The sequence below is a fragment of the Piliocolobus tephrosceles genome, chromosome X, assembly GCF_002776525.5.
Source record: "Piliocolobus tephrosceles isolate RC106 chromosome X, ASM277652v3, whole genome shotgun sequence".
Taxonomy (NCBI): Eukaryota; Metazoa; Chordata; class Mammalia; order Primates; family Cercopithecidae; genus Piliocolobus; species Piliocolobus tephrosceles.
This window is the reverse complement of record NC_045455.1, coordinates 59,721,211-59,865,389: the sequence shown is the minus strand read 5'-3', so window position 1 is coordinate 59,865,389 and position 144,179 is coordinate 59,721,211. Positions and strand designations below refer to the sequence as shown.

The window sequence follows — 144,179 nt, the reverse complement described above, 5'->3', positions numbered from 1 at the left end:
AATGCAAATCTCTCTTCATTGAAAAATAACTGCGAGCACACAATATTGCTCATGTGTTTTTTGCATTACTGTCTTAGGCTGCTCAGGTTGCCCTAACAAACACCATAGATTGGATGATACCAACAACAGACACTTTATTTTCTCACACTTTTCAATGCTGGAATTCTGAGATCAGGATCCCAGCATAGTCAGTTTTCAGCGAGTTGCTGGTAGACAGCTGCCTTTTTGCCATGTGCACACATGACTTACATTGCGGACACGTGAAGAGAGAAGGAACATGCCCTCTGGTATCTATTATTATAAGGACACCAGTTCTATTATCAATATATCAGGACCCCACCATTCTGACTTCATTTAACCTTAATTACCTCATTATAGGATATATAGACAAATAGCATCCCCTTGGAGGTTAGGGCTTATATATATATATATATTTTTTTTTGGAAGGGGCACAATTCAATATATAGCTGTCACTTTTGTAATGAAGGAGTGAAGATAACTAATTCACCTTTTCTGAACACTTTTCCTGTGCTGAGTTTAAATTTAATCCTTGATTATATTTTATTATTGTTTTAAGAAATTTAAGAAAATATTTAAGAAAATAAAACAAAAGCTAGTGCTATTAATTTCCCATGGTCACTCAGTGACAGAATTAGAATGCACATTCTTCAATTGAATGCTGATCTATTTACTGTTGAGGCAGTGATGGTTCATATTACTTTTATACTTTTGTGTACTTGTTGCTAGAGATTTAAAGATGGGGGTGTGCCTACAGAAGTAGGAACTAATGCAAATAAGCAATTGAAAATAGCATGTTGTTTAATTGTTTCAGTGGTATTAAATCCAAATGTTTCCCATATATACTATTTTACTTAATTTTAATTGTTTGTCTTTTTTTATAAACATACATATTTTCTGTGATAAAGGCTAAAAAGAACCCAGGACTAGAATATTCTGACAAGAAGAAGCAGCAAATGTTTAGTGTAAACCATATAGATTCTAAACAGCAAATAGCAAACATGTAGGAAAAATTTCCAGAGTGATATGGTTTTGGGCATTTGGGTAAAATATAATCTAAATAAAATACACATTAGTTATAGAATTGAATTAAAATTATATATGAAGTATAAAATTTAGAATCTTGAAGAGATTTATTCACTTTTTCAAATTCTAGGTCACTAACATAGTAAAGCTATGTGCATGTCTGAAGATATTAATAAATTAATTTGCTTGCACATTTACGTGTATATTTAACTTCCTGTGACTGATACTCCAGACATTGTAAGAGTAAATAAATCCTACAAATTCCTGATTATGATGTGGGATTAGTTTATTTAATAAATAGGTCCAACATGTCCTTGCTTTGAGGCTGTAACACTGATTCACATAAAGACAACACTGAAACATTCCTCTTATTTCCTATTAGCTTATTTTTATTTCCTCCTAATAGTGCTATATTTCACTAATTATTTTTGGATTCATTTATAATTCAATCTACTTTATTAGGTAAAATGAAATAATCTCTAGGGTTATTTTCATTAATATTTCAACAAACATCTGTCTTACTAGTGGAGACCTTTGCATGACCCAGGAAAAACAATATGCTATCAACTAAGATTAATATTATTCCAATAGGTTATATAGAGGCAACAGCAAGAAAGTAAAGAATAGATAAAATTATTTCCAAGCTGGTACTGATAAAAGGTAAGAAAAAAATAAAACAGATGTGTTGCATTCTTTTTAGTGTTCTTCTCAATGTGAAGTAAATAGCCCCATAGAATATGCTGTTTTGACAATACTGATAGAAATTTTCTTTAAAAGATGGCATCTGAGGAAGTAAGCTAGGAGATTTTATAATAAATTATTTTATTGTTTTCTTCTTAGAAAAACAGTATTACAGTGAAAATTGGTATACTCTTTCATTGCATCTCTTACCAGAATGCTTTCAAGAGTTGCTTTTGGTTTATCGGCAGTGAGTGTACTCTCAGCCCAACACCCCTCTGTGTCCCCTTCAGCAGAGCACCACTTTGGTTCATAAATCTTCAACCAGAATAAAAACTTACACTAAAATGGCTTGGGTATAACTCAGACGGTAGAGCCAGAAAGTACTGTGAACTTTTAAAGCATTTTCACAACAAAATGCACATTTCAAATTGGAAATTTCTGTAAGATAAGATAAAGCTCACAGTGTTCTTTTATTGATGCACTATGCAATGCAATTTTTATACTCTCATATCTCCTGTAATAGAAAATGTGACCTGAAGCTACACATAACACCAGTATTTGGAAGCATTACAGGCCTTAGTAAAGTGTATTATGCCTTGGTGATGCATTCAAAAGAAATCCAAAAGCATATAAATCTAACTATTGCCCTTAAACTACACCTTTGGGTGAGATTTCAAGTTTTCAGAATCCGAATGCTTCTTAGCAGGTTAGAAATTTAGAACCATTGGCTATTTCTCAAACGAATCCTTGACCTCTTCCCAGATGGGAATTAGAAGGGATAAGAGGATAGCATAAAGACAGAAAAGCTATTTTTATAATAGAGACATCACAGTAATATTAAATAATATATCATCTATACCTATATAAACACACACACATTCATAAGGCACATGTATAAAAGCCTTTTTGAAACTTTCTCCCTTTGTCCTGATTCACTTTTCTAAACATCACCCTTTATCACTTGATATATCGAATATATTTAAATTTGTTTTCTATCTTAGTTATCTATCAATAATGAAAAAGTGAATACAGAAGGAAACTACATGCTACTTTCCCTTATTCCATGACTATGTCTCTCAAAACACAGGCTCAATATCAATTTATTTTATTTTAAAGCATTTGTGCACCTACTATATGTGTAACACCTACTTGGTACTTGTGAGGCTATAATAAGAATAAGATGAGGAACTGTCAAACATATAGTTTTCTGAAATCACTCTTCTGTGGCAGAGAATGAAATGTCTCTTGTCATTTCATCTGTTGTTAGTGGAGAAGTAATTACCATTACCACAGTGTTACATAATAAACAGAATTTTCTTGCTTTTTAGGGAAGATAAAAAATATCTTTAAACAACCAATTGGTTAGTTTTTTCAAGAACATAAATACATGTAAGTACATTCATATAGGCCGGGCGTGGTGGCTCAAGCCTGTAATCCCAGCACTTTGGGAGGCCGAGATGGGCGGATCACGAGGTCAGGAGATCCAGACCATCCTGGCTAACACGGTGAAACCCCGTCTCTACTAAAAATACAAAAACTAGCTGGGCGAGGTGGCGGGCGCCTGTAGTCTCAGCTACTCGGGAGGCTGAGGCAGGAGAATGGCGTAAACCTGGGAGGCGGAGCTTGCAGTGAGCTGAGATCCGGCCACTGCACTCCAGTCCGGGCGACAGAGCAAGACTCCACCTCAAAAAAAAAAAAAAAAAAAAAAGTACATTCATATAAATTATCAGTAATGAAACATTTATATGAATTTTTAATTGATATACATTATAAGTAATAAAAAATGTATTATATAATGGAAAATATATATGCAAAGAATCAGAATTAGTGTGAAGATATGGTGCTAACTATAGTATAATATAATGTTATAATATAATATAATGTCACATCTTAAGGTTTCAATCAATTCAATTTCTAGATTAGGAACACAAATCTAAAACATTTAAACTATAGATCAATGTTTAAGATATGGAAATTACACGGCCACTGCACTCCAGCCAGGGCGACAGAGCGAGACTCCGTCTCAAAAAAAAAAAAAAAAAAATAAGATATGGGAATTGCAAGTCTAAGTTAAAATGAGAAATATATAAAATTAGAGAGGTGATTTTCTGTCTTGGATGAAACAGTACACTTATTTTTTATTTTTATTATACTTTAAGTTCTAGGATACATGTGCATAACGTGCAGGTTTGTTACATATGTATACTTGTGCCATGTTGGTGTGCTGCACCCATCAACTAGTCATTTACATCAGGTATAACTCCCACTGCAATCCTTCCCCCCCTCCCCATCCCCGTGATAGGCCCTGGTGTGTGATGTTCCCCTTCTCGAATCCAGGTGATCTCATTGTTCAGTTCCCACCTATGAGTGAGAGCATGCGGTGTTTGGTTTTCTGTTCTTGCGATAGTTTGCTGAAAATGATGGTTTACAGCTGCATCCATGTCCCTACAAAGGACACAAACTCATCCTTTTTTATGGCTGCATAGTATTCCATTGTGTATGTGTGCCACATTTGCTTAATCCAGTCTGTCACTGATGGACATTTGAGTTGATTCCAAGTCTTTGCTATTGTGAATAGTGCCGCAATAAACATACGTGTGCATGTGTCTTTATAGCAGCATGATTTATAATCCTTTGGGTGGATACCCGGTAATGGGATGGCTGGGTCGTACGGTACTTCTAGTTCTAGATCCTTGAGGAATTGCCATACTGTTTTCCATAATGGTTGAACTAGTTTACAATCCCACCAACAGTGTAAAAGTGTTCCTATTTCTCCACATCCTCTCCAGCACCTGTTGTTTCCTGACTTTTTAATGATTGCCATTCTAACTGGTGTGAGATGGCATCTCATTGTGGTTATGATTTGCATTTCTCTGATGGCCAGTGATGATGAGCATTTTCTCATGTGTCTATTGGTTGTATGAATGTCTTCTTTTGAGAAATATCTGTTCATATCCTTTGCCCACTTTTTGATGGGGTTGTTTGTTTTTTCTTGTAAATTTGTTTGAGTTCTTTGTAGGTTCTGGATATTAGCCCTTTGTCTGAAGAGTAGATTGCAAAAATTTTCTCTCATTCTGTAGGTTGTCTGTTCACTCTGATGGTAGTTTCTTTTGCTGTGCAGAAGCTCTTTAGTTTAATTAGATCCCATTTGTCACTTTTGGCTTTTGTTGCCGTTGCTTTTGGTGTTTTAGACATGAAGTCCTTGTCCAAGCCTATGTCCTGAAGGGTATTGCCTAGGTTTTCTTCTCGGGTTTTTATGGTATTAGGTCTAGCATTTAAGTCTCTAATCCATCTTGAATTAATTTTCGTATACGGAGTGAGGAAACGATCCACTTTCAACTTTCTACTTATGGCTAGCCAATTTTCCCAGCACCATTTATTAAATAGGGAATCCTTTCCCCATTTCTTGTTTTTCTCAGGTTTATCAAAGATCAGATGGCTGTAGATGTGTGGTACTATTTCTGAGGACTCTATTCTGTTCCATTGGTCTATATCTCTGTTTTGGTACCAGTACCATGCTGTTTTGGTTACTGTAGCCTTGTAGTATAGTTTGAAGTCAGGTAGCGTGAAGCCTCCAGCTTTGTTCTTTTGACTTAGGATTGTCTTGGCAATGCAGGCTCTTTTTTGGTTCCATATGAACTTTAAAGCAGTTTTTTCCAATTCTGTGAAGAAACTCATTGGTAGCTTGATGGGGATGGCATTGAATCTATAAATAACCTTGGGCAGTATGGCCATTTTCACGATATTGATTCTTCTTATCCATGAGCATGGTATGTTCTTCCATTTGTTTGTGTCCTCTTTTATTTCACTGAGCAGTGGTTTGTAGTTCTCCTTGAAGAGGTCCTTTACATCCCTTGTAAGTTGGATTCCTAGGTATTCTATTCTTTTTGAAGCAATCGTGAATGGAAGTTCATTCCTGATTTGGCTCTCTGTTTGTCTGTTACTGGTGTATAAGAATGTTTGTGATTTTTGCACATTAATTTTGTATCCTGAGACTTTGCTGAAGTTTCTTATCAGCTTAAGGAGATTTTGGGCTGAGATGATGGGGTTTTCTAAATATACAATCATGTCATCTGCAAACAGGGACAATTTGACTTCTTCTTTTCCTAACTGAATACCCTTGTTTTCTTTCTCTTGCCTGATTGCCCTAGCCAGAACTTCCAACACTATGTTGAATAGGGCTGGTGAGAGAGGGCATCCCTTTCTTGTGCCAGTTTTCAAAGGAAATTTTTCCAGTTTTTGCCCATTCGGTATGATATTGGCTGTGGGTTTGTCATAAATAGCTCTTATAATTTTGAGATACGTTCCATCAATACCGAATTTATTGAGTGTTTTTAGCATGAAGGGCTATTGAATTTTGTCAAAGGTCTTTTCTGCATCTATTGAGATAATCATGTGGTTTTTGTCTTTGGTTCTGTTTATATGCTGGATTAAATTTATTGATTTGCATATGTTGAACCAGCCTTGCATCCCAGGGATGAAGCCCACTTGATCATGGTGGATAAGCTTTTTGATGTACTACTGGATTCAGTTTGCCAGTGTTTTATTGAGGATTTTTGCATCGATGTTCAACCGGGATATGGGTCTAAAATTCTCTTTTTTTGTTGTGTCTCTGCCAGGCTTTGGTGTCAGGATGATGTTGGCCTCATAAAATGAGTTAGGGAGGATTCTCTCTTTTTCTATTGATTGGAATAGTTTCAGAAGGAATGGTACCAGCTCCTCCTTGAACCTCTGGTAGAATTCAGCTGTGAATCCATCTGGCCCTGGACTTTTTTTGGTTGGTAGGCTATTAATTATTGCCTCAATTTCAGAACCTGCTATTGGTCTATTCAGGGATTCAGCTTCTTCCTGGTTTAGTTTTGGGAGAGTGTAAGTGTCCAGGAAATTATCCATTTCTTCTAGATTTTCTAGTTGATTTGCGTAGAGGTGTTTATAGTATTCTCTGTTGGTAGTTTGTATTTCTGTGGGGTCCGTGGTGATATCCCCTTTATCATTTTTTATTGAGTCTATTTGATTCTTCTCTCTTTTCTTCTTTATTAGTCTTGGTAGTGGTCTATCAATCAATTTTGTTGATCTTTTCAAAAAACCAACTCCTGGATCCATTGATTTTTTGGAGGGTTTTTTGTGTCTCTATCTCCTTCAGTTCTGCTCTGATCTTAGTTATTTCTTGCCTTCTGCTAGCTTTTGAATGTGTTTGCTCTTGCTTCTCTAGTTCTTTTAATTGTGATATTAGAGTGTCAATTTTCGATCTCTCCAGCTTTCTCTTGTGGGCATTTAGTGTTATAAATTTCCCTCTACACACTGCTTTAAATGTGTCCCAGAGATTCTGGTATGTTGTATCTTTGTTCTCATTGGTTTCAAAGAACATCTTTATTTCTGCCTTCATTTCCTTATGTACCCAGTAGTCATTCAGGAGCTGGTTATTCAGTTTCCATGTAGTTGAGCGGTTTTGATTGAGTTTCTTAGTCCTGAGTTCTAGTTTGATTGCACTGTGGTCTGAGAGACAGTTTGTTATAATTTCTGTTCTTGTACATTTGCTGAGGAGTGCTTCACTTCCAATTATGTGGTCAATTTTGGAATAAGTGTGATGTGGTGTTGAGAAGAATGTATATTCTGTTGATTTGGGGTGGAGAGTTCTGTAGATGTCTATTAGGTCTGCTTGCTGCAGAGATGAGTTCAATTCCTGGATATCCTTGTTAACTTTCTGTCTCGATCTGTCTTATGTTGACAGTAGGGTGTTGAAGTCTCCCATTATTATTGTATGGGAGTCTAAGTCTCTTTGTAAGTCTCTAAGGACTTGCTTTATGAATTTGGGTGCTCCTGTATTGGGTGCATATATATTTAGGATAGTTAGCTCTTCCTGTTGAATTGATCCCTTTACCATTATGTAATGGCATTCTTTGTCTCTTTTGATCTTTGTTGGTTTAAAGTCTGTTTTATCAGAGACTAGGATTGCAACCCCTGCTTTTTTTGTTCTCCATTTGCTTGGTAGATCTTCCTCCATCCCTTTATTTTGAGACTATGTATGTCTCTGCATGTGAGATGGGTCTCCTGAATACAGCAGACTGATGGGTCTTGACTCTTTATCCAGTTTGCCAGGCTGTATCTTTTAATTGGAGCATTTAGTCCATTTACATTTAAGGTTAATATTGTTATGTGTGAACTTGATCCTGCCATTATGATATTAACTGGTTATTTTGCTCGTTAGTTGATGCAGTTTCTTCCTAGCCTCGATGGTCTTTACATTTTGGCATGTTTTTGCAATGGCTGGTACCAGTTATTCCTTCCCATGTTTAGTGCTTCCTTCAGGGTCTCTTGTAAGGCAGGCCTGGTGGTGACAAAATCTCTAAGCATTTGCTTATCTGTAAAGGATTTTATTTCTCCTTCACTTATGAAACTTAGTTTGGCTGGATATGAAATTCTGGGTTTAAAATTCTTTTCTTTAAGAATGTTGAATATTGGCCCCCACTCTCTTCTGGCTTGTAGAGTTTCTGCCGAGAAATCTGCTGTTAGTCTGATGGGCTTCCCTTTGTGGGTAACCCGACCTTCCTCTCTGGCTGCCCTTAAGATTTTTTCCTTCATTTCAACTTTGGTGAATCTGGCAATTATGTGTCTTGGAGCTGCTCTTCTTGAGGAGTATCTTTGTGGCCTTCTCTGTATTTCCTGAATTTGAATGTTGGCCTGCCCTACTAGGTTGGGGAAGTTCTCCTGGATGATATCCTGAAGAGTGTTTTCCAACTTGGTTCCATTTTCCCCCTCACTTTCAGGCACCCCAATCAGACGTAGATTTGGTCTTTTTACATAATCCCATACTTCTTGCAGGCTTTGTTCATTTCTTTTTCTTCTTTTTTCTTTTGGTTTCTCTTCTCGCTTCATTTCATCCATTTGATCCTCCATCGCTGATACTCTTTCTTCCAGTTGATCGAGTCGGTTACTGAAGCTTGTGCATTTGTCACGTATTTCTCGTGTCATGGTTTTCATCTCTGTCAGTTCGTTTATGGCCTTCTCTGCATTAATTATTCTAGTTATCAATTCTTCCACTCTTTTTTCAAGATTTTTAGTTTGTTTGCGCTGGGTACGTAATTCCTCCTTTAGCTCTGAGATGTCTGATGGACTGAAGCCGTCTTCTCTCATCTCGTCAAAGTCATTCTCTGTCCAGCTTTGATCCGTTGCTGGTGATGAGCTGCGTTCCTTTGCAGGGGGAGATGCACTCTTATTTTTTGAATTTCAAGCTTTTCTGCCCTGCTTTTTCTCCATCTTTGTGGTTTTATCTGCCTCTGGTCATTGATGATGGTGACGTACTGATTGGGTTTTCGTGTGGGTGTCCTTCCTGTTTGTTAGTTTTCCTTCTAACAGGCAGGACCCTCAGCTGTAGGTCTGTTGGAGATTGCTTGAGGTCCACTCCAGACACTGTTTGCCTGGATGTCAGCAGCATAGACTGTAGAAGATAGAATACTGCTGAACAGTGAGTGTACCTGTCTGATTCTTGCTTTGGAAGCTTCCTCTCAGGGCTGTACTCCACCGTGTGAGGTGTGGGGTGTCCGTCTGCCCCTAGTGGAGGATGTCTCCCAGTTAGGCTACTCAGGGGTCAGGAACCCACTTGAGCAGGCAGTCTGTCTGTTCTCAGATCTCAACTTCAGTGTTGGGAGATCCACTGCTCTCTTCAAAGCTGTCAGACAGAGTTGCTTGCATCTGTAGAGGTTTCTGCTGCTTTTTGTTGTTGTTGTTGTTGTTGCTGTTTAGCTGTGCCCTGTCCCCAGAGGTGGAGTCTACAGAGACTGGCAGGGTTCCTTGAGCTGCTGTGAGCTCCACCCAGTTCGATCTTCCCAGGACTTTGTTTACCTACTTAAGCCTCAGCAATGGCGGGCGCCCCTCCCCCAGCCTCGCTGCTGCCTTGCAGTTAGATCGCAGACTGCTGTGCTAGCAATGAGGAAGGCTCTGTGGGCGTGGGACCCTTCCGACCAGGTGTGGGATATAATCTCCTGGTGTGCCCGTTTGCTTAAAGCACAGTATTGGGGTGGGAGTTACCCAATTTTCAGGTGTTGTGTGTCTCAGTTCCCCTGGCTAGGAAAAGGGATTCTCTTCCCCCTTGGGCTTCCCAGGTGAGGCGATGCCTCACCCTGCTTCAGCTCTCACTGGTCGGGCTGCAACAGCTGACCAGCAACGATTGTCTGGCACTCTCTAGTGAGATAAATCCAGTACCTCAGTTGAAAATGCAGAAATAACCTGTCTTCTGTGTCACTCGTGCTGGGAGCTGGAGACTGGAGCTGTTTCTATTCAGCCATCTTTGATGGTAACTTGAAACAGTGCGCTTACGACTAGAGGTCGAAACTAATTTTTTGAAGTAGAAGATTAAGAAAAGATGTTTTAAAAGTTCTTCCATACAATGATTTAATTATTTGTAGATTAAAATGTTTTGAAAATTATTTGCATATAATGCTATTTATTTTGTAGATATATTTGTGTATTTCTAAAATTATACTGCCAACACATAGATGTATAATGTTAAATCATAGTTTGAGTTCCTTCTATGATTTATGCTGTATTGAAATTTATGCTGATATATGAGTTATAAATATTTACCTAATTTCTAGAGATTTTTAAAACAATAGAAACATATTTAGTAACAAGGCATTAATATAATGATACGGGGGATTATATGATTACTAAAAAATGTATTTAGTTAAAATAGACGCTGGAGTCTTGCACAATTCAGGACTAAAACTCATCATTACAATATATTTTCCAGCTTTTTCTTTCACTTTTTCCTAGCATATGATGCTCGTGTTTTGAAGTAAATACTTGAGTAGTGAAATATTTTAATAGTATCTTTATATTTATTTTTAAAATAAGAAATAATTATTTCAAAAACATTCTAAAAATGTTAATGATATTAATAAAAATAGTCAATTTTTTAAAATATGACTGAAGTTGTCTGGGCGAGATGGCTTATGCCTGTAATCCCAGCACTTTAAGAGACTGAGGCAGGCCAATCACGACGTCAATAGATCAAGACCATCCTGGCCAATATGGTGAAACCCTGTCTCTACTAAAAATACAAAAATTAGCCAGGCATGGTGGCAGGCACCTATAGTCACAGCTACTAGGGAGGCTGAGGCAGGAGAATGGCTTGAACCTGGGAGGTAGAGGTTGCAGTGAGCCGAGGTCGCGCCACTGTACTCCAGCCTGGCAACAGGCTCAACTCCATCTCAAAAAAATAAAATAAAATAAAAATGACAGAAGTTTTTTTAATAGTGATAAAAATAAAAGTACCCCCCAAAATAGAAAAGTTCCAAGGACTGAATTTTAAATACATAAATCATAAAACTACATGTCTTCTAAGACATGCTCGTATTTGCCCCTTCAACACCAATTATATTTTAAGCATGTCACTAAAAAATGTGAGTATAGTAATTAATTATTTATTTATTACCCAATATAAGAACCAGGAGATCACTATGTGCATGGTTAAGAATTGCAAAGCATGGTGCTGTGGATGTCGAAGTTTTGCACTGAACGGGTGAAGACCTGTAAAGGGCTCCAAATACAAAAGTCATTTGTGTGTGCTTTCTTAATTCTAAAACATAGGTTAAAAAAAAAAAAAAAAAAAAAAAAAAAAGAGGATGTGGGGGTTCAAAGAAAAGTCACACAAAGTTTGCCATGCATCACATTAAAATAGTCAAGAAAATTTATTTACAGCTAACAATGAAAGCTACAATTCAATTTGTATGTTTTCACAAGCAAATGGATCATTGAAGATTTTCAGTGTTTCTAACTCTAACATTTTATCTTTAAAGTCATGTTGATTAATTTGAGTTACTTTCCGCAAACATTTCAATTAAACTGTTGTTTCTCTGAGCCTGATTACAACCCTCAAGAAGCCAATTTTCAACCTAATTTCTCTTCCTCTTCTTCCTCTTTCCCCCACTTCTTTCTCCTTTTTCTCCCTCTCTCTCCTTTTCTTTTTTTCTCCTCTCCTCACTCGCTGTCTCTCTCATTTAATCTCTCTAACTCCCAACCCCCAATCAAAGTTGTTTCCAAATCCCTTAGCTGTTTTTGTTGTTTAGCAATATCAAAAGTATGGAGCACGGGACAAATCTAGATTCCCTTTGTGGACAGTGGAGGAAAGAAAAAAGAATAAGACAAAAGAATAAAAAAAAAAAAATAAAAAATAAAAAAGCATAATATATCTGCCAAAGGAAAACTGAGAGTTTGCAAAGCCTTTTAAATATAATTAGCTCAATGTTCTAAAAGTAAAAATATATAAAAGGTATAGAAAAATCAAAAAGTATAAAACCTTTTTAAATTGTTTTACAAGTTTAGGAAAAATGTACACAAAAATATAGAAAAGAATTGACTGGGAAAATGTGTAACTATGCTTACAAACTATTTCAAGTAGAGAGATCATCATGCGTAATTATTTTCTCTGTGTTATTTCTACTGTTTCAAAAGACTCAATGCACGTAGATTTATTTTTTAACTTAGAAAAATATTGGGTTATTGTGTAAATAAGTATTAACAAATATCTCCATTGTATTGTTTTTAAATGTCTTTCAGGGTTAAAAAATGGTCCTTACACTTTCTTTTAAAAATCATTTTTGTTTCAAGAATATAGCTATTCTCAATTGTGAGAAGTCAAAAATTAAACTACAAACTTAAATATAAGAATTTTATATTTGCATTACCAAATAATTCAGTTTTTTTTTTTTTTTAAGAAATCAATGAAAGGCAAATGAAAATAGAAATGCACCTTAGAAATTTAGAATATCGTTACACATTTTTTAGGGTAATTTACACACCCTTTCTAAATTAGTCTGTTTTCAAGAGGAAAGCATGTGTGTGGCCTGGCTCCCATGTTATAGGAACTCTGTGGAGGGAAAATAGTGGTATTCAACAGTAGCTCAAATAAAGTGACCCACGGAGTAGAAAAAAAGAAAGACTCAAGCAAATGTAAATAATTGTTCATTATATTTGCACGGAAAAAAGAAAGTACATTAATAAATTAAGAGACAATGTACTCATTGTTATGAGAATTTATGAATCAAAATAAAAAGAAAAGCAAACTAAAAACCATATTAATATAGAAAAAATTATGCTTCCTCCCTTAGATATTAAGAAAAAAATATTTAAAACAATTTTCTAAATTATTTAGGTATTAGCTCTGTTAGTAAGTGACAGTTGCTTGATTGTTTAGTTGGAAATATTTTTAATGTGAAAGGAATACCCGAGATAAACATTCAATATATAGAAAAAAATAAGAAAGAATCATGATAAACCATAGCACCCACAGATTATTACTCACACTTTGATGAGTGACATGCAAAAATACAACAGAGATGGTGAACTAAAGAAATAACTGCTCTTTGGGGAGACACATCTCTCCATTTTCTTTTAACAAGTTCTTCAACACAGTTGTAAATTTTATTTACATAGGCAGTGAAGTTTTCTTCCTAATATTCTGATATTGATATATATATATATTTTATTTATTTTTATAAATCAATTTTTTATATTACCTAATTGGTTATTGTGATAGTGACAGGAGGCAGAGAAATTCTAGGCAGACAGGATAGGGCCTCTGGCAAAACCCCACCTTCAAGCCAAAGAGCCTGAAACCCATGGTCCAAAGTGAGAACTTTCACCCCTGTTTCCCTGCTCAAATATTGTCTTTTCCTAAACTACACACAGCCTGCCCCATCCCTCATCTAGTTCCTATAAAGACCCCAGACTCAGTTGGAGAGAAGCAGAGAAGCAGCTGGACATTAGAGAGAAATGACTTGACTTCAGAGGGATGGCTTGATGGAGAAGTGTCCAGCCAGAGACTGCTAGACTTGGGCAGACTACCTGCCTGTCTCATGAGCAGAGCAGAAAGAGCATTGTAACATGATTTCTGTGGCTTCAGGGGTCGCAGGGACCCCCACAAGGTCAATGTCGTGTGGCCCACACCGAGTTTGCTCCTGCCCGCACACAAAAATGGTAAGATTGTACACTCCCTCACCTATGTGCTCCCTCCAACAAGGGGTTGAGCTTGGCGAGCTGAGTAAGTGGGGTTTGTTCCTGCCAATTCCCCAAAGCATTCGCTCAGTTTACTGCACTCATTTGCTAGCAGGCTCCTTCCTGCAAGGGATAGACAGGGACAGGCTGAGTAAAGGAGACACCTCTGTCACAAGTCCCAAGAAGGGGTAAAGAAAATATCCTGCATCAATTGTATGTTGAAGAAAATTATTTATTAACCTATTATTTATTAAGTTTATTAAGATATGTTTAATAATTCAATTAGTCTTATAAAATGTTTTATTTCATCAAATATTCAAATGTATTAAACTACATAGTGCTATGTAATATACTGCCTTAAGTTATTTTTACTTTCTGCTATGTGTGGTTTACATTTTTAATTAATTTAAGCTTTAATGTGTTTATGTTTTGTTTTGTTTTGCTTTGCTTTATTAAGCTAGTGATTTCTAAAATCATGTTTTTAAAGAGCAAATATTCATAATCTAGAATTGTTTTACATTGTGTATTTATTTATTTACTTGTATTTTTTGTGAGTTGTTTTGCTGTTATTGTTGGTCAACTTTTGTTTCTACTGCTTATTGTTTCTAATACATGAAGGTTGTTGCTAAAATGCTAACCTTTTCAAAAAGATCTTTTCCCATTTTATCTAAAATACTTCCACAATCACTCATACCTCACTTATTTATTGTATGACTTTTAGGTAAATTTTGTTACATCATTATGTATTTATATTTCATTATTTCCTACACTGGAATATATGTAACAAGTCTGTCTCTTATTCAGTCCTTTATGTATTACACCACTTGCAGATTTTAAGTATGTTTTTTGAACATAAGAAGCAATCTTGAGACTAACCTCTTTGTCTAGGCAAGTAAATTTGCTGGGGAAAAAAGAGAATAAATTCTTAATGTAGTCCATAGGTCTTAGAAACTGAAACTTTAAATGAAGCAAAGTATAATGAAACCAATTTAGCATAGGCTAATTGATATCAGCAAGTTTTAAGTTCCTACAATATATTTCTGGTCACAAAAATATCATCGGACTTCTAAATAAACACCAAAACACTTCTAATATTAAATGCTGAAATAAATTGGAGCTATGCATAAATTTAAGAAAGATTAATAGAAACAAGATAATTATTATTGCATATTTCAGTTCAGCATCCCAGGTGGCTGGAGCATCTCCTGGCAGCTCAGGGCACAAGAAGGAGCCAGTCCTGAACATGCCATTATCCCATCAGAGGGCACACTCACACACACCAACAGTCACTCAGACTAGGACCACTTAGACAAGACAGCTAAGTTAATGTGCACAGCTAGGGGATGTGGAAGGAAACTGGAATAACTGGAAAAAAACTCACCCAGAGGTGAGAAGAATGTGCAGACCCCACACAGAGAGTGGCCCAGCTGGAAATTAATTTTTATTTCATCAGTGTTATAATAAATGATGTTGTAAGAGGACCTACTGCACACATTTATTCTCTACTAGATTTTCCATGTTTCTTTCTTGGAGCACTGACTGAGTGAGTCAGTTGGCTCACTGAGTGACTGAGTTGGCAGACTTGCCAACCTTTCTCCCGATGACATAAATATATAAGGATTCTAAAATAAATCTTTTTTTTTTTTTTTTTTTGAGACGGAGTCTCATTCTGTTGTTAGGCTGGCGTGCAGTGGCGCGATCTCGGCTCACTGCAAACTGCCTCCCGGTTTCAAGCGATTGTCCTGCCTCAGCCTCCTGAGTAGCTCAGACTACAGGCTCATGCCACGACGCCCGGCTAATTTTTTGTATTTTTGGTAGAGATAGGGTTTCACTGGTCGTGAACTCTTGAGCTCAAGCAATCCACCGGCCTCAGCCTCCCAAAGTGCTGGGATTACAGGCGTGAGCCACTGTGCTCGGCCTAAAGGAAGTCTTTCAAATCTTCCTTTATTTTCTTTCATACTGCAATTTAGTAGACTAGGATGTTAATTCCTTGTGTCCTCTTTCCAATTTGTTCAAATTTAATTTTATCTAGCTGGTGTCCTTTGAATTTTATTGCTTGAGTTAGTGTACTGATATTCACTAATATCACTGTGGGTAAGGTTAGACTTACTATTTTGGGTAATTCTGTTCATTTTGACAGATATTAAGGAACACCATTGATAAACGTATACTGACACAAACATCCCTCCTTGAAATACGCTGATGTCTTCTTGGTTTACATTCTACTTCTAAGTCCTGTTATGTCTTCAGGTACAGAAGAATCAGAACAGTGTGTTATATTGAGCCATATTACACATTAAGTATGTAAACATTTAAATAATTACATTTAATGAAAAGGTGACATTCCAAACATAGTAAATGAGATATTTAAGAAAACATCTGGCCTAACACTGTGGCTCACGCCTGTAATCCCAGGACTTTGGGAGGCTGAGGCGAATGGATCACAAGGTCAGGCATTCAAGACAAGCCTGGTCGACATAGTGAAACCCCGTCTCTACTAAAAATACAAAAACTTATCTGGGTATGGTAGTGGGCACCTGTAATCCCAGCTATTTGGTAGGCTGAGGCAGGAGAATTGCTTGAACGTGGGAGATGGCGTTGGCAGTAGGCCGAGATCGTGCCACTGCACTCCAGCCTGGGCAACAGCGTGTGACTTCATCTCAAAAACAAAACAAAACAAAACAAAAACAAAAACAACTTCGCATAGAATCTCAGAAGTATATATATATATATGTCTACTACTTTTGATATATATATCTCACCACTTTTTGAAAGAAAGAGAAAGAATAATGCCAGAGAGAAGCTACCAAAATATGTGAATAAATTTAAAACACTGTCCTTATAAAATAAGGACAAAGCAATATTTAGTGAGTAGGACAAAAAAGAGAAATATAGCTAAAATGCTGCACAATAATAGTATATATATATAAAGAGAAAGCTGTGGAAGCAGTCCCATAAACTCTAGTGTTAATTTGAGATAGGGTGATTATTGATTTATTTTATTTTATTTTAATCTTTTTTTTTTTTTTTTTTTTTTTGAGATGGAGTCTCACTCTGTCGCTCAGGCTGAAATACAGTGGCTTGATCTCGGCTCACTGCAAACTCTGCCTCCTGGGTTCACGCCATTCTACTGCCTCAGCCTCCCAAGTGGCTGGGACTGCAGGAGCCCAACACCACGCCCAGCTAATTTTTTGTATTTTTAGTAGAGACGGGGTTTCACCGTGTTAGTCAGTATGGTCTCGATCTCCTGACTTTGTGATCTGCCCTCCTCGACCTCCCAAAGTGCTGGGATTACAGACGTGAGCCACCGCGCCTGGCCCAGATTAATTTTAGACTTTGATAAATTTAATATTCATCTTAAAATCTCCAAAGAACTAAGACAACACACATTCAGGATATAATCTCCAAAAGAGTAGAGTGGAAAAAAAAATAAAACGAAGAAAATAATATGTCTCAATCAGTATGAAATAAGGCAAGAAAGGCAAGAAAAGCAAAATATCAAGATTTATAGAAATCACAAAATAATGTTGTGGAAATAATCCAATTTTGTAACTAGTTACAACAAATAGAAAAGGATAAAGTAAAACCAACAAAATAAAGTCTGCAAGATTAGCTATAAGAAATATAGTTGTTTACATGAGATTCATATAAAACTCACACATGGAAGGATTAGAAGTAAAGTTTTAGATAAATACAAACAAAAAGAAAACTGAAGTGGTCATATTAATATTAGGAAAATAGATATTTAACATGAAACATTATTACCATGTATAAGTATGTCACTTCAAGTGAAAAAAAGAGAAATACCATGATTTTAAACTTGTGTACATGCAAAAACACAGTTTTGATTTTTTTCTTTACTAAAAGGAAAATAAAAGCTGACAGAACCATAAGTAAAGATTTCCAAATAAACAAAACAGAAAAATTTAACTGAATTCTTTCAAAATTTTTAATATCAAGCAGAGAAAAGTAGAAAACATTCAAAAGCCTTGAATAGAAAAATTCACAAGCTTGATCTAATCAATATATTTAGAATAGCATGCCGCAACTTCAGAATACACATACTTTTTAAATACAAAAGAATCCTTAAATAAAATTGTTCACATGTTAGGCAATCAAACATGTCACAACAAATATCAAAAAGGCAGGCTTTTAAGGACCATATTTTATTACGATAACTTAAAAGGGAAAAAGATAATATACTAATACTACAAATCTTAATATTTCAGGAGAATTGCAGTTCCATAATTTTTCTGGAAACTCGTAGATGTGCCCCATAAACAGGAAGCTTACTCTCTGAAATAACATGAGGCCCCAAAGCCCTGAAATTAAAGAGTTCCTGGCCCATCCAATCTCACAGCAGCCTGCCTGCCCTTTCCTTTCAACATGACAGATGATGCTGTGTCCTTCGATCAGTGACTTCCTGCAGGTGGGGTGGTAGAAGCCATCTCTAAGGCAGCAGTAGCACCCATCAAGTGGCTCAAGCTGCTGCTGCAGCAAGAAAATTACCACACATAAGCAATACAAGTGCATTATAGACTGTGTGGTCCATATTCCCAAGGAGAAGAGAGTCCTGTCCTTCTGGCTTTGTAACCTGGCCAATGTGATCAGATACTTCCCCACCCAGGCTCTCAACTTTGCCTTCAAAGATAAATACCAGCAGATCTTCCTGGGTAGTGTGGACCAGAGGACGCACTTTTGGCACTATGTTGCAAGGAACCTGGCATCAGGCAGTGTGCTGGAGCCACATTCTTGTGTTTTGTGTACCCTTTTGATTTTGCCTGTACCCATCTGCCAGCGGATGTGGGTAAAGCTAGAGCTGAAAGGGAATTCAGAAGCCTTGGTGACTGTCTGGTTAATATCTACAAATCTAATAGGATTAAAGGCTTATGCCAAGGCTTTACCATGTCTGTGCAAGGTATTATCATCTACCCAGCTGCCTACTTCAGCATCTGTGACACTGCAAAAGGAATGCTTCTGGATTCCCAAGAGTACTCACATCATCATCAGCTGGATGATTGCACAGCCTGTCATTGTTGTTGCAGGGTTGACTTCCTATCCATTTGACACTGTTCACTGCTGAATGGTGATGCAGTCAGGGCATAAAGGAACTGACATCATGTACACAGGCTTTTTTTTTTTTAGATGGAGTCTCTGTCGCCCAGGATGGAGTGCAGTGGCACAATCTAGTCTCGCTGCAACCTCCAACTCCTGGGTTCAAGTGATTCTCCTGCCTCAGTCTCCTGAGTAGGTGGGATTACAGGTGTGAGTCACCAAGGCTGGCTAATTTTGTATTTTTAGTAGAGACGGGGTTTCACCATGTTGGCCAGGCTGGTCTTGAGTACATAGGCATTTTTGACTGCTGAAGGAAGATTGCTTTTGATGAAGAAAGCAAAGATTTTTCAAGGGTGCATTGTCCAGTGTTCTCAGTGTCATGGGTGGTGCTTTTGTGCTTGTCTTGCATTATGAAATCAAGAAATACACATACTTTGCTTCCTAGAATTTTTCCATCTGTGAACAAGCATGTTGTATTATATAATATATCATGAGCATTCTTGACAGACTCATGGCTGTCAATTTATCAGTGGCAACTATTTACTGGTTGAAAATAGGAAGCAATAATATTCATCTAGCTAGTTTTCTCTTCTTTGTTGTTTGTTTGTTTGTTTGTTTGTTTGTTTGTTTGTTTGTTTGAGACAAGGTCTCACTGTGTCACCCAGGCTGGAGTGCAGTGGTGAGATCTCAGCTCACTGAAACCTCTACCTCCTGGGTTCAAGCAATTATCCTGTCTCAGCCTCCTGATAGCTGGGACTACAGGTGGTCACCCACCATGACAAACTAATTTTTTTTTTTTTTTTTTTTTTTGTATTTTTAGTAGAGACCGGGTTTCTATATGTTGGTCAGGCTGATCTTGAACTCCAGACCTTAAGTGATCTGCCCATCTTAGCCTCCCAAAGTGATAGGATTACAGGCGTGAGCCACTGTGCCCGGCTACTAGTTTTCTCTTAAAACTATTTTCATGATATGATGATGAGACTCAATTATATTTTTTATTTCATGGATGGGAAGAATCAATATTGTGAAAATGGCCATACTGCCCAAAGTAATTTATAGATTCAATGCTATTCCCATTAAACTACCAATGACATTCTTCACAGAATTAGGAAAAAACTACTTTCAAATTCATATGGAACTAAAACAGAGCCTGAATAGCCAGGACAATCCTAAGCAAAAAGAACCACACTGGAGGAGTCATGCTCCCTGACTTCAATCTGTACTACAAGGCTATAGTAACCAAAACAGCATGATACTGGTACACATAGCCCAATGGAAGAGAATGGTGAACTCAGAAATAAGACCGCACCTACCACCAACTGATCTTTGACAAATCTGACTAAAACAAGCAATGAGGAAAAGACTCCCTATTTAATAAGTGGTGCTGGGAGAACTGGTTAGCCATATGCAGAAAATAAAACCTGGACCCCTTCCTTATACCTTATACAAAAATTAACTCAAGATAGATTACAGACTTAAATGTAAAACCCAAAACTATAAAAACACTAGATGAAAGTCTAGGCAATACCATTTAAGACATAGGCATTGGCAGAGACTTCATTACTAAAATGCCAAAAGGTATTGTAACAAAAGCAAAAATTTAACAAATTGGGTCTAAACAAACTAAAAAGCTTCTACACAGCAAAATGAACCATCATCAGAGTGAACAGAAAACCTACAGAATGGGAGAAAATTTTTGCAATCTATCTGACAAAGGTCTAATATCCAGAGTCTACAGGCAACTTAAACAAATTTACAAGGAAAAGACAAGCAACCCCATTAAAATGTGGGCAAAGGATATTCAAGGACACTTTTCAAAAGAAGACATTCATGTGGCTAAGAAACATAAGAAAAAAAAATCTCAAAATCATTGATCATTAGAGAAATCCAAGTCAAAACCACAATGAGGTACCATTGCATGCCAGTCAGAATGGTGATTATTAAAAAGTCAGGAAACAATAGATGCTGGTGAGGTTGCACAGAAAAACGTATGCTTCTGCATTGTTGGTGGAAATGTAAATTAGTTCAACCATTGTGGAAGACAGTATGGGAATTACTCAAAGATCTAGAAGCAGAAATACTATTTGACCCAGCAATCCCATTACTGACTATACACCCAAAGGAATATAAATCATTCTGTTTTAAAGATACATCCATGCGTAAGTTCATTGCTCCACTATTCACAATAACAAAGACATGCAATCAACCTAAATGCCCATCAATGATAGACTGGATAAAGAAAATGTGGTACATATACACCATGGAATACTATGCAGCCATAAGAAGGAACAAGATCATGTCTTTGCAGGGACATGGATGGAGCTGGAAGCCATTATTCTTAGCAAACTAATGCAGGAACAGAAAATGAAACACAGCATGTTCTCACTTACAAGTAGGAGCTGAACGATGGGAACACGTGGACACATGGCTGGGGAACAACACACACTGGGGCCTGTCAGGGGAAGGGGAGGGGGTGCATCAGGAAGAACAGTTAATAGGTGCTGGTCTTAAAACATGCATGATGAGTTGATCTGTGCTACAAACCACCATGGTATATGTTTACCTATGTAACAAGCCTGCACATGTACCCCAGAACTTAAAATAAAAGTTGATTTAAAATAAATAAATAAATAAATAAATAAATAAAATAATATAAAACTAAAAATAAAATAAACATGAGCATATACTGGATAATTTACAAGTCAGAAATTTGCTCAGTTCTTTTTGCTCAGTTTACTTTAAATCACATTTATGAAGTAATTTCCATTATTACTTTTCATCATTCACAAGCAGAAACTAAGATTTGAAAGAGTCAATCAGTAACCCGCCAATTATCACACAATTGGAAAGATGGAGAGCTAACAATAAAATTTAGAAAGTTTGAAAAATTTTTATACAGTACTGCAAAGTGAATTATACAGCATTTCCACAAATATTTTACTCCGTTATAAATTTTGTGTAGACCTTTTGTTATTTTCAAATGTCCTTTTTGAAACACTTCTGCACATGTTTGCCAAATACGTAATCATTACTTTATTTCAGAAGGAGAGAGGAGCCATAGATAGATATTATTTTGTCATTACATTTTTAGTCTTCAGTGGCTACACTTGTTTTTAGATGGTGTTGCAAAAAAAGCTTTTCAATGACATATTTGAAGAACAAACAATTTGTTCATGTCAAAGTTATTTATGTTAAATCGTCTTGAATAGATATAAAAAATATCTCTCAGAGAACCTAATGAATTTGTGAAAGGTGATCTAAAATTAAGCAAGCATTCTAAGTGTGTGTGTATTTACATACATGCACACTCATATTTGTTTCATATCTTACTTTCGTTATAGAAGAGCCTGAATATTCATATTCACAGATAATATTTGATCATCTTAAGGCCCATTCTGTATAAAAAGGTTTGCTGAAAAAAGAGACTGTATAAAAGTCCTGTACTGTATAAAATAAGTATTATCAGATATTATTTTATATAATTTGCTTTGCAATTTTGCCCAGAAAAACATACTTTTTTCTATTATATATTACAAAAAAGGCAAAAATATTATTAGAAAAAAATAGAAATTTCCAAAACTCACCCTTGTAACTACATACATATGGTTTTGTTTTACAAAAAGGTAAAATATAAAATGTACAAATCTCATAAATATGTGTTCATATGTTATGTGTTTTTTTAAAAAATAGCAAAATAAAATTAATCTGAAACTGAAAGTTTATGAATGGGAGAATTTTGTCACTTAGGTGAAAAGGTTGATCCATTGCTTATTTCCCAAAAAATCTGTATAATCCTAGATCACAAACAGGCCAATATTTATCAATAGGAGTCTGAAAAATTAACGTGAATTGCAAATACATGTACCTGATATGTTACACTTTCTAAGTGTTTACCAGAGGCTGGAGGGGTACAGGGGAAAGGGAAGATAAGGGTCAAAAGGCCCAAAGCCTCAATTAGACTGAAGAAATAAGGACTTTTTTCTATGAGATCTACTGGACCACATGGAGAATGTGGTAGATAATAACATATTATACATTTCAGATTTGCTAAGAGAGTACATTTCGTATTTTGTCACAACAAAAAGTCATAAGTATTTAAGGTGATGGATATGTCAATCAGCTTCATTTAATGATTCGAGATTGTGTTAATAAATCAAAACATTGTTTTGTACCCCTTAAATATTTACAACAAATATTTACTATAATTTGCCAATTTACAATTAAAACATAAAATTAAAAAAACACTCATTGAGATCAAAAGCAAGAACAACGGGGACAAGAACAATAGTGAGAAAATGAGATTGGATGAGCAGGCACCAATATTATAAATAAATAGAAAGGAAAGAGTAGAATATAAAATACAGAAGAGGAATTGATTATTGCATTATTAGTTTCATATTTTATACTACATATTTAGATCATAAATCACATATTTTACTTTCTGTACTAGAAAAGAAAGAGCTTTGGGGAAACAAATATGAAAATATTTATTCTATTCTCACTGTCTACACTTAATTTCAGGATCCTACTGAATTTTATGTGTTTGTTTATTTCTCTTCTGAGCCAGTTATAAGCAGATTCTGCCTAGCTGGAACTTTCCCTCAAATATATTTCCTTTTATGTTAATTAAGATAGAATATCAACCTCTAAATGTTATCACAATACATGCTGAGAAATAGGGGAAAAGTCTGCCTACAGAAAAGCAGCTCAAACAGGGGTAGTGATTGTAAACGTACTGTGATAGTGTCTGTGGATACTGGATTAGGGCAATGGTAGTCTAGTAGCTCATCCAATAAATTTTTCTGTATCATTCAGAAAATACAAAAAGGGAAGAGGAGATACCACCTTCACCCAGCAGCCTGCACCAAATAACAGCAGCTCAGCTTTTTTAAGGTTAATTTTTCCCCAGAAAAACATAAGCCTTTTTCATCAGCATACATTGGCATTTTCTCCTTTTGTTTTCAGGGGTTCCTGTCTCTAATTTGGGAAATCAAACCCAAACAAAATGCAACCAAACCAAACCAAAACAAAACAAAAAGACAGAATCAGAGAGAAAACACAGGTTGGAAATGTCATTACCCTTTTTCTTTATCTAGCTGAATTTGTTTCACAGTAAAAATTTTTGTTACATTTTGAATATACATTGACAGTCTGTCCTGGTTTTCAACAATATTGTGAGCTTTTGTCTTATGTTCTCTGTTTCATACCTGTAGGAAAATTGCACAGGGTCGACTGTAACTAACTTTCCAAATGACAACTCTGCATATCTCATCAATACTCATTGTGTGGTTCAATTAAAACTCAGATTTTTTTCCAACAAAATTTATTGGAGACTGGTGTTTCCCAAACTTTGCGGGTAAGTAGTCATAAATTTCACCAGTTAAGGTATTATGTGGGCTTAAGTGATATTGTAAAAATGAATCCAGAAGGGAGTACAGTAATTAAATGATACCAGTCTTTTGACTTGTCAGTGAGCTACTGGCAAGGAACCTCTGAATGGTGTTCTCTAGGCAGTGAATCTGACAGAATAATATTTCAATTTCAACTGTATGCTCTTAACCAGTTATGAAAATATGATATAAGATAAAATCTCAATATAAAATGGAAGATTTTATTGGTTATATTTTGGTGTTTCTCTATCCAGATACAAAGTCATCCTATTACAGACGAATATCAATTAGGTTCATAATAAGTCTCTTTCCAATAACACGCTGCTTGCAAGCTTTCTTATTCTAGGGAATTGTAAATTGACAATCTGATGGCTTGTCTCAGTGCCCTCTCATGTATTATATTTAAGCTGGAAAGCCAAGAATCACTAAGTGATTCCTATTCTCATTCTAATAATTTTAAAGATATGTACATATTTGTAGACTTAAAAAAATAATGTCGAGAGAATGTAAAAATAGCTAATAGTAGAGTAATATTTATGCACTAAATACTATTTGTATACTTTTCTTTTGAGCTGGAGTTTTGCTATGTGGCCTACCGTGGACTTAACCCTTTGACTCGAGCAATCCTCTCACCTCAGCCTGCTGAGACACTTTTTTTGAGCCATGTATTTTATATGTAATACATATACAAATTCATTTCCACAAGAAGAACCTAAGGCACAGAGAGGTTATGTAGTATGCCTACATTCACAGAGTTATTAAATATTGAGGACAAAATTCAACCCAGCAATCTCTTAGGTATCATATGATACTACCCTCATTGCAGTCACATGTTGTAATCATCTGAGATGACTACTGGCACTCAAAAGCATACATTTCCCTTTGAATTGCTGATTTTGCTAAACTAGAAAATAACAGGAGAGAAGAAAAATCCACCAGAGAAGCAACATTCAAGAAACTGTTAAAAACATGTTTATAATATTTGCCAAAAAATTTACTATGAATAAGATTTAGTTAACTTTGCCACCAAATATACAGGATAAATATGCCCAGTTAAATTTGGGCACAGTTAGAAAATGTTTACACTAAATAAAAATTGTTTATCTGAAATTCCATTTTAACTGGTATCCTGTGTTTTCATTAGCTAAACATGGCAAATCTAATTTTATGAATTAATAGGCGTTACAAGTGAAAAAATCAAAATACTTTTAGGTGATTTAAAACATTCATAAATTATACTAGATAGCTTCACCTTTTATAAATTCAAGTACTTACAATTTGATTTTTAATCAAATAAAAATAAATATTTAAATCTGTATTTGACTATTGAAAAAACATATACTTGATTCAACATGGTTTAGAAAACTGACAAATGGCCGGGCGCGGTGGCTCACGCCTGTAATCCCAGCACTTTGGGAGGCAGAGGCGGGCGGATCACGAGGTCAGGAGATCGAGACCATCCTGGCTAACACGGTGAAACCCCCGTCTCTACTAAAAATACAAAAAAAACTAGCCCCGCATAGTGGCGGGCGCCTGTAGTCCCAGCTACTCGGGAGGCTGAGGCAGGAGAATGGCGTGAACCCGGGAGGCGGAGCTTGCAGTGGGCCGAGATTGCGCCACTGCACTGCGGCCTGGGCGACACGGCAAGACTCTGTCTCAAAAAAAAAAAAAAAGAAAGAAAACTGACAAATGACAGAAATATTGTATATGTAATATGAGTATATGTATGTGTGTATAAATGTATCTGTGTTTGTTCATGTGTATGTATGTGTATTTTTCTGTGCCCCAAACACATAATTGAGCTAAACAAACAAAAAGAATCTGTGCATAGTAGAAATGAAGAAAATATTCTAAATGTCAATGGGGCAGACATCAACGTCATCTATGCCTCACATCTAGAAGCTGAGTTTGGCTCTATTAATATGATGACACTAAAAGTGCTGCACAGAAGAGAGGAAAATGCATGAAACATAATAAAGGATGGTCTAACTCGATCAGAAAAATGCAAATTAAGACAGCAATGGAACATGATCTCTGCTCTTGATATTGGGAGAATTTTCATATCTAGCAAAATTAAGTGTTTGGAGGAATGTAGAACGAAAGCAACTCTCGTATACCAAATTAGGAAAACAAGAGCAATTTAGCAATGTCTAATTTCATCAATGAGAGACATACTCTTTGATCAGCAATCTCATTATGGCATAGCAGTACAGCTACAATATTTTTGCATAATATCTTAAGTTAATGTTTATTTGCTGTACTATTTTATAACTTTTTGAATCTCTGAATTATTCAAAAAGAATTATTTAAAATTACGAAAAATAAAAGCTATTTTAAAATAACTATTGGAGAAAAAAAATTCTCTAAGTCTAAGTAAACAAGCTTCCATATCTAAGGAAAATGAGACAATGGAGCTATTGTGAGGGAGAAGAATGTTTCTAATTTAGAATTCTAAACAAACTTTATTCAAAAGTAGGAGAGTAAAATATATTATTATATATTATACTACATCATCTAAAGTTTATACATTACATATAACAGCTGCCAAAATTTTTTCCAGAAACAGGATGACGTGGACTATTGAAATGAGGATGTAAAAGTCAATGAAGGACATGGAAATGCAGAAAACAGGGCACCCAACACAGGAGAGAAGTGAAATAAACCCTTACAATGGAGAGTTAAGGAAAGTCCCACCATAAGATATGTGTAGTAGAAATACTTAACACTGAGCCTAAGGTAGAACAAGAATTCAGAACCTTCGAGAGTGAGGTTTCTAGGAAAAAAACAACCACCACCAAAAACAAACAAACATTAAATTAATAGATTACATGATGCAATTAACTATTTAAAGTTTGTCAGGAGATATGAAGATCAGTTAGAGAGACAGCATACAAAAGCAAGCCTCAGATAATTCAGAAAGATTAAAAATTTTGACAGAAAGCCATATACTATAATGGTTCAGCTGTACACAATATATACATAAATATATTGATATTGAGTATTATCCAAAAATTGTGTTAAATTTTTGTTAGAATTTAGGCATGGGTTTGCACAATAGAAAAAGGAGAAACACAGTAAGTTATATTTAAAATGGGAGAGAAAAGCACAAACTAGTAGAATTTAAAATTCATTAACATTGAATAAATACTGAAAGAATAAATTTAAAATGTAAAAATGTTTTCCTTAATGGAATAGAAATTATTATTAAAAAGGGGTAGAGAGAAAATTGTGACACTTTGTTATAAATGTGTAATATTTACTTTTAGTTAATTTTTTTATTTCTATGGATTTAAGGGTACAAGTGCAGTTACATTACACAGATTTTTTGCATAGTGGTAAACTCTGGGCTTTTAGTGTACCCATCACCAGAATACTGTACATTGTATCCAAAAGCTAGTATTTCATCCCTAACCTGCCTCCCACCCTTCCACTTTCTGGAGTTTCCAATGTCTATTTTCTACTCTGTATGTCCTTGTGTACTCATTATTTAGTTCCCACTTATAATTGAGAACATGCTGTTTTTGATTTTCTGTTTCTGAGTCATTTCACTAAAGACAGTGGTCTCCAGTTCTATTTGTGTTGCTGCAAAAGACATGCAAAAGACATGATTTCATTCTTCATGGCTGAGTAGTATCCTATGGTGTGTGTGTGTGCGTGTGTGTGTGTGTATAGGCCTGTATATATACACACACACACACATATGTATTTATATTGGCAACAACACCTAGAAATATATTTAACCAAGGAGATACGAGACCTCTGAACACTGATGGAAGAAATCATAGCTGACACAAACAAATAGAAAACATCTATGCTCATGGATCAGCAGAATCAATATCCTTAAAGTGACCATACTGCTCAAAGCAACCTACAGATTCAGTGTTATGTCCTATCAAACTACCAATATCTTTCTTTACAGAATTGGAAAAAAAAAATCCTAAAATTCACCTAAACCAAAAAAGAGCTCAAATAGTCAAAGCAATTCTGAGCAAAAGAACAAAACCAGAGGCATTACATTGCCTGACTTCAAATTATACTACACTGCTGCAGTAAACAAAGCAGCGTGGTACTGGTATAAAAATAAACATATGCTTTGGGGGGCCGAGGTGGGTGAATCACCTAAGGTCAAGAGTTCGAGACCAGCCAGGCCAACACGGTAAAACCCCATCTCTACTGAAAATACAAAAATTAGCCAGGTGTGGTGGTGTGCAACTTTAATCCCAGCTGCTCAGGAGGCTGAGGCAGGAGAGTTGCCTGAACCCATGAGAGGAGGTTGCAGTAAGCTGAGATCCTGGGCCATAGAGTGATACTCTGTTTCAAAAAAAAAAAAAAAAAAAGAAAAAGTATGGATCAATGGAACAGAATAGGGATCTCAGAAACAAAGTTACATACCTACAACCAACAAAGTAGGCCTGGAATATTTAAATGTAATAGTGTGCTTATATTGTTTTGAAGAGAAGCGGCTTGAATGAATCTAGCAAAATGTTTTCAGAAATTTTACATAGATTATGATAAAACAGTAATATTTGAAAGAAATGGAAATTAATGGAGAAATATGATTTTGATAGAAGGATAGTTAATGCTGATTGGCATATTTTTAAAAGTAAATACCAGTTCACTTTTGGTTACCAAAAGTAGCCAAAATAAATAAAGCAAAATTATGGTTTTAATATTTATTCACAAGCCTATAAACATGATGATAGTTATAAAAAGCCAAGGTAAAAACTTAAACATGGCATATCAGACACTTGTTCAAACTTGGAGAGTTATTAAAAAATAGTATATTTTGGCAGATGTAGACATATATTAGTGGCATCAAAATGTGTTTGAGAATTGTTAAGGCATATGCAACATCTTGGTTAACTCCTGGTAGAATGGAAAGAAAAGTAATTCCAGGTTTTTATAATTCCCCTTAATATTTACACTTGAATTTTTCTCATCAAGGTAAATACAAAAGATTTTAGAAATATATTTTTACTAAGTCTTTTAAAATAAGTTTACAGTTTTGTAGAAGTAACAATTATGTTATTCTCATACTTCATTTTGAAAATAAGATTTAAATAAATTATATCCTTTCAATAACAGAAATAGTATTAACTAATTTGCAAACTAATTAATATTGATAATCACATAGATTAACAAAAGCATATGAACACAATAGTTATGGGCACACTTATCACTGCTGTTTTCTTTATCTATCTCTGAAGTCCACTTTTTAACAAACATGGTGCTTCAAAAAATGTTGATGTTTTAATGGGATACATTCTAAATTTTCTTATTCCATTTAGCACAGGTAAGAGAAAACAAATGTATTAATTAAATTCACTAATTGCCAAAGACATTTTATAAATTTGTACCATTACTCTTTCATCTCATAAAATTCTCATTTAGAGGGATTAATTTTATAAAACAGAGTTCAGTAAACAGAGAAAGCCATACCCATTATTTACAAGAACAACCCTTTCGTATCATTAACATCATGCTCATATTTTATTTTTAACTTTTTTACTCTTTTCTGCCTTATATACTTAATTATCTAACTTAAGAATTTGCTAATCATTTGTTGTAGGGATTTAAGACTCTGAGCGGTTTATAGGTAGAAGGATTGGAGAGGTGAGAATTATAATATATGTGACATCAGGTAATTCAGCAGACATGATAAATCATCAGGGAAATGTGTCCCTGGTTTTTGGAACTCTTTTGTATAATAATTCTTTTTAGAATCTGATAAAAACTATTAAATACCTTTTTAAATCAGTTACACATATGCACATAGTTTTGAGTTAACTTCAGGAGTTTAGCAGATGCCTGTAATGCAAATATAGAGGCACTTTCCTGGAACTTTTTTTAGTGAATTTGCTCACGGTAAAAAAAAAAAAAAAAAAAAAAAAGATACTTTGTAGTGGTCATTTAAACACTATTTTTCTCCCAAACAATGGCATTTCAGAATATTCCAGAACATCATGAAGCATCACAGAATGTGAATATTACAAAAATTTTATGATGCACTCACACTGAAGCAGAAAATATGGTTTACACTTGGAAAAAAAAAAAAAAAAAGACATAAATAAAGAATGCTTTGCCCTCAAAAGCCAGAAGACACCAGTTGAAAGACAGGGTAGGAATTTATTGAATTACTATTAATATGGTGTAATAGGGAGGAAAAACAGGTAGGTAAAAGTATAACTATTTGGTATAGTCTAGCAGAATGCTTGCTATTTAAACATATAACCTGATCCGTAATAGAAAATGAAACTAGAACTACCAAGAGGGGAAAGATCATGCGGGGCCTCAGGCCCCACCTCAGGCAGTACGGATGTTATCCACCACAGAATGAATTGCCTACGGCAATAAATACTTTATTTTTATTTATTGTATAAACAGCATTGCCTGAAATAAAAATGTAAAAATAAATTTTCAAAAATAAAATAGATATTTCTGACATGCTTTCAACTGATTTTAAATAATAGAAATAAAATCATGTTAAAATTTTATATCAAAACTATGTTTTAATTGTTGTTACTTTATGCCACCAGGCTATCATTTGGTTTAGCTATTGTCTTTAGACATTTTAAGTTCGTTTATTGTATTATTTAGAAGGTATTTTTATCCAAAACCATGTCATATTTTATACTTCTTTTTATACTGCTTTTTAATTATGGTGTTCAATTATAAACTTATTATTTTAGATTTTGTTTGTAGGTATTGCAGTGTTCAGGTGTTTAAAGATAATTCAATTTGCATTGTCTTGCTACAAAATATTAACGATTGTCTCTAAAATAATGACTACATCTCAGATATCTTTTTTAAAAATTTTTGACCTTAAGTATTTTTCATAGGTCAATATCATTTTGTCCTGTTCTACTGATAGTGTGAAATTACATCACTAGGTATCAGCTATGTCCTATAGTTATATTAAGAACATAACCCCATATCTTGCAGTGCATTTTCTTTCAAGTTTTAAATCTACCTTTACAAAATCACCTTGAATATCCTCTACTTAGTGGAATACATGTGCCTTGAGCTCTAAATTCTCCAAATCCTCTCATGTTAGGTGGTCACCTAACATGGGTGTATTTTGACTTCCACATGCTGCAAGAACATGTAGATAATAGTTTACGTAGGAACTATAAAGAAAAGATACTACACAGTTCAAAATATTAAAGTTAGAATTTCCTAGTCTGATTCTGATACTAACCAAATTTATGTTTAAGCAGTTAAAGGAATTGTTGCTCTGTGTATTGCACTGTGAAAATGTAAAGTATGGAGATAAGACAACACAAATAAACTACTAAGGTTTTTAATGTTATTCTGGCTTTATTTCTTATCAATACATCTTACCAGCGTGTTGCTACAGCCTCAAATAGGCATGATAATATTTCTGTGCTAGCAGACCCTTAAGTAAATAGCAACTTAACAGTTATTTTCCTCACAGAAGCTTAGAGCAATATGAGAGGGCAGCAAACGAGAGGTTGCTAGAATGTAAATAAAAGTAAATATTTTGTTTTCTAACCAGGAGGAAACATAATGTAAATAGCTTCCCATGCCTATCCTTGCCATAAAGTAAAAAGCAAATAAAGACAGATGTACTTGTTTGTTTATTTATAAAACAATGCTCTTTCGTATACAAAGAATAGGTTTTGGATTCATATCAATATAAGTTTAGAGAGCTTCTTAGTCACTCTTTGGTTTTACAAAATTGAGTAAGTTAAGCAGTCTGAGACTTGGCTTCATCATGTATTAAGTGGAGATTCAGATGCTCCACTCAGATAATTGTGAGAATTCAACATAAGAAAAGCTTCTAATGCAGTGATTTGCATGTGTTTGGTATCCTCTAAATGGTCATTTTCATTATCATTGTCTGTGCAAACACTTGATTAAAAAGTGCCAAGATGGAACCTATACCAGAGCTATGAGTATTTGAGAGTGCATATGCAAATATTAAAAAGTGCTCAATAAATATATGTAGTAATCAGAGTTTTATACATTTTCTTACATCAAGTAATGAACTTTAATTTCAACATTATATTAATTTTGCTCAACTTTCTATTATCCGTCACCTTCCAAAAGATAGTGATTATCAATGCTTGTAACATCTTGCCTACACATTTTTGACTCTATCTTTGGGTGCTAAGAAAATACTGCAACAATTCCTTTAACTTCTTAAACATAAATTTGATTAGTATCAGAATCAGAGTAGGAAGTTCTAACTTTAATATTTTTAACTAGCAGCTTAAAACCTGTTGTGTTAGCCCTCAATCACTTTCTTTCCAATAGTTGAAGTCCTAATAAACTGATTCCATTTGTAGAATAATTCAGTGATTTTTCCCTTCTGTGACAATTGAACTTCTCCATGTTCTCAAGACCACAAATGTTGCTCTCAAGACCAACTAGAAGCCTAAAGAGGCTTGTAAATACTTATGGCAAATTTCAGTGACATTGGAGACGACTTCATAAACAAATAAACAGGTTTTTCAGCCCAAGCCTCCTTCTGGACAAAATTGCCTTCTAATACAGTTTAGCTCTGTAATCTGTTCATTCCGTCATGCAGACTGTACCATTCCCATGATTCTTCACTCATACTTTAACTTGACTCACCACTGATGTTTCGTAAATATTCATTTAGGGTGTAATACATTTTTTGTCGTCGTCGTTATATTTGAACCAAGTGGAAGACAAATTAGATTGGAGAAGCTTTAAGACACTTTAAAAATTACATGTTATTTTACTTAAAAAATAACTGATTGTATTTATAGATAACAAATATTTCCAAATGAATTTTACATTTTTGTTCTGATATTTGTATGCACAAAATTTAAAGAAATTGTATTAGAATTATGAGAACATAATTGTGGTCAAGGTGTAGATGTAGATAGCTTTTGTTCTTCTAGTTGATTTTTGTCAAACATTACCAAAAAATCAATATTCAGTGGTGATGGCACAGAGACAAATGCTTTCTATACTCGAAATTTAGAAATTATTTCAATCGAGACATAGAGAAATATTTTGCTTTTGTGAAACCTGAATACATATTTAATCCTATAAAATCTATGCTTTTATCCAAAAGGTACAGTTCTTACTCTGTCTTGGGAGAGAGATATCATCTTTTTAAATTTTCTCCCAGCTTTATGAGGTATAATTGACATACACAAATTGTATTTATTTAAAGTAAATAAGGTAATGCTTTGATATACATTGTAAATGATTAACACAGTCAAACTGAATAACATATCCATCACCTCACACAGTTACCACTTCTTTTGTAATGAGAGTACTTACGATCTATTCTCTTAGAAAATTTCATGTATACAAGATTAATTAATCTTCAGTATTTTCAGCACAAGTATCTATTTTATTCTTTATTTCTCTCTCTCTCTCTCTCTTTCTGTGTCTCTGTGACTCTCTCTCTCTGCCTCCTCTCTCATTCCCTCTTTGTAGGATATGGAGTCCTTGGTGGAATGTTTTGCCGCTGCAATTATTCAGTGTATGTCCTAATCACTCTCTTCTTTTGCTTTTTCCTTGAAAAGAAATAGATTTCTTACAGCTGAGTTCTAAAGCATGCAAAACATCATAAATACAAGGCACTCTTTGCCCTTGGAAAAATGGAAGGGCTTATGAAGATGTGTCTGGAATAAAAACTTATGCTGAAAATTCTAAATGTTCTTTACAACAAATCTTGTAGAGTAATGCATTGCATTATATTGTACTTCCCCAGGATAAGTAAAATTTATAAAATCGGCTGCAGCCAGTTCTCTAGAGGATGGCTTCTGCTTCCTGGGAAACTAACCTGCAAGATCTGATAATGTAAGAAATGTAAAATACAAGAATGATTTCCAAATACTGTTCTTCTTTACAAATTTTAATTATGTAAGATGAAAGGAAAAATGCTTAGTATCTGCTTTAAATTAAGATTCAGGGCCATCTAGTGTAGCATTCATGATTCATGAGATATTTAGCTTCTGCTATTGATGATATGTGCTCCATTGTGAATAACAAAAGAAAAAAAGTTAGCATGCATTGTTGCCCTTATGTCCAAGGAGTTTGTAATTTAGCTGCATGTTTTAAAAGGTGAAAGATAAGGAAAGTGTTAACAAAAATTATTAACATTATACTTTTTTAAAGGCTTAATCGATAGCTGTATAAGCACATATCTACCACCCTTAACCTGAAACTGAGTCAGGACTGGCTGTATGCCACTTCCTCTCCAAAGCATCCTCTCCGCCAAAGCACAGTGACTTTTAGAAAGATCCATGACTCTATTATCTACTCTCCTAATGCCTATTCTTTACAGGTTTTAGTTCCTCCAATCCCTCATCTCCACCCCTTAATTTTATTGGATTTTACTAATGTACAAATAGATTTTTCAGGGCTATGTGGAGGATTTGGAACAAGGACTAATTAAACAGAAAAGAAGGACCTTTATAACATCTTTCATCTCCCCTGAATGAGAGGATTAATTTCAACAAATTACAATTGTCTTAAATATAACCCACATAGGATTGTTCTACAAGAGTCTTTAATGATGGAACACATTCTTTAGTAAATTTGTACTACTTGTTATTTAGATGTATTTAAAAATCGTTAAAAAGATTCCTCATGATTCATTATACATACATTCTAACCTCACTGTAATTCAGAAAGAAATAATAGCATGTGCTCTAGCCCACAGGTCAAGAATTGGTGTCCATAAAGCAGTAATAACTGTCTAGATTTTACTCTTCCTTCTCTGAAACATAATAATTTTTGACCTGTGTTAATTCTCCATTATGAATGTGAATGTCCAATTAATTCATCCCTGCTCTGCCCCATTGAAGCATCCCATTTATGCCTCTCATGCTTCCTTCAATTCCAAGTCTTTCACCATTAAGCTTTTTAAAAAGGAACTCAGCCTTCCATTTATGGTGCATTTTGGAGCATTTGTATGTGTAACTCTGAACTGGAACCAAATATATTCTACATGTTGCTGCTGTTATTTTCTTGTAAATATTAATATTATAAATAAACACATACTGGATATTAAGGAGAACTTCCTATCATCAGTGCATTAAGTAACTATTGAGACTCCATATACTATGAGCAGTTTGTAAAAACCTCACCATCAGAACTATTCAAAAAGAAGGAATAAAGAGAACAGCAAACACGATTTAAATTTTAAGGTTTAATTTATGTTCAAAGGTATAAGAAATTAAATATGGGAAAAATAAGATACAAGTAACCCCAAATATTTGAGCAGTATTTATAATAAAGGAGAAGAGTAATGATTCCATTTTCTGTTACAAATTTGGGGTAAATGAATATATTATTAAAATGTTCTATTGTTTACTCATAAAACAACATTTGTTAAGCATGTACAGCCATTGTATTGAACAAATTATTCTGTAGAATGGATTCATATGATTAAAAATATCTTATTGCAAAAATTGACACATGAGCAAACAATAATCTCCTTGAACCAGGCACCTTAAACCTAGTTTTAAAAAGGAGATAATTTGAATACAATATAGTACCACCACTAAGAAGCTGTTAATGCTTTCCTCTAATCAAGAAGGCAAAAAAGAAAAATCGTATAGATGAACAATGAAAAAAAATTAGAACACAAAGTGGGATTGGGGAACAAGGAAAATGAAAGAATAGAATCATTAAGGTCAGTATATTTTATTCAGTAAATATTTATTAACCACATTTCATGTGCCATGCACTGTTGTAAACAATAGACATATATTATGGATTATAAGAAAAAAATCTTTCCTTCCGTGTAGTCTACATTCCAATTCCAGTAAAAAGGCAGGCAATAAACAAACACAGTGCATAGAATGTTAAATAGTGGTACCTGTTGAGAAAATAACTGAAACAGGAGAAGGGGTTAGGAAGTGTGGGAGAATTAGCTGTAGTTCAAACTTGTGTCCAGGGACAGTCTAACAGATTAAGTGTCATTTGAAATGGAGACCGGAAGGAGGCAAGGGAGTAAGTCATGAAGATATCTAGGATAAGAGAAGAGGAAATAGGAAATATAAAGATCCTGAAGACAGGGGGTCCTTGGTCTGTTTTGGAAACAGCGAGAAAGTCAGTGTAGCTTGAAATTATACTAAGGGAAGAGTCATAAGAGAATATACAAGAAAAAATAATGCTTTTTAAATCTAAGTACCTGACACAATGAGATTTGATTTATTACAACGAGGAAGATTATAACATGGAAAGGATTACTGAGAAGTTTAGCAATTGAGTTTGGACATGTTAGGTTTCTGCACCTGTTCAACATGCAGTTCTTTCTGGGGGGTAAAGGGACAGACAACATTAGAAACAGCAAAGACTCTGAAATTTGCAGTGAGATTGCAATGAGAAAGCAGGAAAAGCACATGGCCTGTGGGCCTTGACCTGGGCCCCCTTGCTGCGATGATACTGGATTATGTGTAGGTGTTGTGGAGGCCCAGTGCACCGATGCAAGAGAGTTGAGGTCAATGGTCTGTCCTCAGTTCATCCTTCCAACAGTGGGTTCTGAGTACCCAGCATTGTAATGAGACTGGCTAGGAATCCCTGGCAGTGATGAAAAGGACCTGGTCACTCTAGTACATAGTGACTTGCTTAATCCTAATATTTGGTAAGGGGGATAAGCTTTGGAGCTATGAAATTACTTTTACATTTAGGCTTGGATATTAAATTTGATTTTTGCTTTTTATCCATTCCCCCAAGCATTTATCTTTTGTCGAATGAACATATTACACACTTTTAGTTATTTTAAAATGTACAATTAAATTATTGACGAGAGTCACCCTGTTGTGCAATTAAATCGCATATGTTATTCATTCTAATTTTTTTGTAGCCATTAACTTTCCCCATCTTCCCCCCAAGTTCCATCTAAAATTCCCCGCATCTGATAACTATGCTTCAACTTACTATGTCTATGAGTTCAGTTATTTTGATTTTAGATACCACAAATAAGTGAGAACATGCAAATGTTTGTCATTCTGTGCCTGGCTTATTTCACTTAACATAATTATCTGCAGTTCCATCTATGTTGTTTCAAATGATAGGATCTCATTATTCTTTATGGCTGAATATGGCTGAATAGTACTCCTTGTGTGTGTGTGTGTGTGTGTGTGTGTATAAAACATTTTCTTTTTCTGTTTATCTGTTGATAGACACTTAGATTGCTTCCAAATCTTAGCTATTGTAAACAGTGCTGCAACAAACATAGGAGTACAGAACTCTTTGATACACTGCTTTCCTTTTCTTTGGGGTATGTACCCAGCAGTGTGTTTGCTAGATCATATGGTAGTTCTAGTTTTAGTTTTTTTGAGGAACCTCCAAACTGTTTTCCATAGCTATTGTACTAATTTACATTCCCACCAACAGCGTACAAGGGTTCCCTTTTCTCCACATCCTTGCCAGCATTTGCTATGACTTGTCCTTTGGATATAAGTCATTATAACTGGGGAGAGATGATATCTCATTGTAGTTTTGATTTGCATTTTTCTGATGATCAGTGCTATTGAGCACCTTTTTACATGCCTGTTTGCTATTTGTATGTCTTCTATTGAGTAATGTCTATTCAAATCTTCTGGCATTTTTCGATTGAATTATTAATTGTTTTCCTATAGAGTTGTTTGGCCTCCTTATATATTCTGGTAATTAATCGCTTGTCAGCAAATAGTTTGCAAATATTTTCTCCCATTCTGTGGCTTGTCTCTTCACTTTGTTGATTTTATCCTTTTCTGTTCAGAAGCTTTTTAACTTGATGTGATCCCATTTGTTCATTTTTGCTTTGGTTGTCTGTGCTTGTGGGGTCTTGCTCAAGAAATTTTTAGCAATATATATATACAGTCAAGGATACATATGACAGCAAGTAGTAAAACCAATAGTTTTTGGTTTTACTACTTGGAGTTTTTGGTTTTACTCCAATAGTTGGAGAATGAGCCTAAAATGTATAATTTTAATATACTTTGTATTATTAAAGAATAACCCACACACATAAAATATACAAAGTAAATATACTCATGTAATCACTATCTGGATCAAGTTAACACAAAGGTAATATGTATCTCGTCATCTAACACTCTGGATTAGTTTTCTAGTTTCTAAACTTCATACAAATTAAGACATGACTTATGATATGTGTTACTTCTCCAATGTATACAAATAAAGTGAATCTTGGTGTTTGCACGTAGCTGTGTTTTGTGCAGAATTTTATTGTGAGAATATATCAAAATTGTGTATTGTGTGAATACATCAAATTTAATGGCCACTGGGCTTGTTCCAGTTTGGAACTATTGAAAGTAATGCTGCTATGGGTATTCTTCTATGTGTCCTTTTGGCCACGTGTTATGCATTTCTAAGAGGTATACTCCTATTCCCAAGTTGTAGCTATTCATATGCTATCGGTTAGTAAGCCTACTATATTTAGTAAAGTTCTTTCTTGGTGAGACTAAAATTCTTAGTTATTTATTTATCTTCTACTCCAGCTTTATTTTCCAAAAGTTCTGTTTATCTTTTTGAACTTTTGGCTGCAGCTTTTAGAAATTTCACTTTACTTTGAGGGTAAAGTCAAATTAATGAATTACTCCACTGGGCTTTCCCTTTTCTTGATGATTGAATCCATAATTTCTCCTTGCCTTGGTGTTTTTCAATGTCATCACTTAGAATAATTTAAATATATTTTATCTAGCTTTTATAGTTCTCAGTGGAGAGGTTGGTTGGTGTAACTAACACTCTTCTCTCTGCATTTCTAAGTTAAAAAGAACTCCTTAGTATTTTTATAATGTTTTAAAATTATATAAAATATTTATATTTATAACATCTGGATTATGTTATATAATTTATATTACATATAATATAAATATATTTATATTTTTAAATTATAAAATTTATATTATATAATACATAATATAATTATATTTATGCCATTTTTTATTTTATTTATATTATAAATAAATATAGTAAATATAAATATTATACTTAAATTATATTTATATTATATAATAAATAATGTGAATATTATATTTCTGTTATTTAAATCATAATAATGTATATTACATAATATAAATATTATATTATATATAATACATGTTATATAACATTTATAACATCTGAATTATGTTATAATTCAGATTTTATAACCCATCTGAATTGGGCTATAACAATTGTATTTTTTTAATCGTGACCTCCACTGACTATTGCATTCAAGAGGCGAGTGCTCAATGAGCAGAAAAGATAAACACCACTCATCACTGAGAGGACCTTGAACACAATTTCTTTGTTATTTTCCACACGTTTGACCTATTTTCTACATTTAATCTTTTGGCTTTTAAATATTGGTGTTATCAAGAAATCCATTCTTAGCTCTTTCATTCCCACTGATAGATACTTCTTTGGTACTTTCATTTACTCTGGTGAATTTACTCTCTCTCTGTCTATCTATTCATCCATCCATCTGTCTGCTTTGACACCTCAAATTTCCATTTCCAACCCAGATTATTTTGCTGACTCTCATCTTTGTCACCAATCTGCATGTTCCAAGCAAGTCAAACTCAGTATGTCCAAAATAGAATTAGTATATTCTCCAAAAACTTTTTAATGCACTGTTAATATTTAGCAACATGAAAAGCATATTTAATCCTCTTAACCTAGCAAGAATTCTTTGCCATTCTCATCTTCAGGTCAATTACACTCCTTCAGTACTAGTAAATCATCCATCTTCTTACCATGTCTACTTTTTTTTAATCATGTGACTTATTAACATTTAACAAAATGACTTATTTTAAATTGAGATATACTCAAATACAGACTTAGAAAGTGACTGGAGAGACCCCTGTCCAATTGCAATTTGTCATCTCTTTTGTTTTGTTTCTTTGTTTGTAATATTTCAATATGTAAAGGGTAACATTTCAAAATGTTATGCTAGGCCTTACATGACATTGCTTCTGCTTCTATTTGCTGCTTCATCTCCTTTAATTTTAGCTCCTAAGCTATATCCTAAGCCTCAATTCTATTGAGTATCTCCAGATACCAAAATTGGACATGATCTTTCTCTTATTTGAATCTGTCTTTGTTCCTGCTCCCTCATCCTGCATAGTGAATCTCTAATCTGTCTTCCCAGACCTAGTTCTATGCCAGGCTCTGTTTCACCTGTGTTACATGCCTCCCTGCTCCTTATTTATTTATTTGTTTGTTTGTTTTCACTTAACGACTGTTAAATCTATCAGAAGATCTGCACTTTGTGCTGAAAATATGAATTAAGCTCTGTAATTTCCTATTTCTGCTATTGCAAACTTTTCCATTTTTAAATAATATTGTTTCAACATCTAATGGGTTAAATACAATGATCACTGTACAAATATGATTTAACAGATGGATGAAAAGGTGTCTCTGAACCTACCATGAAACACTTAGATAATACATCCTGTAGAACTGCATTGTTTCTTCTGCTGAAGCTAAATGGATAAGTGGAAATAAACCAAACTCCTGGCAAATAAAACATCAGGATTAAAGCCAGGGGTCAAAAGGATATTTGGTGTATAACCAAAAGCTATTTGGTTTTGCTTATGTCCTGTCCACACAGGACAGAGTCTCTGTGTGGTATTACAATATAAAATGGTTTTGTGCACGTTTCCTAGTTCTTAACTGCAATAGCCCATCTTACAGTCTTTACTTAGAATGGGGGATATTTTAGGCTTCAGGGACAGGACTCAGGAATCAGAATCTCTCCTGCAGTCCATTCACCTGCCTTAAGGCAAGACTCTAATTTCCCCATTTTTGTGATTGTGGGTTCTAAGATCCTCCCCAGAAGAAGTCCTCCCTATACCCTGGAGGAAGGATATCTTGAAGCTGATGTCTTGAAGCTTCCGTCAAAACCCGAGAAGACTGGGTTCAGAGAGCTTCCAGATAGCTGAACAGTGTAGGTTACTGGAGACTGACTTCCCTAGGTAGGGCGTGGAAGCTTTGCACCTCTTCCCCCATACCTTGCCCTAAGCACTGTTTCATCTGTATCCTTTGTAATATCCTTTATAATAAAAAGGCAAACATGTCTCCCTGAGTTTTGTGAGCTGGTCAAGCAGATTAATTAAGCCCAAAGAGGGGGCCATAGAAACTTCAACTGGAAACCAGTTGGTCAGAAGTTCTGGAGGGCTGGACTTGTCGCTGGTGTCTGAAGTGGAGCAGTGTCTGAAGTGGGAACTCCAGCTCTTTCTCCAGAAAGGTAGTGTTGGAGATGGATCGGAGGACATCCAGCTGATGCCTGTTGCTTGGCGTATGGGGAAAAATCCACACACGTTCAGTCACAGTAGTCTTATTCAGTGTTGATTGTTGTGCTGTGAGAGCAAAGGAAAGGCACAGTTTGCATAGAGATTTTCCCCTTAAACACTGTGTGGTTGGAAATGGCAAAATATGAGGCTGAAGAGTAAAGGGACATTCATATAATTGTTAACTTTATATTTAGGAATGAATTCTATAGTGTTAAATCTACATAGAAAAAGGCTTTTATGCAAAAAAGGTTTTATCAGGTATATTGTCAAGTTTGCATTTTAAATAGACAAGAGCACAGAGGATAAATATGAAGAAACAAGAATATGTTTATATTGAAGAGGTTTAGTGGTCAAGATGGATATTAATGATTCTGTCGGGAGTGACTTGAAACATGTAGAAACATTCAGTGAGTAACGAGGCATAGCTTGATGATTTTTTAAAAAGGATATTGTAGCTTAGAGACGGTTCTTGATTTCCAGCTTCAATGATTAGATTAAAAACCCGATGCCACTGAGATAAATAATAGGGAAATAGGATATGATTAAGAAGGAAAGATGATGAATTTGGAACATGTTGAGCTAGATAGAGATTGCTATTACGGATACAGGTAGACATTTAAATAAAATCGTACTTAAGAATAAAATCTCAAAAAGAATCTCTGGTCAGAGGTAAAGATTTTGAATTTTTTATTATTTGTGTGGAACTTGCATCCATTTGAGTAGGCAAATTCACATAGTTATGGCATACAGAATTATTAAGAGCTATGAACTCAGGATGAAACTCAGAATACCAAAATGTGAGAAAAAAGGCAGAGAAAAGGTACCCTATGAAGGAGACTGGGAATTTTCATACACATGAAAAGAGAGCTAGGCAGGTACAATAACAAGAACGGTAACAAAAGAAAGGGTGTCTGAAAGAAGGTAATCATTAACTGTGACGGAACACTGCAAAATGTCCATGAAGATAAAGGTCAAAACATGGCTATTGACTTTGGCAATTACTGTGTTATTAGTGATTTTATTTTTACCACTTTAAGAACAATGTAGGGGAAAAACGTAGTGTCATTGATTAAAGGGGTTATTGAGAGATAACAAGGTGTAAAGTGAAGTTAAGCTTAGCTCCTTCAAGACACTTAAATTAGGTTGGATAGAAAGAGAATAGACCATATAGATTGATCTATGATCAAGAAAAGGACTTTGGAGAGGGAAGCCCTTGGAAAATAGTCATGGACTGAATAGGACATTTTGCTTATATCTTTGACTCTCCCTCACTGAAATATAAACTTCTTGAAGTAATATGTCTTATTTAATTTTTGTATCTTGTGTGCCTACCAAAATGCCAATTAGGTAGTAAGGATTCAGGAAAGGTGTACTTAATAGAACTGTATTAATCATCAATGTCTATTAAGAAATATAAATGATATTTTAAAGAGTAAATTATTGCAGAAATAAGTCCAAGCACTTACAGCCAACTGATCTTCAACAAAGGTGCCAAAAACACACATTGAGAATAAAGAAAGAGTCTCTTTAATAAATGGCTATGCGAAACTCGATATCCACATGCAGAAGAATGAAACTAGACCTTGATCTCTCTCCAGTTGCAAAAATCAACTAAAAACGACTCAAAATGGATTAGGCTTAAATGTAAAATCTGAAACTATAAAACCACTATAAGAAAATGTAGGAAAATCTGTTCATGACATTGGTCTGAGCAAGGATTTTTTGGATAAAACATCAAAAGCATAAGCAACAAAAGCAAACAAATGGGATTACATCAGACTAAAAAGCTTCCGCATAGCAAAGGAAGCAATCAGCATAGCAAAGAGACAAACTACAGAATGGGAGAAAATATTGACAAACTATGCACCTGACAAGATGTTAATACCCAGAATATATAAGAATCTCAAGCAACCAAGTAATAAATTATCATCATCATCATCATCATCATCATCATTTGTCTTAGAAATGGGTAAAATATCTGAATAGACATATCTCAAAAAAAAAAAAAAAAAAAGACATACAACCAGCCAACAGATATATGAGAAAATGTTCTGTATCTCTAATCACCAGGAAAATGCAAATCAAAACCACGATGAACTACTGTCTCACCCCAGTTAGAATGGCTATTTTCAAACTGACAAGAAATAACAAATGCAATGCTGGTGAGAATGTGAAGAAAGGGAAAACCATACATTGTTGGGAGGGATGTAAATTAGTACAACCATTATGGAAAATATCATGGAAGTTTCTAAAACACTTAAACATAGAACAACCATAAGATTCAGCAATCCTGTTACTGGGTATATAATCAAGGCATATGAAATCAATATTTCAAGCAAATATCTTCTCTACCATGTTCACTGCAGTATTATTCACAATAGCCAGGATAGTCAACCTGAATGTCCATCAACAGATGGATGCATAAAGATAATGTGGTATAAGTGCACATTGAAATATCATTCAGCATTTTAATAAAAGACGGAATCCTGTTATTTGTGGCAACATGGATGAGCCTGGATGACTTTATGTTAAGTGGAACAAGCCAAAGACAGAAAGATAAATACTGCATGATCTCATTCATACATGGAATCTAAGAAGGTTGATCTAGAAACAGAATAGTACAGTGGTTACCATGTGCTGGTGAGGAAATGAGGGAGAGGACAAATGTGGAAAGGTTTGTTACTAAATACAAAGTCACACTTGGGAGGAATAAGTTCTAGTGTTTCATTGTACAGTAGGGTGACTACAGTTAATAATGATATATTGGATATTTCAAAATAGCTAGAAGAGAAAGTTTTGAATATTCTTACTATAAAGAAATGATAAATGTTTGAGGTAATAGATATGCAAATTACCCTAATTTGAACATTACAGATCATATACATGTATTGAAACATCACACTCTGCCCTATAAATATGTACAATTATGTACCAACTCAAAAAGAGAACAATTTTAAAAAGTAAATTATCACAGTATATTTTAACCACAGAAGGTTTCTTTCATAAATATGTTTTTTGTTTCGGTACTACCAAATTTTATCTGACAAACTAAATTATAGAAGGTGATTTTTAATATATACCAACAAAGAGATTCTTCACTTTTTAATTTGCTATGGATTCTCCTATACTCCTCTTACCTATGTAATATTGGATGAAGACTATTTTATATATGAGGTGATTGCATACATGGCCTCTATATGTCAGGTCAATAGAAAAATCCAAACTTAAGTATTAATCAAACAGAAGGACAAGAAGAAAGAGAAGGAAGGAGAGAGAAAGAAAAGGAAGACAAGGAGGTGAAGGAAGAAGACAATATATTATTAAAGGCTTTATCGGAATGACTATTCTAAGGGTATAATGCAAGGCAAAAACAACTATTGTGTAGGCTGATCACCACTGCCTCTCTTAGAGACACATAGAAACATTAATGAAATAAAATAATATTTTAAAATATAAAAATCCACAACTATAATCTCAAGTTTTTCAATAGTTACATTCAAAATTTTATTGATTGCTTTAGGGTTAGCATATATTTTGGTGAGAGTAGTTTTAAAACATTCAAAAAAAGAAACAAGAAAAAATTGCAACAGTTAATGATTCCATAATAAGATGTACTTCCCAACTGAAATAAAATACTGTAAGTGAAAATAACAAAAGAGCTAAAGCCTTTGTAAATTTAAGAACTCCATAAATTCTTCTAATAATTCTTGTTAATATATCAGTACAAAACAAATGCTGATAAAATAAGAATTAACTATTGAGTAAAATTCATTAAATGATCCATTTTATACTTATTATGATCCTGGTTATATCTGACTTTCTAACAGGCTTAAATCTTTAATTCTGTTCAGTTAGAAACACAAGCCACATACTTTTTTCTACCATTTCTTTTTGCCATTGAATTATTGAATCTCACATTATATTAATTTCTTCATCCTACTATAATTATCTGTGTTCTTATAAATTCTGTTTAAATACTCCAACAATATTCGGAATGACTTTATCTTTACCATTCATTACATAATGTTAATTAACTGCTAAATAGTTTTCCATGACAAATGAAAAAAAAAATTGCTTGGTATGTTATTTTGAAATTCTTTCTTCTAAAGTACAAAATAGTTACTCTACAGCTATACAAAATTTCGTAACAAGTTAGTAAATTGTATGTGATGTATAGCAATTTTCATAATTAATTATGACTATATTCAAATGCACTGAGCTTAAAATTTATTTGATTAAGAATAACAACAATGTAATGTGTAGAAATTTCAGTAGATAGTAAAGTAATTATCATGTGATAGCAATTAAGAAAGTCTACATAAATAATTGGCCTATAACTACAAGAACATATCTAAACTATGATAGGATAAGAGATTGTCTTTGTTAAAATTATCCTCTCCTCAATAGTTTCTGAGTCAGGTAGCTTATTAACAACCTAATAGAAGATTCTTTTTTTTTTTTTTTTTTTTAGAAGGAGAGACAGGGTCTCGCTCTGTCTCCCAGGCTGGAGTGAAGTAGCATGATATTGGCTCACTTGTGACCTTGACCTCCTAGGCTCGGGCGATCCTCCTTCCTCAGCCTCCCTACTAGCTTGGACTACAGGTGCACACCACTGTGCTGGACTAATTTTTTAATTCTTTGTAAATACTGGGTCTTGCCCAGACTGATTTTGAACTCCTGGCCTCAGTGATCCTCCTGTTTCAGCCTCCCAAAGTGCTGGAATTAGAGATATAAGCCCGTGTGCCCCTCCAGAAGATTCTTAAAATCCATGAAGTCCTGACCTGTAACTCTAATATGTGCCTTTAAAAAGAAAATCTCATTGTATCATTATTTCTCTTTTCAAATTTATTTCTATCCTTGGTCCTAGTATACTTGGATTTTTAAAAGTTTAAAGTTCAGGGAATATTTACACACCAAAAAAAAAAAAAAAAAAAAAAAACCCTGCAAGCATAATTTTTTATAATGTATATAAAACATTTTTAGAAATTGTTCTGCAAATCCTACTTATAAAATAAACTCTGTATTTCTTAATATAAAATTAAATTAGTTTTTAATGAAAACAATCCATAAGAATATCTACATTATTTACATATTCTACTCTAATGTTGATGATGTTCTGTTTCCACCATTTATCACTGCCTCCAGAAATTCAACATGCATCTGTTCCCACCTTTTAACCATTCTGAATTCTATAATATAATTGATGCAAAATATTACCAAGAAGAGATTTTAAGATAAACATAAGAAAAAAATGAAATATTTAAGTAATTCTATGCAGAATGAGAAAGTGTCTATATGTTTCCTTAGAATGCATTCTCTCTTTAAGGCAAATTCATAAAGAACTGTTTTCAAGATATTGAACATATATTTTGTGGCTTAAGTTTAGTGTTATAAACTCACAAGGAATTTTAAAACCCCAATCACTTATTTTGTGAGGCCTTTATACTTAAAAATCAATTTTACATCATACTTCAGTTTCAGCATTTAATTAATATTTAAATTTCAGTGCCTACATTGTCTTGGAAACTGTGCTAGACACAGAAGACAATTATAAGTAAAAGAAAAAAGCAAGTAACAACATCTTAGAACATTTAACATCAACAGATTCTCACTGAAAGAATTTCTAAAGCAGTGGTTCTCAAAATATAGTCTCCAAATCAACAGGATCTGCATCTCCTGGGAACTCGTTAGACATGCAAATTAACAGACTTCACTCCAGATCTACTGAATCAGAACTGTAGGCTGGTGCCCAACAATCTGTATTTTATTAAGTCCTCCAGTTTATTCTTATATACGGTAAATTTGAGATTAAATGTTCTAAAAGATAGTTTAGAAAAAAGCAAATTTAACATAGAAGAATTGAAACAAGAAAATATTCAATATGTGAGTGAATTTTAGGTAACATTGAATATATAAAGTAATGATATACTAATGTCTAATTTGTAGGGCTAAAACACCAAAGATATAAATAAAATACTAAGAAAAATAGCATATCTCTCATGAGGTGAGTGAACTGATACACAACATATATCCTTTGAAAACAGTGTAGAGAAAATTATTTACTATAGAATTTTGTGTATATTAATTTTTATGGGTAATCATTAAAGTAATTTAAATAGAATGCATATACTCTAAATCAAAAAAATAGGATAAATAAAATAGTTAAAAATCAATTCATTGGCAACTCAAAGACAGAAAGAAGACATTCACAACACACATATTTGATAAATTCAGAATGAAGCTACCTTTGCAAAAATTATGACAGTGGGAAAGCATGACAGAAAAATTATGAGAGTGAAAGAGATCTGACCTAACTGACTCCATCTTGTCTTTAACTTCCAAGCTGCCCTTGTTCATTCCTAGGTAGAGGCTGAGCTAAACAAAGGAAGAATTTAGTTTATAGTTTACCTTTGAAACAAAGACAACAGCCCCTTCTCTAAACTAAACAACACCCCTCCTTGCCTGGGGACCAGAACACTTTGTAAAGCTAGCAAATTAGCCACAAGATTAGAAATTATGGGTTAGGAGTCATGTAGCCAGATGTCACAAGTTTTCCAACCTCCCCACTTGTTCTTACAGTTAGCATTACTATTGTAAAACCCAAGACTGGTGTTCAAGATATTTTCCAGACACTGCATTCTGATGGGCCGGCTGACATCACCCAGACCAGAAAACTGGCTCAACTACTTCTGCAATCCCACCCAGGAACAGGAAACAGCAAGAATACAGTTTTGACGCCCCTGTGATTTCATCCCTCATACAACCAGTCAGCATTTCACATTCCTTAGCTCACTGCATGTCAAATTATCCTTAAACCATACTAGTCCCTGAAATTTCAGGGATGCTGATTTGAGTAATAATCTCTATTCTCCCATTTAGCAGCCTCTACATTTATTAAACATTTTCTCTATTTCAAAAACCTGCAGTTCTCAGTGCATTGGCTTTTCCGGGAGTGGACAAGATAAATCCACTGGGTGGTTACAAGAACATATAAAGAATGCCAATAAACTGATTAGAAACAATTACACATCCCAATAGAAGGAAGATAAACATTTCACATGAAATATTACGAAACACTATGCAGCCATAAAAAAGAATGAAATCACATTCTTTGCAGCAACTTGGATGGAATTGAAGGCTATTACCCTAAGCAAATTAACAAAGGAATAGAAAACCAAACACAAGATGTTCTCACTCATAAGAGAGAGTTAAACACTGACTATACATGGGCACAAAAATGGGAACAATAGACCCTCTGGACTATTTACAGGGTGAAAGGAGGGAGGGTGTGGGTTAAAAAGCTATCTATCAGGTACTATGTTCACTACCTAGGTGACAGGATACATACCCCAAAGCTCAGCATCATGCAATATTCCCAAGCAACAAGTCTGCAGATGTACCCTCTGTATCTATAAAAAGTTGAAATTTAAATAAATAAATAAAATTTAAAAATTAAATTTAATTGTTATAGTAATCTGGATAAAAAGAAATATTATTAAAATAGACAATTAATATATCTACAGGCATTGACTTCATTAGGCATCAACAATGCCAATTGTAACATGAATCTAAGCACTAGAATGCATACAATGTAAAAAATGATGAAAAACGCCAAATGTTAGTCACGATGCAGAGCACCTCGAATTCTGTATACTGTTTGTCATTTGTACAATCCATTTGCTTACTGTGTCTGTATGCCTTTAAACATTTATATAACCACTTTGGAAAGTTACTTGAGAGTATAGTGATCTTCCTTTATCTACAGTTTTACTTTCCAAGGTTTTAGTGACCTGCGGTCAACCACAGTCCAAATATATTCAATGGAAAATTCCAAAAGTAAATAATTTGTGTGGTAAGTTATACCCCATTCTGAGTATCATGATGACATCTCATGATACTCTGCTGTTTGCCAGCTGAGACGTGAATCATTCATTTGTTTAGCATATCCACATGTCCATATTACCCACTGGTGAATCTTGAGTCACTTAGTAGATGTCTCATTATCAGACTAGCTTTCACCATATCATAGTGTTTGTATTCAGTTACCTCTTATTTTATTTAATAATGGCCCCCAAATGCAAAAGTACTATACCTACTTGATGAATTAAATTTTATCACAAGTAGTTATATATAGGAGAAAAATAATATATATAGGGTTAAGTACTATCCCTGGTTTCAGACATCCACTAGAGGCATCTAACATATCCCTCAGAGACAAGGGGTGACCTGTGTTTCACCCCAAGGTCTATCCTTAAATTAAATGTGGACATAAGTTTATCAAATAATACATACTCATGTTCATAGTAGTACTGTTCATAATGATCTCAAAGTGTTAACTACTCTTATGCCTACCATATTATTCAGGGTTCTCCAAAGAACCTAGGGCAGGTGGATGGGTAGATGGATGGATGGATGGATGGATGGATGGATGGATGGATGGATGATAGATAGATAGATGATAGATAGATAGATGACAGGAGATTTATTAACGAAATTGGCTCACATGGTTATGGAAGCTGAGTAGTCCCACAATATGCTTCTAAAAGCTGGAGAACCAGGGAAACTTGTAGCATGGCTCAGTTCAAGTTCAAAAGCCTCAGAACCAGAGGTTTATGGTATCACTCTAAGTCCAAGGTGAAAGGCCATAAAGCAGGGTAGATGTTGGAGGAATGAGGGGAGTGGAAGTGTGGTGCTTTGGTGTGACTCCCAGAGTCTGAAAGCCAGAGAACCTGGAGTTCTGATACCCAAAGGCAGGAGAATAAGGCCTTCGCATCTCTGGACTAGAGAGAACAAGAATTCTTCCTGTCTCTGACTTTTTGTTCATTCTGGAGTCGCAGTCAAAGTGAATCTTACCCACTCAATCTACTGACTCACAGGCCTGTCTCTTGCAGGAACACCTTCACAGGTAAATAACGCTTTACTAGCTCTCTAGAGATTTCTTTATCCAGTCAACACCTAAAACTAGCCATCACACCCAGCAGTCATAGACTGAATAAGTAAACAGGAGTATATTCACAAGTAAAACACAATATAGCAACAAGAATAGACAATTTATGACCACATGGAAAAATAGATGACTGTTACAATCATAATATTTAAGAGAAAACAGACTTTGAAGAATATACACCTTATAAATCTATTCATCTAAAGTACAAACAACGACAAATCTCATCTGTGCTGCTAGAAACCTGAGAAGTAGTTCCTTTTGTGTCTAAAGACTGGAAGGAAGCATGGTGGGGCTTCTGGAGTGACAGTGATGAAGGAAGCCAAAATATTTCATCCCAGAATATACTTCTTTGATAAGATGCCTGTTCAGAGGGTCTGCAAACAGAAGTAGCCCTGCAAAGTTGTATTTTGTGAGAGAGATTTGCATCTGTAGGGAACCTGCACTGAAGTAGCTGGGCTTTCTCTGAGGCCCTTCCCTGTCTAGATCTAGAAAAGATCTGAGTTTATAATCTTTAAAGGTCTGACAAAAACATCTACCATCCATTTTCTCTGAGGGTTGCTACCCGTAACATGTTATCTACATAACAGGATCACGTTTCCTAGTCAAGCCTCCTCTTCTCTTCCTCCCATATTGTATCCTGCCCCCACAACGGGATTTACTATCATAACCTGTATTTGGCTCTGCTCCCAGTCCCAATTATTTCTGTGACTTCAAGATGGTATAAAAATGTCAACTATCTGGCCATTTCTTGGAGTTCTGATATCTTGTATGGCTCTCATGCATGTTAAGAAATTCGTGTGTCTTTTCTCCTATTAATCTTTTTTTCTTTTCAGTTGATGTTTCAGTGAACCCTTAGAGGGCAAGAAATAAGTTATCCCATGGCCCTTTGATATTTTTTCTTTATCTGAGGACTGGGCATATGTGTGCATTCAATTTGTGGAAATTTAATGAGTTGTACACTTATGTGCATTTTTGTCTGTATATTGTAATTTGACACAAAGTAATTCAAATCTCTAAAAAACTCTTTATTAAAAAATGCAGAAAATAAGAAAACAAAAAAGAAGTAATTAGTACATAAAACATAGTCCAAATATATCAAATGAATGTAAAAGGAATAACTTTCAATTATAATATAGAAATAAAAATCTAGGAATTATTTTTAAAGTTACAAATCATAAAATAGCAAAGGCGTGAAAGTAAAATAATGTAAAATTATATAAAAATTATAATCAAAATGAAAGTGGTATTAACTACATCAGGGGTTGTCAATAGTGGTACTATTGATATTCTGGACTGAATAATTATTTGTTTTTTGGTGGTGTCCTTGTAGCTTGTTTAGCATTATCCCAGATCTCTGCACTGGATACCTATAGCACCACCCCTACTCCAAGTGTTGGCAAGCAAAAATCTCACCAGGCATCACAAAATGACTCTTGGATTACAAAATACACCCAGTTGAGAACCACTGGGTTACTTTAATACGATACAAAATATATTTTAAACAAAACCTATAAATGCACTTAAAGAGAGCTATCGGATAGTGTTAAAATATTTAATTCAGATTTGTTCTTTAATAAATATTTAATAAGTACTTACAACATGCCAGACATCAGGAATACAACAGAAAATAAACAGACTAAGTTCTGGTTGTCATAAAGCTCACACTCTAATGAGGATCAACAAACAATAAACAAATAAATCATTGATAACAGCTAGATAATAAAGTAGAACATGCCAAGTGAATGGATTTTGATATAGTGAAATGCTGTTTTCTATGAGGTTTTCAGAGAAGAGATTTCTGCAATGAGTTGACATTTGAAAAGACACTTCCAGAAAGTCATGGATAATAAACAGTGTTTAGAAAGACGGGAGAGAATGGGTCTAAACAAGGAGCTAGACGTATCCCACGAACAACAAAGAGACGGTGGCTCAAGTAGACTAATAGAGAGGGATTTTTTAAATAATAGAAAATAAAATTAGTGAGATTAGCTGGTGAACGGATTTTGGATTAATTGGATGCAATGATTCTAAGTTCATATGTAACTAAAAGCAAAGAATGAAAGTACATAAAACTTCTATTATCAGAATTCCAAATAAAAATATACAATCCATAACCACATTTAGAGATTTTAAAACACCTCCCTCTGCCGTTAAAACTAACTGACAGAACACAACAAAGATATCAAATTGAATATAAATAAATGTCTAATTTCATATAATGGACATATCTCTAACTTTGAAAATCGGCACTTTACCCTTTATTCACTTATTCTTCTAACGTTGGTGAATAACATTATATAATGTCACCACCAAATTCAGAAATTTAGTTATTAAACTATTTTTCTCCTTCCTCGTCTCCCACATTCTCATCATTACTCCAGAATCTCCAGAACTGCACTCATAGGCTTCCCATCTTACCTGCCTCTGTTGCAAAATCTCTCATCATCAATTGCCTACAACGTAGTTTTGAGCACAAGCTGGTTTATTTGAATTTTTCCTTTCTACTCCCAAGATAACCTTTTCAAAACACAACTACGACTGTGCAACCTCCCTACTCCATCTTTCAACCAAGCCACAGGATATAGCCCAAAGTTAGAGAGTAAACTCCCTTCCTTCTCCTTAGCTAATTCTGGCCAATTCTTTCTTATTTGGGTCTTAGTTTAAATGTCACATTGTCAAAAATGACTTCCTTTCCACTCTTTAAATTAGTTTTCTTATGAATTCTTCATCCCATTTTTCCTGATTTTTTATTCCTTTTTAAGGATTTTTAATCTTACACATTTTAGTAAAATCAATTATTTAATGTCAGTCTTTCACAGCAGACTGAAAATGCTGTGTCTTTAGGGATATTTTCTATTTTGCTTACTCCATAAAAACTAGCACACTGACTGAATGAATGATCGCTACTTCAGACAATCTAGTGTTATGTACTCCCAACACTCTTGTGCTCACACTAACTTCTCCCATCCAACTACCATACCATTGTCATATTATCTAAATTTGTCAGATTATTTCTTCCTTGTGCGTTTTTGCTCAGGAGTCTCATTCTCCTTTACCTCAGATGCCCTTATGGCTTACATGCTTAGTCTGACAAATACCTGTAAATTTTTCAAGAAAAAATTAAGGATCATATTTTTAATTAAATCATATGAACTCTCCTGGCATTCATGTTTTTGTTTCCCTGAGCATATTTGTGCTGTCACTTCCATCATTCATAGTTCAGTCTGGGTGTAGAAATCACAGCAATTACTTTAGCAAAGATAATTTAACATAAAAATTTGTTAACTAGTTACTAAAATAATTGAAAATACAAAAAAAAAAAAAAAAGGACAAGAAGACATTTCCTTAGGTAGGGAAGTGGCTACATTTGTTCTTTAATAAATATTTACTAAGTACCTACAACATGCCTGACACCAGCAATTGAAGGATGAAGAAACAAATGACAGCAGTTGCAATGTTTAAACCTTATGAAGCTTGGAGGAGGAGGCCTTCAAGCTGGAACTCAGATGTCTGACAAGATGCCCCTGTAGTGGGGTCTGTGGTCCACTTTCAAGGATATCGTGGAAACTTCTAATAATGAAACAAAGTGACACTGCCAAGATGAAAAAGCTTTGCTAAGGCAATGTTCACAGGAACAGAAAATTAAAAAAAAAAAAAAAAAAAAAAGATATGGCATATCTCTTCTTTCTCCTTCCATCTTCTGGTCTCTGTGTATCAGCCTCTATTGACATAAACTTAACAGGGAGATATTGAACCAAGGCAAACGTTGTTTGTAAGGTCCAAGGGTGTATAAAAGTGTGTTTAAAAGACACAGACAATAACTGGTGTATACCTCTATAAAATAGTGTAGCTATTTTTAGAAGCTTTTCTCCACTCACTTATTCAACCAATGATTGCTGATATGGGATCTCACTCAATGCAAGGTACAATGCTAAGTACTGAGGGTAGAATGATAAATACTAATTAAAGATTTCTTGTCTTCGTAGGGCTTATATCCTGAGTTTTTGATTCCGTAAACTCTCTGCACCTTTAGTCAGAGGATGTACCTTTAAAATATACACTATGTTAAACATAGACTATTTTAAATATACAGAATGTAATATAGTAAGTTTTCATGACTATGGTGGCCCTGGTCACTTTTTAACGTAATTCTCAACTGAGAGTGAGAATTTTCCCACTCCAAGAGAGACTTGGCAATACGTGCCAAGGGTCAGCAAACTATACCTTCCCCCACCTGTTACTGTAAATAAAATTTTATTAGAAGGCAGTCACACTCATTTGTTATATACTATTTATGGCTGCTCTCATGCTGTCCCAGCAGGGGTTAGTGATTGTCACACAGATCAAATGGCCCACAAAGTCTTAAGAGATTTATTATTTGACCCTTTACCAAAACAGTTTGCCAATCTCTAGAAGATAATTAGAACTTATTACCAGCACGTAAGAAGATATCCTATACATAGACTGTTGTGTTATGTATGTATGTATGTACATGTGTGCCACCAAAATTAACCAGATTGATTAACTGACTTTTCGAATTGACATACATTTCGTAAAAGCAACCAACTTCCCTAGAATATTAAAACATTCTAATTTCAATTTATGATCAAATTTAAAAAAATTTCAACCATTTATTTTTTTCAGGACAATTAAGGAAGGTATAACTCTAAAACAAACTAACATGAGTTTTTTTTTTTTTTTTCTTCCAATTCTGTATATTATTTAGAAAAACTTATGTCTTCTTAACACTAGATAAAATATGTATGTTTTCCCTTGGGGTAGTTGAACTTAGTCTCAGGGGCAATAGAACTCAGTAGTATTTGGCAGATCATTTTTCACTGCAGATCTAAGATATAAAATTGTACTTTTATTCCTCTTTATGTGCCTTCTACACTGCAAGGGCAATATCTGTTTTATTTATTAGCACATTCAGAATTAATTTATCACAACATACTGCAATAAAAGGCACATTTAGCAAACTTTAAATAGAATTGCCATCCATACAGAATCAAAATTTCAGTATAGCCTGCTAATTTAACAGTAGCTTTTAATTTATTGTGATGTGTTAATAGCCTAGGTAAAATAAATATATTTCAAAGTTGATACAAAACCATAAACAAAACTAGTGCAAAAATTTCACAATCTGTGTTTCGTTTTAGTGTATAGTTTTATATATTTGTGCCAGAGCATCACTCACTGAAAAATGTAACTCTCATATAAATAGGTTTTGAAATTATACACTTATTTTGAATCATTGCATTTAACTCTTACCTATTCAGTTTGTTTAAAATAATATATGATGATTTTGTCTCAAGTTTTCTCCTCTAACACTTCTATTTACTCACACTAGTCCAACAATCTATTTTTTTCTTCACTTTCCTTTTTCTTTTTTGTAAGAAAACAAACCAGTCACATTTTTCTCTGTCCATGAAAGAAAGATTTTCTCTTTCACAAGTTGTATGAAGTACATGTCATCTTTGCCCTTTCAAACAAGAAAAAGGCAAAACCTTTCAAAGTATTTCTTTCTAATTGCATACATTTTTCTTTATTTTTCTTTACAAGACAAAAATGCAATAAGCTAAACTGCCCTAAAGCTAAAATTATTTTGTGACATTGACCAAATCAAATCTTTCAAGCCACTTGGTATTATGTCATTTACTTTCACTCATTCAACAAAAAATTAGGCTGTTTGGTATCTACATAGTTGAGAAAACATGATATTTGCCTTCAAGTGTTTACAACATGGTAAAGAGCCAGGTAGACAAACAACATGTCATAAATTCTTATGCAACAATACAAGGTCAGAAAAATACAGTGTAAATGCTAGATAACTATTTTAAGAGAGTTAGGGTAGACTTGATAAAAGAAATAATGCTTGCGTAAATTGTTACAGAAATAAAGATTTTGGTACTTTTGCAGTAAATACAGAAGATGTTATAGTCTGATTGTTTGTGTCCCCACAAAAAGTCATACATTGAAACTTAATCGCCAAAGTGATGGTATTAGAAAGTAGGGCTTCTGAAATATAATTAGGACATGTGGGTTGAGTCCTCGTCGAATGGGATTACTGTCCATGTAAAAGAGGCCACGTGAAGCTGCCTTGCCTCTTCATCACATGAGGACACAGATAGACGTTATCATCTATGAACCAGAAAGCAGACCCCAACTAGACATAGAATCTTGCCTTGATACGGAACTTTCCAGTTTCCTGAACTGTGAGAAACACATTTCTGTGTTTATAAGCCACCTACTTTATGGTGCTTTGTTAGAGCAGCCAAATGAACAAACAAGGGAGGTTCTTCTAGGACATAGGAACAATACGCAAAAAAAAAAAAAAATAGTACTTTCAGAGTCCATTTGAAAAGTTACACATTTATCTATATCTCTGAAATGTAAGATGCAATGCTAGGAAATAAAGATTATAAAGAATATATTAAATATGACAACATAGGGCATGCTGAGATGTGATTTTATTTTGAAGATTATGAGGAACCAATGGAACAAAGAATAAATATGACCTAAAATATTATTGAAATGATACAAGCAACAATGGAGAGAATAGTACACGCACACACAAAAAGATAATTAAAAGGTTGCACCCGCATGTCTTATTTAGCAATCAGATTCAAGAGATGAAGAAAAAGACATAAGAATTACTGACAGTTTGCAAGTATGTTTCCAGCTTGTTTCTGACAGAAGGAAACAGTGCCATAATCAAGACATAAGTTTGATGGAGAATCTAATATGATGAATTCGATAATTGCATGTAAAGTTTGAGGAAAAGTGTCAGGTAGACATCCACTACAGATTATTTATGAGTCTGCGTTAGCATTAGGTGAAGTCATTTTTGTATATTCACTTTCTCAGGAATGGTTTATGAGGAGTGAAGAAGAGTACCTGTGAGGACATATTGAGGAATATATATATTTATGAGATCTCAGAGGGAAGGTATTGCATTAAAGAGAACTAGAAGTAGTCTCTGTATGGCAAAATGAAGTGTTGTCATGGGTTACAAACGGGGACAGTTTTACAGAAAGAATGGTCAATTGAATATATATAGAGAGAAAAGCTAAACAACGGAAGGAAGGAAGGAAGGAAGGAAGGAAGGAAGGAAGGAAGGAAGGAAGGAAGGAAGGAAGGAAGGAAGGAAGGAAGGAAGGAAGGGACAATAGATACTGTAGACGAGAATGTGAAGCAACAGGAATTCTTACCCATTGCTGGTGGGAATGAAAATTGACAAAGCCAGTTTGGAAGACTGTTTGAGTTTCTTTCAAAGCTAAATCACACAATCTAACAATCACAATCGTAGTTATTTATACAAATGATGTGAAAAACCTACACATGAATGTTTATAGCAATTTTGCTCATAACTGTCAAAATCTAGAAGCAGCCAAGATGGATAAATCAATTGTGGCACATCCATACAGTGGAAGATTATACAGCTGTAAAGAGAGATAAGATATCAAGCTAGGAAAAGAGATGAAGAACTTTAAAAATATATTGCTAAGTGAACAATGTCAATCTGAAAAATTTTATACTGTATAAATTCAATTATACAGCCTTCTGAGAAATGCAAAACTATGGAGACAATAAAATGATCATTGGTAGCCAGAGGTTCATAATGGGGAAGGAAAGGATAAATAGTTGGAGCACGGGGTAGGGCAGTAAAATGATCCTGTATGATTGTGTAATGATGAACACAAGTTACAAGATGTTTGTAAAAACCTATTGAATATGCACCACAAAGAGTGAGGCGTAATGTTGATAACAGTAGTTAATCATAATGTATCAATCTTGGTTCATCAATCATAACACATGTATCATTCTAATACAAGATTTAAATAGTAGGAGAAATCGAGGGGAGGGGGAGGAAAGGGGAATAATATGAGGGAATTCCCTGTACCTTCCTATCAATTTTCCTATAAAAGTAATACTGTTTAAAAATTAGTAAATAATATAAAATACTGTCATAAAATACTGACAACTATAAAGATATAAAGAGAAGTGCTCTAGATTTTTAATGAAAATTGCTGAAGAGAGTCTATTAAATTTATATTTGAAAAGTCATTAATGCCTAAATATAGTGTCAAAAAATTGATGGTGAGTACCCACTGCAATATAATAAAATAGTTTATATAGATACATTTCCCTCTCTGGGAGCTTGTATTAAAATATTCTGTATTAAAAAACAAACTTACAAAAGCTAAATATCAAAAGGAGCAATGACCCATTATCTATTTTACTAAACTATTTAAAACAATTCATTGAAGATATATTCACTAAGACATGTAAATATTTGTTTTCCATCAACGAATGCCTGTTTAATATTTTGAGCAACTAAAAATTTTTACAATTATATATAATGACATGACAATATTATATTTTTTGAGTTCTACATTTTTTGAACATCCATTCTATGCAAACGCAGGGCTCTTCATGATGCAACAATCTCCTTTTTCTTTTCTTACTCTATTTTGCATTATTCGAAATACATGCTAATACAAATAATTCTACAGCAACAGGATAATGACATATTGTCATTCATTCATTCAAAAACATACACTAAACGTCTACCATGTGCCAGAACTTGATTTTTTTTTGAAGACAAAGAAAAGGAAAAAGAAAGGAATACAAGGAGAGAAAGAGAAAGAAACAGGAAAAAAGAAAATAACTTTCAAGTGTGACAAGAAGTCAAAAGTTGTAGGATTTCAACTTTTAAAAACCTGTATAATTTTATGAGTGCTTTCTCTAAATGGTTTCAGAATCCTTATTATAAAATCAGCCGGTAACATTAAAAATGAGAGAGTTAAATGCTTTTTCACTTGTTAGTATATTTTATTATAGATTTTGGTTTTTGTTTTCAAGTAGTTTTTTCAAAACTTATACAAGCTATGGTGTCTTTAGTAACTTTTACTCATAATGTTTTAGTAACATTAATTTGTTTGTTACCTGGTTTGGTTGATAACTAAGTTCTCATTAAATATACCCACACTTTATACATGTTGTTATCTTTTAAAATTAAAAAAACAATATTAAATCTCTATATAGAAACAACATGACCAAGGAACAAAACAGTTGTGAGTGGTAAAGGATAGAATTTGATAATACGATTACACTGACTTTCACTTCTTCCCCCAGGGATGTAAATTTGTTCATTATTTACAATAAGCATTTCGCTTAAAAAAACACTGAGCCTGGCCAAGTGAAGGATCAACAAATGAAAACACGAACAGCAGAAGAGAATTTTTCTGCAAGAAGAAATCAATTGTGTCTCTCAACTGAGAATCACTAGCAAGAAACTGGTAAACCAACCAACAAATGGGAAAAGAAAATGTGAGATTATATGAATAAACACACACACACACACACACACACACACACACACACCATAGAATACTACTCAACCATACAAAGGAAGGAAATAATGGCATTTACATTTGCAGCAACCTGGATGGAGTTGGAGACCATTATTGTAAGTGAAGTAACTCAGGAATGGAAAACCAAATATCGTATGTTCTCACTTATAAGTGGGAGCTAAGCTATAAGGACACGAAGGCATAAGGACAATATAATGGACTTTGGAGACTCAGGGGAAAAGGTGGGAGGAAGATGAGGGATAAAAGACTACACATTGGTTACACATTAAGTATAGTGAACACTGCTTGGGTGATGGGTGCACCAATTCCCAGAAATCACCACTTAAGAACTTTTCTATACAACAAAACACCATCTGTTTCCCCAAAACTACTAAAATGAAAATAAAATAATATCTAACACATAAAAATGAAAACTAAATGTGTAACGGATTGTAAGGAACAGAGGCCATGGATCTGTAGATCTCTGTACATAATGATTGGTGTCTTCCAATAAAAGGTCCAGACTCCCTTGATATTAAAGATTAAGTAATCCCTTTTGAATATTAAAATAACTACAATAGCTCTTTTATACAAAACTGATACAAGCATGAAGACACACACAGACATATGCACAACCACATATTTTCTGAAGTAAATACTAATTTATTTCTTTTCATGTAATGAAATATTTGTACTCTGACGTCTGATTACTTCCTTTCCAGATGTTATGCATCATTGCAATTCATACTCTAGAGCTACCAACTAACTGAAGTTCCCAGAGCAGCTTACTGTCTCATATTCTTTGATACTTCTTTGCTCTTCTCTGGAAAGGCATTAATCTTCTTCTCTATCTGGCATACACTCCCGCACATTCATGCTATAAAATATAAAGTAATCATTATGTACTTCATGAAGATTCTGATTTCCCTTAACGTCTTACCCAATCCTTTGTGTTAGTGGTATACTTTTTATATCATTTCTATTGGATAGTCTGTGTGTGAGTGAAAGTGAATAGCTGGGGGATATGACTGCTTTCTTCCTCATCTTTGAATCATTGTTTCCTAGTAAAATGTATACAATGTAAGGTGTACAACAAATATTTGTTGAAAATAATTTAAGAAAATTTCCCACTGTTCAGCACTATACCAAATTGTTCAATCAGATGAAAGAGTAAGCCAATTTCCAGTGTCTGACAAGTTCTGAGAGCTAATTTTAGCACTGAAAATATGAAAGAAAATCAGTAATTAAGAATTATAGAAATTTTGCAGATAAAAGATTGGTGTTTCAGAACCATGAATGTTTAACAATTTGTCAGTTCAGTATACACTATTCTGAATAGTTTAGATACGTCATTATCCTCTGCTTTCTTTTTATGTTTAGCCACACTTTGTGAAGTATTGCTTTGTAATATTGTGGTAATAATTCAAAGCATTATCTCTGATATCCAATATAGAAGACAATCAATTTAAAAATAGATCAAGACAATGGATAATTAATAAAATCAAGTAACTTAAGAATTAACATTCCTCTGAAATATATCAAAGACCTATTTGGTAATAATTACATAGAACAGGCCAATTTGAAGCATACTATATTTAAGTGATAGTTGTTTTAAACATATTCTCCTGCATTTCAACCCATTTTTAGAAAAAAATTATAGTAAGCTTAGAAAGAACTCTAAAAATGTATTAAGGTAAACATTTAAATGATTTTGTGTTTTATAAGAGTTATATAATGAAGATTTGTTTATTGATTTCCACTAATCTTTAGTTATAAAATTAATCACTTCAATAAATAACTGTGAGATTAGATTAAAACCCATAGAGTAATGACTTTTTTGTGCCAAGAAAATAATAATTCATAAAAAATGCATGTCTAAATCTCATTGATAATAATTTATAAACAATAACAATGCAAATATTTTACATTTTCATCATGGCATTAAAGATTGCTACATTTGAATCTGGACTGTAGAAACTTCTTAATAAGTTGTATAATTATTGGTAGACACGAAATTTCTAGATATATTATCCTATCCTTTTCTTAGGAGAATGTTTTTAAAAGTGATATTTTGCTTGGAACTTATAAGATTCATTCAAGTATAAGTAAACGAGTTTTGCTACTTCAAATGCTTCATTATATAAATACAACCAGATATACACAAAATTAATGGCAATTGTTTGTTTTACATGGTTATTTAAAACATATTGAGAACTTGGGATAGAAAATAAACAACCCTTTTTACAAAGAGCTTTGATCTTTGACCTGATAAGAATTTATTGTATTGATGATTTCAAACACCTTAGCCCCACGTCTCCATATACAGTATGTTTTCCCAATATAACATTTTAAATCTATTATGAGTTTTTAGTTATCTATCATATATATTCTCTGAACATATTCTTAAAATACACTTATTTTCACAATAAAAATGTGATATTACTTAATTCACATCCCCCAAATAGTATTTTTCAATAAAATTTTTTTATATTTTTATTATCATCATCATCATCATTACTACTCTAAAACTGAATAAGAAACCAAAAGTCAATGTTCCATTTGTCTGTTACTGTTCAGGAGATACTACCATATGGCCATGATGAATTTTGATTTTTGTATGTCTATCATAGCCTTATAGTCACTTGTAATTATTGAAATGTTGAACTTTTACCTTACAAAGCAACCTTGCAGTTATTACCTCAGGAAATGCAATAATTATCTGAAGACTCTAACCACAAAGCTGGTCAATTTTTAAAAAGTCATTTAAATTCCATTTTCCCACTTAATCTTTCCATTTGTTTATTATAATATAGTAACAACTTTATAAAATCTGAGTATGTCTTCAACTTTTTCAAAAGGGTAGAATTTGCATGTTGCAACATCATATCTTCCTATAAGACTTGAATACTATCAGATAAATATTATTTACTAGCAGAAAATGTGCATATAAAGTCCTCTGTAACGTCTATGATGATGCAACTTTTAATTTAAAAAATTCACATTATTGTATTCTCTTAAAAACTAATACATGAATTTGAAAATGGAGTTAAAACATTATAGAAAATGCTGTATTTTATTATTGAAACTGCAGTCAACATTTTGGCATAACACATAGAGAACATTTTCTCACTTGAATAAAATATTCATCGCTAAATAAAAAATCACATATGTTATTTCTGTTACCTGAAAACTGTAATATAATAAATATAAACAATATTACAAATCAAGAAAAATACAATTGTATTAGCTATTTGAAGATTATTTAAAGAGTATAACCTATACTCTTTCCTGGAATCTATTTTTTTGTAACTACATGCCTAGCTAGATCACTGCTTTCTCGAATCTCTTAAAACTTGTCATTATTTTTCTTTTGAATATCTGCTTCTGCAAAATAAAATAAACTTAAAAGAAAATAGCATATACCTCTCAATCCACAACCTGTTACCATTTCGTCACAATATCTAGGTCCTTGCAATAACTCTCAGTAGACACCGTCAAATCCTCTCATGAATCATATGTGAATGGTTTGTAGTGACTTGTGAATCTATTATCATCGAAATTCTACTAACCAGAACATCTTTCTTTAAATTTGTATAAGATAACACTAGTAACTCAAGTAATAATTTCTTTCTCAGGGCTAGGGTAAAAATATTAAGTCTCCTCTTTGCTTGTTCCGTAGAAATCAACTTGAGGAAAAGTGATAGTTTGTAAGTTTCTGGTAAATTCTAAAGAACAGTAATAATATTAAGAGAATAGGTTCAGAATTTTCACGGACATCAGCATTCATCAAAAAAGTTAATTAAGTTTTCAATTGAGTTTAAACTGAAATTCAAAGTAACTGAGGCAGGGCAACAATTTCTTTTCTCACCTATTTGTAAAGGTAAAAAATTATTTGGCCAAAGATATACAGTGTTTTATAAGAAAAGGAGTCAAATTCATAGATATCATGTAGGAAAAAGCTAAGTTTCCTTTTGACTGTTTAGTGCTAAAGTAAGAAAAATCCAGAAATTCTCCAAGAATGCTTCTGGAATTTGCTATCGCAGAGAAGAAACTGTCCACCTCCCACTCCTATCATAAGGACTTAGAGTCTGGTTTCATTACAAATCTGCAGACCATGGACGAGATAGAGTTCTGCATCTTACCTACAGGTCTAAGAATCAAATAAAAAACATCGCCAAAAATATAACTTGCCTTAGATGTGTGTTGTGACCGTTATTTCATTAAAATAGTGAAATATTTAATGATGTTTGAATATAAAATACTAGACATAGTTGAATGCATATTTCTCTTCCCTTCATATCTTTAACGGATCACAAAATATAACATACCCCGGATTATATGAGGCAAGATGCTCATCCCCCACAACTAGCATAGATGGTTTCTTCATTTCACAATTTCCACACGCTGCACAGAACCAGCTCCACAAAGTTAGCCAAAGGGAAATACCCTTAGTGTTTTCTATCTATAAAACATATTTTATGAATAGGTTCAAATTGCTTTAATAGTCCATCTTGATTAGTTTGCTCCTACCCTTTAGAGATTACCCCAAATCATGCTAGACTTTACTATAAGGTATATATTATTTACATAGCAGAGCTCTATAGCCAAGACTAAAGTCAAACAAAGGCAAATACATTTTAACTCTGTTACACTCTAAAATAGCTGAAATTCTGCACTATCATCTACCTTTTCCTGCTTGAAAAATACCTTTCCAATTTTTTTCATGAATGCGACCACCTTTCTTATTCATTATTCTCTAGGCACAATCATTTTCTTTTAAGGATTTTCAATTTTTTGAATAATTACTATGCTAATATCTAACACATATTCCTTAATCTCAAAACCAAGTTCATACTCTTGGGTTTATTCCCATTACTCAGTTAAGAGGAAGACGACTTATTACATTCAACTTTTGGAAAAGATTTACTCAAAGTGAGGGTCTCTGTTTAAAAAGTTGGAATTTTGCCATTCAAATTTATCTTTCTCTCATTTTATGTAATATTTCTGTCTAAACTATTCTGTCCTTTATTTTTAGTGTTGGTGGTGGTGGTGATGATGATGAGAGTACTGCTCCGGATGGCAAAAATAGTGATAATAGCAATGGTGATACCTTGAGTGACTTGCAGAGATTGAGAAATGGTCCTATAAGATTTGAGTCATTATTCTAGCTTTGCTCAGTTCTCATCATGTCACCATTCTGATTCCTGATATTTCGACTTTCTACCTGTAACCTTTTAAACTTTATCATTTCTCATTTTCAGTGACCTCTACCAGCTTTACTGTGTATCCTTCAATATATTTTCAAACATGAAATATGGCAATAATTGGTGATCAAACTTTTGAGAAATTAAAAAATAATAATTTTAAAATATAATATAATAAAAAGGATTTTATTACAGAAAAACATATTTCTTCATCTAGTTCTGTTAATATATTTCTAATTTTATTCATTTTGGTCAACTTCAGAATGATAAAATTAAATGGCTGATTTAAAGAGCATATTTTAAAATATGTTTTTAAAGTAATGCTTAATATTACCAAAAGTAATATTTTGTATACGTAATTATTACCCCACAGATTGATATGCTTACAATCAATGTAACTTTTATATTTATATAACAGCATACTCATTAAGCAGTTGATGATAAAAGACAAGTATGTAAATATCACTGTTAGAAGATTTATATTTTAAAAATTCACTGTAAGTAAGATAAAGCCCTCTAGGAAAGTCAGTCTTCTGGGAAAGGAAAATAATTTTTAGAGCTAGTATTCGTTTAAAATTGGAATACAGTGGTCAATCAAATAAACTTTAGAATTTAAATGTAGACATGATTCAATTCCCTACTGTGACACTTGCTAGCTCAATGATTTGGAGCCAGTTATCTAAATTCTTCCTCTCAGTTTTCTCACTTAAATGAAATAAGAGTAACATCTTATAGAGTTTCTATGAGGATTAAATGATGTCAGAATATCACAAGACATGTAGTAAGCATTATATAAATATTTGTTAGATACAATTATTTTATATGGGATTATATTAAAAAAGAAAACAACTTAAAATAATACTTAGCTTTAGAAGGAAATAATCAAATATATATAGAAAGCATAATACATTATGTTGATACAAGGAAGATTTACAAATAAAAGTGATATTTATCTCATTTCTTGAATTTCTGAATATTCAGACATTTATTCATTATTTTATTAAAATATTTATTAATAGTAAAAACATATTTTAATTAAAACAATAAAATTGAGCAAAATATATAAGCATGACTATCAATAAAACATTTCTTTTTACCTTATTGATATGATAAAAAATACACTATTGGGCTATTTCTAGAATTTAAACCTTCTACTATGAGCAAAATAGAACTTAAATCTTATTAAAAACACAGCCCCGTTTTCATGTTGTGAAACTGCTTTCTAAGCTATTTTTTTCCATAGGTAGTAGCAAGCAGAAAATTTGAAGTACATGTCCATATTTCTCAAACAAAGAATTAATAATGTTTTACTGGCATTCTTACACCTGGATGCAACCTAAAGAAAAGTCTAATTAAGATCGCTCTTGATGATGCAATGATTTCTTTTACTAATTGTGATGCTAACCTCATTACAGCAGCAGCTTTTCTCTATTTTTCTCTCTATAGACTTGTATACATAACAATTAACAGATGTTTAGGGAAACACTTTAAACAGTTCACATTGGCATGATCATTAGGTTACAAGAAGAATTGTTTCTACTCGTTAAATAATGCAACTACACAATATTTCCTAATTCTGCATAGAATTTTTTTAAGCCTCAGAGTTGAGGTCAGGCTCATACTTGCCTTCATCCATAACACCATGCCTATCCTTTGGCAACATAACAAAAAATAAGTTTATAAAAAAGACATTTATTTAGATCAGGTAACAACAGCAAAAGGAATAAAGGTATTTCAGACTATATTTCTGTGTGTTAGTTTCATACGTTTGGAAAACTTAATACCTCAATATATACAATATCTTAGTCTGCCCTAAAAGCTTCGTAGTCTAAAAATGTAAAGAAAAATGTCCTGGAATCAAATAAAATGTTCACAAATTATTAATATTGTTATTTTGAATTATGCATGAACAAAGAAGTCAAAGTTTAAGAAAATAATTCTTATAAATAATACATAGTTCATGGCACATTTCAAATTTAAGAACATCAGTATAAGCCATCTTAGCTCCTGTCATATGTTAAGGACCTTAACCATAAAAGGCATGAGAATGATATTGTAGAAAATTAGAGGATAAATCGGATACAAATTTTGCAGCCTAGACTTTAAAATATATCAGATTTTATACTTGACTTAAAATATAAACATGTACAGTGCAGATAACGATTACTAAAATAAGTGCACATTTAAAAATTAGATAACAAGAGGAGTTATGAATTATATCTTATTCTGGTTTTAATTTACAATTCCCTGAAGTTTAGTGATGTTGAGCATTCATTCATGAACACATTGGCCATTTATACATACTCCTTATGTCTTTCCCTTATTTTATAATTAGATTATTTATTTTATGGTTACTAGGCGGTTTTAATCTTTTACTTATTCCTTATCAGATAATTTGAAACATTTTTGACCACTCTAAGAGTTGTCTCTTGATTTTGTTAATTGTTTCCTTTGCTGTGCAGAAGTTTTTAGTTTGATGTAATCCCACTTATTTTAATTTGTGTTTCCTTGTGCTTTTGGAGTCCTATCTGGGACATCATTGTCCAGACCAACCTGGCATTGTGTATATAATGGAATTCTATTCAACCATTATAAAGAATAAAATCCATGACAACATGGATGAACCTGGAAGACATTATATTAAGTGACACAAGCCAGATACAGAAAAATAAGTATCACATGATGTAACTTATTTCTGAAATCTAAAAATGTCAAACTCACAGTAGTAGAAATAATAGTGATTACCAGAGGCTGGGGGAGTGGGAAGAATGAGAATAGGGGATGTTTATCAAAGGCTACAAAGTTCCAGTTAAACAGGAGGAAAAAAATTTTGAGATCTATTGCATGGCAAGGTTACTGTAGTCCATAATGGTGTATTGTATATTTCAAAATAAGCATGTAAATTTCAAATGTGTCACTACAAAAAAGTGATATGAGATAATAGATATTAATTAGCTTCATTTAATCATTTCATGTTGTGTACATATATCAAAAGACAACACTGTACCCCATAAATGTACACTACTATAATTTATCAGTTAAGAATACTATGAATGAAAAAAATCTATGAGTGAGTGCTTACTATGTGCCAGTCTTTGTTCCATGAACTTCACTATGTATTATGTAATTTAATCCTCACTACAATTCTGTGACAGTTTTGAAAGACTAAGCTAAAATAACAAATTAATTCCCAACATTTAGTGATTAGAGTATAATAAATTAACTTGTTTTTCAAGTAACATTTCAGGTCAATCAAGGCCTACTTCACACAGTTATTCAGGAACTCGATCTGTATCATTGTCAACTGGTGGATTCCAAAGTTGTCATTATCATTTCCATTCTATTTAGCTAGAAGGCAGAAATGAAAAGAAGAGACATTTGGAAGGGTTATGGGCCAGGCCTAGAAGTGGCACATATCACTTCCGGGAGATCCCAATGAATGAACAATCCAGCTACAAACTGTGGTACTGAAAGAACAGGGAAGTAGGATCATGATGTTCATTAAGGGAAAGGGTGGTTCAGGATGAGGCTGGGACAGTGATTGATGAAGAATATATCATTCAGGATGTTGTTAACCATATTAAAAGATCCTCCAAGTCATATTATTGGGCTTTTTATTTTAAACATAGTGCACTACAGGATTTTAATAAATGATTTTCTCAATTTTTTTACATTTTAAAATATTCCTCTGAGTTTTTTTTTTAAATAAATGTTTCATTTCATTACAGTTCTAGATTTATCAAAAAATTCAATATATTAATAATAGATATCTAGTATATCTCACACCCAGGTTTCCCTATTATGAACACGTTGTATTAGGATAGTAAATTTGTCAAAATTAAGGAAATCCATTTTATTGATGTGTTTCATGATTGAGCTTTTGTTATTTATCCAAACACTCATTAACAAACCAATGGTTACATAGATTTTCCCCATTTTTATCTTCTAGCTTGGTATTGCAATAGTTAGATACCATGGCCAGAAGATAACATGAGGGGAAATTGGATATTTCAGGTAGGAGAAATATGATATCTTGGAATAGTTTTTTGATTTTGAAAAATGGAAAAATGCTCATATGTAACATATATTCATTTTCTGACAAGCTGTTATTGTGTATCTGTATGTTACACAAGGCAATTAAGTGCCAATATAAGCAGATATTTAATTAGTTATGATCATAGAATATGAATGATGGAAGAAGAATATGTAAAATGTATCAGGGCTTGTCAAATTACTGTGTTAATTTTACCTTTCATTTGATAAAATGTAGGTTCCTGGAGGGGTAAAAGAAAAACAACTATTTTCTTGGAGAGCAGGGAACTCATGCTCCCCAAGCAGATGGAGGATCCAGCTGATCATTCTTAATTACCTATAGAGAACTATTTATTTCACTTGATGAATTACTGGAACTGTAGTTATTTTATTATCCTTTTCTAGAATTGCTTCCCTGTTAATATCCTTACTGATAACAAATATGTTAAATTTGTGACTTATGTTTTGTAAAGATAGTAAGAGAGAAAGAGAAAAGCAGGAGAGGAAAGATGAGAAAAAGTAGGAAGTGTGAGAAAATTTAACATTATTGTACATAGGTCTGTTATTCACATTATTATAGTTTAATATATTACAAGAAAAGCATCAGAGATATTCAAAGTTGACATTTTTATATCTATTGGAGAAATATTTATCATTACTTCAATTAATATTCATCAGGTATATGGTGCCTATTATTTTAACAAATTCATACTCAGAGATAGTATTAAGCATTCAATTATAAACACTGACATGTGAAATAAGCAGAAATATAATGATATCAAAATTACTCAGGAGGAAAATTAATATAGCAAACTATTGAAGAGGATAAGTTATGAACAGAGAGAGGGTTATGAATCACCTTGAATATTACAGAGAAATATCCTCCAATTTTCTGTAGCAGAAGATGGCAAGGAATTTTGAGTGAGGAAAGTGCTTACTCTTCATTGCTTGAGTTTCTCTTTCTCTCTCTTGCTCATTCTCTCGCGATGATATTGTATATATAACATAGAAAACTGGTAATCTGGAAATGTGAAATGTCACTAATAACCACAAACTCAGTATTTAAAACTCTACCATCTCCACACATGCATAGCATTTGACAATGTTGACTGATTACATGGGCTTTTTGAACATTTATTTTCCCTTTTCTTCTGAAGTGCTAATTTTAGCTATTCATCATCTCTGTCTCTGATCAATATTATTTATGTTTTTATAATAAATATAAAGTGCCAATATTTATTAGGCATTTAGTATAAACATACATAATTACAAATAAAAATGACACTACTTTACTCTTACAAGATAAATATATTGGAATGTTTCTTTCACCCACTCACACTGAGTGGTGTCAATTTTCAACATTTGACAGTTGGAAAAAAAATTCTCTTGAGCTTTAATTCAAACATGTTTATTAACAAACATTTTACCTCAGCTATTACTATCTTTATTTCTTCATTTTTTAAATTTTTGAAAATAGTAATTTAATGAGAACATGAATATAAAGAGTTTAAGGCAGGATGTGACTCTAATCTATCTTACAATAAACACAAGTTTTCTTTCCATTGTGACAACTAGAAAGATAAGTTTTTCTTGTAGCACATTCTTATGTGTTCTTTTTCACACTTTTTCATGGTGGAAGGCATAAAAGTAGGAGTAGACAAAAGCAAAGAATTACATGCTTATGTCTTAAAAATTATATCTCCATAAGAGTGCTGATATTTTAACTTTGTTGCTAGCATTTTTCCTGTCTTCCTTTTTGCTTTTCTAATTTTTTGCATATTTTAATTTTTATTTTGTCACATGAATTATTTTTCTATTTTTTTCATTTTTTTATGCTTAGAAAATCCTTGCATAGCAGTGGATAAATATTTACCTTTATGTTTTTTCTGTTGGATTGTTTGTGTTGTTAACATTAACACTTTATTTTGACTGTTATGTATTTTTTTACAGCGTGTGAAACTAAATTACTTTAATTACTCATTAATTTTCCCAACAGTAGCATGTAAAGTATCTCTTCATCATTCATTTATAATACTGCCTGTATAATTTTTAAAATTATTTCTAGGATCAAGTTATTACGAGACTATTTCATACTATTCCGGTGATGTTACCTTCACCATTTATTATGTACTTGCTCTGCCATCTCCAAAAATATTACCTTCTCTGGAGTTTTGTTCTTTGTTTTGTCCTTAGATGCTTTGTATTTGTTTACTTATTTACTCCATATCACACAGTGTGTTGGATAGTGGGGAACACAGATGAAGGCTTCAGATACTAGGACTATAATACGCACAGCTAGAGGAGGAATCCTCATAGTTTCCAATTTGTTCATCTGTATGACTGATGCCTGAATCGGTTCTATAGCTCCCTTGCTTTCCCAAGAATGTTTCTTACTATTTATTCTATTTCATTATATATCTCTACTTGACCATTATTCTGTATAAGTACCATCACATCAACATGTTTTTAAAAAGCATGTGAAATGTATAGTCACACATTGTCTTGAATTAACTCAATACACCTTTGGGCAGCCAACTTCGCCTCAAGTAAAAACATCATTACTAACTTGGTCAAAAAATGTGATACCTGAGGGATGAATGAACACTGTACTTTGACTCAATCCCTCCATTAAATCAATTATCAGTTTTTGTCAATTTCTCAAATAATCATTTTCCTTGCTTTTTATCATTGTCATTATGATCCATTTCAGCCTCCTGTTGCCTCCTAACGTGCAATATCAAACAATCATTTGTTTTTTTTCACCTACACTGGGGTGCAGTGGTGTGCTTATAGCTCCTTGCAACCTCAGACTCCTGAGCTCAAGGCGTCCTCCTGCCTCAACTTCCTACCTGTAACGGGGACTGCAGGCATATGCTACCACACTCAGCTATTTTTTTTTTTTAGTAGAAATGCGAGTCTCACAATGTTGCTCAGGCTGGTCTGAAACCCCTGAGCTCAAGTGATCGTTCTGCCTCGGCTTCTCAAAGTGCTGGGATTACAGGCGTAAACCACTTAACTGAGAACGTGGACCTTGCCTCCCTCCAATCATGTTCAATTTGGGGTCAAATTAACTAAATCTTTAGAATCCAAATATAAGAAAGTCATCACATACAGTAAAATTTTAAAACCTATGACTACCATCCCTGGCAGACATCTGGAATTCATATATGTCAGCTTTGAATTTTCTGTTTCTTCTAATTACGTAAGACAACAGTTCTCAAAATGTGACCCATAGTCCCTGGGAATTTGCAAGACATTTTCAGGAGTCTGTGGGATCAAAATATATTCATAATTACATTAAGTTTTTTTTTTTTCCTTTGTCACTATGTGGAAATTTTACCTAATAGTGCAAAAGTGACATTGGGTAAAATTTCTTGCCCCTTGGCACAAATTCAGCCAGTAGCACCAAACCGTTCTGAAAATCATTTTAATATTTACTGCTGCACACTGAGAACTATTTTTTAAATTACTGTTTTGTTGCTTCATTTCGAATGCCCTTGATTAAAATAGTATAAAACATTAATTGTATTAAATCTATACCCTCAAATACATATTTTTACATTATTCTTTGAGGAACAAAATGGAAGAAAACATAAAGAACTGCTGCTGCATACCATACGACAGTTGTTTTTGGAAAAACACATGAGTGATTATTTGCTTTCTGCATTGAATTAGCTACTTTTTCATTGATCACTATTTTTATTCCAAAGACTCACAGACAGCTAGACTTTTCATACTGGGTGTTTGACAGATATTTTCTAGAAAATGAACCAAGAAAGTCAGTCATTACAATGAAAACAAACGACAGTGCCTAATAACAATACTAAAATGTATAGTATAAAGTAAGAATTAAAATCTTGAAAAACTTTTATCTGTCACAACTTCTCAATACTTAAAGACTTCACAGAAAAGATTAGTAATTATATTAATAAATGTTATTTTTGTTCTATATTGAAATGTGTCAATATGTGGAAGATTTGTATAACTCAGTTAAATAACATTAAATAAATATTTTAACAGTTTCTCCATTTTAATTTCTACTATAGAGACTATCCACCTAAATTATCCAACCCAAGTAAAACTCCTTGGACTTGTCAGTCTTTACAAGAATGTGAAAACTTCCTGAGATAAAAATATTTGAAGATTGCTAGTTAATGGGATAAAATCCAAGTCTATTGGATAATTAAATAGAGTTCTAAAAGGCTGGCAATAGATTCCCTTCCCAGAAATTCTGAGTGACTCCATAGACAATAAATAAATCAATTTCATTGAAATGCCTTATCTGTACCCAAATGCCTTATACTTTAAATGTACATTTTTTTACAATATTCCTCTTTCATGTAATGCTTTCTCCTTTAATAGATACACTTCTATGTGTATTACAAAAAGAAAACACTTTTTAAGTAATACTTGTTTATATTGTTTCTTTGACCCATCCAAATATAGAATCCTTTACTTTCTCACATATGTTTTTTCAATACATATTTTTCAGTGCTCTTTTGTGTTGATAAATATTAGTGGACTGTGAGCAATTTGATAGCCAAGTTTGTTGTATATTACTCAGTTTTACTTTAAGTTCATACTAAGATATTCAGCACATACTGATTAAAAATAAACTACTGAATTCTAATGGTAAATCATTCCTAGAACTGAGATCAGGCATCCACATTTTTTGAAAATTTATAACTATTTTAAAGAAATTAAATAGAATTAAAGATATTCAAATAGAGAAATAAGAGTATGTTTTAAGTTGTATCATTGCTTTATATTCAAGCTTATTGACAACATTCCTCATGCTACTTCGAGGCTATAGTAGTCATAACTTTTTTTGATGGGTAACAAATTGATTTCTTAAAAATATATATCTGTGAGTATTCATGAGCAATATGCTGACTTTCTCATTATTTGATACACTCTTCATCCTAGAGTGGCTGCTAGTTGATCTTTGTTCCTAATTATTATAGAAATCAAAGTATTATACATATCTTCAAAATGAGCAATCTTTATTCTTCTTTCAACATTGAATCAGAATTGCTGATTTGTTACACAGTAGGCTTGACTTTCTACAGTGTAAATGTAGCACATGTAGAACTTGAGATGTGTTTCTGTAGAAATGCACATTCCTTACAGAATTTTCTTTTTAATATGCATGGGTACAAATTAAGTTATAATGTCAACAATTTGATGTATATGAGGAAGGCAGTTTTTCAGCTGCATAAACATCACAACAGTTATTATTAAATTATATGGACATAAAGTTTTTAGCCTATCTAATATCTATACACCTTTGGTTTGGTGAAGTCCCTTGATTTTTCTCTGGTGAATGCTCCTTTTTCATTCAGTTTCTGTGGTGCTGATAGGACTGACTCACATCTAAATTCCTAGAGCACATGATGCAGGCGTGGCTCATTAGAATATCAAGTGATTGACCACCATGATTTAGGGATAGCCAAGAACCTTAAGAGAAGCAAGCCAAACCAAGAAGAACCTTACAGGAACTGTTATTGAAATACTGAGAAAAGGTTTACTTTTTCCACTGAAGTTGCCAAAATAATGGGATAGAATCCTGAAGTCTTTGATGGTTATTTGCTGAGGACTCGCCTGGGAATCATGTCCAAGAGTGATATGCTAAGCCATGGGTTGACTTGACTGATTGATAGGTTGATTCCCAGTGAATTATCTCAGCCCATGGATCCAAATATTTCCAAACCCAAAACAATCCTTGAACAATTTGGTGGTATGAGGTTATACATATATGAGGCTATATATATGTGTGTGTGTATATATATGTATGTATATACATACACACATGTATAATATACATACACACATACATATATATATATATATTTCTTAAAAGTACTTTAAGTTAGGTATCTATTCTTTATCATATATGACTGACACAGTGAAACTAACTCTACTTTTAGCTCACTCTTGCCAGAAATATATCGTAAAACAAAAGAATGAATCCACAATATGCATCATAACCCCATTAAGGATATCACTGATTATGTTGTAGACAAACACCATGACTGAAGTAATAGTATTCATTCCTATAACACAGGCATACTAAATGCATTAACCTATTTTCTCCCCCAATGACTTTATGTACAATTCCAGAATAAAAATAAATGTCAGTCAAGTTGCAATACAAACTCAAAGTAAATTACAATTACTGGTTTCAGTGTGTCTTTTTATGACAAAAAGAGAAAGGCAGCTTTAGTACAGTGCATCATTAGTTTCTAAATCTTCCAAATAATGAATAAAAGAGAGTCTTGAAAAATAATGCATAACTATAGAATGCTTAATATATACCTCTGTTAAACTCTAGTTTGCTGAACTTGAAAGCACAGACAATACCACCAATATTTTTGAAACTTTATTGTAATTTATACTAAACTATACAATAAATAAGCCCACATCTAGTTTTTATTACCTATTCTACATTCATCTTATCATGTATGAAACATTCTGTTATTATTTTAAGCACTGACTCCAATGAGTTTGAGTAAGATGTATGTCACATAAAATATATTGAATTTGGCAAGAAAATTAGTGCTCTAGTTACATTATAAGTAATGCTATTTTAAGATTTGACTTATATACTATAACCAGATAAGTAAAGGTTGCCTCCTGATATATAGGTTAATAAAATATCTAATAGTTCCAAAACTGAAAAAATCATCTTTGTAAATTTATATCATTAACAACAGTAAAATACTAGATGCTTCATTCAGAAAAAAAATTATGTGAATGGTAAAATATTACATTACACTCTGATTTGAAACACATATATAAACTCTTGGAAATTTAAGTAGCAGGTTTTAGTAACAGTTTATTTTGACAAGGATGTATGTATTAAGAAAAGTATGCATGACTTAAAATTTGAGGTGAATATCACATAGTATACAAGTAACCATTTCAAGGTACACAATTCATTCGAATTTAGTGTATTCACAATGTCGTGCAATCACCAGCTCTCTATAGTTTCAAAAGATTTTCATCACCTCATAAAAACAGGACATACCATTTAGGTAGTCATCCTCATCCCCCAAACTCACCCCCTGCTCCTGCTAAACTCTAATCTGCTTTCAATTTTTATGAGTTTGCCCATTTTTTACATATCATATTAAAGAATCATACAATATGTGACCTGTTGTGTCTGGTTTCTTTCACAGAGCACAATATTTTAAAGTTTTATACCCATGGTATTATGTATTAGTACTTTATTCCTTTTTCACAGAATAACATGTTACTGTATTTATATATAACAATTTGTCCATCTGTTATTGGGCATGTAGGTTGTTTCTACATTTTGGTTATTGTAAATAATAGTTCTATAAATATTTGTGTATAGGTTCCTGTGAGGACATATATTTCATTTATCTTGGGTATAATCTTTATTTATCTTATGCATAGGAATGGAATTGCTGGTTCCTATGGTAATTCCATTATTAACTTGTTGAGAAACACCAAACTATTTTCCACAGTGGCTAAACCACTTAATATTTGGCTCTGTGTCCCCAACCAAATCTCACCTTGAATTGTAATAACCCTAACGTGTCATGGGAGGGAACTGGTGGGAAGTAATTGAATCATGGGGGTGGTTACCTCCATGCTGTTCTCATAATAGTGAGTAAGTCTCAGGGGAGCTGATGATTTTATAAAGGGGAGTTCCCCTGCACATGTCCACTTGCTTGCTACCATGTAACATGTCGCTTTGCTCTTCCTTTGTCTTCTGACATGATTGTGAAACCTCTCCAGTCATGTGGAACTGTGAGTCCATTAAACTTCTTTCCTTTGTAAATTACCCAGTCTCGGCCCAGCGCAATGACTCACGCCTGTAATTTTAGCACTTTGGAAGGCCAAGGCAGGCAGATCACTTGAGGTCAGGAGTTGGAGACCAGCCTGACCAACATGTTGAAACCCCATCTCTACTAATAATACAAAAATTAGCTGGGCATGGTGACACATACCTGCAGTCCCAGCTACTGGGGAGGATGAGTCAGGGGAATCGCTTGAACGCGGGAGGCGGAGGTTGCAGTGAGCCGAGATCGCACCATTGCACTCCAGTCTGGGGAACACAGCGAGACTCTACCCCCCTAAATAAACAAACAAACAAACAAATCAATCAATCAATTACCCAGTCTCAGATATGTCTTTATTAGCAGCATGCGAACAGATTAATACACCATCAATGTATAAGGATTAATATTTCTCTGCACCTTCTCCAATTGTTATTTTCCTTTTTTTTTTTTTTTAATTAAAGCCATCCTGTGAGTATTAAGTGGTAACTTTGTGATTTTGACTTGAATATCCTTAAGGATCAATAATGTTGGCCATCTTTTTATGTGCTTGTTGTGCATTTGCATCTTCTTTGAAAAAAATACCTGTTCAAGTCCTTTGACCATTTTTAACTGGGTTGTTTGTCTTTTTGCTGTATAATTGTAAGAGCTTTGTGGGTTTTCTTCCTGTAATCTGCGTATTAAGCACTTTAGATATATGATTTGAAAATATGTCCCATTCTGTAGGCTGTGTTTTTGTATTTTTGATAATATTATTTGATAAACAAAACTTTTAATTTTTACAAGTCTAATTTTGTTATTCACAATTTTGGTAGCAATCTAAGAATTCATTGCCAAATCTGAGGTCATGAAAATTTACTTCACGTTTTCTTATAAAAGTTCATTAATTTTAGTTCTTATATTTAGATTGTTAGTGCGTTTTGAGTTAATTTTTGTATACAGTGTGAGACAGGAATTGAACTTTATTTTGCAAGTTGTTATTCCGTAGTCTCAAGCACTCTTTGTTGAAGAGAAAATTATTTCCCTATTTAATAGCACTACTGTTGAAAATCAGTTGGCTTTAAATGTCTGGGTTTATATCTGGACGCAGTTCTATTTCATTGGTTAATGTATCTATTCTCATTCTAGAGTCACATCATTTTTATTATTTGACTTTATAATAAATCTTGAAATTAAGAAGTGTGAATTTGCCTACATGTTTTCCCTTTTGCAATTTTATTTTGGTCATTTGGGGCCCTTGAAGTTTCATATACATTTTTGGGGTAGTTATTCTATCCCTGACAAAGGACCGCTGGAATTTGGATAATAGTTGCAGTGAATCTCTAGATTGCCTTGGAGAATACTGGCATCTTAACATGTTAAATTTTCCGGTCCATGAACATGGAATATCTTTCCATTTATTTGTGTTTAATTTCTTTCAACAAATTTTTGTAGTTTTTAGTGGTGAGTATTTTAGCATATTAGTTAAATTTATTTGATAGAGGTATTTTGTTTTGTTTTCTTTTGTTTTAAATCCTCTGGACTCTGTTGTACGTGGAATTGTTTTTTTAATTCACTTTTCAGATCATCCATTGCAAGTGTAGCAAAACGCAACTGACTTGTATGTTTTGATTTTGAAACCAGTAACTGTACTGATTTTGTTTATTAGCTCTAGCAGGCTTTTGTGTGCATATTATGTAGCTTTTAGAGTATACACAATCATGTCGTCTACACGTAGAGTTTTACATCATCCTTTCAATTTCGATGCCTTTTTATTCATGCCTCATTGCTCTGCTAGTACTTCCAGCACAATGAATAGCAGGGATGAAAGCAGGAATACTTGTATTGTACTTGCTCTTAGGTTTCAGTCTTAAACCATTAAAAATTATGTTAGCTATGAAATTTTTATATATGCCCTTTATTACATTAAGAAATTTTCCTTCTATTTCTAGTTTGATTCGTGTTTTAATGATAAAAAGATGGTGATTTTTTTCAAATACTTTTTCAGCATTTATTAAAATAATCATGGGTCTCCTGTATTACTTTATTCTCTTAATGTGGTATAGTACATTGATTCATTTTCTTATGTTCAACCAGTCTTACATTCTTAAGGTAAATCCACATTGTTAAGGTAAATTCTTAAGGTCATAGTGTATAGCATTTTTAATTTACTGTTGAATTCGTCTTGCTAAGTTTGTTGTCGGTGGTGGTGGTGTTGCTATGGCTGTTGTTGATTATTTTGTGCCTACATTCATTAAAAAATACATTAATCTGTAGTTTTCTTAGTTTCTGTTTTTTTTTTTTTTTTTTTTTTTTTTTTTTTTTTTTTTTTTTTTTTTTCTGACTTTGGTATCAGAGTAATGTTGCCCTCACAGAAGAGTTTGGAATTTTATTCCTCTTATATACTTTTGAAAGAGTACGAATATAATGGATGTTAATTATTCTCTAAAGATTTACTAAAATTCAAGAATGAAGCCATCTTATCCTTTTCTTTCTAAGAAGTTTTTGATGACCAGTTTAATCACTTTATTTATTATAGGTCTGTTAAGATTTTCTATATCTTTTTGAGTTCAATTTGGCAATTTTTTTGTTTCTAGAAATAAGTCCATTTTATCTAAATGATCTAATTTGTTCGGTTTGCAATTGCGAATATTTTTCTCTCATAATCTTCTTAATTTCTGTAAAGTTGCCAGTAATGGCCCCATTTTTATTCTTGACTTTATTTTTATTTTCTCTCATTTTTTTCTTAGTCAGTCTAGCTAAAAATTTGTCAAAGCAATTGATCTTATCGAAAGAGCTTCTTTTGGTTTGATTTCTATTCTCTGTTTCTATATTCTCTCTTTCATTTATCTCTATTCTGCTCTTTATTATTTTCTTTATTCTGTTTGTGTTGGCTTTAGTTTCCTCTCTGTTTTCTTTTTTAAAGAATTTGAGGTCATTCGTTTTCTTCTTAAATATAGGTATTTACAGCTCAGAGAGTAATTTACTACTACTTTAGATGTGTCCAACAAGTCTTGGTATGTTATGCCTTTGTTTTCTCTCATCCCACTATATTTTCTAAGTGTTTTCTTGAGAGTTATTTTCTGATCCATGGGTTTTTAAAGAAGTATTCTGATGAATTTCCATATAATTATAAATTTTCCAGATTTTCTTCTGCCTTGATTTCTAATTTAATCCCACTGTTTTCAGAGAAGATTCTCTGTAAGAGTGGAATTCCTTAACCTAACCTTATGGAGGCTTGTTTTGTAGTCTATTCTGGCAAATATCCATTTGTGCTTAAGAAAAAAGTGTGTCATCTTCTCTTGTTCAAAAAGTGACCCATAGATGTCTGTTAGGAGATTTGGTTTAGCGTGTCATCCAGGTCTTCTAATTCCTTGTTGATTTGCTGCCAAGGTATTGTATCCATTATTGAAAATGGAGTAGTTAAGAGTCCAACTATTATTGTTTAATGGCCATATCTTCCTTTTATTTTGCCAGTTTTTGTTTCATGTATTGGACTTTATTCTTAGGTGCATTTTTTTTTTTTTGAATTGTTAGACCTGTTTGATGAATTGACCCTCTTATTATTTTAAAAGATCTTATACATTTCTTATGTTGAAGTATATTCTGTCTAGTATTTATACAGCCATTGCAACTATCTGTTGATGATAAATTAATAATGCATATATAAATAATTGAAAGCAACCAATAAAATAATAAAATAAAATTAAAAAGATTGCCACGAAATACAGCAACACTACAGAATAATTAGAATGTAATAATTAAAATAATACATTAACCAAGTTGTTAACAGGAAAGAAGAGACGTAGAGAGAAAAAAGTGACCAATAGAGATTAACTTGCAAAATAATATAACTAACTCAACTATAACAATAATTACATTAAATTTAAATAATTAAATAAAATATATCTTTGCCACTTAATTGAAATATTGATTACTTATATGTTATATAGTAGATGATATAAATTTATATAACTGTAATTTAAATTATAATCTACTGCATAACATTTAATATAGAATAATTTATAGAGTATATAAATTCATTTTCTAAGTAATATATATTTAAATCAAATGGCAAAGTTATATTTTATTTAATGTACTTACATAAGTAAAAATAAATAGTATAAGAATGTATAAGGAATATACCTATATATTCTAAGTCATCTATATTTCAATCAACTGGCAAAAGTTGTCAGAATGGACAGAAAGCAAGAAGGCTGTCTACGAGCCAGGAGAAAGGCTCTTACCAGAAGTCAAATCTGCCAACACATTTGTCTTTGACTTCTGAGGCCCGAAATATGTGAGAAGTGAATGTCTGCTGTTTAAGTTACTTAGTCTGTAGCACTTTGTTACAGAAGCCCAAGCTGACTAAGATAGGGCTTAGCCCAGGAACTCAAGGCTGGTTTATGATTCAAATATCAATCAATCAAATTTGCCATATTTGCAGAATAAAATGCCAAAAATAAGTTTATTCTAACAGGCAGTAAAATCATGTGAAAAAGATATGAAACATTTTTGATGTCTTAGAAAACTAGGCAAATATAGAAGAATCTTGTTCAGTATGATAACAAAATATAAACAGCATCTAACATCGTATTTGAATACTCTAATGGTCAATTTTATATGTCAACTTGGCTAGACTATGGTTTATAGTTGTTTGCTCAATACCATTCTAGATATAAGTGTGAAGATATTTATCATATGTAATTAATATTTAAGTCAGTAGACTTTGAGTGAATCAGATTACAGACACTCCATAATATGGGCGGGTCTCATTCAATTATTTGAAGTTCTTAGAAACAATGACAGAGGTTTCCCAAAGGAAGGAATGGGCCTCAAGGCTTCAATATTAAATTTTACCTGAATTTCCAGCCTGTTGGCTTGCCCTAGAATTTCAGACTTCCCAGACCCATAATCACATGAGAAAATTCCTTAAAATATCAATGTCACTCTCTCTCTCTCCCTCTCTCTCTCTATATATAATATATATGTGTGTGTGTGTCTGTGTATATATATGTGTGTGTGTGTGTGTGTGTGCATTTCCTAATGGTTCTCTGGTGTATCTTTTCTTACAAATAGTAAAATACCAAAAGCTTTTCTTTCTTTATTTTTTTTTCTGAGATAAAGAAGCAAATTAAGAATATTTCCTGTTTCTTCATTTTCATTTAACTGTCTACTTGGGCTCTTAGAAATGTAATAAGGTATTTTTTTTTAAAAAAAAAAAAAAGGCATACAGATTGGAAAAGAAGTGGTAAAACTTTCCTTATGCACAGACTATACGATTATCTATTACAGCAAAATTATGCAATAGGAATATAATGAGAAGCACATTAAATGTCTAGTAGTGACATTAAAAATAAAATGAAGCAGATGAAATTAACTTGATAAGATACTTTACTTAATGCAATATATCCAAAATACATGTCATCTTAAAATATTTTAATCATTTTATCTTACTGTCTTTAAAATCTAATGTGTATTTTACACTTAGAGTTGCATCTCAATTTGGACTAGCCCTGTTACAATTGGTGAGCAGCCACATGTGGTTGAGTGACTGCAGTATTGTGCAATTCAGTGTTAGAAAATTCTAACAAGTTTGAAAAACAACTATATAAACTAATAATTAAATTTGGTAAGCTCACTGCATACAAAGTGAACAAGACATTTGTTGGACTGCAAATTCATTTAATTAAGCAAGCTTTCTCTTGAATTCCAACTTGGAGAATTGCAAATGTGTGATATCAGTTTCTTTAATGTTATAGTTTGTCAAAATGTGCTTCTTTCTTTCTTTGAAATATATTTTATTTTGGGCGAATAAGATGAGGGATTTACTAGCTTCCTCTGACTCTATGTTACATGTTAGTGGCTAACAGATTGACACTTAACCAAGATACTGAGTGGGATAATAGTACTCAATATAAAGCAGTCTCATGTCAAATTTCTCCACTAGTTATCCACACAAAATCATAAATCATATAGAATCTTTTAAAACTACTCAATAGAACATTCTCCAAGAGATAATATACCAAAAAAGTAGTAATATTTCAGGTTTTAAAAAGAACTATATAGAGAGTATATTTATCAGAGTAAATGGATTCTATATCTCAACCAATAGGGACAAAAACATACGTAGAAAGCAAGAAAAGTCCTGAAGATTATAGCTTAATATTTTAGTAATGCAGTTACTATATTTTTGATATACAAAATATTTTATATTTGTCTAGATAAAATTTATTCACAAAACACTTATAGAATTAATTTTTACTTAATTGAGATAAAAATATATTGTTCTACATCAGACAAGAAGATATTCAAAAATGGTAAATTCAACTTTTATGCAACTTATAGACAACTGAAATAATCTCAAAGAACACTTTCAGATCAGGTTTTTTCAAAGCACTAAATTTGCAATTATTCATCAATGTTCCAAAACAAGTGATTTTATGTTTAAATGACATATATAGAGAGAAACTACCCATTTTCTTTTATTGAAATATGTGCATTTAAAAAGGTAAAATGAATTTTGCTAATTCTACTTTTTAATGTTTGCGTGTACATAGTAAGTTTATGTATCTATGGGATGCATGAGATATGTTGATATAAGAACACAATGTATAATAATCACATGTATCTTAAATCTACAAAAGAGAAGTATGCAATATTTCCCAGCCTTATTTTACAAAAATGTTTTTTGACTAAATCCTTATGGAATTCCATGGGAACAGTTTATCTTAACAAATATTTGAAAAAATTGCCTAGAGTATTTTCTTTTATCCTTTAAAGAATTTAGAATACATTATTTATTTTTATATATACATATACATATATACACATATATACATATATACACACACATATACACATATACATATATGTATACACATATATATACATATGTGTGTGTGTGTGTATGTGTGTAGTGTATATATATATATTTGAGACAAAGTTTCACTCTTGTTGCCCAGGCTGGAGTACAATGATGCGATCTCAGTTCACTGCAACTTCCGCCTCCCGAGTTAAAGTGATTCTCCTGCTTCAGCCTCCTGAGTAGCTGGGATTACAGGCATGCACCATCATGCCTGGCTATTTTTTTTTTTTATTTTTTTATTTTTAGTAGAGATGGGGTTTCTCCATGTTGGTCAGGCTGGTCTTGAACTCCCGACTTCAGTTGATTGGCCCATCTTGGTCTCCCAAAGTGCCAGGATTACAAGGATGAGCCACTGCGCCCAGCCTATTTATATTTTTTATAATTTTTATGGATATATATATATATATGCATATAGTCATAAAATTTATAAACTATCTTAACTTTTTTAGTTTAAAAATTTGGACCAAATTAACCAAACAAAATATATCAGCAGTCCATGTACAATATTTGCAAAATATACTAAAATAAATAAAAATATTGAGCAAAAAATTTTAGCCAAATTTAAAACAAAATTTCAACAGTTACAGTATTTTTATAAACAGGCCAGTTAACAGATTTTTCTTAGTATTTCCATCTAACATTTTTGCTGTTTAAATTGTATTTAGATTTTTTCCATCTGGGCAGTTCAAAGGCCATTTTTATTAAGTTCCCAAAAAATAATCAGTTTGATTTTCAACACAGACTCCACATAAGTAAGCTGGATATTGATGTTTTTACAGTGTATTGATACACTATTTTAGTTCAACAGAAAATTAATCAAACATAAACATTGTAATTGCTTAATAAAATTAAATTATTCAGGTATCTTGGGAATGGTATCATGTTTTAATAACTAAATAAATAAAATTAGATCAAGGTTCTTTGACATACTTGGAACATTTTCCTTCATAGAACTAACTAAAATAATACATGTAATTATAATGATCCTTTCAGAACAGAAAAAAAACATTCACAATTTCAGAAAATGGTTTTAAACACATGGAGTTCCATCTGCTACCTGTTCCACTTTTAAAGTGCAAAGCCCATCTCATGGTAGCGTTCTGCAAGATGCATTTGGAATCTGAGACAAACGCACATCTGCCAGCTCTGAAACAGGTAGGTAGAATCCTCTGTAGACCATGTATTGTCTTCCCTGGCCATACTACTCTCCCATCTCCACAATAAAATCTGCTTTAATAGCTTGCCACAAATTACTTAATCATACTTATCTTTATTACTTTGGAATAAAGTATCAATATCCAGGAGGCTCCTATAAAAAATTTATTATCTGAAATATTCACTCAGTGTCCTACTTGACACCACTCAGTATTTTAGACTAGCATGTCAATTCTTAAATTTGTTTATGAGTTGTTTGGACCCTTAAAACTTATTAAGGTTCCCAACACAAGCTTTTGCTCATATGGTGTATAGCTATTTATATTTAGTATTTGATATTAAAACTAGTAAGTTTGTAAATATTTATGTGCTAATTTTAAAATGGCAATAACAAGTCCATATATAAACATAAATATCGTATTTTTAATGAAAAAATATTTTTTCAAAAATAATATGAGGAGAGTGTCACTGCTTAACATTTTTGTAAATTTCTTTATGTCTGGATTAAAGAAGACAAATAAATTGTCATATAAGCTCTGATTTCAACCTATTATACTGTTATCACATCATGCGACTTCAAAAAACACCAAGCAATCGGAGTATTGTAAGAATAGTTTTGAATTGATGTATATCCTGGAAGTATTGTTTGGAGACTTCTGGGACCCACCCACCAGACCATTCCACAGTGGATGTCAAGTCAAACTGTCTGGTCAAACCCACAAGAATGGGCCTTGACAGAAGGACCTGAAGATGTCGGTGGACAGCAGGGAAGATACAGTGAGAAGAACCGAGGTTTTGAAAAGCTCCCAAGCCAAACTTCACTAATTTTATGAATTTTGTCTGAGCTAGCTGTTTCAAATATATTGTTAATTATTGAGAAAAGATGCTTTCTTGACCTTTCTTTTTATTAGATTCATTTCTTATATTGAAATTGAATTGCCACACTGAAATTATATGGGTATATTTTATCAGTCTTTTCCTACACTATAATAATACTGGCACAAAAAAACAATACTGACTGTAAAAGATCACAGGTCTTGTGGTATGAATTTATTTTCTCTCCCTTCAATTACATTTATTTTCAGAACACTGCAACCAAGGGGGTGCCATAAAAGTACTGAGCCCAACTATGAATAATTGTTTTTCTCTTAAAAATAATCCACTTTTAACTTCAGAGGGTATAAAGGCTGAGACAAAATAATAACTCAGTCACTGAGATTCAGAAACCACATACTCCAACATTTTTATTATTTTTCTTTATACTTCCTTTATTTACAGTTATTTATATAAAAATAAAATATAAATTGAATTATATACTTTACAAGAACATATAAAGAACACAATATGGACAAATGAATTCTATATTTAAATATTGTATTTTTGTACACACAACTGCATTTGGTTCTATGGAAAGTGATTATTACAGACGTACAACCTGATTTTTAAAGCACAAAATCTAAGAAATAAAATAATATTTTAATTATGCATAAAATATATAGCAATCACATAATTTCACCAATGTAAACAAAATTATATGATGCAGTATGACTTTAAAAGGAGCTAGACATAATACTGTGATATAACTGAATGTTTTTCTGTATAAAAACTGCAGTATTTTTCTTAAGAAAGGAAGATATTTCTAATTGTGTTATGTCAGAGTGAAGGAACAAAGAAAGAATACAAAGAAGAGTATTTGAGATGTAGTTTTAGGTTAGATATTGACATGTGACTGACATTGTCCTAATTGCAACTCAAATTAAATAAACACAACATAGTTTTCATTTAAAAAAAAAGGTAAGAACATATATATATATTAAAACACAATATTGGGAAAGGTTATTCTATGGAGATAATTGTATACTAAATACAGAATTGATTCAATGAATATAATGGCAGTGGCTGAAAGAACTGTTAAGGTCAAACATGGCAAAGGGTTCCTGCACAAAATTACACAATGTAGGTAGGACTAAGAAGAGCACTTACAGCTTGTTTCTGTATTTCCAGAGATAGACCTTCCACTTTTGTGGAAGGTTTTAAATTACCCTTTCAGGATAAACCCAGACAGTGTGTTGCTGGGTGGGAAAGATCTCTAGCATCCACCAAAGTGTGGTCAGGCTAAGTAGTTTCCGAGGTCATTAAGGATCACACAAGAAAGACATTTCTCCCATCTATTGTATTGCACTTCTATTATACAGTCCTGGATAAAGAAAATAAGACTCCAGAGAAAAAGTGTGTGCCTTAGCAAGTGAAAGTATGGTTTTAGAGGTCTCCTCATCACCGAATGAAGGTTGTTGTACATGTGGGCCACTATAAAGCAAATTCCTGCTGAAACAAAGAGCTACCAGTGGCCGGCTAGCAGTCAGCTCATCTGTTCCTTAGGCTTACTGAACCCTAACCTAGTAGACCAGGTACAGGTTGTTACTGAACTTTACTATGAGGTACGAAAACATTCGACAAAGACATCAAAATTTGGATTTTAGTTCAGAAAAGGAGATAATCTCCCTTTGTGGAAAAACCCACCTTGAGCTTACTAGAAGTTACGCATCAAAATAAAAGTAAAGCAATAGCTTAATAACTTTTGTAAGAAAATACAAAACTTATTTAAGAAAAGTACTTTATTGGTGTGTGACTTTTTTCTGGTATAAATTCACATCAGATGTATAATTATTTCTATTGTTCCTACATTTGTTAACAGTACTGTTTGGGGACACAACATGCTTTGGCGTATATAATCAATATTGAATTAACGTTCTTTTCTCTCCTAGGCTTGGAAACTTGGAAGAAACTACAGAAATAATACCACCATTTTAGTGTTCCCATTTGTTCACCATTCTTTTATTCTTTCCCATATATTTCACATATGGTGCTCCATATTTTTAGTAGCAATAGTGCAGGTAACACATACTTACAACAGGTGTTCATGAATAAAACCAAATAAAAAGGTAACAGCTCAGAGTTTGCAGTAGAATAATTCCTACTGTTGAGTTCTCTAAGCAGCTATGTAGTTTGTTCCCTACAGCTATTAAGCAGTGCAAACACATGGAAGACAAATAACGATGCAGAGTATTTCTATCTAATCAAACTCTGGAGATGAGACTCACATCTCTGTATTCTCAACAATGGTTTAGTTAACATACATTTAATAACAGTGCATATTACTAATCCTCATATTTACACTAGTTAATTATTATTTCCATTTTCACACAAAATGAAATTCCCAAAAGCAAAAAAGCTGATAAAACAGAACTTAGGTATAAGCTCAAATCTTTTTTACTGTCACTTTTTAAGAAAGTTTATTCATCGGATTTCATCACAGGACTTGTGTTAATAGCTAAAGAATTGTATTACAACTATTATGAAGACAAAAAGCACTCATTATAAATATGAGATACTAATTTTCAAAAGAGCTGCAAATCACAGTAATAAAAATCATTCCCAATTAGCTCTTCCTAATACCTTACTTGATTATTATTTTGTTTTCACTGTATTTTAGTCTGTTTTCTGTTGACAACAAAATACCTGAAACTGGGTGACTAATGAGAAATTAAATTCTCCTTAGAGGGAAGGGCTGCATCTGGTGAGAGCCTTCTTGTGGCTTGATTCTCTGCAGAGCTCTGAGATGGCACAGGGCATCCTACGGTGAGGAGGCTGAGCATGCTAGCTCAGGTATCTCATCCTTTTACAAAGCTGCTAATGCCATTCCCATGATAACCCATTAACTCATTAATCCTTTAATACATGAATCAATGAATGGGTTCAACTTTTAATATTGTCACAGTTGAGATTAAGTTTCAACGTGAGTTTTGAAGAGGACATTCAAACCATAGTATACTGTTTTGTAATAGTGGCCTATAATCTGTAGCACATGACTAACATTTCATAATTCATATTGTTTTTTACCTGACACATTGTATGGGCCATGCATCTCTAACAAAGCTTTAAGCTTTTAGAGAGTGTATGTGCTTATCAGTCTCCAAAAGCCCTTAGCACATCGTTACACGTGTAGCAGTGTCTCAATAAAGATAAGCAAAATATAGTCAAAATTTAGCATGAATTTAAAAATGGCATACTCACTGTAATTTATAAAAACATCAAACTATTTCATCACTAGAGCAAGAGTAATAAATGAAAGCACTTGGCAAAACCCCTTCACATAGATTTATAAGACACATTTATCTTGCTATTCTCTGTTTAAAAAATCTATGACCAGGTTAGTTCAGATCTAACCTTGAACAGAAGTTATAAGGAGATATTGCTATCTTATACATTAAAATAACAAGTAGATTTTCATTAAATATAATGGATTCAGCAAACATGAATAAAAAACTCTTTGAGTTATGCTGAATATATTACCCAAAAGAAATCCTAATAAGAAAATTTCAGGATCGTAAACAATGTTAATTAAAGATCTCCATTCAACATATCTTAAAGCTGGATGTTAAAGTGACTTAACTAAATAAATGAAATTTTCCAGCAAAAATTAATTATCTTACAAACTTGTGAGAGCAAAATATATACCATATTTCCTAATTTTCCTTTTCACCATGCACTATATAGAATCATTTTGTTATTTTTCTTCAAAGTTATTTCCATAGTGCCTTATCCAAATGAATTCCAAATTCAGTCTTCACGGATTTTCCTCCCTTTCTAGACTTTCTACTGTAACTTCTAAAACCTCATTTCCATGACAGCACTCTCCCTTGCACTCATTGTGTATGTATCATTTCCTAATATTGTGTGACAATGAGCAGCTATTCCTTGTTCATGTTGACTATCTGTAGATTTTTCAATGTGCATAGTTAACCAATGTATAAAGTTTGTTTAATAAATTATTTATTTGTTGTATTTTGGGCAATCACTTATGAATATGGTATGGAACATTCCTTATTTCAAACAGCTTTGTTGAGCCTGGTGTCAATAGGATATCTGGCATTTCCATCTTCTTCATGGAAAATTTCTGGATCTCTCTGAGTTGTCAAGGAACACGCTTCTTGAACCCCACTCCATAAGTGCATTTATGAGCATCCTCTGATCATTCTCTTGTTGATGGCAGAAGAACTCTTCTTTTTATCCTCACCCTTGTTTGCTGGAGCCATTTTGCCTGGCCCATACTAGAAAAGACTCTTAAACCTTATTTTTATTTTATTTTATAAAACCTTACTTTTACACTTTGAAGCTTGTTGAAAAATAACACTTAATGAAATCTGTTTTTCCTTCATTGTTCAACATACTTAAATGTGAAGAGTTAGGATTGGACCTCGATGCTCCTAAATGACACTACTACTTTACATCTTTATTTAAAAATACATATTAAATTTTTTTTAATGATTTTAGATGTTTTGTGAGGTCCACCTTCTATCTCCGTTATTTCCTGCTGATTTCCAACTGACAAGCTAACCTATTTCTTTTATTGAAGATTTGCCACTTGGCTCTGCATCTTCCACAACACATCAAGAAAGTTAATATAGTCTCTTCAATATTATGGCCTGCCTGCTTTGTAACCCCTACATCTTCTTTCCTTTTCCTGTGCATTTTGTTCAGCATCTTTCTCCATGTACTTTGCTATCACCCCAAGATTTTCTTTCTCTGAAGTCACTTAGGTAATCTGGTTTCTTCTACTTTAATCACTCAAGTGCTTTTATCATTCCTACATTTTGACATTAATATTAAACTCTCCTTCTCATGAACCTCTCTAAGTTTTCCTCTCTCTCAGCCACCCCTTCACTTTTCTCCCTGTGGCTCATAATTTAAACATTTTCCAGTCAGTAGTCCCAAATCTCTTACCTGCTATCTATGTATGCTATTCAACTATAAACCCTCTACTGGACTGAATTCCACTATCAGTCAATTGTCTGCTAAGGGTGTTCTGCTTAAAAACTGCTCTTCTAATTCAGATCCCTCTCCATATTTAGAGTAATTTACTGTGAAATGCAACTCTTATCACATTTTTATCCTACTTCCAACTCACCAATGTCTTTATATTACTTTTAGCAAAAAATCTAGAATCTTACATGTCCCAAAAATATCTTTAGGATTCAAAAATCCCTTTGTGACATAAACTCCAGCAAACTTACAAATTAATCCTTTACCATGGACTTTACTTCATTACTTTATTTCTCTTTAAAACTTTTGGTTTACTTCTTTCTATACCTTTTACAGTATTATGGTTTCTCTTTGCTTCTCTAGATCTGAATTATGCCTGATGTCTCAGCTTAAGCATCAGTCCTTCCAGGGAGCCCTACATTTCTACCCCACACATTGCACCATAGATACCTCTGATGTATGTTTATATAACACTGGGTATAGCTCATCTTGAGGGACTACAAATGTTCTTGTTCAAATGCTGCTTCTCCTCACTGGCTTCTCATTGTTGCTTTAAGGCAGTCTCCCTTTAAGAATTCCAATTTTGATGCTCATTTATATATATAACTTAGGATATTGATTGCCATTTAACAAACCCTATTAACTCCTTAACTCTGACCAATTCATTTCATTCATGGCATGATTATACCAATTTACATATTTTTAAAAGAAAAAAATAATTTAAAAAGAAAGAGAAATAATCTGGCCTTTGCATTGCATTCACTTGTCACCACCAATGATAATATAAAATCGATTTCAACCACTTGTTCCTTAGATCATACACTAAAGACCTTGTATGACCTTGTATGAATTTGTGTAAATTAAATTGCCTGCATACTACTCTCTGACTACCCCTTCCTAATTTTCAAGTTTACTATTCCCAGTATTTCCAACAATTCTCAGGTCCCTCAAGACCTCTAATGCATGATCCAATAACCTTTTCATTGTTTTTCACTGGTGGTTTATTCTATTTCTCACCTTGCAATAAAAATCACTCTAAAATTTAAGCTAAATGACTCACTTCTCTCCTATTACACTATCTTCTGCTCACACTTTTCAGTTTCAATGACTGCCACGCTATTTTCCAAACATGACAGATGACAGGCATAATCCTCTTGGAGGACCTTTAACATGTAACTGCTTTTTTCTCACCTGTTCCTCAAATATTCACTTAACTAAGTGGCTCACCTGTTCTCGTCTTTTGTTTTGTTTTGCTTTTTTTCCCAGGCCTCATCTTCTCAATTAGTCCTACTTGACCAATCTATTTAACAAATCTTCCCATCCTGCATTTTAATTCCTCCTTACTATAGTCTAATTGTTATTTATCTTTTATTTAATAGTGCATTTCATCTTCTAGCATACTATCTTCTAGCATATTGTGTAATTTATTTATTTCATTTTACTTTCTATTTCCAATAAGGTTAGGTGTCTACATTTTGACTGCCCTATGTATCTCAGTGTCCTCGGATAGTGTTTGGCACACAAAAGGCAACTGATAAATAATTGTTAAATAAGTAAATACCTAATTCTTCTAATTACTCCCTTGCTTACACTGTATGCTCAGTGGCACTTTTATTATACTCTTAAAATAAAAGCAAAAAGCATCATCTTGCATCTATCCAACTTTCCATACCCAGTTCTGTGTCCATAAATGTCAAGGATTACCGTAAGCTTAACTTTTAATTCCTGACAATAGACTTTAAGTGAGCTCTTGATGTTGCCCAGTGGGCATTTCTAATTCCATATCCATAGCCCTTTTATTGTCCCAGGATCCTAGAACACTATTTCATACCTCTTTCCTCCCCAGACTCTAGCACATCCTTGCCTAAGTGTACTCCACTCAGATAATTTTGCTTCTTAGTTCAATAAGATCATAAAATACGCAACTAACCTTACTGGAGACAAAAAATAAATAAATAGAAAGGAACATCTAAGAATTCCAGACTTCATATACTCCCTTTTACCAGCAGCAACAGCACACATTTTGATTACCTGACTCTTAACACACATGACACATCCATGCTCTCACCTAAAGCTATCCCCCTACACATGCATTAAATCCTGTCTCTTTTATGTATTAAAGGAAATCACTCCATCATCTTTTTTCCCTCTTATATTATATTTTTTTAAAAATTCTACTGAATTATTCCACACGGGCTGGAAGAAATATTTTATTTCTCACATTAATTTTTAAATTGACCAAACACCTACCCTCCCCCTTCATCTAACTGTGGGACGACGCTCTCCCACACAGGAGAAATTCTTAAGTAAGTTGTCCATGTTTATGGTATCAAATTTCTTTTCTTCATTACTTCTTAAAACCAGTACAACAGACTTCTATTTAGAAAATATCTTTGAAATGATTTTCAAGACAAAAAAATTAACATATCGTTAAATCCAATGTAAGGGCTTAGGTCTTGTTTTCTTTTCTGTTTACCACTCTATTAATACAACCAGTCTTGTGGTGTTACATACTAGCTATGTACTACTCCCCTCCTAGCTCTCTGTCTTGAGCCTCTGATCCATATACCCAACTGCCTACTTGACATCTTCTCTTAAATGTCTAGTGGATATCTCAAACTAAACACATTTTAAAAATTAAACATTCTTTCATCCAAATTTGTCTTTTTTATGAACTTTCAAATTTCAGTTCATAGCAACTTCAGTTTTTCGGTCACTAAGGCAAAAACCTTTGAGTGATAATGACTTATCTTCTCACCACCTTCTATAACCAGTCTCTTGGGTGATAATGTTGGGTTTACGTAAAAATTTAAGCAAAGGCCAAATAATTTTGTCAGCTATGTGATTATATCCCTGATTTGAGCAACTGCTTATCATCTATTGCCCGAATCACTGTAATAGCCTTATACCCTCTACAGTTGCTTTTACTCTGTCTCTTTCAATCTATTCCATACATTCCAGAATTATTTTTAGTTGCATAAAATTTACATGAATAAATCACACAAACCTTAATTGTATATGTCATGAATTTTGTTAAATGAATATACTTAAATGAGCACTACCTCATGGAAAATATAGAGTAGTTAGAGCACCCCATAATGTTCCTTTTTCTAGGCAATCTGCGCTCCCCAGGCGCAGACTTCTCTGTGTTGTATTTTCTTGGTTTTATCTAATTTTGAACTTTATAACATAAATGAATTAATATGCAATATGCAACTTTGTCTAGCTTCTTTTGCTTCACACAATGTTTTAGATATTTATTCCTACTGTTTTTATAAATTAGTAGTTCATTATTTTTCACTGCTGGCTAGTATTCTATGAATGTAGGATTATTTATATATGCATTTTCTTGTTTATGAGTATTCAGATTGTTTAAGTTTGAGAGTATAAATGAATAAAGTTGCTATGATCACTCATGTACCAGTCTTTTTTCAGAAATATGTTTTTATTTCCCTTTGATGAATATCTAAGATTGAAATAACTGACTCTTAGGATAGGTATATGTTCAACTTCAAAAAAACAGAAAAACCGTTTTGTTGTTGTTGTTTGTTTTTTATTGCACTTTAAGTTCCGGGATACATGTGCAGAACGTGCAGGTTTGTTACACAGGTATACATGTGCCATAGTGGTTTGCTGCACCTACCATTTTAAATAATGTATCACTTAACAGTCCCAACAGAAATCTCTGAGATTTTGAGTTGTCTCAAATTCTCACCATATTAGTTTAATTTAGTCAAACTGAAGAGTATTAAGTGACATCCCATCATTGTTTTAAGATTCATTTTCTTGATGACTAATGGTGCTTAACAGCTTCTGTGTGCTTTTGGTCATCTGAAAATCTCCTTTTGTTAAATGTCTCTTTAAGCTCTGGCCTATTGATTCATTGGACTGTTTGTCTTTTGTTATTAATATATCAGACTTCTGTCAGATGGTTCTTTGCACGTAGAACCTAAGACATTTGCTCACCTGATGGTAGCAAAAATATGCTGCTATCCTTTATTCTAAAATCTATATGGTTTTAGATTTTAGAATAGATGTAGTAAGAGAAAGCAAAAGAAAAGTCAGTATGACTTGGCTTTGGCTTTACAGCTGTGATAATGTAATTGCTGTGCTCATTTAATTTTTTGTGAGATATGAGGTTGGGTTCATAAATCTTTGGTTTTTGCTTGTTTGTTTGTCAGCCTTTTTTTGCCCAGTTATTGTAAGACCGTTTGTTGACCAACTTTCATTTCCTCATACAATTAACTTTGAACCTTTGTAGAAAATTAAGGGAACATTTGTATTAATTTTCTATTGGTGCTATAATAAAATGTCATAAACTTAATGGCTGGAAACAACACAAATTGATATCATAGAATTATGTAGATAAGATCCAACATGGGTCTTCCTAGGCAAAATCAACTGTTGTCAGAGTTGTGATTCTTTTTGGAGGCTGTAGAGGAAAAACTGCTTCTTGCTTTTTTTGGCTTCTAGAGACCAATCACGTTGTTTGTGTCATGATCACATTCTCCACCTTCCAAGCTAGCAGGGGCAGGCCAATGCTCTTGCCTTCGATAGTCACATTTCTGTCTTCTGTTTTCTTCTTCCACTTTTAAGAAGCATTGTGATTATATTGGGCCCACCTAAATGATCTGGGATAATCTCCCTATTTTAAAGTCAGCAGATTCAGATTTTTAATTTAGTCTGCAACCTGAATTCTCTTTTCCTTAGAGAGAACATTTTCCTAGGTTTGGGGGATTAGGATGTGGAACTCTTTGGGGAACGATTATCCTGCATAACATATTATGTATATGTCAGTCTACTTTTTGACTTTCTGCTCTGTTTCATTGATCTATTTATGTGTTTTCACAATACTGCATTGTTTCTATTACTAAACTTAAAATACAAATAAGTATCAATATCAGGTAGTTAAGTCTTTAACACAATTCATTAAGACCATTTTATTTATTATTGGTCCTATCCTTTTCTGTATAAAGAATAATAATTTTTCAATTAAAACACTAAAGCTTTCTCGGGGTTTGATTGCATCACATTGAATCTATGAATTAATATTAGGAGAATTAAAAACAAACTAAAATGAGGTTTTTGAATATATTGACATGATGTATTTCTTCATTTATGTGGATTCTCTTTCATTTCTCTCAGCAATATTTAATATTTTCAGTGTAGTATTGTTAAATATCATTTCTTAAATTTGTTCTTAAGTATTTTACTTTTTGATATTATTGGAAATGGTACAACTTTTACATCTTTCTTTTTATTTCCTTGCTACTAGAATAATGATGATTGAAAGCAGTATATCGACCCTATGTTCAGCAAGATTTTATGTATGATGTACACAACTATGTATATCATCTGCTGATAGCAACATTACTTATTCCTTTCTTTTTTGATTTTTTGAAGTATAATTGATACATAAAAATTACACATATTTAACATATTCATTTTGATGAGTTTAGGCATGTGCACATACCCATGTTGCTATCACCACAATCAAGATACTAAACATATCCAAAACTTTCAAATATATCTTTGTGTTCTTCTATGTGTGTACATGTGTTTTTGTTTTTGTTGTTGTTTTAGTGGTAGCAACATTTTACATGAGTTCCATCCCCTTAATATATTTTAAAGTGCACAATACTGTATTGTTAACTATGAATACTACATTGTAAAGTTCTCTAGAATTTATTAAGCTTGCAAAACTGGAACTTTATACCCATTGAGTAACAATTCCCAATTCCCTGTTCTAACCAGCTCCTGGCAATCACTATTTTCTGTGTCTCTTGTAAAACAGTTTGATTATTTTAGATACCTCATATAAGTGAAATCATGTAGCATTTGTTCTTCTGTTACTGGCTTATTTAACTTGATGACCTCTAATTTAACCCATGTTGTTGTAAATTGAATGATTTCCTTAATTTTTAAGACTGAATAATATTTCATTGTGTTTATATGGCACATTTTCTCTGTCTATCCGACAATAGACATTTAGGATATTTCCATATCTTGACTTTTTTGAGTAATGCTGCAGTTAATGAGAGAATGCAGATATCTCTTCAAGATCCTGATTTCAATTCTTTTTAATATATACCTAGAAGAGGTATTGCTAAATCATATGGTAGTGCTAGTTTTTGTTGTTGTTGTTGTTGTTGTTGTTATTTTCTGAGGAACTTTCATTCTATATTTAATATTGGCTACACCATTCCTCATTCCCACCCAACAGTGTATAAAGGTTCCCATTTTTTCACAACCTCATCATCACTTCTCTCATCTTTTTTATCATAGCCATCATAACAAGCATGAGGCGATATTTCACTGTGGCTTTGATCTGCATTTTCCTGATTAGTAATGATGTTGAACACCCTTTCATATATTTTGTGGCCATGTACATGTGCTCTTTGGTTGAGGGGAAGTTTATGCTGGTCGTTTGCTCAATTTTTTAATTGGGGTATTTGTTTTCTTGCTATTAAGTTGTAAGAGATACTTCTATATTTTAGATACTAATCCCTTATCAGATAGATGTTTTGCAAATATCTTTTCTTATTCTGTAGGTTTCCTCTTCACTTTGCTTGTTTTTTTTTTTTTTTTTTTTTCTTTGCTGTGCAGAAGCTTTTCAGTTCGATAAAATCCCATTTGCTTATTTTTGGCTTTGTTGCCTGTACTTTTGGTGTCGCACCAAAGAAATCACTGCCAAAACCAATGTCAAGAACATGTTCACCTACTGTTTTTTAAGGAGTTTTATAGCCTCAAATATATTACAAATCTACAGGAATTAAAACAGTATTAAACAAACAGTATTATTCAAACATGTACAGTTAGCTGATGTTCAGCAAGGATGACAAGAACACACAATGAGGTAAGGATAGTCTCTTCAACAAACGATGTTGGAAAAACTGAATATCCACATGCAAAAAATGAAATTAGACTCCTACATTATATCATAAACAAAAATCCCCTCAAATGGATTAAATAATTACTTATTTTTTCTGATATTTATGCCAATTATTGTCTTTCTCTGTTGCACAGGCTACCTCGTGTAATGTTTAATATAGCGTGCAAGAATTACCAACAAAGTCTTTACCTCAATCTTAGAATAAAAGTATTTACTGTTTCACAATTAAGTATAAGGATAACTTTAGGAGTTCCTGATGCTATTTATGAGATGGAGAAAGTTCTCATTTATTCCTGTTATATTTGTCTAAACAGTTTTCACATTAAATAGTCATTGTCTTATAATAAATATGAGAAGAGTGAAAAATATTTTTACATACTCCAATGTTTACTACTTTTGGTGATATTCATTTCTTATTATGGAACTGGGGTTCTATTTTATGTTATTCCCCATCATATCGAAGACCTCTTTAATATTTTCTATACTGTAGGTACAATGGCTAGAAATTCATTCAATTTTTATGTATGTTTGCATGTTTTTGCTTCGCCTTATGATTTAAAAGCTACCTTTACTACATAAAGAATTTTGGACAGACTTTTTAAAAAAGCAGTTTTAAAATAGTTTTTCATTTTCTTTAAGTCTCCATTGTTTTGCTGAGAAGTCATGTTTTCATATCATGGTTCCCCTGTATGTAATGCTCTTATTTTCTCCTCTGGCTGCTTTCAAAATAATTTTTCTACTTGATTTTAGTATTTTAACTGTAATATATCAGATGTGGATTTCTCTTTTTGGGTGGGAGAGGCACGGAGTCTTGAATGTCCCCCAGGCTGGAGTGTAGCGGCATGATCTTGGCTCACTGCAACCTCTGCCTCCTGGGTTCAAACAATTCTCCTGCCTCAGCCTCCCAAGTAACTGAGATTACAGGCATGCACCACCAAGTCCAGCAACTTTTTGTATTTTTAGTAGAGATGGGGGGTTTCGCCATATAGGTCAGTCTGGTCTCAAACTCCTGGCCTCAGGTGATCCATCCGCCTAGGCCTCCCAAAGTGCTGGGATTATAGACGTGAGCCACAGTGGCCAGTCTAGATGTGGTTCTCTTTATATTTACTCTGCTTACGTAGAACTTCTTGGACCTGTATGCTAATGTTTTCAATACATTTTAGAATCTTTTAAGCATTATTTCTTCAAAAGCTTTTTAGCCCCTATTCATGTCATTGCAATAAGACCATTTAAATATAGTTAAACTGAATAAATCATCAATAATTATATGCTATATTTATTAAAAATACTCTTTTATAAATTTCCTGAATCTTTGTGTGATGGTTGCCATTATTCTCTGTGAAATCTTTTTTCTAGTTCCATCATTTCTGAAAGATCACTTTTTCTCTGGATTCTTCTTCAGTCTTTCAACCCTTCATTCTCAATTTCTGCCATTAAATATTTTCTCTTTTTCACTTGGTGATCTTTCTACATAGATTACTTTTCTCATTGCTACTTCATCTAATCAATCATCAAGACTTGTCAATTCTAATTTCTGACCCTAGTATTATAACATAATTCAGGTCCTCATTATTGTGAGCTCAACCATTATTAAAGAACTGGACTTCTTTCTTCCAGTCTCATTCTACTGATACACCTTCAAGTGACACATTAGTGTCACTTGCAAATTGAACCTTCTCTTTCCGCATTTTTAAACTATTAACTATTTTTTTCTATAACCTAAAAGATGCTGTTTAAGCTGTTCAGTCCGGAATGAATGCTCTTTCTAATGGTGACCCTATCTACCTTTGCACTATGTATATGTAAAATGAAGAAGCTGTATTATTCTTTCCCATCTGTCCAGAACTGGCTTTTTGAAAATTGTTTACCCAATTACTTTGTATTTTTTCTTTAAAGAAATATATGCTGTCATTTACTCAAGGAAATCTCTTTGTACAAAGTTTTTTATTCTCAATCCCATTTGCTTCACTTTGTACTGAATAGCATATTTGCATTTACCAGCTTGATAATATTAGTTTATATTTGTGTACTTTCTGGTATTTTCTCCCTTTCATTTTATGCCACCGCTGCTTAATAAAGCCTTTGGGATTCTGATGGAAATTTATATTGCATCCTCTAGAGACTTAACAAAAAATAGCAGAAGACACTACCGTTATTTATTCAAATTTATGCAGGTATTTCCCAACATGGAAAACAGAAAATTTATCCAAATTAATAAATGTATTTTTCTGTATCTTATATTTATTTTATTTTATTTTATTTTTTTAATTTTCCTTTTTCCTCCCCACACACAGTAATACTCTATAAGAAAGTAATAAAAGGGCCGGGCGCAGTGGCTCACGCCTGTAATTCCAACACTTTGGGAGGCTGAGGTGGGCAAATCACTTAAGGTCAGAAGTTCAATATCAACCTGGCCAACATAGAGAAACCCCATCTCCACTAAAAATACAAACATTTGCCAGGCATGGCGGCACGTGCCTGTAGTCCCAGCTACTTGGGAGGCTGAGGCAGGGGGAATCGCTTGAACCCAGGAGGCGGAGGTTGCAGTGAGCCGAGATTGTGCCGCTGCACTCTAGCCTAGGCAACAGAGGGAAACTCCGTCGCAAAATAATAATAATAATAATAATAATAATAATAATAATAATAATAACAATATATTTATCTATACAAGAAACTTATACATTTCAACTCAGTATTCTTTTATTTCTTAAATTAGTAATTAGGTAAAATTGAAGTAGCTATGATCAATGGCCTAAATATTTCCAAACAAAGCACAGTATGGGATATAAATTATATCCTTTAATGCTTTTTTCCCCAAAAGTCCCTTAAGTTAATCTTAAAATTTTAATAAGAATTTTGATGATATTTTTTATCCTCACATTTAAAAAAATACTTTCAAAAATTATTTGAAAATATAATTTACTTTTTTAAGCTTATGATTTTAGGTTATTCAACATGATAAAAATTAACTGAGATGATTAAATAAAATGTTAACAATATTTAGTATTTTCTGTAATACACATCTCAAAGTTCTTCAGTTCTAAATTATACTATTTTAATTTAGTGCTTCTCATAAAAATATCACAAAAGCTAATGGTGCACATCTTTTCTCTACTGCCATAACTCAATCTGAAGAATGAATTTAAAACATGTATTTACTAAATGTCACAGAGTTTAAAAAGATATACTAAAGATTAATACAAATACCTCTATCTTTACATTAAGGACCCACATTTTTACACACACAAAACTGATTCATTTGTCTTTTAAAAGGCAATGTTCATTTTTCTCTATACTTGTTACTAAAAATATTTAAAGTTAAAATTATGTGAAAATAAGATAATGTGATCCTTTTTATCCATTTCTAAAATGAATGAAGATGTAAATATACTGAATATAATTTTGTAAAGGTTGTATTAACACCATGTACATTGTTATTAATCATTTTATTTTATGAATATTATATTGACATGAAGAAATAAACTTTTTCTATATATTTTCTTCCAGTCATAAAATTTTCTTAGTGTTGGTACATGTTTCGCCTTGTTTAGACGTGTTCTTATGAGGGCTTTGTGTTCCAGGTACAAAACTGCGTCAACAAAATATTTACTTCATGGCACACACAAGCATTTTTCAGAAGGAGGAAGAAAAAATATTCCAAAATATGTAATTTCAAAAAAAGAGAATGAATTAAAATATTCTCCTTGTCCAAAAAAAATTCCAGGCACATAAGGTTCATAGTTTCCCCCATTGTTTAATTCAAAAGGGTGCTTTAGCTGGGCGTGGTGGCAAACACCTATAGTCTGAGTTACTTGGAAGGCTGATCATCACTAGAGCCAAAGAATTCAAGTCTAGCCTGAGCAAGACAGCAAAACACCATCTGTAAAAAAATAGGATGCTTTACAATTAAAGAGCTTACTATTAAAATTATTTCAATGTTATCGATTATGGGAAAAAAGCTAAAATAAAAATATACCTAATAATATAATTCATATAAAAGTTGCTTTCATGTTTGCAATAGACATTTCTAGAAAATAAATACTTATAATTTCTCCCGAAATTCCTAGACAAGAAGCATTTAAATATTCCTAACAGGAATAAAACCATTTTTTAATTAAGAAAGTAATAGACACATTCTTATGATTGGCCACATTTTAATAAATAAAATTCTGTTCCTGCAAAACCAAATAAAAGTATTTTTTCAGTAAATGCCTCTAGAGACTTAGTAAAAAATTAAAGAAGACACAACCTCTACTTACTCAGTTTCATGCAGGTTTTCCTCTACACATTTAACAGAAAAATTACCAAAATTAATTAATATGCTTTTCTGTATCTGATTTAGTTTCTAAAACAAAAGTAAAATCATTTAGAATGAATAAAATGAATAAAAATTAGGTAAAGTAAATTTCCAAGGAAGAAATACATTTTTTAAATATCTTGATAATCAACAACATAATATAAATTTTACTTCTTAGCTCTAATTACTAGTATATTAAAAAATAAGAAAAAAAATTGATGTAATTATTTATCATGAAGAAACTATGACGGTATTCTTGATAAACCCTTAAAATTTACCGTTTTTAAAATCTTAAAGGCTAAATGTCGTATACAATACCTGTATTGTTTTTAAAGGCATTAATATGTCTTTGTCTAAATGATTTTCTCAATTGTGAAGTCATCAGTGCTTCAAATAGTGTTTCACTAGAAGACCAATATATTTTTTTCATTGATTAATTACCAAGACTGATTATGTAACTGATTTTGAATGGTGAAACGTTACTCTTTCTACAGGAATATAACTATTTTTGATTTGGGAAGTATATATTGATGTCTTGAGATATAAATCTTTCAATATGCCTTTCTCAATTTCTTTGTTTTTACCCCTATACCATGCCTACTATATAGCAGCCATCTGTATGCTAAAAAAGTTCTACTTCCTTTGGACTTTACTTCTTGTTATTTTATGCCCATATTTAAATTACATGAGCCTAGGGTGAATGCATATTTTTGTAGAAATTGGTAAGTTGTGTGTGTGAGGGGGTGGGTGTGTGGGTGTGTAATGGTGAGATGACTTCATATAAAACATATTTCATATCATCACATTAATGAGACAAAAGGTAATCCAGTATTAATGTAGTTTATACTCTTTTTTTTCTTTTTGTTTTGAGATAGAGTCTCGCTCTGTCTCCCAGGCTGGAGTACAGTGGCACGATCTTGGCTCACTGCAAGTTCCGCTTCCTGGGTTCATGCCATGCTCCTGCCTCAGTCTCCCTAGTAGCTGTAACTACAGGTGCCCACCACCATGCCCGGCTAATTTTTTGTATTTTTAGTAGAGACGGGGTTTCATTGTGTTACCAGGATGGTCTCGATCTCCTGACCTTGTGATCCTCCTGCCTCTGCCCCGCAATGTGCTGGAATTATAGGCGTGAGCTACCGCATCCAGCCCTAGTTTATACATTTAAAAAAAAAAAAAACATTTCCCCAAGTATTTGATTCTCTCACTGTGCTGACTGTTAGGTGGTTTCAGCCAAGCAATAGAGAGTGCAGAAAATTCCATACAATAGAGAGTCCATTCCCACTGTCAATTTTTATGAATTTCTAAATATGATTATATCCTGTGGATACTTAGAAGCTCAGATTATTGAAGGCCCCCCAAAATCATCACAAAAGCAGAATAAATAAACGATTGTCAGGCCTCTGAGCACAAACTAAGCCTTCATAAACCCTGTGACCTGCACATATACGTCCAGATGGCCTGGAGCAACTGAAGATCCACAAAAGATGACATTCCACCATTGTGATCTGTTCCTGCCCCACCCTAACTGATCAATTGACTTTGTGACAATAAACCCTCCCCACCCTTGCGATAATGTACTTTGTGTTATTCCCCCACCCTTGTGAATGTATTTTGTAGATACATCCTCCCCACCCTTGAAAAGGTAATTTGTACTATCCTCCCCTGCCCTTAAGAAGGTACGTTGTAATATTCTCCCCGCCCTTGAGAATGCGCTTTGTGAGAGCCACCCCCTGCCTGCAAAAAACTGCTCTTAACTCCACTGCCTATCCCAAACCTATAAGAACTAATGGTAATGATAATCCCACCACCCTTTGCTGACTCTCTTATCGGACTCAGCCAGCCTGCATCCACGTGATTAAAAAGCTTTATTGCTCACACAAAGCCCATTTGGTGGTCTCTTCACATGAATGTGTGTGATAATGATATTTTCTATGTGTAAATATCTTCCTTGGATTTGTGGGTGATATTCAAATAAATGGAAATATTGAAAGTTCATCATAGCCAATTTTTTAGCCTTAAATATATAGACATATATATTTTATTGCTAAAAAATAACAAGTAGTGTAATCCTTATAATACAGCAGGTATTCTGTAATACATGTTTTTAGTAACTTATAGCTTCAAGTAAGCAAACAGGTAGAAGAAAGAAAAGACTGTTGTAATAAATTTATTGTAGCATTTCAACTTACAATCTTTTAAAAAGATTATTAATGTTGGATTTTAGAAACAAAATTTCTTCCACAAAATTCTCTTTCTATAGAGTAGTAAGAACATCATTGGTTTGAACCCATTTTCTGACTTCCCAATCCAGACTATTAAAAGTACATTTTTTAAGACAAAAAGACATATATGTTTTTGGCAATATTGTCTACAGATTTAAGTTATACACACCTGCCCAAACTTTCATGTAAAAATAAGATCTGAAAAGTTCAAACTATTTTTAATATGTAGCCATGAAAATAACTCTCCCAATTCATGTTTGGCAAAAATGCATTCAATTTTTATTTGTAGAGACAAAATGAAGACTCCTCAAGAAGAAACTCAGAATCGAATGCATGTAGTGTGGAGGTGCTATTGAAGATGTGATTATTATAGAGGCTCTACAACTGCTTCTTTCACATGGCCCACATAAACACAAATAAAATTATTGTCTGAAATATAAGCCAAATTACACATATATGTTATTCTTCCCCACAGAAGAATTTTTATGTGTTAAATAAAGTGATCTCAATTTGCTAATGGTCTCATTTTAAAGCTATGTATTACTACTTGATGTCTACCTATTATCAATTTAAATCAATTTAATAAACTGTCTTCAAAACTTGTGAGTTGGCCCCCTCCCATGTTTATTTTAATTTAGAACAGTTTTGATATAATCATTCATTCACTTTCACAGTTCCCACATTAAATTGAATGACTCAGTTGCTCACTAACTAGCAATTTGTCACCTGATTTTCCTCTTTGCCCTATTCAAGACAATAGAAAATGAAAACCTAATTCATATGCAGCAACAACATCATTTTCTAAAAACTGTTGTGCATTTTTCCTTTTCTTAGAAACACTCACCTGGGCTGTAGTGTGTCCTTCTCCTTTAAAATTTATATCAATTGCATAATTTGTGTTTTTGAAGATTGACTAAGATGGTATGATGGTTAATATTAAATGTCAACTTGACTGGCTTGAAGAATGCAAAGTAATTTCCCTGGGTTATCTTAAGGTTGTTGCTAGAGGAGACTAACATTTGAATCAGTGGACTGGGAGAGGCAGACCCACCCTCAATCTGGGTGGGCACCATCCCCTTGGCTGCCAGCACAGCTAGAAAAAGCAGGCAGAAGGTGGAATGAGCAGACTTGCTGAGTCTTCTGGCCTTCACCTTTCTCCCATGTTGGATACTTCCCACCTTCGAACATCAGATTCCAAATTCTTCAATTTTTGGACTCTTGGGCTTACACCAATTGTTTGCCAGGGGCTCTTGGGCCTTCGGCCACAGACTGAAGACTGCACTATCAGCTTCCTTACTTTTTGAGGTTTTAAGACTCAGACTGACTCCCTTGCTCCTCAACTTGCAGATGGCCTATAGTGGGACTCACCCTTGTGTGAGTCGATGCTCCTTAATAAAGTCCCCTTTATATATACATCTATCGTATAGTTCTGTCTCTCTAGAGAACCTGGCTAATATAGATGGTATATGTAAATTTTTTAGCACATACCCATGAATGCAAATTCATTAAATTTGTATCTCTTCTTTTATTTCTCAATTTTTTATCCTAAAACCATCCATACAGTAGCAAAACAAGTTTTCTTACTGATGCCCTATTTCACCTTTTATTCATACAATTGCTATTTTGTTTAGATTGTTTTAGACAAAATAGAAAGTTATAGAGTCCTGCTATAAAGCAATTGTTTGTGTTATAGCAAATTTTTATAACATCAATTATACTGTTCTTGTAGAAATGACTGTTAATGTACTGTTTCAGCTTAGTGTAGCCATTTTTCGTAATTTGTCTTTTCAGCCAATTGCCCAGGAAACCAAGACAATGAACTGAGATATGTCACCTCCCTGATATTCCACTGCAAGTTTATGACAGAATAATTAAAATCTACTTCAGAAATAAAATTCAGAGTTTAGCAAATTCTGTTACAGTTGCACCCGAATGAACAATGAGGGGAAGACAAAAACCTAAAAGAGGGAAAAAATTCTTTATCAATTGTTTGCTAAGATCTAAATTGTAGCATTACAGACTTCAGGGAAGAGCTGTCCCACTCTGTCAATCAGGATGATGGAAGTTGATCCTCTCAGAGTGGTTTTTCTGCCGGGTGTCTCTTGGGAGATCTTCTTCCTTAGCTCATCAGTGAGATCTACAGATGTCAAGAAAACATATTGTCTGGAAGCATATTCTAACCCTGAGGGGCAATTTAGCCTTTTCTACTTTAGCTCAAAGCCTTCTCTGAAGCTCCTTTTGGGTGGTTTATGCCCTGGGGCATTAGAATTGAAGAAAACAAGTAACAAGGAAAATTCAGTTTCTCGGTTTTCTCGCAACTGCCTGGCAAATTGTATTGTTAAGATTAAGACAATCTAAGCAATAAGGTATTTAAAAAATTGAGGAGAGGAACAAATAAACCAAGATGTGTACTTTAGACAGAAGCCATATTTTAAATAATACATCAGAAAGTCATAATGTCCGTAACATTAGCAGTAACATCTCTGTGCTACCATGATAAGGGTATCTCAGTCACTGGAAAAAAAAGTAGTTCTCTGTAAAGTGTGAATTTTACAATTGAAACCACACATTAACAAAAGGAATGTGAAAGGAGATGGAGCAAGATAGGCAAAAGGAACCCTCTGCAGAAACACCAAATTGAACAACCACAAAAATGCACCTTCAGGAAAAAGCAAAACTAAGGTGAGCAATATCAGTACCTGGTTTTAAAATTATGTCAAGGAAAGAGGTACTAAACAAAGTAGAAAAGATGGTTTTGAATTGCTAACATCACCCTTCCCCTATGCCCTAGAGGCAGCCCTGTGGCAGAGAGAGAATCAGTGTGCTTGGGGGAGGGACAGCGCAGTGATTGTGAGATTTTGCGTTGGAATTCAGTGCTGCCCTGTCACAGTGGAAAGTAATAGAGAGAGAATTCAGCGAGTACACACAGAGGGAGCATTTTGGCCAGTTCTATCTGGGGAAGAATCAACCATCCTAAAGATCAGAGCCTGAATTCCACCTGACCCCATCACCACAGGTTAAAGCACTCTGGGGGCCTAAATAAACTTGGATGGAAGTCTAGGCCACAGAGACCCAGGCCTGGTAACATAAAACACAGTTGACTGTAAAACCTTTGGGCCTTAAATGAACGTCAGAGATAGCCAGGCAGTGCTCCCTGTGGACCTATAACAGTGGTGGACATGGGGAGAGACCCCTTCTGTGTGAGAAAATGAGAAGGACAAGTGGGAAGGACTTTTCTGCTTGAGTGAAGCTCAGTTACAGTAGAATAGAGCACTAGGTAGATTCCTTAGGTTCCTAACGCCAGGCCACGTCTCCTACATGGCATTTCTGGACCTGTCCTGGGCCAGAGGGGAGCTTGACACACTGAAGGGAAGAACACAAGCCTGGCTGGATTCACCACTTGCTGACTGTTGAACGCTTGGGCCTTGAGTGAACATCAACAGTAGCCAGGCAGTTGTCGCCACACCTCTTGGGTGAGACTCAGTGCTATCCTGGCTTCAGTTCTGATCCACTGCAGTCCCAGTGGTGGTGGCCACAGGGGTGCTTGTGCCTTCCCTCTGCCAGCTCCAGGCAGCTCAGCAAGGAGAGAGAGACTGATCATTTGGGGAAAAGTAAGGGAAGATATCAAGAGCCCCTTCTTGGAAATCAAGGAAATTTTCTATGATCTTAACCAAGATCACAAAAGCACTACCTCCATGAGTCTCCATGAATCTATAACAGTGTTACTGGCCTTGGAGTGCACCCTAATACAGATATGGCTGCAGTGACCAAGGAGATAAATCACAGCACTCAAAATCCTATGAATATTTGGAAAGATATCCCAAAAAGAGAGGCATAAACAAGCCCAGACTGTGAAGATTGCAATAAATACATTAACTCCTTAATGCCCAAATGTTGATGAACATACACAGGGATCAATACCATGCAGGGAAATATGACTTTATCAAAAGAAATAAACAAGGCACCAATTACTGATCCAAGATAGACAGATATATGATTTTTCATACAGATAATTCAAAATAGCTGTTTTTAAAAAGCTCAAGGAAATCCAAAATAGCCCAAAGAAGGAACTTAGAATCCTACTGGATAAATTTAACAACGAGATTAAAATAATATTTAAAAACAAAGCAGAAATTCTGGAACTGAAAAATTCAATTGTCATACTGAAGAATGCATCAGAGTGCCTTAACACCAGAAATGACCAAGCAGAAGACAGATTTAGTGAACTTAAAGAATACTATTTGAACATACACATTCAGAGGATACAAAAGAAAAAACTTAAAAAAATGAAGCATGCCTACAAGATTTGGAAATATCCTCAAGAGATTAAACCTAAGGGTTATGAACTTTAAGGAGGAAATAGAGACAGTGATTGAGGTGGAAAGTTTATTCAAAGGGATAATAATGGAGAACTTTCCAAACCTGGAGAAAGATATCAATATCCAAACAGAAGATGATCATACAATGCCAAGTGGATTTAACCCAAAAGATACTATCTCAAGACAGTAAATCAGCAAATTCCCAGAAGTCAAAGACAAAGAATGTATCCTTAAAACACAAAGAGAAAAAAAAGCAACATACAAAAGAGCACCAACACATCTGGCAGTCGAGTTCTCAGTGGAAACCTTACAGCCAAGAGAGCATAATACAATACAATAATAAAATATTCTTCAAACATAAAGGAGAAATAAAAACTTTCCCAGACAATCAAAAGCTGAGGAATTTTATTTACATTAGAGCTGTCCTACAAGAAATGCTAAAGAAAGTTTATTCTGGGAAAAAAAAAAAAAAAAAAGGATGTTAATGAGCAGTAGGAAATCATGTGAATGTACAAAACTCATGGGTATTAGTAGGTATACAGAAAAGCACAAAATATTACAACACTGTAATTCTGGTGTGTAAACTACTTATATCTTGACTGGAACAACTAAAAGATAAACCTATCAGAAACAATAACTACAGCAACTTTTTAAGACATAGACAATGCAATTAGGTATAAATAAAAACAATCAAAAGTTAAAAAGCAAAAAGGATAAACTTAAAGTGTATAGTTTTTTGAGTGGCTCTTTGCTAGTTTATCATTAACTGTTAAATTGTCATAAATTCAAAATAACAGGTTATAAGATGTTATTGGCAAGCCTTGTGGTGACCTCAAATAAAAAATATCCAACAAGTACACAAAAAAGCAGAAAGCAAGAAATTATAATACAACAAAAAAATTACCTTCAGTGTAAGGAAGATGGGATGAAAGGAATGAAGGAAGACGATACCACAAAATCACAAGAAAACTGATAACAAAATGACAGGAATAAGTCCTTACTTATCAATAACATTGATTGTAAACGGACTAAAGTCTCCAATCAAGACACATAGACTGGCTGAATAGATTGCAAAAAGATAAAAGTCCTTAATGATCAGTTGCCTTCAAGAAACACACTTCGCCTATAAACACAAACATAGACAGAAAATAAAAGAATGAAAAAGGATATTCCGTGCAAATGGAAGCTAAAAAAAGAGCAAGAGAGCTATACTTACATCAGAGAAAATAGATTTCAAGACAAAAACTAAAAAAAGAAACAGAATATGATCATAAATGATGAAAGGATTACTCTGATACCAAAATCAATCAAAGACAAATTAAAAAAGAAAGCTCCAGGTCAATATTACTTATAAACACTGATGCAAAAATGTTCAAAATAATACCTGCAAATAAAATTCAATAACTGATTAAAAAGAAGATTCATTATTATCAAATGGTGTTTATCCCAGGGATGCAAGCGTGGTTCAACATACTTACTCCAATGATGTGATACATCCTATCAATGGAATAAAGAGTGAAACCATATGATAACATCAATTGATACTGAAAATTCATTGGATACATTTCAACATTGCTTTATTGCAAAAATTGTCAAAAATCTCAGTATAGAGGGAACTTACCTCAACACAATAAAAGCCCTATATGACAGATCTACAGCTAGTATTACACTAATGAAGAAAACTGAAAGCATTTCCTCTAAGATCTGGAATAAGACAAGGATCACCACTTTCATTTGTGCTATTTAACATAATACTGAAGTTTCTAGGTAGAAAAATCAGAAAAGAGGGAGAAAGGGTATCCAAATTGGAAAGGAAGAAGTCAAATTATCTTTGTTTGCAGATGATGTAACTTACATTTGGAAAAACCTAAACACCCTACCAAAAAGATATTAGGACAAATTCTGTAAATTTGCTGGATACAAATTAATGTACAAAAATCAGTAGCATTTCTATATGACCACAGTGAACAATGTGAAAAAGGAATCAAGAAAATAATCCCTTGGACAATAACTATGAATAAAATAAAACACCTAGTGGTAAATTTTACCAAAGAAGTAAAAGGTGTCTACAATAAAAACTACAAAACATTGATGAAAGAAATCGAAAAGGACCACACAAAAAATGGAAAGACATTCCATGTTCATGGATTGGAATCATCAATATTGTTAAAATGTCCATACTACCCAAAGCAATCTATAGATTCAATGAAATCCCTGACCAAAAATAATAATAATAACATTCTTCACAGAAACAGAAAAAACAATCCTAAAATTCATGTGTCACCACAAAAAATCCAGAGTAGCCAAAGCCATCCTGAGCAAAATGTACAAACCAGAGGAATCACATTATCTGACTTCAAATTATACTGCAGAATTATTTTAATCGAAACCGCATGGTAATGGCATAAAAACAGACACATAAACCAATGTAACAGAATAGAAAACCTAGACTTAAACTCATATGTCTACAGTGAATTCATTTTAGAAAAAAGGTGCCAAGAACGTAATTGTGAAAAGGAGAGTCTCTTAATTAAATGGCGCTAAAAAAAAAAAAAAAAAAAAAACTGGATATTCATATGCAGAAGAATGAAACTAGACCACTATCTCTTCACTTATTTAAAAAAAAGAATTAAAAACATAAATATAATACCTCAAACTATAAAACTACTATAAGAAAACATTGGAGAAACTCCCCAGGACATTGGTATGGGCAAAGATTTCTTGAGTATATCCTACAAGCACAGACACCCAGAGCAAAAATAGACAAAATGGATCACATCATGTTAAAAAGGTTCTGCATAGTAATGTAAACAATCAATAAACTGAAGAGACAACCCACAGAATGGAAGAAAATATTTGCAAACTACCCATCTGGCAAGGGATTAATAACCAGAATATATAAGAAGCCCAAACAATGCAATAAGAAAAAATTCTAATAATCCAATTTAAAAATAGGTAAAATTTCTGAATAGACATTTCTCAAAAGAAGTCATACAAATGACAAACCGTTGTATGAAAACACGATCATCATTGATCATCAGAGAAATATGAAGCGAGACTACAATGAGATATCATCTCACCCCAGTTAAAATGGCTTTTATTCAAAAAACACGCAGCAACACAAGCTGGCAAGGATGTAGATAAAAGAAAATTTTTCTATACTGTTGGTGGGAAAGTAAATAGTAAAACCACTATGGAGACTTATATGAAGGTTTCTCAACAACTTAAAACTTAAACCATCATATGATCCAGTAATCCCATTGCTGAGTATATGCCCAAAAGAAAGAAAATTATTATGTTCAAGCGATATCTCATGTATCCCACAAATATATATATACTATGTACACATTAAAATATGACATGCACCTCATGTATACACTATACACTATGTACCCATAAAAAGTTAAAAAGGGGATATCAGAAAGTTGTCAGTTGTAAGTCTTTGTGCATATTCTATAATTCTTAGAAACACTGGCATATTATAAATCATAGCAAAAAAAGAATTCAATTAACAAAAGCAAGCAAAGTTTTATGCTGTGAGGACTAGCATGTACTAATATAAACATTTAAACTCTTCCCATTCAGGCTAAAGTTTTCACAAAGTTTCCCAGGAGACAGGTAAAGAGAAAGAAGGAAAAATATTAAGTTTCTGAGGCACTTTAAATCTTGCATATGACCAGAAAGCAGTCTAAAAGATATTCATGTGAAGAAACATAATCAGTGGTTAAAGCAATATAATTAGAAGATAAGAAGAACTCTCTCTGTCAGTTACTTGGCTAGAGTTGACATAACTCATACTATGTAGCCTGTGAGCTATTAGCTGAAAAATGATAATCATTAAAAACAAACTGTGTGTTTAATAACGATGTTTAAAAACTGTAATGTCATTACCGGCTTCTTTGTGAGGGAAGGATTATTTTTAACTTGTATCCAAAGAAAACCACTGTTTAAAACTCATACTTGAACACAGGGGCACAACATGGAGGCAGAAATCAGAGTTCTCAGAGAGCATAAAAAGTAAAAACTACTTTGACAAATAAAATTTTTAGTAACTATATACAGATATTTAAAAACTGGCATTGGTGGGAAACAAACTGGTGTGATATGCAGCATCAAGACAATCTTTGCAAGAGATTCCCTGAAAAAAGAAGTGATCCCAAATAGCATGGACCTCAGACTGGAGTATCAGCTGAAGAGAATTTTTATCTAGACCAAAATTATGACAATTTCCGTGGATAAATTTGACTACAGTCAGATCAATTTCTAGTGATGAGCTATTAGTAGTTGCAAATAGAACCCTACCTGTAAATTTGTTTTGTTTGTTAGATATATCCTTCCATAAATATATAAGCTCTTATTTCCTTTATTTTTCAAATAATTCTTCTGTTATCTTATCAAAATCTCCAATTAATTATTTAGTGAATAACTGAGTAAATGAATGAATAAAAAGTACTCAGCTCTATTTTTTTTTTTTCATTCTCTTTCCTCATTAACGATAGAAACTGATGATGCAGCCTGTACAAGAAGTTAACAACATTTGAATTTCACAGTGGGATATCTTCAATTTTATGTCTTTTTCTATTTTGTAAAGAAAAAGCTTTTTTCTTTTTTTTTATGGAGAAAAACTTTCTCTTAACACCACACAACAGAATAACTGAATCCTTCCTCTTTATAACACTGTATGTCAAATTTATCACAACATCCAAGTTTGTTTTTCATTCTTAAATGCATTCTTTCCCCATGTTTTCATATTTCCACCAGACTTGAGTTAACCAATGATCTTCCTATTTTGCTTCTAAAAAATTGTAAGCATCACCAAACAAATATCTGTAACTCACATGTACCTTTATATTACAAACAGATTGGGCTTTTAAAGCTCTGCTTTCCTACCTCTTCTCTGTTCCAAGGCCTTATTTGATCAGCCAACTTCTCACTGATTGAATCAAAACTCATGAACAATAATTTATAGTTGTATTGCCATATCTCTAAACTTATTTTTCAAGCTGTCCCCTTTACTTAAGTTAAAACTTTCACATTTGGTAATTACCATATGTTATGTGAAACTGTTTCCTCTCTGAGTAATCCAAGCGATTTTTAAATTTTATTTTTAAAATCATTCTAATTGCAAGCTGAAGAATAGATTAGAGAGAAGTAATAACGACAGTAAGAAAACTATTCACAATACAAATGTCATAGTAGGGAAGAGATAAACTAAGGCAATGATGGTGAGAGGGTAAGAACAAAGAGAGTAAGACAGTGAGCCTCAATAGTAATGTTACCTTCATTGTTCAACATTTTTTGAATGTAATGTATGCTATTATTTTTCATTTGCTTGATTCTCTAGACACGAATTGTTACTTTTCTTCAAAGTTATTCAGAGTAATAGTAAAACCCCTTGTTGGACGCATATGAAGTAATAGATTTTTTCTTTCTTTTTGGTGTTTGTGATAGTAGAGAACTCTATCTCCTCCTAAGCACCCATTCTCTAGCAATCTGCAGTGATTTTTCAGACGGATGTCCAAGCCCATTATGCTGGAGAGTTCTTGCCATTCCCAGTATGTATTTATTCTTCTTGTCTTATTTGCTAGATTTTATTTATTTATTTGTTAAAGTAACATTACCCAAGTAGCTTTTAGAGAAAGGAAGCATGAGAGGCAATATTGTTGAGAGAGGCATTTGTAGAAATGTCTTTATTCTATGCTGACACTTGATACATCGTATGAGAAGATTATTATATATTGGAAATAAATGTCCTTTGGATTTTGAAGCATTTCTTCAATGACCTCTAATTTCCAGGGTTACTTGAATAAAGTAACACCGTTATTTAACATGATTTTGTCTGTGTATGCTTTCTTTCTCTCTGGAAGTTTTTAAGATTGTTAATTTTTTCTCAGGGGCTTTGACATATCAGTATAGTCAAAATTAGTATGTTAACATGGGTATTTTAAAATTCTTTATCCAGGTACCCAGTGTGCTCTTTGAATTGAAAATTTCATGTGTCTCAACTTTGAAAAGTATTCTTACATCATTTATTTCACAATTTCCTCCCACCAGGCTTTTCCACAATTGATCTTCAAGTTTTGTAATACTTTATGATTTTATGAGTTTATATAACTTTCTATTTCATTTTACTTTCTTGGTGATTTTTCCAAAATGTCTTTTCACCATTTATTTTTAGGTATTTTTATATTCTAGCAAATTTCAATTAAAAGCACCTTTTCTATTATCTGATTGTTTATTATTCTTGCTGTAAGAATTAAATTTCTTCTGCCTTCTACTTTATATCTGTTTTATTCATGTCCACTTTTATTTGATATTGTCTTCAAATGTGTCACAATTCTTAGTTGTACTTTCATAATAAACTATGAGGCATTGGTGTACTCTCTGGAAGTTCTGTGAGCCTGGTGGGAATTGTGAATGAATGAAATTCAATGTAGAAGATTAGGGAATGGCCTCCAAATATCAATACTTGCAAATCTTTCTCTTAATCTGTCATTGGCCTTTTGTTGGCTCCAGAGGGGAATTCAGCTTGCTTAGGCTTCTAAGCTTCTATGTGTGTATATATATGTGTATATATATGTGTGTATATATGTATATATGTGTATATATGTACGTATGTGTGTGCATATCTATGAATGTGTGTGTGTGTATACATATATGCATGCACTAGGAGTCAATGTGTGACAAGGGGCTGCCACTGTTACTTAATACGGAGAAATTGACTTAATCTCTCCACCTTTAGTGCAACACGAGAAGACTTTTTTGGTCCTACCCTTGTAGAAGAGAGGACTTTTATGTTCTTGTGGCATAAAATCGAGACACTATAGATCAGTAACTTCAGAATCTACTACACTTTCACAACCTACCACCCTTTCAGTAGGTTCTGAAGTTACTGATCTACAGTCTATGATTTTATACCTCAAGAGCATAAAAGTCTTCTCTCCTACAAGGTGGATTTCGGTGGGGTTGCTTTTTTAACAGATCTTTTCTCTTTCAGAACTCCCCCGACTTCCATACTCATAGTTCCTGGTGTCTCCACTCCACACACACATGTAGTTTCTGCGTCAGAGACTGACTTGGTCCTCATGGGCTTCCCCTCTGCCAACACTTAGGTTTCAGTTTCACCTGCTCTGTCAGTGAACACTTATCTATCAGTTTTTCTTTTGGCAACATTTATTGACATTTATGCTTTAAAATTTTGACATCCAGTTGTCTCTTCTCTTCTTTAGTCTTTTGGATATATTTCTTTCTAATATCTAGCTCAGGCATTTTAGTGTTTTAGTGTGCTTTGTTTTTTGGTAGGAAGCTGATATCATCTTCATCTTCTGTGTTTAGCCAAAAGTCTAGGTGCTGTATTTTAAATGGAACATAATTTCAATGAACTACAATATAAAGGGTGTGAAGGAATTTAGCAATGGAAGAAATCACCTGGGGTAGGATCATGTAACACAAACAGGATTGTGACGGTGGCATGAGTATGGACAGTTGAGGGGTTTATGATACTACTGGTGTCCTAGATAAGTAACATTACTGCCCTAACTGGGTTTACAAGTACATTTCATTCAAGCTGAAGTTTTAATACCAAAAGCGTGATAATTTTGGCAGATTTCAATCTTTGAGCAATATTCAAATATTACACTACTTAGAACAATGTAAAATATTTTTTATAATAACTCTCCCCCAAGAGAAACGGTTACAAGAATACTTAGGCTTAGGACATTACAAATAAAAAGTCCTAGAATAGCCCTGAAAAGGTAGTACTGAGGTTTTTTTGTTTGTCTTTGTTGCTGGTTTTTTTTTTTTTTTTTTTTTTGACAGACTTTTGCTCTTGTCGCCCAGGCTGGTGTGCAGTGGTGCAACCTCAGCTCACTGCAACCTGTGCCTCCAGGTTCGAGCAATTCTCCTGCCTCAGCCTCCCAAGTAGCTGGGAATTCAAGCAGGCACCACCACGCCCAGCTAATTTTTGTATTTTTAGTAAAGATGGGTTTTCACTACATTGGCTGAGCTGTTCTCGAGCTCTTGGCCTCAAATGATCCACCCGCTTCGGCCTCCCAAAGTGCTGGGATTACAGGAGTGACCCAGTGCCCGGCCAGGACTTTATAATCTCATTATTGAAAAGGAATATACTAGGCATCAATATTAGTGTTATAATTCTAATTTTCCATGTGAGCCAATTAGATAATCATCACCAACTTAGATTAATTCAACAGCCTCTGAATTGGCCTTTGAATCCAATCGTATCCATTTTAAGTTATCCTACATGCTATAGCAAGAATATTGTCATAAAGCAGTGGTTTACAAACATTTAGAAAAATATATGAGCAAGCATTTCCAATAAATGTGTACTTTATTTCTTGAAGTATTACATGGAGGAGAGTTATGATTTTAGTGGCTTCATGTGCATGTGACATAAATAGTTGCATAGGTCCCCATATTTAGGAGGCTCTTGCCTTTGGCTTAATGCTTGCCTTTTGCCATTTTTACACTGGCAGTTTTTGAATAAAAGGCCCCACAATTTTGTTTTGCACTGGGTCTTGCAAATTATGTAACTACTTCTGTTCTTACATCATATGGCTCCTGTAAGAACTAAAAGAAACAGCACAAGTAAAGTGTCAGTACAGTGTCCTGTAGATAGTAATCCTTCAATAAATGTCAGCTGCCAGCCTTGTTACTATATTTAGTTATTGTTGTTGTTAGCATTATTAATCATACTACTTTAGTCAGTATCACTCAGTTATGCTATGCTCATTATTTACTCTTTCTTCAATGCAGAAGCATTATTTTTTATTATGTGTTAGATACTGTGCTAGGAAATGTATTAAAATCACCTACTTATCTGTATTTTCCATTAGACCATAACATTTTTGAATAAAAGGAGCTTATCATGTTAATTTTAATAACCTCACGCTTACCAAATATAGTTGCTCCATAATTATTTGTTAGAAAAATGTGTCTGAATATTTTTGAAAGCACATTATAAGCTATAATACCATATAAAATTATGACTACTTTTATTATTCACTTATTTGAGCAATTATGTATTCAGTGACTTATTATTTAGCTTGCACTTTGGTTTTGCCCATCTATCCTCTCTCGGTAAATATTGCTAAGAGCATAGTCCTTTTAAATATTGTAAGACATCATATATGCTATATCCATTATGACCTAGGCAAAATTCTCAAATTTTTCACACTTCAAATTGTCAGGTTATAATGAAATAGGTCATTGAGGCTATTGCATTCTCTTACAAAAATGAAATCCCTCAATTATACCACTAGGAACACATCATTTCTACTAATAACATGATGTCATGTTATTAGTAGAATAATAACATGTCCAATGATACATAGAACTTAAGTAATTATAAAACTTTAGATTTCTCCTACCATGATGTACAAATATCACATTACATTTGTGTTCAGTCTTTTAAGAAGATGGTTTCTGTCATAGCAAAGAAAGAATAAAGGCCATTTTGCTTTAAAAGCATTTTCTATTCAGAAGCTCAACATTTAACTTTAAATATCTCCACTTAAAAAAAGGGTCCAATTAAATTGAGAGTTCTTCCAAAACTCAGATTTATTGGAAATATCAAGAAATTATCACCAAGAAATCTGAATTTTTACCTTCAATTTTTAGACTCTATATGCTCAATAGTTCATACAATGCTGACTGACATGCTTAAAAGGTGTTTTAATTCTCTGCACTGAGTAAAAGATTATACCTGAATTATGTAGAGATTACTATTTAAGAAATTGTAATTTTCTAGAAAATATTAATTAGGTGTTGCTGCACAGGAATTGGTCTACCTGAAACTCTTTTTTTTTTTTTTTTTCCCCCACAATTATGCCACAGGGTATTTAAGGTTTTTGCCTTGGAAGTGAAACATAGCTGGGATTGAATTCTGAATCAACAGTTTACAAGCTATACTGGCTTAGGCAAGTTATTGAACTACTCTGAGCCTTTATGTTTTCTCTGTAAAACAGAGCTAATAATACCTTAGCACAAAGTTGTCGCGATTAAATGAGATGAGGTACATAAAAAGTACTGAACACAATGCCTACCAGTGTTAATGTTTTACTCTTGATACAATTGTTGTTTAAGTTCCAGTTCTGTAAGAAAGGCAGTAAAATTTTGAAGCTAAGAAAACAAATACAGAGCTTGCAAAGAATGTGACCACTGGTTTGAATCTAGATAAAACATTTAGAGCTAAGAGAATTAGAGCTTTACTGCTGATGTGCTGGCATTACCTGGCATATTGTGATGAGCTAAATAACAACAGCAACAATAATAATAATAGCTACCATTTACTAATGTCATATGGTGTGCCTTGTGTTTTATACTAATTGTTAGGTAACCTTCAAAACACTTTATGATGCAGCATGAATGTGTGGATAAAGAAAGAGAAGTTCAAAAATCACTCAAACTTTAAAAGGCTATTCTTGAGAAATTCTAGAATGAATGAAAATTGTAGTCAAGTTCCTAATCAAGTGAAAGTGAAAGTGGGTTGGAACCTAAATGAGGCGTGAGACATCTGTGATTATAATTTATTTGGCAATGGAGGCGGGGAATGGATTTAGAAAGAAAATCTGTTTTATCTGTCTGGGTTTATAATATGAAGATGCTAAATATTTTATAAATGCTAAACTTGTTATAAATAATAAATGGTTAAGAAATATACTGTAAATGAGAACAAAAAGTTAAATTCTTATTAATTTTAACATTTAATTATTAAAGTGAATAAATAATATTTTTTCTAATTTATGATTAAAAAGAATACTGAAAACCACAAACTGCTTAAAGCAGGTACAAATCAATATAATCGTTTTAATTGTATTGAGTATGTGTCCAAAGAATATATCTTGTTTTTTTGTGTGCCCGGGCCTATATGTATATGTAGAGGCAGCACCTCTGCCTCTATGCTGACATCTGTTGTCAGCAGTGTATTGTTGTCAGCATTGACATCCGTTGTCAGCAGTGTATTCTATGTGTATATGCATACATGTATGCAAAAGACCATTTAATTTGAAATCCATTTTAATTAAATTTTTCAAAATTCACTATTTTAATAATGCAAGTTTCCCCATTTTCTCCTCATATTCAGATGTCTAAAACCCAATTTTAAATTTAGACAAGGAACATGAGTTGTTGAATTTCCAGAGGAAATAGCAATTCTGGACTCTTTGCAGACTTCCATTTTGTATTAAATGCTTACTCGGATTTTTTTTTTGTAACAATGAAGTTTATTTCCTCGCAAAGAAAAGTGGATGCAAGTATGAGGTTTTGAAGGAACACCTTGAGTATCCGTAAGGCAAAGCCATGTACCGTGTTGCAGAAAATTCTATGAATGCACCAAGTTTGTAGTAGTCCTGGTTGAAAATTTGAAAATGCTATATTTTTAAAGTTACTTTTCAGTTACTATTTCAAACAGAATTGCAAAATATTTTCATTACCACACAACTTGAACAATGCTAAATATACCTGAGAAGAAATATTCTCTTTTGTCTGACCATGTGGGTAATAAAGAAATAGCTGTTACAGCTAGTCTTAGGGACAGATACAAATTCTTATAATTCACTTCCTCCTGAAGCAAATCTTTAATTGGCAAAAGGTACTTGTGATAGCTTTTCATGTATAAAGAATGATAACTTTCCACAGTGACATGTTTTCAAATTCTTCCAGTGATCACAGTAGTATAAAAAGAGAGTGATTGAAGTCAGTAATCTGTATAAATGAATTGTAAATTTATTTCTAGAAAAGTTTTCATTAAAAATCAACTATGCTATTTGTTCTAAAGTAATAGCTAATTTTTAAATAAATAGACTTGCTTTGAAAATACTTATTTTGACTTGTGTATATATAATGCCCATTTTTCTAAATTTAACAAGTTTTTTTGTTTGTTTGTTTGTTTGTTTGTTTGTTTGTTTGTTTGTTTTTTTGAGACAGAGTCTTGCTCTGTCGCCCAGGCTGGAGTGCAGTGGCACGATCTTGGCTCACTGTAAGCTCCCTCTCCCAGGTTCACGCCATTCTCCTGCCTCAGCCTCCCAAGTAGCTGGGACTACAGGCGCCCACCACCACGCCTGGCTATTTTTTTTTGTATTTTTAGTAGAAACGGGATTTCACCGTGTTAGGATGGTCTAGATCTCCTGGCCTTGTGATACACCTGCCTCGGCCTCCCAAAGGGCTGGGATTACAGGGATAAGCCATAATGAGTCATTTTTAATTCCTGATCAAGCAAATATTAGATGGAGGACTCTATCTTGGGTGTTAAATCTACAAAGCTGGATGAGACTTTGCTGTCCTCAATGGGCTCATATTTAAGGGGAAAAATGGTAAACAAAAAATATAGTTCAAGTATAAAATGATAAGCCTCAACAAAATGCAGAGATTTTGTGTAAATGGCACGAAGAAGAGACTTGGTTGTTGATATTTTGCTCTTTTGGCTAACCCATATAGGTGGCCAAAGAAATATCAAGTAAATGTAAAATGTAAAATGAAGAGACATTTTGAAACAAATTGAATTACTTGTGAGGAGGCAGTCCCTTAACTCTCAATTTTACTCTCAAATATGACTGCAGAAGATTATTGCAAATAAGCAAATCAGTAGCCACTTCAAAGGAAAAATGATATTCAATCTATGCTTAGAAGTCATCTGGAGTTTTCAGTTAAACTTGTATCTTACTCATCTTATTTTGGTTGGAGTCTATAGTTCCTTTTGGAATATTTAAGATCCATACAACATTGGCATGAAACTGCCTACCATATAGTCCTCCAAACAAACGTTTGCTAATAACACTCCCCTTAATACAATAGAATACATCATTTTGAGAAAATAGTCTCCAAAAATATTTTGTGGGATTATCTGTTAAGGCTAACTATATGCCTCAACATATTTTGGATAAATTATCATGGATACTTGGAGGAAAAAAAGGGAGGGGGCATGTATTTATTTCATTGTATTAACTAAAGGAGTTTAGTTAAAATATTAAGGGAAAATACTTAAAATTTTTTTTTTTTTTTTTTTTTTTTTTTGTTTTGATACAGGGTTTCACTGTGTTGCCCAGACTAATCTCAAACTCCAGGGTTCAAACAATCCTCCTGGCTCAGCCTCTCAGGTAGCTGGAATTGCTCCACATCCAGCCTAAAATAAATGTTTAATAGAAACAAAGTACAAAGGGCAAAACTATCTCCTCAGTGTGCTCACCAGGAAACTATCTTTGCTAACATTGTAGAAATGTGTATAGCCAACTACAGGTCCACTTACTAATTGTAAAGGGAATTTTTAAAGAAAAAACAAGACACACGCCATGAGGAAACATTAATTGGTAATTGATAATTTTAATACTTAGAAATCATGTTTATTCATGCTCAAAGGTGCCATATAAAAATAACAAAACTTGGGTTGGGTGCGGTAGCTCACGCCTGTAATCCCAGCTCTTTGGGAGGCCGAGGCAGGCAGATCATGAGGTCAGGAGATCGAGACTATCCTGGTTAACACGGTGAAATCCCGTCTTTTCTAAAAATACAAAAAAATTGGCCGGGCATGGCGGTGGGCGCCTGTAGTCCCAGCTACTCGGGAGGCTGAGGCAGGAGAATGGCGTGAACCCCTGAGAGGGAGCTTGCAGTGAGTCGAGATCACGCCACTGCACTCCAGCCTGGGCAACAGGGCAAGACTCCATCTCAAAAATAAACAAACAAAAAAAAAAGAATAACAAAACTCAGATTGTCCTCCTATATAATAATTGTATTTTAATTGCTATGGATTACTAATTGCATTTCCTACAAGGCAGAATACTAGACATTCCTTTTTCCTTAGAACATCAGAAGTAGAATTTTGTTTTGTTTTTAATAATCTTTTGTTTTGTTTTGTTTTTAATAATCTTGGATAAATTGGATAAATGGTGGATTAAAGGCTTTCAACATGTTTCAACTACTTGGAAACAGCAAGATAGTACATAAAGATTAACTCTGTGGACTTTAATTCAAGAAGAAAATTGTGAATCATGAAAGACATCACATATCTCAGAGAAGAGAATGTTAGCAAATGGCCCCTGTGATGATGTTGGTTGATAAAAAGATCTTGGTGAAGATTGATCATTTCTGCTTTATACCTAGGCAGATCCCCAGGTATTTGGAATACCCTCTCATCTGGTTCAGCAGCCTGAGCTGCCACATTCTTCCTGACCATAGATCCTGGTGCAGCAATTCCTTCTCTGCTCCACGACCAGTCAGATCTTCAGGCATCCAGAATATTGTGTCTTTGAATTAGAAGTTTGGGCCATTCCCCATTCCTGTGCAGAAAACTTGGAGTTGAAGTGGTTTTTCAGCTCTATATGTAGGCACACCTTTTGGTATTTGGTGGCTGCCAACTGGGTTCTCCATTGGCACTGATGCTTGTGCCTGCCATCAAGTGACCTGTAGGCGAACTGGCCTAGCCTGGCCCCTCGGAGCTAAGTAGGTCACTCAGACCACTAGATATTCCACAAATCAGCCCATTATCTGAGGCATCAGAAAGTTTCTGCCAGTAAACAAGGTTCATGCTATATACACAGTTACATTGGCCTCAGCTGTCTCTTACCTATAAGGCCCATCAGTGGGCTTATAGGTCAAACTACACAGCCCAATATAAAACCTGCCAAAAGAAGTGCATAGAGCTATAGAAACAAAGCTAAAAGACTCTACCCAGCATTCTCTAGAGTTGCACCCCCTAGGGATGGGGTAAAATGGAAAAGGGAAAAAATGAAAATATTACAGAGAAAGAAAGAAATTTTAAAAACTCTACCTGCATGAAAATAATTACAAAAATTAGAAATGCCAATGTTTTCAGATGAGAAGGAACAAGTGGCAAGAATTTTTGTACCATGAAAAATCTGAGTGCAGTGATGACATTAAAGAATTGCACTAGCTGTCCAGCAATGATCTCTAACAAAAATAGAAACTCAGAAATGAAATGTAAAGAATTCAAAGCATGGTTTGCAAGGAAGTTCAATGATATCCAAGACAAAGTTGAAAATAAACACAAATACATTTCTAAAGAACTCCAGGAAATGAAGGAAGAGATGAGTATCTTACAAATAAATCAATCAGAGCTTCTGGAATCGAAAAACTCATCTTAGAAATTTCAAAATCTAACTGAAAGTCTTATCAACAGATTGGACTATGCATAAAAAAAAAATTCGGAGATTGAAGACTCGTCTTTTGAATCAACCCAGTCAAAAATAAAGAAAAAAGAATTTGAAAAAATGAACAGTCTGCTAGAAATATGGAATTACATAAAGTGACCAAACCTACAAATTATTGGCATGCCTGAAAGAGAAGGATAAAAAGCAAACAACCTGGAAATCATGTTTCAGGGACTAATTTCAGAAAAATTCCCTAGTCTTACTTGAAAGCTAGACATTCAAATACTAGAAATCCAGAGTATCTCTTTGAGACACTATCATGTGAACATCACTAAGGCATACAGTCAAAAGACTGTCCAAGGTCAATGCCAAAAATATCTTAAAGGCAGCTAGAGAAAGTCAGATCACATACAAAGGAGACCCATTGGCAGACTTCTCAGTGGAAAACTTACAACCCAGGAAGAATTGGGGCGTATTTTCAGCATTCTTAAAGAAAATAAATTTCAAATGAGTATTTCATTTCCCCCGAAAGCTTCACAAATGAAAGAAAAATAAAATATTTTCCAGATGAGCAAATGCTTAGGGAGTTTATTACCACAAGAATAGCCTTAAAAGAGATACTAAAAGGAGTTTCATATGTGAAAGCAAAAGAATGATACCTGACATCACAGAAACATACATAAGTACATAGCTTGCATACTCTATAAAGCAACCACACAATAGAAACTACAAAACAAGTAGCTAACAACTTACAACTTTATGATATCATCAAAACCTCACATATCAATATTAACCTTGAATGTAAATGGCCTAAATTTAAAAGGCACAGAGTGACAAGTTGTATATAAAAACAAGACTCATTCATCTGCTACCTTCAAGAGATCCATCTCACCCATAACAGCACATATAGACTCAAAGCAAAGGGATAGAGAAAAATCTACCATGCAAGTGGAAAACAAAAAAAGAGTAAGGGTCATCATTCTTATATCAGATTAAACAAAGTTAATACCAACAACAGTAAAAAAGATGAAGAAGGGCATTAAATAATAATAAAGTATTCAACAAGAGGACTTAAGTATTCTAAATATGTCTGCACCTGACCTTGGAGCACCCGGATTCATAAAACAAGTACTTTTAGAGGTAAGAGAATACTTAGTCACACAACAGCAGTGGGGACTTCAATACCCCACTGAGAGCACTAGACAGATCACCAAGACATAAAACTATGAAAGAAATTTGAGAATAAACTCAACACTTCACCAACTGGACCTACCAGACATATAAAGAATACTCCATGCATCAAGCAAATGATAGACATTCTTCTTACTTGTTCACAGAACATACTTCAAGATTAGCCAGATGCCAAGAGAAAGAAAGAAAGGGTATTCAAATAGGAAGAGAGGAAGTCAAATTATCTTTGCAGATGACATGATCCTGTATCTAGAAAACCCCTTTGACTCAGCCCAAGAGCTTCCTATGCTGATAAGCAACTATAGCAAAGTCTCAGGATCCAAGCTCAATGTGCTGAAATCACAAGCATTCTTAAACATCAACAACAGACAAATAGAAAGCCAAATCATGAATGAACTCCCATTTACAATTGCCATATGCAGAAAATAAAACCTGGACCCTTCCTTACACCTTACACAAAAATTACCTCAGGATGGATTAAAGACTTACATGTAAAACCTAAAACTATAAAAACCCTACAAGAAAATCTAGGCAATACCATTCAGGACATAGGCATAGGCAAAGACTTTATGATTAAATCTCCAAAAGCAATTGCAACAAAAGCAAAAATTGACAAATAGGATCTAATTAAACTAAAGATCTTGTGCACAACAAATGAAACTATCATCAGAGCAAGCAGACAACCTACAGAATAGGAGAAAATTTTTGCAATCTATCTGTGTGAAAAAGGTCTCATACCCAGAATGTACAAAGCACTTAAGCAAATTTACAAAGACCAAACAAAAAAACCCCATCAAAAAATGGACAAAGGATATGAACAGACACTTCTAAAAAAAAAAAAAAAAAAAAAAAAAAAAAAAAAAAAAAAAAAAAAAAGACATACATGCAGCCAATAAACTTATGAAAAAAAGCTCAACATGTCTGATCATCAGAGAAATGCAAACCAAAACCACAATGAGATATCATCCCATGCCAGTCAGAAGGGCAACCATTAAAAAGTCAAGAATCAACAGTTGCTGGCGGGGTTGCCGAGAAATAGGAACGCTTTTACATTGTTGGTGGGGATATAAATTAGTTCAACCAATGTGGAAGACAGTGTGTCAATTCCTCAAAGACTTAGAACCAGAAATACCATTTGACCCAAAAATTCGATTACTGGGTATATACCTAAAGTAATAAAAATCATTCTATTATAAACACACATGCATGCATATGTTTACTGCAGCACTATTCACAATAGCAAAGATGTGGAATCAACCCAAATGCCCATCAATGATAGATTGGATAAAGGAACTGTGGAATACCATACAGCCATAAAAAGGAATGAGATGATGTCCTTTGAAGGGACATGGATGAAGCTGGAAGCCATTATTCTCAGCAAACTAACACAGGAACAGAAAGCCAAACACCACATGTTCTCACTTATAAGTGGGAGCTGAACAATGAGAACACATGGACACAGGGAGGGGAGCAACACTTACTGGTGCCAGTCAGGGGAGGGCTGTAAGTGAGAGCATTAGGGAGAAGACCTAATGCATGATGGACTAAATACCTAGATGGTGGGTTGAGCAGTGCAACAAACCACCATGGCACACGTTTGTGTAACAAACATGCACATCCTGCACATGTATCCTGGAACTTAAAAACAAATAAACAAACAAAACAATAAAATAATTATTTTTTAAAAAAAATGGTTAACCACATGCTTGGCCATAAAGCAAGTCTCAGTACATTCAAAAAAATCAAAAACATGCCAACCATACTCCTAGACCACAATGGAATAAAAATAGAAATCAATACCAACAAGATCTCTCCAAACCACAGAATTACATAGAAATTAAACAACTTGCTGCTGAATGACTTTGGAGTAAACAACAAAATCAAGGCAGAAATTTTTTTAAAAATTCTTTGAAATAAATGAAAACAGAGAGACAACAGGCCAAAATTTCTGGGATGCAGCAAAAGCAGTGTTAGGGGAAAGTGTACAGCACTAAATACGTTCCTCGTAAAGTTAGGAAGATCTCAAATTAATATTCTAATATCACAGCCAGAGGAACTAGAAAAACAAGAACAAACTAAGCGTAAAGTAAGCAGCAAAAAAAAAAAAAAAAAAAAAAAAAAACAAAAAACAACTATAAACTCAAAGTGGAACCGAAGAAAAGTGAGATCCAGAAATTTATACAAAGAATCAACAAAACCAAATTTTGAGTTTTTGAAAGGATAAATAAGATCAATAGAACACTAGCTGGATTTGCAAAGAAAAAAGAGAAGATTCAAGTAGCACAATCAGAAATGACAAAGGTCACATTGCAACTGATTCCACAGAGTTACAAATGATTCTCAGAGACTATTCTGCACACCACTATGCATAAAAACTAGAAAATCTAGTGGAAAATGATAAATTTTTAGAAACATATAATCTCCCAAGATTGACTCTAGAAGAAAATGAAACACCAAACAGTTCAATACTAAATTTCAAATTAGAATCCATAATAAAATATCTACCAACCAAAAAAAACGCCCAAATATGATGGATTCACTGCTGAATTCTACCAGATGTAAAATGGAGACCTACTACCAATTCTACTGAAATTATTCCAAAAAATTGAGGAGGAGGGATTACTCTTTAACTCATTGTATGAAACCAGCATCACCCTGATACCAAAACTAGGCAAAGAAAAAAAACAAAAAAATAGAAAACTGCAGGCCAATATCCCTGATCCCTGATAAGCAGAGATGCAAGTCTTCAACAAAATTAGAGCAAACTGAATATAACAAAACATCAAAAAGTTAAGTCACCATGATCACATTTGCTTCATTCTTGGAATGCAAGTTTGGTTCAACATATACAAATCAATAAATGTGATTCACCACGTGAACAGAATCAAAAGCAAATATCACATGTTCATCTCAATAGAAGCAGAAAAAGCTTTCAGTAAGATCAAACATTCCTTTATGATAGAAGCCCTCAACAAACCAGGCACTGAAGGGATATACCATAAGATAAAAAGAATCATATATGTCAAACCCACAGCCAACATCATACTGAATGAGAAACAACTAGAAGCATTCCCTTTGAGATCTGGAACAAGACAAGGATACCCATTCTCACTACATCTATTCAAAATAGCACTGGAAGTGCTAGTCAGAGTAATAAGGCAAGAGAAAGAATTAAAAGGCATCCTGAGAGGAAAATAAGAAATCAAACTATCTCTCTTCAATGGCAATATGATTCTATACTTAGAAAGCCTTAAGAACTATGCCAGAAAGCTATTAAAATTGATAATTTTAGCAAGGTTTCAGGATACAAAATGTACAGAAATCAGTAGCATTTCTACACACCAATAACTTTCAAGCTGAGAGAAAAATAAAGAATGCCGCTCCATTTACAATAGGCATATAAAAAATAGAATATCTAGGAGTACATGTGACTGAAGAGGTGAAAAATCTGTACAAGACAAGCTGCAAAACACTGCTAAAATAAATTGTAGATGACATAGACGGAAAAACGTTCCTTGATCATGGGTTGGAAGAATATCATTGAAATGGTTATACTATTCAGCAATTTACAGATTCAATTCTATTCACATCAAACTTGTAATGTCATTTTTCACACAATTGGAAAAAAGCTATGCTAAAAATTAAATGGAATCAAAAGAGCTCCATATAATCAAAAATTATATGGAGTCAAAAAAATTATATGGAATCAAAAATTATGTGAAATCAAAAGTAGCCAAAGCAATCCTAATTAAAGAGAACAAAGCCAGAGGTATCATATTATCCAACTTCAATCTGTAATACAAGTCACAGGAACCAAAACAGCATGCTTCTGTACAAAATAGACACCTAGATCATCGGAACAGCATAGAGAAACCAGAAGTAAAGCCACATACCTACAGTTACCTAATATTTAACAAAATTTACAAAAATAATCAATGGGGATTAATAAATGGTGCTGAAATAACTGAATAGCCATACACAGAAAATGAAACTGGAGCCCTACACATACAAAACTGAACTCAAGGTGATTTAAATATTAAAATGTAAGACCTCAAACTCTAAGAATTCTAAAAGAAAACCTAGCAAATGCCATTCTAGACATCAGACTTGGAAAATAATTTTTGGCTAAGTGCTCAAAGCAGTTGAAACAAAAGCAAAAATTGATAAGTGGGACCTAATAAAAATAAACAGGTTCTGCACAGAAAACAAACTATTAACAGAGTAAACAGACAACCTACAGAATGGGAGAAAGTATTTGCAAACTGTGCATTTGACAATAGTTTAATATCCAGGATCATTAAGAATTTTAAACATTGAACAAGCACAAAACAAATAACCCCATTAAGATGGAAACTATAGACACTGGGAACTGCTAGAGGAATCAGACAGGGATAAGGCAAGTCTTGAAAGATTAACTGATTTGTACTATGCCCATTTACCTGGGTCATATAATATACTCAGGTAACACACCTGCACATGTATCCCCTGAATCTAAAGTAAATGGTGAAAAAATAAATAAATATTTCAAAAATAACATTGGTAGCATATTTCAGCTTGGAATGTAATGTGAAATGGTAAGTGAAACTTTAAACTGAAATTAGTAAGGATTCATCATGCGCCTGATGCAGTCCTAAAATTATGTAATTAGGTGACTAGATGGCATGTTTGTTTTGTTAGAAAACGTGATCTCCCTCTATAGGTATAATATTAATAACAAAAAGCATTAGATAGACTCAGGTTGAGCATCCTAATCCAAAAATACAAAATACAAATTTTTGTAGCACCAACATGACACCACAAGTGGAAATTCCTCACCTGACACCTTTGTTTTCTGACGAATCAGTGTACACAAAGTTTGTTTCATGTACAAAATCATTTAAATTATTGTATAAAATTATCATCAGTCTATATGTTTAAGGTGTATATAAAACATAAATAAATTTTATGTTTACACTTGAGTTCCAGCACCAACATATCTCATTATTTACACACAAATATCAAAAAATTCCGAAAACATCAGCAAAGACTTGGAATCAACCCAAATGTCCATCAGTGACAGACTGGATTAAGAAAAGGTGGCACATATACACCATGAAATACTATGCAGCCATAAAAAAGGATGAGTTTGTGTCCTTTGTAGGGACATGGATGCAGCTGGAAACCATCATTCTTAACAAACTATCACAAGAACAGAAAACCAAACACCGCATGTTCTCACTCATAGGTGGGAACTGGACAATGAGCTCACTTGGACTCGGGAAGGGGAACATCACACACCGGGGCCTATCATGAGGAGGGGAGAGGGGGAAGGGATTGCATTGGGAGTTATATCTGATGTAAATCACGAGTTGATGGGTGCTGAGGAGTTGATGGGTGCAGCACACCAACATGGCACAAGTATACATATGTAACAAACCTGCACGTTATGCACATGTACCCTAGAACTTAAAGTATAATAATTAAAAAAAAAAAAAATCCAAAATCTGAAACACTTCTCATCTCACGCATTGTGAATAAGAAATATTCAACCAGTAAATATTAAGTGTTAACTGAATTTATAAGTTATAATTTAATAATAGAATAATTAGTTTGATCTTGATGATTACAATTATTGACATAATCCTTAAAATAACTTTATTTTATGTATTTCGGTATATTTGATATTTTTCAAGTGCAGATTACTCCAAAAATTGCCAGCCTGGTATGGTGGCTCATATCTGTGATCCCAGTATTTTGGGAGGCTGAGATGGCCAGATTGCTTGAGCTCAAGAGTCCTAGACTGGCCTGCGCAACATGGTGAAACTTCATCTCTGCAAAAATAATACAAAAATTAGCCAGGCATGGAAATGGAAACCTGTTAGTCTCAGCTACCCAGGAGGGTGAGGTGGGAGAATTGCTTGAGCCCAGGAAGTAGATGCTGCAGTGACCTGAAATCATGCCAACACTGCGTGCACTCTACCCCAGACGACAGAGTGAGACCTTGTGTCCAAAAAAAAAAAAAAAAAATAAGTACAGTAATATATGTTTATGCAGATTAAACTGGGAGTTTCAGAAATCAGCAATATTGCCTAAACTTTGAAAAATACATTATCTTGTTATTCACTTGTTACATGTAAATTTCAACAACGTAATGGTTGTCATAAATTGAGATTTTAATTCAATTACTTATTCAGTAATTTATTTTTTACTCTTTTTTCCCACAAGTTATTGAGGTACAGGTGATTTCTGGTTACATGAATAAATTCTTTAGTGGTGATTTGTGAGATTTTAGTGCACCCATCACCCGAGAAGTATACACTGCACCATATTTTCAGTCTTTTATCCCTCTCCCCACTCCCACTTTTCCCTGTAAATCCCCAAAGTCTATTGTTTCATTCTTATGCCTTTACTGTATCCCAGAGGCTTTGGCAGGTTGTGTCATTATCGTCATTCAGTTTGAATATTTTTAAAATTTCCATCCTGATTTCATTTTTGACCCAATGCTCATTCAGAAACAGCTTATTTAATTTCCACGTATTTGCATGGTTTTGACGGTTCCTTTTCTAGTTGATTTCTAGTTTTATTCCACTGTGCTCTGAGAGAGTGCTTGATATACTTTCAGTTTTCTTAAATTTATTGAGACTCGTTTAATGGCTTATCACATGGTCTGTCTTGATGAAAGTTCCATGTGCTGTTGAATAGAATGTGCATTCTGTAGTTGTTGGATGGAATGCTCTGTATATATTTGTTAAGTCCATTTGTTCCTAGGTATAGGTTACATCCATTGTTTATTTGTTGACTTTCTGTCTTGATTACCTGTCTAGTGCTGTCAGTGGAGTATTGAAGTCCTCCACCATTATGTGTTGGTGTCTGTCTCTTTTCTTAGGTCTATTAGTATTTGTTTTATAAATTTGGGAGCTCCAGTGTTAGGTGCATATATGTTTAGGATTGTGATATTTTCCTGTTGAACAAGGCCTTTTACCATTATATATGTCCTTCTTTGTCTCTTTTAACTGCTGTTACTTTAAAGTTTTTGTTTGTTTGTTTGTTTGTTTTTCTGATATAAGAGTAGCTACCTCCATTTGCTTTTGGTGTCCATTTGCATGAAATGCCTTTTACCACCCTTTACTTAAGTTTATGTGAGTCCTTATGTGTTAGGTGAATCTCCTGAAAGCAGTAGATAGTTTGTTAGTGAGTTTTTATCCATTCCATGATTCTGTAACTTATAAGTGGAGCATTTAGGCCATCTACATTCAATGTTAGTATTGAGATGGGAGGTACTGTTGCATTCATCATGCTGTGTACATTTTTTTGTTTGTTTGTTCTTTGTTTTTGCTTTTTAACTTGTATTTTTGTTTTATAGGTCTTGTGTGATTTATGCCTTAAAGAGGTTCTGTTTTGGTGTGTTTCCAGGATTTGCTTGAAGGTTTTGAACTCCTTTTAGCAGTTTTTGTAGTGGTGGCTTGGTAATGGCAAATTTTCTCAGCATTTGTTTGTCTGAAAATTACTGTATCTCTCCTTCATATATGATGCTTAGTTTTGCTGGATACAAAATTTGTGGCTGATAATTCTTTTGTTTGAGGAGGCCCAATCCCTTCTAGCTTGTAGGGTTTCTGCTGAGAAATGTGATGTTAATCTGATAGGTTTTCCTTTATAGGTTACCTGGTGCTTCTGTCTCACAACTCTTAAGATTTTTTCCTTCATCTTAACTTTGGATAACCTGATGACAATGTGCCTATACGAAGATCTTTTTGTGATGAATTTCACAGATGTTCCTTGTGCTTCTTATATTTGGATGTCTCAGTCTCTAGCAAGATTAGGAACGTTTTCCTCAAATATTTCCCTAAATAGGTTTTCCAAGCTTTTAGAATTATCTTCTTTCTCAGGAACACCAATTATTCTTAGGTTTGGTAATTTAATATAATCCCAGACTTCTTAGAGTCTTTGTTCATATTTTCTTGTTCTTTGTTCTTTGCCTTTGTTGGATTTGGTTAATTCGAAGACCTTATTTTCAAGCTCTGAAGTTCTTTCTTCTATTTGTTCAATTCTACTGGTGAGACTTTCAAGAGCATTTTGCATTTCTAAAATTGTGTCCAAATTTTCCTGAATTTTTTATATTTTTTTATTTAAGCTATCTATTTCCTTGAATATTTCTCCCTTCACATCTTGTATCATTTTATGGATTTCCTTGCATTGCGCTTTGCCTTTCTCTGGTCCCTCCCTGATTAGCTTAATAACCAATCTCCTGAATTCTTTTTCAGGTAAATCAGGGATTACTTCTTGGTTTGGATCCATTGCTAGTGAACTAATGTGATTTTGGGGGGTATTAAAGAGCCTTGCTTTGTCATATTACCAGGGTTGTTTTTCTGGTTCTTCTCATTTGGGTAGGCCCTGTCAGAGGGAAGGTCTAAGGCTGAAGGCTGTTGTTCAGATTTTTTTGTCCCACAAGGTGTTCCCTTGATGTAGTACTCTCCTTCATTTCCTATGGATGTGGCTTCTTGTGAGCTGAATTGCAGTGATTGTTGTCTCTCTTCTGGGTCTAGCCACCCAGTGAGTCTACCCAGTTCTGAACTGGTTCTGGGGTTTGTCTGCACAGAGTCCTGTGATGTGAACCATCTGTGGGTCTCTCAGCCATGGGTACTAGTGCCTGTTCTGATGGAGATGGTAGGGGGTGCAATGGACTCTGGGAGGGTCCTTAGCTTCAGTGGTTTAATGCTCTATTTTTGTGCTGGTTGGCCTCCTGCCAGGTGGTGCATTCCAGAAAGCTGTAGTAGAATAGAGAGGGACCAGCTGTGAGTGGGGCCCTAAAACTCCCAAGATTATATGCCCTTTGTCTTCCACTACCAGGGTGGATAGGGAAGGACCATCAATTGGGGCAGGGGCTACGTGTGTTTGAGCTCAGACTCTCCTTGGGCGGGTCTTTCTGTGGCTGCTGTAGGGGATGGGTGTGAGATTTCCAGGTCACTGGAATTGTGTACCTAGGAGAATTATGGTTGCCTCTGCTGAGTCATCAGGTTGTCAGGGAAGTGGGGGAAATCCAGCAGTCACAGGCCTCACTCAGCTCCCATGCATACCAAAGAGCCAGTTTCACTCCCACCATGGCCCCACTGCAATAGCCCTGAGTCTGTTTCTAGATGGAGGGCGAGACAGGCTTGAAAACTTGCCTGAGGCTGCCCGCCTCCTGCCTCCCAGCTGCGAAAAGAAAAGGGCTTGGTTTTTCCCCTGCCTGTGGAGTCTACACAACAGATTTGCACCCTCCCTGATGTTCTGGCCAGGAGACTTCTTGCCCTGTTCAAATTGTTACAAAGCTCAGCTAGAGATTTCCTTCTCCCTGTGGAGTTTTACCTCCTGCTTCTCTGGCTACCCTCCCGATGGATCCCTGTGGTGCCAGGCAGGAATGGGCTGCTTGGCAACCCAGTGAGCTCCCAGGGCCTTTCTGCAGGTTTCTCTACCCCTGTATTACACTCTACTCTCTAAATTGTCTCAGCTTCAGGTAAAGTCAGTAACTCTCCTACAAACAGACCTTTAGCTTTGCCAGTGCCGGTGTGTGTTAGGAAGAGGAGGGTCTTCCTTTCCCAATTCCATAGTTGGGGCACTCACAGTATTTGGGGTGTCTCCCACTTCCTGCAGGAGCAGCCCACTTCCTTCAGAGGGCCTGTGGGTCCTCTAGGGGTTGCTGGTTTGTTCTTGCCTTATTCAGTAATTTCTGTACTAGGCATTAACAATAATCAGTTACACAATGAATTATCTTACTCTTCAGCAGCATTTACCTGTTTTCAAAGCTTAACTTTGGACAAGTTATGGGACTTAATCAATGAAAAATGAGACTTTCTGGTTTTGTAAGTTTCATTATGACGATAAAAGTATAAATAAATTTAATAAAATTTAAGATTCAAAACAGGATCACAAAGAATCACTGAAGTAATACTCTTCTTTAATTAGTTAAAAATAATACCAAGGAAGGCTAGTGGCCTAACTCTGATAGTTTCCTTACATTTTTCATAATAAGTTCTGATTGCATTAGTCATTTTTACTCTCTTTTGCCATTCACAACTTTTTGAAAGTGAAAGAAAGTCATCTTAAAACACCTTTATTTCAAAAATTTAGCATCATATGTACTTTTCCAATAAGCTTATCCACCATTTGGTGGCTAATTTCTGTTAATTGAAATTGTATAGCCTAAGCAGTTCAGTTCGCTAATATGTACTTTGTATGTACTCTGGAAATTTTGTAAATGGGACACAAATGCAAAACGATGTGATTGCATTTATGAGCACTAAAAACACAATAATGCTATAATTAAGCAATTACCAAAAAAAGAACTTAATAGTAAATCATTTTTAAAATAGTAGGCAAGAAAAATCTGGGCTTACCATCACAAAAGACCAAAAAATGAATGAATTTAGACAATATATTTTCTGTATACTGATACATTTAGAAACGAGTTATTTATAAACTCTCTAGGAATGCAAAATTGTATTGCCATGTCTACATGTACCATTTTCACATTTTCCCCTCCTATTTTCACTTCCCCACTTTTATTTACAATAGACAAATATCATCTTTCTAAAATAAGTTTTGGCAAAGTCCAATTCTAAACTCAAAATCTCTCAGAAAAGAAAAAAAATCTGAAGAAGTTTTCAAGTAGATTTCATTTTGGAACTTCTACCTGAATATTACTAATTTTGACTTTTTTCTTCTAAGATCACCTTAGTCATCCACTGAAAATATCTGGCTGATGCTTCAATAAATGCATAAATGTTCACTGTTACTTTGATCTGCAGGCAAAGAATCATAACACCATGGGATACACGAGTGATAGCCTTCCTTATGTAATTCTGTTGAACTGCGTCAAAGTGCTATTCAGTTTGAACCTCTTCAGTGGCAGAGAAATGTAGATAGAAGTTCAGAGAAAAAAAAAAAAAAAAAGCCCACAATGACTAACAATGACTATGGGAATCAAGTGGCATGACAAGTAAAGATTAAAAAGAAATGGAGAGGGAGGCCGAGGCAGGTGGATCCCCTGAGATCAGGAGTTTGAGGCCAACCTAGCCAACATGGTGAAACACTGTCTCTACTAAAAATACAAAAAATTAGCTGGGTGTGGTGGTGGGTGCCTGTAATCCCAGCTACTCAGGGGGCTGAGACAGGAGAATTGCTTGAACCTGGGAGGCAGTGGTTGCAGTAAGCCAATATTGTGCCTTTGCACTCTAGCCTGGGGGGCGAGAGTGAAACTGTCTCTAAATAAATACATAAATAAAATAAAAAGGAGTGGAGGATAAACAAGGATGAAGCACTTTGTCCGGGGAAAACCAAAAAGTTACATGACAATATTCAGAAACTTAATTTAAATACTATGGAAGGAAAAAAAAAAATGGATAGCTTGGTGTGACGGTTCACACTGAACATCAACTTCATTGAACTGAAGGATGCAAAATATTGTTGCTGGATGTGTCTGTGAGGGTGTTGCCAATGGAGATTAACATTTGAGTCAGTGGACTGGGAAAGGCAGACCCACCCTCAGTCTGGGTTAGCACAATCTCCTTAGCCACTACCGAGGCCAGAATAAAAGTTGGCAGAGGAACATGGAAGGACTAGACTGGCTTAGTCTCCCAGCCTACATCTTTCTCCTGGACTGGATGATTCCTTGAACATCACACTATAAGTTCTTCAGCTTTGGGACTTGGACTGGCTTCCCTGCTCCTCAACTTGTAGATGATCTATTATGGGACCTCACCTTGTGATACTGTGAGTCAGTACTCCTTAATAAAGTCCCCTTTACATATATACACACATCTCATTGGTTCCCTCTAGAGAATCCTGACTAAAACACTTGGTATTAAAATATGCAGCATCTTGTGATACCATATCATTTAATATTAAACACATCAAAGAAATAGCCAAAATTTTAGTAGGTAAGTTTGGATTTTAATAGTTTTGAGAATGTGAGTGACTCAGACTTACAAAGGGTAGATTCAAAAGAAAATGCACACCTTTTACTTGACCATCACATATTCATCCAAGAAACACTTATTGTGTAGCAATGCATTCTACAATGAATAATTACTCCAAACTGATTTTTAACCATAAAAGTAGGTGATAGATGTTAAATGATTTACATAAAGATAGCAAGTCAACTAAAACAAGAATATCTACAATAATTATCCTATGTACCAGTCATTGTACTAAAAAATATATATACCTGGATTCACTACTCTGTGAAATAAGTGTTAGTATTATTCTCATTTTATTGTCAGGTAAACTGAGCAAACAAGAGGAAAGATAACATACCAGAGTTAATGCTTACTAATACATTGACTCAGCCACTGTAAGCTCTAATGAATCTAATGTAGGTCTCTCTGGAGACCAGTAGAGTTGTAGCTTGGTATCCACAGAGAATTGATTCCAGGACTTCACCCACTTCTTGCGGTCAGAAATCTGTACAGAACTTTTTACTCCCTCAAAACTTAACTACAAATAACCTACTTTTGACTGGAAGCCTTGCAATAATATAAACATCTTACAATAAAGTAAGTTAGAGAAAAGAAAATGTTATTAAGAAAATCATAAATAGGAAAAAATAAATTTGCTGTTCATTAAGTGAAAATAGATCAACATAAAGGTCTTCATTCTTATTGTCTTCACAATGATGAGGAAGAGGAGGAAGAAGAGGGGTTGGACTTGTTGTCTCATGGGTGGCAGAGAAGGAAGAGATGAAAGAGGTGGAGGTGGAGGGGGAAGCAGGAAGATACTCAATGTAACTTACATTTTAAAAATTTTGTGTATATGTGGACTGACCCAGTTCAAACCTATGTTGTTCAAAGGACAACTGTACCTGCATATACCCTATGCAAATATTTATGTATAATTTAAACAAACTAGATTACTTATAATACCTAATACAATGTAAATGCTATATAAAAGTTATTATAGTATATTTTTTAAAAAATATTTTTATTGTTGTATTGTTATTTTTTATTGCTTTTAGTTTTCAAGTATTTCTGATCCATGGTTGGTTGAATCTATGGCTGTGGAATGGGTGGATATGAAGTGTCCACAGTGCTTATCAAAATACATGACATTTACAGCCTTCCTGTATCTGACTCACTTCAAAAAAAAGCATTCTCATGTCTGAATATCAAGGTAATGGGATGCTGTAGATCTTGGCCATCCAATATAGTGGGCAATAGAAACATGTAGCTATCAGCACTGGGAAATATTTATTCCAAATTGAAATGTACTATAAAATACACCATGGATTTGAAAGACGTAGAACAACAACAACAACAAAATTACAAAATATCTTAGTGTTTTTGCATTGATTATATTTTGAAATGAAAAAATTTTTTTAGCTATTGAGTTACATGAAATATATTCTTAAAATTAATTGCACATGTTCTCTTTAAGGTAGCTGTAGAAAGTTTATTGATATATGTGACTTACCTTTGTGACTAACATTACATTTCCATTGGACGGCATGTTTTAGGTGAATCCAATGGTCTTTTCTCTTTCAAGTGTCTACAGTTCTTTGGAAATGCTATAAAATGAAGGTCTGAAAACTTTTTAAAACAGAATTTTAATTACTACGACTGATTCTGCTGATAAGTCTGGAAAAATGTATCAGTTCTTAATAAATGAACTTTTAATTCCAATTACCATCACATTTATTTTGTTAGTGTTCAGTACATCTCTAATCAAAATAAGATAAATTTGCTTTTAAAGTTGACGTCATTAGAAAGTTTTTTGTTTGTTTGTTTGTTTGAGACGGAGTCTCGCTCTGTCACCAGGCTGGAGTGCAGTGGCGCGATCTTGGCTCACTACAACCTCCACCTCCTGGATTCAAGCGATTCCCCTGCCTCAGCCTCCCGAGTAGCTGGGACTCCAGGCACGTGCCACCACGTGCATCTAATTTTTGTATTTTTAGTACATACGGGGTTTCACCAGATGGTCTCCATCTCTTGACCTCGTGATCTGCCCAACTCGGACTCCCAAAATGCTGGGATTACAGGCGTGAGCCACCACGACCAGCCCATGTGAAATAAATGTCATATCCTAATATGTAATAACAAAAGGTTTCTTTTTCTTATACCAATTTTCCCCCTAGCAATTAAAAGAAAAAACAAAATGAGTATAATCCAAGATAACAACTTAAAAAGAAAGCCAAAAGCACAAAAGTCTAGTTAGAATCTTCATGTGGCCTGGGATATTTTCCGTCTTGTTTTCTATTCATATTTGCAACAGAAAAATGCTGAAAACTTTGAGTATGTGATATTTTAATATAATAATTTTACTTTGCAATGGCCAACTTGTGAAATACCAAAGAAGGAAAGAAAATTAAAGTTACCATCCTAAAAACCATATCTAAACTTCAGTTAACCCTGGAAAACTGAAGGTTGAGTTGAATTTGTCTGTAATTGTTAGTGAATTCGAAATATTTAAGGTACTGAATTTTAAATGTGGCCTACTTTGTTTTTATTTCACATATTATTTTAGTTAGCTTAATTCTAAAAATGTCTTCTAATGTACCTTTAAAATAGCCCAGAATGGGTTTTATATATATTATGTTCATGTTTACAAATAAATTTCAACTTAAATTGGTATTTATAAGTCTTGAGCAATTCAATAATTGAGTTACTGTTGAATTTTTGTCATAATTTTCTATTAACTATTTTTGCATAGCATAGCTATTTTAATCATGAGAACTAGAACAATTATTTTTTATTACAGTGCTAAAATAGGAACCCAAGTTTAAACATGATAAAAAGGAATACCACTAATAAATTATATACTGTGCTCTCTTTTGACTCATTCCACATATTAAATCAAAATTTGTTCATCTCAGGCTGTTCACCTTACAAAAGAAAATAAATCAGACATCATCAGAGTGAAATAACGTTTTGATGAATATGACAGATGCCATCTGATTCATTGTAGTTTATATCTAACAAGGGCACCCTATCTGTCAGTTATCTGTCATTCATGAGATATAATAATTTTTCATGGTTGTGATGTGAAAATTAGAAAAGGAATATTTATTTCTTAGCAAAATTATGCTAAAGTTTGTATTTATAGTGAGCTAGATTTAAATTCAGCCTACATTTGATGTAGTTAGTTTACTAGTTTGCTCAGACATGTAAACAGTGCACTATCAAGAAAATTTTGAGTTTATTCTCAGAGATGAAATTACTTATATCTTTGTTAAACACTGAACCAAGAAAACTGGAAGTAACCTAGAGATCCATATTGCTATATATCCCAGAATATCTGGGTGCTAGTGTATTTCAAGTCTTTTTGGAGTAAAAAAAATATCTGAAATCAGTAATATATTTCTAGGATTATAAACTCAAAACTACCTTTAGAAATTTTTTAATTCTAGGGTTCAACTTTAAAGAAGTGTTGGTAAACAGGAAACAGAAATGGACAATTTTAACACAATACATTTTTCCTTAAACCCCAAAATTGTATTCTGAAGTCTGGATTTTGTTTAAGATATTCTGATGGTATTCTTGTTCTTTTGTTTTGAATTTCCTAAATTAAAAAAAAAAAAAAATGCTGGTTGGATATAGACATTTGATCAGATTCAGGTTTGAGATCTGAAGCAATAAGACTTTATAGGTCTTGTTTTCTCACAAAAGTTTCTCTTAAACTTTCTTTACTTCTTGTAACATGTTTAAATAATTAACTCATATTTCCCAAAGAATTAACTTTCCCATGATGCTGGTAAGTCCTTTACCAATAATCATGTTGACACTCTTAATAGTATTTTTACCCATTTATTAAGATATTTACCACTGTGAATTGTAGGAATAGGCACACTTTTATCTGTGTAGGATATAAAAGGTGATAGATGGCTCTTTCAAGCCAAGTTATTGTGATTTGGTTTATCATGCAGTTCTTGATGGTAAATAGAGGTCAGAGAAGGAAACTATGTGTGTGTACAGACAACAAGGTAGAGTTTGATTAAAATATGGAAAAGCCTAGTAGATCTATTTATCTAGTTACTATTAGATCAAAGCGGTTTCATTTAGCAAATATTTATTTAACCTCTACAATGTTACAGAAGCATTTACGCATGCAGAAGATATATCAGTGAACAAAAAGGATAAAACCCCTTAAAATAATCATTGAGTTAGATTTATATCCTTCAATTTAATCATCAGGTTCTTCTACTTTTTTCATTTATGACTTTATTTCTGATAATATGTAAAATATTCATCTCATAATGTAGGCGTTTTTGTTTATTTGTTTGTTTTAGATGGAGTCTCCCTCCGTCGCCCAGGGTGGAGTGCAGTGGCGCGATCTCTGCTCACTGCAAGCTCCAATTTAGGCTTTTTTTATTCTTCTCAACTCTAAAAAAGATACAGAAGTATATATTTGACAATAAAGTGGACCAATGGGGTAGAGGTCATTCTTAGTCCATCTGATCAAAAAGAAGCACTTAGTAATTGGATATTTTGCTCTAGTAGCATTGGCTTCTCAAATAGAGGAATTATTAATGTTAAGTAATTATTTAAATCTTTAAAGTGCACTAACCTGGAATAATCTTAAGCATATGGTTATATTTAAAAACACTTGCAATCTACACATTTTTGCTAAGGTTAGTATGAGCACAATGCAGCAGGATTTATTGGAGGGTGCAGAAGATAGAGATCTTTAATTTGAATGTGTTGTGGACTATTAGCTAAACTTTCTTGTTTAGTGAATAACTTATATTTCAGTTTTTAGCAGATTTTTAATGGCTTGGAACCACGCTGCATAAGGCTACATGATATATGGATTTAATATGTTTGACTTCCATCTTTTAATGCTTAGGTTTAATCTGACTCTGGTCTCAAATTTAATGAATTCAATGGCTTCAATTTAGTCCATTTGTCCACGTCACTGGACTATAAATTTCTGGTAATAATATAAACTTCTTAGCCTTTTCTCAGAAAAGCCTGGGATTTGCATAATGTTGCTAAACAGCAGTCACATATTTAACTTAATTACTTGGCTTTTAACAATGTTATTAATGTATTATTTTCAAAAACATAATTTTCCCCATATTTATTGTTAAAAAGAGAAAATATAATTTAGTAAAAAATATTATGAATAAAGAGGAATGAAAGTAAGTCTAAACCAATCCTGTCCATGTCTAGTAAGAAAATTGTAATCTTACAAATAATTCAGACACCAAATGAATCTAAGAGAAATTGACATGCAACTGAGATACCTGGGTTTTGCTTACATTATCTACATAATTTTCTCAGTTCTTCACCTGAAACAATTATTGTCATGGGCATCTTATCTTGAAGATGTTTTCACACACTTGATTGTAATCACAGAGGTAATGCTCAAAACTGTGTTACAGCCTTACTTGACCGTTCACTACAAATGAGAACAATGAAAAATACACATCTCGTATGCAAAATATTCTTCCTTATACAGAAGTAAACTGTTTGCAAAGTCTGGCTTTTGTGAGAAAAGATTCTTATTTATTACCAAAGTTGTATCTGAATTTATGAGGAGAAAACAGAAAAAAAAAATACTCCAGAAGGGCACAAAAATGGAGATTTCTATGTGGCCTTGTTTCAGTAGAGTTACAAAAACAATCACAATTAATAACAATGTAGCATATTTTAACTTGCCCGTTGGATAGTCAATTTGTTCTTTAAAATCAATTATGTGTGCATTTAAGATTTGTTTGATAATGCCTAGATTGTATTTTCTAAAGACATAAATAATTAGCTGACCATTCTTAAAATAGTCATGTTATAATAAATGGCTTGCTCTGGGATCTTAAAAAAAAATCTGAATGGTCTGCCCAGATCTAGGAGACCAGGTTATGTGACATTTACATAATGCTTTGGTACAATTTAAGATTAGACAATAAATAATCTTTTTCTTCACCTTTATTGATTCCCCAGTTTGAAGAGAATAAATAGGATATGTCATAGCATTTTATGGTTTATCCTATGATATTACACAGAAATAGCACCAAGCAGAAAGTATTTTGCCTGTAGATTTAACTTGTAATTCTATAGAATCTATGTAAACTTCAGGAGCAGAGTTACTGCTCCTGATGTATAAAATCATCAGTATGATCAGTAACTCTGCTCCTGATGTATAAAATCAGGAGCAAAAAAAGGAGTAAAGAAAGATGTGTATATATCTTTTTTCACAAAAGCCTGATTTTGCAAACAGCTTACATCTGCATAAGGAGGAATATTTTGCACATGAGATGTGCATTCTTCTTTGTTCTCATTTGTGGTGAGTTGTTAACTAAGGCTGTGTGTGGGGTTGTAATTGTGGTGTTGGTAGGGGGAGAGAATATGTATGTTTAGATACAGTTGCTGTAAAAGATTCAAATAAGAAGGCTCTTAATCTACTACAATTCTTTCATCTTTCCTCTTCAGGAATAGCAGGGTGGTGATAAACAATGTAATCCAATCAGCAATATGTATTTAATTCCATTATTTGTATTAGAGATCATTATCTTCTAAAATAGTTATACCTTGCTTTTAAATGATTGAATCAACTATTTTACCTTTTAAAATAATTGAAAGTATTATAATTATTAACAAATGTTCCATTCACTTACCGATCTTAAGAAAGAAGTAGGATTTAATTATATAATAAAATATTTTTCTTGTTATTCTTGAGAAATAAATTAGTTAACAGAAAGTAGTCACCACCAAAAGCTTAGTTGTGAGAAATTATTCATCAGAGTAATTATTCATTCAGGTAATCATTCATGAAAATCCTTATTCATCAAGAAAATAAATATTTTCTTGTGAATATTTGAGCTCATTAATAACTTTATAAATTATAACTTTAAAATTTAGAAGGACACCTCTACGTTTTCTGTGCACCACCTTATGGGTGCTGACGAGTTGATGGGTGCAGCACACCAACACGGCACAAGTATACATATGTAACAAACCTGCACGTTATGCACATGTACCCTAGAACTTAAAGTATAATAAAAAAATATATATATATATATCACAGCAGGTACTGTGTGCCCTGTGGGTAGCAAGCATTGCCTGATTAATGATGATGTTCAACCACTATCAAGTAGAATAGCCAACCATTACTCCAGAGGACATTCAGTTTCAGTGAAAGATGGGCAGAAGTAGCAGCTGAGTGATAGATACTGAATGCACACCTAAGAAAAAGCTCAAGCATATCTGAAACCTTTTGCTAAAAGAACACAATGAAGACATTAAAAGGCTGAAAAACTGTAGTCTTTTGTTAAGCAAACACATGTATTAAAATTTCATAAATGCACGCAGGCTATATTGAAAACAACCATTTATGTGCATGTGCGTGTGTTTGTATGAGTTAAAGCAAAGCTAGTATATGCGCAAGTGTTTTTTATATATGTGAGTTTTTATCAGGTTTTCCATTTGAGTTATTATAATAGATTCCTGGTGTCAAATAACTGCAAAAGAACAAAGATATGAAAGGTCCAAAAAGAGAAGACAGTTAAGTAGTTATTTTAAAAGTAAATGTATAAATGTTCCTTGAATATTTATTGAACGTGCCAGTAAACATCAGTCTATATTTAATGTGTAATACAATTGATATACATAATTTAAATAAGTAATG

The 144,179-nt window shown here is 33.6% G+C and overlaps 1 pseudogene; it reads left to right on the top strand.

Moving 5' to 3' along the window:
* Positions 1-18,105: 18,105 nt before the first annotated feature.
* On the top strand, positions 18,106-19,219 carry LOC111552013 (annotated as a pseudogene).
* Positions 19,220-144,179: the final 124,960 nt, after the last annotated feature.